The sequence below is a fragment of the Pseudophryne corroboree genome, chromosome 11 (genome assembly GCF_028390025.1).
Source record: "Pseudophryne corroboree isolate aPseCor3 chromosome 11, aPseCor3.hap2, whole genome shotgun sequence".
Taxonomy (NCBI): domain Eukaryota; kingdom Metazoa; phylum Chordata; class Amphibia; order Anura; family Myobatrachidae; genus Pseudophryne; species Pseudophryne corroboree.
In genome coordinates, this window is record NC_086454.1 from 259504897 (window position 1) to 259649075 (window position 144179).

Below are 144179 nucleotides of genomic sequence, written 5' to 3' on the forward strand. Positions count from 1 at the left end.
ACTGATAGCCACCGCGCCACCACCACCATACATAACGGGAGAGAAGGTGGTTGCAGAGAATGGCACACTGGTGAATGATAAACATGCACTTAGTAACTGTATAAATGTTAAGCCTAATGTAACCAAGATTGTTGATGCTAATGTTAACCCGTGCAAGCTGTGCCCTGTTTTAAACTTTCCCCAGGATTGTGACCAAGAGGATGAACCAACAACAATATCGGCACTCTCTCTAGCAGCCACCATAGCAGAAACAACAGTGGGCACGGCCCAACCCGTAAGATTAGTATCAAAGGCCCCTAGTGGAGGGACAGGTGAGATCGTATCAGCTGGTAAGTACGGCACCATACAATATACTGAAACCATTTCACCACATGCTGTAGAATCTACTCAGAATTATGTTATTGGACTTAATCCCGTTAGGGTAATTGCAGTACCAAATGGGAAAACTGACACTTCAGGAGTCACTCCTGTCAGAAACATCGCCATGCACTGCCCCTTTTACCGAATGGAATTAAGATCAATGGTGTCTGAATTCCCTGATCCTTGGAAAGATCAAGTTGCAAGCCAGGAATACATTAGAGAGCTAGGAAATACTGTGGAGCCCAATAACAAAGACTGGCAGATATTGCTGAGGGCATGTTTACCCTCCAATGTCGACTCAGCAAAATTTTTAGCTGACTGTAAATTAGATGAGGATGTACCCCTTACGGATGTGTACAACCAAGATAATGTAAAGAGAATAAATTTACAGTTAAAAATGTATTTTCCAGCTGTTGTCAAATGGAACAAAATTTTCTCCATCAAACAGAAAGAGGGAGAAACAGCAGCTGATTATTTTCATCGGGCACTACAGGATATGGCTAAGTATACAGGCATAGAAGACATTAAGACAAATGTGAATCATAGAGAAGTAGCAGTATCTGTGTTAATGGATGGTTTAAAGGAAGTATTGAAGACGAGGGTACAGACCACCCAACCATGTTGGCGAGCTCTGTCGGTGCCTACTTTGAGAGAGGCCGCTATCGATCATGATCGGAATATCACCAGACACAGGGAGTCGCAGAGTGATAAGTTAATGGCCGTAAGAATACAGGCCCTGACCACCAGGCAACCTCTGTATAAATCTCCGACCCCTGTGGGTAAGTCAAATGTGGTAACTTGTTATTACTGTCATAAAGAGGGACATTATGCACGAGACTGTAGATCAAAGAATGCATAAAAATCATATCAACCCCCTAGACAACGACATGACACACGAAATTGGGATCAAGGACCGCAGAGACGGAGTTATGAGCCACACGCAGGGGAAACAAAAAGGTATCCCCCAAAAAGAGACTGGCAAGTCACTGATAGATCCCATTTACCCCCTTCACAGGTAATAGCTGCCAGCGCAATGCAGGGAGGCCACCACGCACCATAGGGGCGAGGCCACACCTGTAATCTGCAGCCAGTGAAATTAATTGCGAACCTTGGAAGTGAACCCGAGGTCACAATTGATGTAGCTGGTAAATCTCTAAATTTCCTTGTAGATACGGGGGCGGCCAAGTCAGTGATAAATTCGACCGTGGGCATGAGAACCACTGGTAAAACAATTCCAGCCATGGGAGTAACAAGAGTAGTACAGCACTACCCTTTAAGCAAACCTGCAGAGATTACGATAGGGTCTTTGCATACCAAGCATTCTTTCCTGCTGGCTGCATCGGCTCCGACTAATCTCTTAGGGAGAGATTTACTGTGCAAAATGGGATGCGTCATATAGTGTACTCCTGAAGGTGTGTTCTTGGATATACCCGAAAACCACGCTCAGGAAGCGCAGGATATGCTAGACTCCCCAACAAGATTAATGTCACACACTGTTGTTGTAAATAGGTGTCCGTCCAAGGTAGAGGAAATGATTTCCCAGATACCGGAATCACTTTGGACCAAGGATGGACAAGACACTGGATTGATAGCAAACGTAGCCCCAGTAGTTGTGCAAGTAAAAGATGGTAGGATAGCTCCAAAAATCCCACAATATCCTCTGAAGCCAGAGGTGGAGTTAGGAGTTTTCCCTGTAATAGAGCGCTTGCTACAACAGGGCATTCTGGTAAGGACGTCCAGCACTGCAAATAGTCCCATCTTCCCTGTAAAAAAGAGTGGGGGGAGGGGTTACCGATTAGTGCAGGATCTAAGAGGGATCAACAAAATAGTTGAGAGTCAATTCCCCGTAGTGCCAAATCCAGCTGTTATCCTAATGCAAATCCCTCCCACTGCCAAATTTTTCACTGTGATTGACCTCTGCTCCGCTTTCTTCTCGGTACCTCTGCACCCTGACAGTCAATACTTATTCGCATTTACATACAGAGGAGTTCAATATACATGGACTCGCCTACCACAAGGTTTCATAGACAGTCCAAGTATTTTCTCACAAGCTCTGCATGATTGTTTACAGTCTTTCCAACCAGAGAGTGGATCAGTATTGATCCAGTACGTGGACGATTTACTACTGTGTTCAGATTCACTGGAAGCGTCCCTGAGAGATACGAAACAGCTCCTGTTTCATCTTTCAGACACAGGACACAAGGTTTCCAAAGACAAGTTACAATTATGCCAGACCCGTGTGAAGTATTTGGGACACTGTCTAACACAAAGACTGAGACACCTTACCGCTGATAGAATTCAAGCAATTCGTGACATGACCCTGCCACAAACCCAGCAACAGATTAGAACGTTTTTAGGAATGTGTGGGTATTGCCGTAACTGGATCCCAGGTTTTTCCATACTGGCCTTACCTTTGCAGGAGATGGTCTCATCAAGCAAACCTGATCGGATTTCGCACACAGACGAATCTGAGATGGCATTTGAGAGACTTAAACAGTGCCTAACGCAGGCACCAGCATTAGGTATGCCAGACTATGGGAAACCCTTTGAGCTGTACGGAACAGAGAGTGCTGGGTGCGCAGCAGGTGTCTTAACCCAGAAGCATGGTGATGCCAGCAGGCCGGTAGCTTACTACAGCGCTCAGCTAGACACGGTAGCGCGATCCCTCCCCACATGCTTGCGAAGTGTTGCAGCAATAGCATTGCTAGTCACAAAAAGCGAAGATGTAGTGCTAGGACACAACCTCACAATTCATACACAACATGCAGTGTCAGCCTTACTGAATTCTGCCCAAACCAGACACGTCTCATCAGCGCGGTTTACAAGATGGGAATTGGCATTGATGGCCCCCGTAAACATCACCATAAGGAGATGCAGCGCATTAAATCCTGCAACGTATCTCCCAGGTGTGCCTGGACAGGCACAAAGGGTGGAGGATGAGAGTGATGGCGAAGGAGGATTTAATACAGGGGATGACACGCATGATTGTATGGAATATTTGACCCAAAATTTCACGGCAAGGCCTGACATCAGTGACAACCCACTGGAAGATGTAGATTTTACTTTCTACACTGACGGTAGTTGTCACAGACAGACGGACTCGGGAGACTTGTGTACTGGATACGCAGTCGTAGATGACCAAGGTACCATAGAAGCAGAACCGCTAGGCCCACCTCACTCAGCACAAGTTGCTGAACTGGTTGCCCTAACCAGAGCATGTGAATTGGCTAAGGGCAAGTCAGCCAATATTTACACAGATTCTAGGTACGCCTTCGGAGTAGTCCATGATTTCGGAGCCCTATGGCGCCTCAGAAATTTCATGACGGTAGCTGGCACACCCGTAGCGCATGCAGCCCATATCAAAAGACTTCTAACAGCGATACAGGAACCCGACAGAGTGGCTGTTATCCAGTGTAAAGCTCACACATATAGCCAAGACCCGGTATCACTTGGTAACAGCCGAGCAGACGAAGCTGCTAAATCAGCAGCTGGTAACCCCATACAAACAGATAGTACACGACTGATGGTATTTAATACTGTAAACACACAGAAATTGTGTGAAATGCAAATTTTGTGTTCCCCACAGGAAAAGGCAGTCTGGAGGTCAAAAGGATATGGCCAGGAGTCCTCAGGACTCTGGACAGATGGACATGGTAAACCAGTGGCACCCAGAGCATACCTTCCAAGTCTAGCGGAAGCAGCACACGGGCTGACTCATCTAGGCAAAGAAGGAATGTGTAAGCTAGTAAGAGCTTATTGGTGCGCCCCAGGATTTTCTTCCCACGCGGGTAAAAGAGCGATGACATGTCTCACCTGCTTGAGGAAGAATATCGGAAAGGCAATACCGACAGAGCCATCCCATATCCCTCCGACAGATGGTCCTTTCCAGGTAATACAGATTGATTTCATACAATTGCCACCTTGTAAAAATTTAAAGTATGTTTTGGTCTGTATTGATGTGTTCTCAAATTGGGTTGAAGCATTTCCTGCGGCCACAAATACCGCTGTATTTACTGCAAAGAAAATTGTGCAGGAATTTGTGTGTAGGTACGGTATCCCTAGAATAATTGAAAGTGATAGGGGTACCCATTTCACAGGTGAAGTCTTTCAAACAATGTGTAAGTTGATGGGAATTAATAGTAAGCTGCATACTCCGTACCGCCCCCAGGCGAGCGCGAAGGTGGAAAGAGTAAACAGCACTATTAAAAATAAATTGAGCAAGGTAATGACTGAAACAGGACTGTTATGGCCGGAAGCTTTGCCAATTGTATTATACAGCATCAGAACCACCCCCAGGTCCCCTCTTAATCTGTCTCCTTTTGAAATTCTGTTTGGTCGACAACCCCATGCTATGATTAACCCCCAGGATGATTTGAAATGTAACAATGAAGTAACCGTAAAGTACTTGGTTAAGATGAGTAAGCAATTGAGGAATCAGATTGATAATCTAAAGTTGGTGATTCCTGATTTGCCAGACAGTAATTGTCATGACATTGAACCTGGGGATTATGTAATGATACGAAATTTTCTACGCTCAGGTTGCCTTATTGACAGATGGGAAGGACCATATCAAGTCTTATTGACCAGCACAACTGCTTTGAAGGTTGCTGAGAGAGAGACTTGGGTCCATTCGTCTCATTGTAAAAAGGTCACTGACCCAGAGAGGTCCCGTGATAAAGAACAGACGGTAGAGGTTGTATCACTAGAGTGTCTGTTCAGGTAGGATTGAGACGACACCTGAGCGCTGAGAATAACAAGACCGGAAGCTTGTTGAGCCAGATTTCTTTTTCCCATTTGTTATTTTCTCCAGCTCCCACCTCCCTCCTATTTCCTTTCCCCCTTCTTAGTTTTCTCCTTTTACTCCTCTAAGATGGACTTGCCCCAAGAGACTGTGATCCGGATTTTCCTGTTGACCATGATGTTGACCAGAGCAGTCTGTTTCGGTGAGAGTACCATGGAGGTCGAGAAAGGATCGGGAATGGGTTCTGATGACCAGGATGCAGGCGTAGATTTCCAAGAACAACATGATCTCCGAGTAAAGGCGAGTATCAGAAAACGATCTGGTAGCATTGACAATAGAAGGAATTGTGAAGGATTGTTAGCTGAAGAGAACTGCATCTGTAGGCATTGTGACAATATAGTTGAGGATGGGTGCATAAAGAAATGTCAGTCCAGTTTTAATGTCCACATGGACCGGCATCCATTGAGTGACTATCACTCCTTAGTGGGTAAAGTGTTAAATCAGACAGACTGTTGGGTATGCTCTCAAGTACCTCAAGGCCATAGTAAATCAGGACTAGTACCATTCCCTTTAACTGTAGGAGAGGTACTTGAGCTAAGTGGTGGGAGGCCGGTGGACAAGAGGTTTAATATCTCTAGTCCTCCTAGTTTGAAGCTCCACCAATATCATGTGGATAGGTCCTTAGTGTGCTTTAACATTTCCAATCCCCGAAAGCTGGGAAATTGGGAAGTGTCATGGAGTAATCAAACCATGACATTCTCACATAGAGCCGACAGATTGCCCATAGACACAGAACTTATACGCCAGATAGCCGACCATAGGAAATTCTTTCGGTATAGGTACACCTTAGGAAGTAGGATCATGCGAGTTGGAGAAGTATCACCAGGATACTGTGCACAGATCGTACAAACTGATACGTGTACTAAACAGATGGGAGAATTAGGGTTAGGAGAGTTCACATGGAAAATTTGTAATATGGTTATGTCACACTCCGTCCCATATGTTCTCCCCGATGATGCATATTTCATATGCGGGAGGAAGGCGTATAAGTGGCTTGCCCCAAACTCAGAGGGATTGTGCTATATTGGAAAAGTACTGCCTGAGGTAATGACTGTATCCCACACTAAAATGAAAGATATTCACCGCAGTGCCCAAGCTCCTTATACTCACACTCATTACGAGCACATCGTTAAACGGCACCTGATAGAGAAAACAGAGCATCCGGCCTCTGACCTGATCCATGAATCCACCGGGATTCAATTCCTAATCGCGTTAGATATCACTCGCACCGCCAGAGGAGTGATAAATTACAAATATATATCTGCGCTTGCAAATTTATTAGACAATATCACCGAAATGTATGACGACACATTCAGGTACACTGGGAAAGAGTTACAAGCCTACAAAACAGAACTGGTTCAGCATAGGATGATTCTCAATTACCTCACAGCTGTGACAGGCGGGTATTGTGTTACCCTGGCAACTCAATATGGAATCAAGTGCTGCACGTACATTACAAACAGCACGGAGGACCCAGCCGAGGTCATAGACCAAAAGATGGATGACATTTTACAATTAAAATGGGAGTTCCGAAGGAAACACAATCTCACCCTTGCTGCTGTGGGTAATGAGCTGACCAGTTGGGTGTCATGGTTGAACCCAAGAAATTGGTTCTCGGGCTTAGGAGAATGGGCCAAAGGTATTATTATGTATGTAGGGAAATTTCTTTTGTGTATTCTGGGAGTCGCCATATTGGTTGGCCTGATATTTAGATGCGTTCGGGTTTTAGCGAAGCGTAAAAATAATACCAGGGTGATGAGTCTAAGGAACGAGGACACTGTACTAACAACAACTAATTTGATGTATGACCCAACGATAGAGACAATGTTGTGATGAAAATGTGATTCCACGGTCCGTTTCTTTCACCCGTTTCTCCTTTGTTTTTCTCCAAGGTACAAAGACTCGCTTGGAAGAAGGATTTGAAGACCACATTTATACAAAGATTTTTTTTATGGACTATGTTGCCGGCCCCCAATATCCCTAGTGACTTTAATGAAAACGCTAGCCCAGAACTTTAGTGATTTAAAATTTTATGGACATTGAAACGGCTTTGCTCGCATTATAGCAAAAGCCCAAAGAGACATCAGTCAACATGTACATCGAGACAAGACGCAAGACAAGACCTCAATCAACAAATGTATATTAAACTCACATAGTTTATGACTGCATTTACCATAATTGCTTCTTATCTTCATTTCTACAACCTTCAGGTAATGACACACATAGTCGATAGGGAATATAGGCACAGATATCAGCACTCACATATCCCCCCATTCATGTATCATCAACTAAAGTGTGCTCCCCCATTTTGTTGCAACCAAAAGCCGAAAAGAGCTCGGTAAAGTTTGACAGCCCATCCACAGACCCGTAATACGGGATAAGAAGGAATTCAAATGTATACTTCGCAATACCTCGAAGCTTAATTTAAAACACGTATGGCACGATGATACATGACCCCTCAAACATGGATTCATACACACATGCTTCTACTATCTCACTAGGTCATACCTTTTTTCCCACCTTCCTCTCTTCTCCCTTACTCAATCATAGAAATGTATTTATACATGACATATATTTTTCTCTTTTTGAACTGTTTTAGGAAGTGGCAGTTATTGATGACTGCCAAAGGGTGGACTGTCAAAGTCAGAAAAATATCATGCTACACGTTGCCATATATTCACCTCATGCGCGTGCCTGCTGCACGTGCACATTCTCTCCCGTGCGTGCGGATATACGCAGCCGCGTGATGGCGCCTCGGCCATGCGCTCGAGCGCGTGGTATGTGCATTTACGGTAGAGTTTGTGTGCGTCTAGCGGGCGACTCAATCGTTTAATAATAACACCAAATAGTATGTTTTATAGATAATGTTCCCCTTAATAATGACTGTAAGTTTGTTTAATGTAAATGGTCGCTGGACAGAGGAATTCCTCTTTGTATGGTACGAAGGGTCAGACAGGGTTTGAACAGCTGTGTCTGGTACCTAACTAAAGAACATTTTAATAGCAACAATCCGGTGTTGGTTAGGTAAAGATTAATCGCTCCTGCGTATAGTTATGGCCATTAGTAGATTCTGGACATTTCATATATTTGCGATTCATTACCCATGCGGCGGGAATCTTCAGATTCCCTCCCACCTGAGCAGTTTGATATAGTCACAGCCCACCTGTTCAAACTAACCTATGACCTTTTGTTTTGATGCGAGGAGACATTCCTGTGTCCAATGAACATTGAGATTATAGGTCCCTTTGTAGTATACTGTACTCAGTGTATATAAGATCAGCCAGCCTGGGCAGCTCTCTCTCACTCCACAAACGGTTTTCATATTGACTAACTCGAAGCTGGTACCAGGCTGCGCAGCGATCATTCCCAGTGTGTGTAAGTAATTCTCTGCAAACCAACTTATTCTCTGTTTGTATTGGCCATTCCCTCTCTCTCTGTTATAGTATAAGTTTGTGACGCTATTGTATATTTTCTGTCTAGATATTCTGTTAGAATTATATGTTAGCTTGTAGTGTATGACTTGTAACTGTTTCCCCTTTTCAATATAACTAAAAGCTTGTTAGTAAAGGTGTTGGAACCTTAGCACGGTATCGTGTGTTCATTACATTGCAGAGGGTAATAGGAGCGTCTCGATCGCTCAAACAGCTTTAGTGTTAATCAGGTTAAGCAGCGTTATATCGCTGCAGTGTTTCAGAACAAGGTTTACAGCATAAGAGTATCTTTTCTGTGTGTTACATTCAAGGTTTACTGATTATCATCTTGTGAGCGTCTGCGCCGCTCGTGATCTCCTCGTGGTCCCGAGCGTCCGCTACGCTGGTAGCGTAGCATTACGGTAGTCGCTCGCCTATAGCGTGCTCGACACCACGCATTAAGCTGTGAGCGAGCGTGCCGCATGTGCGTCTCGATCACGGCCGAGCGTATGCTACGCTAAGTGCGTACCCTTACGGTACCCCATGTGCCAATTGCGTACTGTGTCTCTTACCCATTATTGTGAAGGTTATAAGGCAGGGCTGGCCAAACCGGTCCTCGAGAGCTACCAACAGTTCATGTTTTCCAGGCTTCCTGGAGATCTGTAGAATTGTCAGTTAGGAATGAATGCAGCTCATCTTAATTAGTAATGACTACACCTGTGCACCAGATAGGTGGTCTGGAAAATGTGAACTGTTGGTAGATCTCGAGGACTGGTTTGGCCAGCCCTGTTATAAGGTAATCAAATCAGCATTATCACCCTCCCGGCCCCACGGAAGAGCAGGCAAGTCTCCCGATTCGCGGGGTCCCCCCTGCCCGTCCGCCCACTTAGTGTGTAAAGTGGGCGGTCCGGGCAGTCGATGACGCGATTCTTGCTCCACCCCGCCCACCCTTGCTCCACCCCTGTCCCACCTACGGCCCACCCCCTCCTCTTCGTCACAGCCTCCCCTGCCCGCCCTCTGAGCCGACCTGGCTGCTCTCTCCCGCAGAGAGCAGCCAGAATGTCGGTAACTATGACACACACACACACACACACACACACACACACACACACCGTTAAAAGGAAGCACAGCCACCCCCCGGATCTCCCTCCACCTCTATCCACATGCTACTCACTTAAACTGCTGCAGAAATCGGAATAGCATTTAACCAGCATATTTTATTAGACCACTGGCCTCTCCTTCACACTCACATATGTGACACCCACCTGTCCTGGAGGCAGTGAGTGATTGAGTACTGTCCACAACCACTGCCTCCCCAGTTCCCTCTCCAGGCTCTCTCTCTCAATAGTACTCTACTGCCTGAGAGGAGCTGCGTGCTGTCGCTTCAGCTCCCCCTACAGGCACCCGGCAGCAAGCTTCCCTCACAGTGTAAGGAGGGAGCTGCTGCAGCCGCATGGGTGCAACCTGCGTGAGCTCCTCCTTGTATACGCACAGAAACAAAAAAAGCGGCTAGCACTTAGCAGCTCTGAAGGATCGGCGTCTAGTGGGGGTTTCTAGGTACTTGGAAACCCCCCCTGTGTGCGCGTATGGGAATGTACACTCAGGTTTTGGATGCTTTGGATCCATACATAGATGCCTCTATCTGCTTCCCTACCCAGGAGTCTCAGTGGCATGCAGTCAGGGTAGCTTTCTTTGAGCTTGCTGGCATGCCGAATGTACTGGGTGCCATAGATTGCACACACGTTGAGCTGAGACCACCTAGGGGCAGGCAATATATTTATATCAATAGACATCTGGCCCACTCCACTAATGTCCAGGTGGTTTGTGATGTAAATCTTAAAATTATGAGTGTTGTTGCGGGTTACCCTGGCGGCTGCCATGACTCCTTCATCCTCAGTCAGTCATCCCTCTTTGATAAATTTGAGGCCGGACAAATGCCCGATGGATGGCTGCTGGGTATGTACCAAGTTTTTTGTTTGTTTTTGTGTTAACCTCAACATGGTCATTATGTTTGCACTGTGTTGGCTAAAGCATATTTTACAATGTCGGCTATATATGTATTTCAGGTGATGGGGGATATGGCTATTTCTCTTGGCTACTGACTCCATTGTCCCGTCCTGATTCCCCTGCTGAACACAATTACAATCATGCACATAAGTCCACACTGAATGTGACAGAAAGATGTTTTGGTGTACTGAAATCTAGGTTTCGGTGTCTGGATAAGTCTGCCGGGCTTTTGTTGTATAGTCCCTCAAAGATGACTAGGATTGTGTTCTGCTGCTGTTTTCTTCATAGCATGTGTTTGCAGCAACATCTGCCACATGTTCAGTGTCGGACTGGGGCATGAAGGGCCCACCGGGGGAATGCTGCTATAGGGGCCCATGCTTAAAGGCAGTGTCGGACTGGGGTATGAATGGCCCACCGGGGAAATGCAGTGGTAGGGGCCCATTCTTAGAGACTTGGCTAACCATTAGTGCATGGTCTGGGCCGCTTGATAAATACAGTATATAGTAAATACTGCTAGTGCGTGCATGATAATGTACCAGATTAATATCAGCAATGCACTGTAGAATATACACCATAGTCCTGTGCAGTATAATGTAACATATTCATAATGTATAATTGAGAGGGTGGGCCCCCAGGCAGTGGGGCCCACCGGTGGTTTCCCCCTGTACCCCTATGGGCCAGTCCGAGCCTGCTTAAAGGTGTAGCCAGGTTCCAGTGGGGGTGTGGCCAGCCACCACAGAGGTTTACTAACCATTACATGTTCTGTGCCCCTTGGTAAGTCTAACATAAACCAAATTATTGCGAAGTATAATGTAACATATGTATAATGCATAAATCCAGTGCACTAGGATAGTCTGGAACTTGATCCCTAGAGGAGGAGGAGGGCCCACAGGCATTAGGGCCCACCGGTGGTTTCCCCTGTTCCCCTGTGGGCCAGTCCAACCCTGCAAATGTTGAGGAGGAGGAGGATGTTGTGGATGAAGAAAACAGTCAGCAATTAGGGGAGTTTGAAGCATCTGGCGACAGTGTGAGTACAGATGTAGGGAGGCAGGTAAAGCAAGAAATGATCCTGCGACATTTTGTCAGTAAGTGTATTTTTCAGTGTGTTTTGTATCTAAACAATTAAGGCACACAAATATCATTACAATATAAATGTTGCTCTTGCTCACTACAAATATAGTTCTCTGATTGTAGTGTATGTGCTATATATGTGTTTATGTCTATCTGTTGTGTAGCAGTTACCTTTCAAAATGTATATCTCTATATATATTTTTCGTACTCTTATTTTTAGTAAATGCTCATTTTTCTATTGTGTCTAATTTTTTCATCACTTCAGAATATTATTTAAGTATGCCGTAACAAACTATCACTTGTTTTTGTTCTTGTTGTTTTTTTTTGTTTTGTGTTGTGTTTCATTGTAAGGTGTGATGCAAATTTGTTTGCTACTGACCCAGACATAATGGACAATGGGCAGGGCCGGATTAACAATGGGGCGGATGGAGCTGCAGCTCCAGTCCCCTCAATGAAAATAGGCCCAGAGAGATCCGTTGGAGGCTGGCAGCTAGTACAGGAAAAAAATATATTTTCCTGTACAACCAGCGCCAGAAGCCATCCGAGGTCCGGCACCCCTTCCAACCCCTCCAGTCCTCCTTTATACACCCTCCTGGAATCACATACACTAGTGTGGAAGAGCCGCTCAGTGCACATTTCTGCACTGACTTCTACTTCCTACGCATAACACCCCCTTCATTATCAGTATTGCTGCATGGAGAGGGAGGGCTGACTCAAGAGGGCGCTGTAAGCGCCGCCAACCCACACTCCACTTGCCGCTTACCTGCCTGGGCTCCCAGTTAAGTGGCTCTAGGAACGGGAGGAGGAGGCGGCGGCTCAAAGAACAGGAGGTGGGAGCAGGCACACCGGCGGAACAGCATGGTCACACGCTCTGTGCATAGTTGTAGAGCCAGCATTCTGCGCACACGCTGTTTGTGCTGGATCACGTTCATCCATCACTGCCGGTGTCAACCAGCAGCACCTGCTCCCAGCCGCATCCCTATCGCACCCACCTCACTAGGGCACTGACTGTGTGCTGGATGCAGTAGTTCAGCAGCAGTGCAACCCCCAGCTCCTATCTTCTCTGCATGCTAGGGAAAGGTACGCTGGGTAGATACACACTGAGGTAGTGAAGTGCAGAGGTATGAGGTAGTGAGGTGCAGGGGTATGAGGTAGTAAGGTGCAGGGGTATGAGGTAGTGAGGTGCAGGGGTGTGAGGTGCAGGGTTATGAGGTAGTGAGGTGCAGAGGTATGAGGAGGGAGTGAGGTGCAGGGGTATGAGGAGGGAGTGAGGTGCAGAGGTATGAGGTAGTGTGGTGCAGGGGTATGAGGAGGGAGTGAGGTGCAGGGGTATGAGGGAGTGAGGTTCAGAGGTATGAGGTAGTGAGGTGCAGGTTTATGAGGTAGTGAGGTGCAGGGTTATGAGGTAGTGAGGTGCAAGGTTATGAGGTAGTGAGGTGCAGCGGTATGAGGAGTGAGTGAGATGCAGGGGTATGAGGAGTGAGTGAGGTGCAGAGGTATGAGGTAGTGAGGTGCAGAGGTATGAGGTAGTGAGGTGCAGAGGTATGAGGTAGTGAGGTGCAGGGGTATGTGGTAGTAAGGTGCAGGGGTGTGAGGTGCAGGGTTATGAGGTAGTGAGGTGCAGAGGTATGAGAAGGGAGTGAGGTGCAGGGGTATGAGGAGGGAGTGAGGTGCAGAGGTAGTGTGGTGCAGGGGTATGAGGAGGGAGTGAGGTGCAGGGGTATGAGGGAGTGAGGTTCAGAGGTATGAGGTAGTGAGGTGCAGGTTTATGAGGTAGTGAGGTGCAGGGTTATGAGGTAGTGAGGTGCAAGGTTATGAGGTAGTGAGGTGCAGCGGTATGAGGAGTGAGTAAGATGCAGGGGTATGAGGAGTGAGTGAGGTGCAGAGGTATGAGGTGCAGAGGTATGAGGTAGTGAGGTGCAGGGGTATGAGGAGGGAGTGAGGTGCAGAGGTAGTGTGGTGCAGGGGTATGAGGAGGGAGTGAGGTGCAGGGGTATGAGGGAGTGAGGTTCAGAGGTATGAGGTAGTGAGGTGCAGGTTTATGAGGTAGTGAGGTGCAGGGTTATGAGGTAGTGAGGTGCAAGGTTATGAGGTAGTGAGGTGCAGCGGTATGAGGAGTGAGTGAGATGCAGGGGTATGAGGAGTGAGTGAGGTGCAGAGGTATGAGGTAGTGAGGTGCAGAGGTATGAGGTAGTGAGGTGCAGGGGTATGAGGAGGCAGTGAGGGTCAGGGGTATGAGAATGAAGGAAGGAGTGAGGTGCAGGGGTGAGAAGGAGGAAGGGAGTGAGATGCACTGCAGAGGTGAGAGAGGGAAGGAGGGAATGAGGTATAGGGGCCAGAGAAGGAAGGAGTGAGATACAGTGGCAAAAAATGGTAGGAGGGAGTGAGGTACAGGGCCAAGAGAGATGGTAGGAGATAGTGAGGTGCAGGGGTGAGAGATGGAAGGAGGGAGTGAAAAGTGCACAGCGAAAGAAGGATAGAGGATATGAGAGGCATAGGGGGAAAGCAAGAGTAGCAGGGGCATACTTGCCATTCTGCGGGAGGCTCCCGTTTTACCAGCCAGTCTCACGCTGCCCCGCAAACACCACTCAATCCCCCGGAATCCCCCAGTCCCGGCTCAAATGCAAACCGCACACGCGCGAATACGGAAGAATTGGGGGCGGAGCTTGGCGGCCGGCCACGGGCAGCTTCGCAGTCAGAAGCAAGAGCGGTGATCCACAATGCAGACATGGAAACCACAGCTTCACTCTCCCGCAGAAGCAGCAGCGGGACCCTCCTCTCATCTGTCCCCCCGCATTGGTTGCCACGGCCCCTGAAGGCAGACTAGGGGGTTGAATGGAGAAGAAAGGCTGCATTATCACGGCCAGTGATGGGAGATGGGCCAGCGTTGAGCCTCTCTGGAAGATTGAGAGTCCAGAGGCTGCTGACTGCTCGGAGAGGCTGGAGGCAGAGTAGGAGGTGTGCCCGGTCCCCGACCCCAGGTGTGTGTGCTGCAACATTTTGTGTTCAGTTATGTGTGTGATAAAACATAGCTGTAAAAAGATGCTGTATTTCTATTGGTTTATACTTTTCATGAAATTAATAGCATATGTAGGTTTCTATTGACATAGCAACTAGCTACTTGGTAAACAGTCATATATGGCACATTTTGATAGTCTGATTTGATCTGACTGTTAGGTCACCAGGTCAAATGACCCCAAAATGTGTGCTATTTTTATTAATTGGTGTTTAATCGGGATAGTATTAGTATCCTGGTGCTTGGGAAGCCAGCAGTCAGAATACCGACAGCAGCATCCTGACGCCTAAATGGTGAGTATCAATAATCCCTAATCCTACCCTCCCTCCCCGCAGCCTGACCCTAACCTCCCCCAACCCCTGCAGCCTAACCCTAAACTTCCCTGGTGGTGCCTAACCTTACACTCCCTCCCCACAGCCTAAACCTGGGGGGGGGGAATGTGCGCCGCCGACTCTGCATGATGCGGCTATCGGACGACGCCAGCGGCCAGCATGAGTGTGGGAACCGGGCGGGGGGAGGGGAGATAAATTATGCGGGCACTGATGTTTTATAATAAATGCTGAGCTCTGATACATGAGTGAGCGTGTCCCTGTCTGTCTATGGGTGGTGGTGGTGTGGGGGAATGATGATGCTTGCTGTGTGTGCTGCCTGTTGTCTGTGTGTGTGTGTGTGTGTGTGTGTAGGGTGGGGGGGGGGGGGAGAGAGGAATGGTTACGCTGCCCAGTATGGAGGTCCTAAATCGGAGTGGGAGAAGGGACCCTCTGACGTCACTAGGAAAGGAGACACGTCACCAGGGGGAGGAGCTACGGCCAAACAGGGTACCCAAAAAGTACCCTCACGGGCTCGCTTCACTCATCACCGGGTTACTAAAGGTAATAGTTGGTGGCGTGGATAGTAGAGGAACTATCGCACTTGCCTAGCTCCTCCCCCTTGTGTCGTGGCTTCCCCCCTGATGTAAAAGGTCCCTTAGGCCACTTGGATCTAGCATCTACCTAATGATCATAGTGCCTGCTGCATGCTGATATATTGGAGGAGGGGTATGTGGTTCGACTTTTTTTCATTGGTCTATACCCAATTCTTTGGAAACCCCCCTTTCAAAATCCTGCGTTTGCCACTGCCTCTGTATAGACTACACAAACCCACAGAATTGGTAACACACCCTGCAGCGGCATACAATAGGCCCTTCATAAATTTCAGCTCCAGGCCCATGTGTACCTTAATCTGGCACTGCTCACACTGAATAAGGGGTAGTGGCCGTTGAAGCTGTCACTGTGCATACTGTTTGTTTGAGGGGTTATGTGTGGTGCGCGGCCGTATACTGGATTTAATTCAATGTGCATTATAAATATCAGGTGCCCTATTGAATGCACAATAGGTGCTTTCCAATTACATTCTATAGAGTGCAGCTATATATGAAATGAATGACGCCACGATCATAAGTCCATATGGTACAGTGGATCCCTAATTATAGCGGAACACTGAGTATAACGGACAATGAATAACCAAAGTATCGGTGAATTTTAATCGTCAATATAATTACAGTACAACATAATTGAACAATACTCTCACTTATATATGAGTGCGGATAGGGGATTATCAATATTAGGCATCCTCATATTTGTCTCTGAGTGTTACTAGCACTTTTAAATATATCTCATTCTCAACACATGGGGAGTTTCGAGCCGTGCCGCAGTATACCATAAGGGGGGAAAGGGGATCAATAAAAATATTATAGCACAGAATTAGTACCTACTGTTTAATTTGATCAGTGGTCCTAAAGGATATCATGAACACACACTGACTTGCAGAGCTGGATTAAGACTTCGGGGGGCCCGGGGTACTTAGGACAGGGGGGCTCTGAGGTCTAACATTAAAACCATAATACAAATATATACATAAACGGAGTGTGTGCGCATGTGTGCGCCCTGACAGTTGTATATGTGCGGCACTCAAGAAGACTTGTAATAAAAGATTCTTAGTCCCGTTGATGTCAACGTTTCAGAACTTTTTACTTATGTTCTTTTACTTATGTTCTTTTACTTATGTTCTTTTGTCAGGATGCTGACGCAAGAACATAAGTAAAAAGTTCTGAAACATTGACATTAACGGGACATAAGGTGGGTACACACTGGCCGATATATCGGCCGTTCTCTTGAACGGCCGATATATCGCGGGTCCGTCGGCCAGTGTGTATGGCCGATACGTCTGTGAACTCCCTTGTTCACAGACGTATTGCGTCGGCCCCGCAGCACAGCCGACGGCCAACATATCTACCAATATATTGGCGCGTTGCTGTGTGTGTACGGGCGGTCGGCCGACCACCCGTACACATGCTGCGGCGGCCGGCGGTGATTGACAGCTGAACTGGGCGGGCGTGTGTACACGCCCACCCAGTTCATGACGTCAGTCCCCGACGGATCAGGCAGTGTGTATGCTCAACACACTGCCCGATCCGTCCATAGATATATCTGCCGATCAATTGATCGGCAGATATATCTACCAGTGTGTACCCACCTTAAGAGTCTTTTATTACAAGTTGTGTGGCATGCCGCCCTGGTGGATCTACTTGTTGGCCAGAGCTCAGCACTGGGAGGCACCAGTGCAAGTTTATTACAGTACAAGGCAGCTGGGAATGCCACCTTACAGTATATATATATATATATATTTATATATATATGTACACACACACATATATATGTATATACACACACACACACACACACACACACACACACACACACACACACACACACACACACATATATATAAACACACGTGTATATATATATATATATTATATATATACATACATACATACACACACATGTGTGTGTGTGTGTGTATGTGTATTTATATATATATATATATATATATATATATATATATATAAAAACCCAGTACATAATACAGCCAGCCTTACGTTTTTTATGTACTTTTGTTCCTGGCAGGCTGCACAGCCACAGATAATCTTCTGCTTAGGAGTGCTGGCTGAGACTCGGTGCTGGCTGCTGCCTCCACGCGCCATCCTCCTTCTTCCCCGCAGCCTGCGCGCCCAGCCAATGACTGAGCCGCAGGCTGCTGCTCCTCAGATTATTGGACAGCTGAGCCGTCGCTCAGCTGTCCTTCTCTTTACAGTCACTCCCTGCGTGAGGCCGCGGCGCCAGCCCTTTCAATGCAGTGGAGCCGGGAGCCAGAGCCATCAGGGACAGCAATCGCTGAGCTGTCCTGCGGCTACGCGTGGCGCCAGCTCCAGGGAGCGCAGCGCAATACCGCAGATCGGAACACAGATCCGATCTGCGGTGGGGGGCCCTTTTAAAAAAGGGGGCCCGGGGTACTTATCCCCGGGGCCCCCCTCTTAATCCGGCTCTGCTGACTTGGTATTATTAAACTAAATATTTATCGTGTGAGAGATATCTGAGGGTGCTTGTGCATTTTTATGATATTATCCCTGGTTCATGAGAGGTCATGAATTTCTAAAGAACCCACAGTGCAGAAAATAATAATTCCTCCCCCCCCCCCCCCTTTTTTTCAGACATTTCCAGCGGTGATATTATTTATTGTGCCAATTACTTCTAACACGAAATACAGGCTAACTGCCAAGCATCATAGCTGAGCTTCAATAGCAAGATTTGTTGCGAATTCTTGTATGAAGAGTAATACATGCTGAAACAATACTTAACAGTTGTTACTACATATACATTTGCACACAAATAAAGTAGACACAATAAAGATGCTAAGGCTGTTTTAACAATTATATCTTTATTCATTCTTCTCTTTAAGTCTCACATTGGTGGTCATTCCGAGTTGATCGCTAGCTGCATTCGTTCGCTGTGCAGCGATGAGGCAAAAAAACAGCACTTCTGCGCATGCGGCGCAATGTGCACGCGTGAAGTACTATTACAACGAACGATGTAGTTCCACACAAGGTCTAGCGAAGCTTTTCAGTCGCACTGCTGGCCGCAGAGTGATTGATATGAAGTGGGCGTTTCTGGGTGTCAACTAACCGTTTTCAGGGAGTGTTCGAAAAAACGCAGGCATGCCAGGAAAAACGCAGGCGTGGCTAGGCGAACGCAGGGCGTGTTTGTGACGTCAAAACAGGAACTGAACAGTCTGAAGTCATCGCAAGCGCTGAGTAGGTATTGAGCTACTCTAAAACTGCACAAAATTTTTTTGCCGCCGCTCTGCGATCCTTTTGTTTGCACTTCTGCTAAGCTAAAATACACTCCCAGTGGGAGGCGGCATAGCATTTGCACGGCTGCTAAAAACTGCTAGCGAGCGAACAACTCGGAATGACCACCATTGTCTGTATCTTTTCACGACTATATATGTTTTTTCCAATATTTCACATAAGTGTTGTTTTGTATAGTGTGATATAACATCCACTTTTAAGTGTATTAATAAACATTATATTTTAATTTTAAAGTGCACCCAAACAGATCCCTTTTTCTTTCCATTTGTGCTTGTATCATACTTGATATGTGGTCGCACCCCCATTACTGAATTTATCAATTGTGTACTAATAAGTATTAGGGGTCTTTAAATACCACCTTTCTAGTTAAGGTAATTTTTTTCATTTCCTGCGCAACAGATTCCCCTTCCCCATATTTCCCAGCCCTTACAGCACCTAAATATTTTCTCCGTTCTTTGTTCGTTTGAGGTTATTTTGTTTTTTTCTATGCACCATTGGACCCTTGCGGGCTCGCTTCACTCGCCATGCTTCGGGCTTGGTGTCTCGCTACACTCTGCTCGCCACAGGTTACTTTTCCAAATAGTTTGTGACATGGACCTGGGGCTTATGGGAAAGGTCCTCCCCACGAAGGGAAACTAGACGCAACCATACAGAAATGAGCATACATTTCCAGAATTAGACTGGCCAACACTCACATCACAACTGGGTCTTCAAATTTAAATGTCTGCCCGCCCAGTCTGGCCAGAAATATCAAGCGGACAATTGATGTGTACAGCTTACCAAATTGGACAGTGGGTTAGTCGGCCAAGTGTGTACCCAGCCTTTGGTACTAGGCATGCCCAGATTGTGATGTGTGACATACACAGCAGGACTCTACAAAGTGGTCATGCCCCCATTCCAGAATATTACTTATTAGAATGTCAGGTGTTATGTGTAAGTGTGACTGAGCAAACATTCTCTGTAATAACAAGTAGGTGCTACAGTATATTAATAAAAACAAACTAATAAGTACAGATAATCCATTTACTCGTAGGTAGGTTACACCACATGATGTGACACACAGAGGAGATTGTTGGTTAATGGTTTACCGAGTAAATGTTCTGCAGTACCAGCAATCAGCCAGTAGATGTCTCACTCAGCTGGTACTAGTGCTCACATAGGCTGACGTGAACCAGAGCCGCTTATACAGCACCCTCACCCAGCAGTAAACAGACACACCCTTCCTGTACACCCGGCTACACCTCCCGGTAACCCCTTACCTGCCGCCCTGTACTGCGGCTCTGCTGTCTGCAGGGCGCAGCTCTCTAGGCTCAGGGCGGCAGAGGAACAGTTAACAGTTCTCCGTGTCATTGAGAGCTCCTGCTATAGCTCTGACCCCTCGCCTCCCCCAGCAGCAGCCGCGGGTCACATATAGGAAGCGTGCACAGAAGTCTGCAACACACACACGGTAATGAGGGCCTTAGGGCGACAGCGATCATATGACAGTCACTGTGTTATTATTCTGAATTAACACAAACACATTCATATGAGCTTACATGGTGATAGGTATACAAGATGGTACTGTGCACAGCCTTCACCACACACCCATGGATTGTGTGTATGATATATAACTGCTACGATTATTATTACATAGGCCACTTAGGGGTCTATTTACTAAGCCTTGAGCGGAGATAAAAGTACCAGCCAATTAGCTCCTAACTGTCATTATTGAAACCCAGCCTGTAACATGGCATTTAGTAGCTGATTGGCTGGTACTTAATACCCACCAACTGTACCTGCTTTGGCAGGTATAGTACCTTTTTTCTGTGGTCTGTACCGATTTTTGACTCCATTTTTCCATTGACAGCATAGAAAAGGGGCGTGGTCACATCCTTTCCCGGTGACCACGCCCCTTTCCTAAATTGTTCTGATTTTTATATGTAAAATGTTGGAGGGTATGGTACTTTATCTCCGTCCAAGGTAAATAGACCCCTTAGTTCCTTGTGGTGTTTGTAACCATGATTAATAATGTGTTTTCTGATAATGTCATTAATTAAATCTGTCACTCCCATATCTCTACACATGGAAACATAATACAGGTTGAGTATCCCTTATTTAAAATGCTTGGGACCAGAGGTATTTTGGATATCGGATTTTTCCGTATTTGGAATAATTGCATACCATAATGAGATATCATTGTGATGGGACCCTAGTCTAAGCACAGAGTGCATTTATGTTTCATATACACCTTATACACACAGCCTGAAGGTCATTTAATCCAATATTTTTAATTACTTTGTGTATTAAACAAAGTTTGTGTACATTGAGCCATCAGAAAACAAAGGTTTCACTATCTCACTCAAAAAATTCTGTATTTCGGAATATTTGGATATGGGATACTCAACCTGTATTCAATATTATTTTTTGTTTAAGAAATATTGCCATATAAGCTGGGTGGACACTGTGGCAATGTTGGTAAATTGCTGTTTCGTGATTGCAAATCGCCTGCATCGCTCGGGGTGTAAGGGTGAGTGCGCGCTCCTGTTGTCGCTAGCGACGGACGCTAGGTTTGATGTGCTGCACATCAAACCTAGAGATATCTCTAGCGACCTTGTTTATGCTAATGAAGTATGGAACATCATCGCTCCATCCTTCATTAAAGTCCTCCCAGTGTGTACACAGAATCTGGGCTTGAGGGCATTCATTCCGATTTTGGAACAAATTATTTTCACTCCAGCGTGTACCCAGCTTTAGTTGTTTAATTGTGTGCAGATAATTGCTTGGGGCTGATTGCTGATCTGTAAGCAATGGGCCATTATGGGAGCCACCAGTCTAGTCTAGTTACATGGGCAGCTAGATTTTTATGCCCCCTACACATTCGGCAATATGCCGCTGAGCTGCCCGACGGCGGATACGGCCGATGGGCGCGCCCCGGCGGTGGGGGGAAGTGACGGGGGGAGTGAAGTTTCTTCACTCTCCCCATCACCCGGCTCCATAGCAGTGCATGCTAATATGGACAATCTCGTCCATATTGGCCTGCATGCATAATCGACTGGGCACCAACTATGAACGAGCGCGGGGCCGTGCATCGTTCATCGTTTGTGCCTGCACACTAAACGATATGAACGAGTTCTTGTTCATTAATGAACGAGAACGTTCATATCGTTTAGTAAAATCTCTAAGTGTGTAGGGCCCTGTAGGGATACATTAACTACAAATCATGCAATTTATCTCATGCAATAAATCTCAAACAATGACCCAACTAATATCTGCTAGTGTAGTCCTAGACTAAAGCTGGGTACACACCTGAATGACGATGCGACTCAGCAGTGTTTTGTTACGATATATATTGCATCGCAGACACAATATATTGTTACATTCTTCAAGTAACAACACAGCGTTGTCTGTGGCATCATCCCATCTGATGTGCAGTACATCAGGCGGCACAGTGCGACCACCCGATTTATCAAACGATGACCGGGTGGATTCAGCAGTACACAATATGCGATGATCGCTGCATTCTGTCGCAGATGGCAACATCGTCCAATATATTGTATAATGTGTACCCAGCTTACCACTGCTGAAATTGTTACCATTACATTTTTGATTCTCCAATTATTAGATTAGAAAGTATGGAATCCATCAGTAATTTAGAGTGTTTTGTGACCGTTTTTTACTTATCTGTACACTGTTATTGTGTGTGGATTATTATTATATTGCTATTTAAGCCATATCAGCTGGTCGCATGCCCTACTAAATATTTTTGTGCATTTATTTTATTTTTACATTTTGTAATGAACTTTAATGTTAGAATAATTATTAGTAGAGGTGCTGGTTTTTATTTCCTACCTGGGAAGAAGTGGCAGGGCAGCTGTATTTTGTTTCCCAACCAGCTATCTACTATTACAACTGCTGTTACCATTAGCATATATCTTAGTGCATTTAGTGTACAGAGAATGCTGTTTCTGTGTTTCTCATTACTTTTATGTATTTGTCTTCCTGAAGAAATGGGGTCCTTATTCTCTAGAACTATGGAGGACAGCATGAAAAAACAGCAGGAAATCATGGTGATGAATTCGCAACTTCAGGTGATTTAATTTGCACCGTTTAAGAAATATATGAAACAACCACATATAAAATAATTATTCTCTTTTTTATATATTTAAACTGAATTTTTACTGGTTCCTTGTACTCTGTTATCATACTATCAATGTTTGAAATTCTTATACACATAAAGGTAATTTTTTTTTCAGCTAATGTATACTAAAATATGCCTTATTCTTCTTTTTTTTTTTTTTGTAAATAGTTTTATTCATAACTTAATTTCCTTAAGTCTCGTGCAAGGTATCACATGGAAAAGGGTGAAGGGGCATGCTGGGTGGCCAGCCACGGACTCCAAACTTTCTCAAAAGACCCAGGAGAGCAGTTAATAATGTTAGTCATATATTCCATGCGGTAAACATACCATATACGGGCAACTATAGATTGCATGGAAGGCGGGAAAGGGTTTTTCCAATCTGCGGCTAATTGACATGTTGTTGCAGACACTATAAGACGTAGTAGTTTATTTTGAGATTTCGTTAGTGTTGGTAAATTTAAGGGAAGGAGAATATACTTAGGGTCAGAGGGAATAGAGACCTGCAACAGACTGGATATAGTTTGAATCACTTCCTTCCACATATGTACTATTTTGGGGCAAGACCACCATATATGTAGGAAAGAGCCCTCTGCGCCACATCCTCTCCAGCATCTATCCGTCGTGCCCGGGTACATTTTGCTCAAGCGAGATGGTACATAGTACCATCTATATAACAATTTATATACATTCTCCTTGATTCTGACGCAGATGGAACAAGATGCTGCGTTACCCCAGGCCTCAGACCATTCCTCGTCATCTAGAGCCGAGCCTGGGTCCGTTTCCCATGCTCTCTCATGTGGATCCCGCTGCGGGGAAGTCTTCCCATCGAGGATAGTATATATAAAGGATGAGAATGTCGATTGGATTACCTTATTAAACACTCTAAGAGGTTAAGAGACTTTGTACGCTATTGGAGTATGTAGTACCGTAAGGGTACGCTCTTAGCGTAGCGGACGCTGTATCGGGAGCGAGCCGCTCGAGCGACACAAACGCTCGCGAGAATACGCTGTTGGTATCGGGCACACAATAGGTGAGCGACTACCGTAATGCTACGCTATTAGCGTAGCGGACGCTCGGGACCACGAGGAGATCACGAGCGGCGCAGACGCTCACTGGATACCACTCAGTAAAACTTGTATGTAACACACAGGAAAGATATTCTTACGCTGTAAACCTTGTACTAGAACCAATGTAGCGATATAACGCTGCTTAACTTATAAATATTAAAGCTGTTCGAGCGATCGAGACGCTCCTATTATCCCTTGCAATATAACGAATACACACACTACCTTTAAGGGTCCGAAACCTTTTACTAATACATATCTTAAATTACTTCAAAAGGGGAAACAGTTCACAAGTCATACGCTACAAACTAACATATAATTCTAACAGAGTATCTAGACAGTAACATGCACAATAGAGAACGATCGCATTATAAATACAGAGACTAAGTGAGAATGGCTAACAACATATGGGAAACAAAGTGGCAACAGAGAAACATACCATACGGGGAACACACGCAGGCGCAACCGGAATCCAGTCCTCCAATTATCAGCGATAACTGTTGAAGAGAGAGTAGTGGCTGGCCTGGGGACGGTGACCCTTATATACCCTGCACACAATACAGTACAATGGTCCCTATATTCTTATTGTTCATTGGACACAGGAATTCGGCTTCGCACTATAACAAAAGGTCATAGGTTGATTCATACAGGTGGGCTGTGACGATTTCCAACAGCTCAGGTGGGTGGGATTCTGGGTTTCCCGCCGCATAGCTAAGTAAGGGTAAATAATAGTAAATGGACATAAACTTCTTATGTCCATAACTATTCGCACGAGCGATTAATCCGCTCCAAACCAACACCGGAATATTGCTAATTAAATACTCTTCCGATGGGTACTAAACACCACTGTATGACTCCTGTTAGACCCTTCGTACAGTAAAAAGAGGGATCCCTCTGTCCAGGAACATGCTATATTAACTAAACTTTCAGGATCTATCAAAGGGACCATGATCTACAAAATACGCTATATAGTGAAAATATGTAACGATTGAGTCGCACGCTACGATCACATAAACTCTACCGTAAATACGCATACCGTGCGCCTGCGGGTGCCCGCGACTGTGAGTATGCGCACACACGGGAGAGCGTACGCATGCGCAGCGCGGACGTGTGTGAGGTGCAAATATGGTAGTGTGCATAGAGATATTTTTCTGACTTTGACAGTCCACCCTTTGGCAGTCAACAATAACTGCCACCTTCTAAAACATTTCAAAAAGAGAAAAATATATGTCAGGGGTTAATACATTTACATGGTTGGGTAGGGGAGGAGAGGAGAAGGTAGGAAAAGGGTATGACCTAGTGAGATAGCAGAAGCATGTGTGTATGAATCCGTGCTTGGGGGTCATGTATCATCGTGCCGTACGTGTTTTAAATCAAGCTTCGAGGTATTGCGAAGTATACATTCGAATTCCTTCTTATCCCGTAGTACGGGTCTGTGGATGGGCTGTCAAACTTTACCGAGCTCTTTTCGGCTTTGGTTGTAACAAAATGGGGGAGCACATTTTAGTTGATGATACATGAATGGGGGAGATATGTGATTGCTGATATCTGTGCCTGTATTCCCTATCGACTATGTGTGTCATTACCTGAGGGTTGTAGAAATGAATAAAAGACATAATTACGGTAAATGCGGTGGTATTCTATGTCAGGTAAATGTACATTCGTCGATTGAGGTCTTGTTTGGTGTCTGTTGAATGCAGTCTTCTTTGTGCTTTTGCCCATAAGGTGCGAGCAAAAGCTGTCAATGTCCATAGATTTACAAAAGTGTTGGGCTAGCGTAATTTTAAAATTTCTAGGGAAACTGGGGATCCATGGCATAGTTCATCAAAAATCTGTGTATCAGGTTGTCAAAACTTCTTCTTTAATCCATCTGTTGTCTGTATATCGGCTCATCAAATTCCTCGTCCAAGTGGGTCTTTTTACCTTGGAGGAAACGGAAAAACAGGTGAAAGAAACGGACCGTAGAAATCGCATTTTCATCACATCATTGTTTCTACATTTGGGTCGTAAATCAAGTCCATTGGAATTACAGTTTCCTCACTCCTTAAACTCATTACCCTAGTACGACGATTGCACTTCATTAAAGCCTGACCGCATCTAAATATCAAGCCAATCGTTATGATAACACCTAAGATACATAGGAGAAACTTCCCAACATCCATTATGACTCCTTGAGCCCAGTCTCCTAAACCAGAGAACCAATTTCGCGGGTTCAACCATGACACCCAACCAGTCGGCTCATTACCTACAGCAGCAAGAGTGAGATTGTGTCTCCTGCGAAATTCCCACTTCAGTTGGAGAATATCGTCCATCTTTTGGTCTATGACCTCGACCGGGTCCTCGGTGCTATTCGTAATATATGTGCAACATTTCACGCCGTATTGTGTTGCCAGTGTGACACAATATCCGCCTGTCACTGCTGTGAGGTAATTAAGAACCATTCTATGCTGTACCAGTTCTGTTTTATAAGCCTGAAGTTCTCTTCCAGTATACCTAAACGTGTCATCATACATTTCAGTGATATTATCTAACAAATTGGCGAGCGCAGATATGTATTTATAATTCAACACTCCTCTGGCGGTGCGAGTGAAATCTAACGCGATTAGAAACTGAATCCCGGTGGATTCATGGATCATGTCAGAGGCCGGATGCTCTGTTCTTTCTATCAGGTGCCGTTTAACTACGTGCTCGTAATGGGTGTGAGTATAAGGAGTTTGGGCAACACGGTGTATGTCTTTCATTTTGTCATGTGATACAGTCATTACTTCAGGCAGTACTTTTCCAATATAACACAATCCTTCAGAGTTTGGGGCAAGCCACTTATACGCCTTTCTCCCGCATATGAAATATGCATCATCGGGGAGAACATATGGGACGGAGTAGGACATAACCATATTACACACCTTCCATGTGAAATCTCCTAACCCTAATTCTTCCATCTGCTTAGTACACGTATCAGGTTGTTCGATATGTGCACAGTATCCTGGTGATACCTCTCCGACTCTCGTAATCCTATTTCCTAAGGTATACCTATACCGGAAAGATTTTCCTCTACTGGCTATGTGGCGTATAAGCTCTGTATCTGTAGGCATTCTATCTGCTCTATGCGAAAAGGTCATGGTTTGATTACTCCATGACACTTCCCAATTTCCCGGCTTTCGGGGATTGGAGATGTTAAAACATAATAGGGACCTATCCACATGGTATTGGTGGAGCTTCAAACTAGGAGGGCTGGAGATATTAAACCTCCTGTCCACCGGTCTCCCACCACTTAACTCAAGTACCTCCCCTAACGTTAAAGGAAATGGGACTAGCCCTGATTTGCTATGACCTTGAGGTACTTGAGAGCATACCCAACAATCTGTTTTATTTAACACACTACCCACTAAGGAGTGGTAGTCACTCAATGGATGCCGGTCCATATGGATATTAAAACTGGATTGGCATTTCTTTATGCACCCATCCTCAATGACATTGTTACAGAGCCGACAGATACAGTTTTCTTCAGCTAACAATCCTTCACAATTCCTTCTATGGTCAATGCTATCGGATCGTTTTCTGATACTCGCCTTTGCTTGTTGATTATGTTGTTCTTGGAAAACTACGCCTCCATCTCTGTCATCAGAACCCATTCCAGAACCTCTCTCGACCTCCATGGTACTCTCGCCGGAACAGACTGCTCTGGTCAACATCATGGTCAACAGGAAAATCCGGATCACAGTCTCTTGGGGCAAGTCCATCTTGTAGGAGGAAACGGAGAAGAATGAGACGGGGGAAAAAATAATTTGAGGGAGAGGGGATGGGAAGTTGGAGAAAAACAATAAAAGGGAACAGGGGATCGACAACTGCTTTTGGTCTTGTGATTTTCAATGCTCAGGTGCCGCCTCAATCCTCCTGGAACAGACACTCCAGTGATACAACCTCTACCGTCTGTTCCTTATCACGGGGCCTCTCTGGATCAGCAACCTTTTTACAGTGGGACGAATGAACCCAAGTTTCTCTCTCAGCAACCTTCAATGCTGTAGTGCTAGTCAATAAGACCTGGTATGGTCCTTCCCATCTGTCAATAAGGCAACCTGAGCGTAGAAAATTCCGTATCATTACATAATCCCCAGGTTCAATGTCATGACAATTACTATCTGGTAAATCAGGAATCACTAACTTCAGATTATCATTTTGATTCCTTAACTGTTTACTCATGTTAATCAAGTATTTTACAGTCACTTCATTGTTACACTTCAAATCATCCTGAGGGTTAATCATAACATGCGGTTGTCGACCAAACAAGATTTCAAAGGGAGACAGATTAAGAGGGGACCTGGGAGTGGTTCTGATGCTGTACAGTACAATGGGTAAAGCTTCTGGCCATGTCAATCCTGTCTCTGCCATCACTTTACTCAGTTTATTTTTAATAGTGCTGTTCACTCTTTCCACTTTCGCACTCGCCTGTGGACGGTATGGAGTGTGCAGCTTGCTATCAATTCCCATCAATTTACACATTCCTTGAAAGACATCACCTGTAAAATGGGTACCCCTATCACTTTCGATAATTCTAGGGATACCATATCTACATACAAATTCCTGCACAATTTTCTTAGCAGTAAACATAGCGGTATTTGTGGCCGCCGGAAATGCTTCAACCCAATTTGAGAAAACATCTATACAAACAAGTACATATTTCAAATTTCGACAAGGGGGTAATTGTATAAAGTCAATTTGTATTACCTGGAAAGGGCCGCCGGCAGGTGGGATATGAGATGGTTCGGTAGGTATTGTCTTTCCGATATTCTTTCTCAGGCAGGTAAGGCATGACATTGCTCTCTTACTCGCATGAGATGAAAATCCTGGGGCACACCAATATGCTCTTACCAACTTGCACATCCCTTCCTTGCCCAGATGAGTCAGCCCGTGAGCTGCCTCAGCTAGACATGGAAGGTATGCTCTGGGGGCCACTGGTTTACCGTGTCCATCCGTCCAGAGACCTGAGGACTCCTGGCCATATCCTTTTGCCTTCCAGACTGCCTTTTCCTGTGTGGAACACAAATTTTGCATTTCACACAACTTCTGTGTGTTGATGGTATTAAATACCATCAGCTGTGTGGTGTCTGTCTGTCTGGGGGTACCAGCTGCTAACTTAGCAGCTTCGTCTGCTCGGCTGTTACCAAGTGATACTGGGTCTTGGCTATATGTGTGTGCTTTACATTTGATAACAGCCACTCTGTCGGGTTCCTGTATCGCTGTTAGAAGCCTTTTTATGTGAGCTGCATGCGCTATCGGTGTACCAGCTGCCGTCATGAAATTTCTGAGGCGCCATAGGGCTCCGAAATCATGGACTACCCCGAATGCGTATCTAGAGTCGGTGTAGATATTGGCTGATTTGCCCTTAGCCAATTCACATGCTCTGGTTAGGGCGACCAGTTCAGCAACCTGGGCTGAGTGAGGTGGGCCTAGCGGTTCCGCTTCTATGGTGCCTTGGTCATCTACGACTGCGTATCCAGTACACAAGTCTCCCGAGTCTGACTGTCTATGACAACTACCGTCCGTGTAGAACGTAAGTTCTACATCTTCCAGTGGGTTGTCACTGATGTCAGGCCTTGCGGTAAAATTTTGGGTCAAATATTCCATACAATCATGTGTGTCTTCCTTTGTATTAAATTCTCCTTCCCCACCACTCTCATCCTCCACCCTTTGTGCTTGTCCAGGCACACCTGGGAGATATGTTGCAGGATTTAATGCACTGCATCTCCTTATGGTGATGTTTACGGGGGCCATTAGTGCCAATTCCCATCTTGTAAACCGCGCTGATGAGACGTGCCTGGTTTGGGCAGAATTCAGCAAGGCTGACACTGCATGTGGTGTATGAATTGTGAGGTTGTGACCTAGCACGACGTCTTCGCTTTTCGTTACTAGCAATGCTATCGCAGCAACGCTTCGCAAGCATGTGGGGAGGGATCGCGCTACCGTGTCTAGCTGAGCGCTGTAATATGCTACTGGCCTGCTGGCATCACCGTGCTTTTGGGTTAGTACGCCTGCCGCGCAACCAGCACTTTCTGTTCCGTATAGCTCAAAGGGTTTCCCATAGTCTGGCATACCTAATGCTGGTGCCTGCGTTAGGCACTGTTTAAGTCTCTCGAATGCTGTCTCAGACTCGTCTGTATGCGAAATCCGATCAGGTTTGTTTGAGGAGACCATCTCCTGCAAAGGTAACGCCAGAATGGAAAACCCTGGGATCCAGTTACGGCAATACCCACACATTCCTAAAAATGTTCTGATCTGTTGCTGGGTTTGTGGCAGAGTCATGTCTCTAATTGCTTGAATTCTATCAGCGGTCAGGTGTCTCAGTCCTTGTGTTAGACAGTGTCCCAAATATTTTACTTTAGTTTGGCATAATTGTAACTTGTCTTTGGAAACCTTGTGTCCTGTGTCTGAAAGATGAAACAGGAGCTGTTTCGTATCCTTCAGGGATGCTTCCAATGAATCAGAACACAGTAGTAGATCATCCACGTACTGTATTAATACTGATCCACTCACTGGTTGGAAAGACTGTAAACAATCATGCAAAGCCTGGGAAAATATACTTGGGCTATCTATGAAACCTTGTGGTAATCGAGTCCATGTGTATTGGACTCCTCTGTATGTGAATGCAAACAAATATTGACTGTCAGGGTGCAGAGGTACCGAAAAGAAAGCGGAACAGAGGTCAATAACAGTGAAAAATTTCGCAGTGGGAGGGATTTGCATTAGGATGACAGCTGGATTTGGCACTACGGGGAACTGACTCTCAACTATTTTGTTAATCCCCCTTAGATCCTGCACTAGCCTGTAACCCCTCCCCCCACTCTTTTTCACAGGGAAGATGGGACTATTGGCAGTGCTGGACGTTCTTACCAGAATGCCCTGTTGTAGCAAGCGCTCTATTACGGGATACACCCCTAACTCCACCTCTGGCTTCAGAGGGTTCTGTGGGATTTTTGGAGCTATCCTACCATCTTTTACTTGTACAACTACCGGAGCTACGTTTGCCATTAATCCAGTGTCCTGTCCATCTTTAGTCCAAAGCGACTCTGGTATCTGAGATGTCATTTCTTCTACTTGGGAGGGAGTCCTATTTGTCATAATGGTATGTGACATTAATTTTGATGGGGAGTCTAACATGTCTCGCACTTCCTGAGCGTGATTCTCAGGTATGTCCAAGAATACACCTTCAGGAGTACAATAAATGACGCACCCCATTTTACACAGTAAGTCTCTTCCCAGGAGATTGGTCGGTGCCGATGCAGCCAGCAAAAAGGAATGCTTGGTATGTAAAGGCCCTATTGTAATCTCGGCTGGTTTGCTAACAGGGTAATGCTGGACTACTCCTGTTACTCCCATGGCTGGAATTGTCCTACCTGTGGTTCTCATGCCCACTGTCGAATTTATCACTGATTTGGCCGCCCCTGTGTCTACAAGAAAGTTTAATGATTTACCAGCTACATTGATTGCAACTTCGGGTTCACTTCCAAGGTTAGCAATCAATTTTACTGGCTGCAGATTACAGGTATGGCCACACCCCTATTGGGTATGGTGACCCCCCTGCATTGCAGTTGCGGCTATCACCTGTGGGGAGGGTGAGTGGGTATTATCAGAGACTTGCCAGTCTCTTTTTGGGGGATATCTTCTTGTTTCCCCTGCATGTGGCTCATAGCTCCGCCTCTGTGGACCCTGCTCCCAATGTCGTGTGTCGTGTCGTTGTCTAGGGTTTTTATGTGCATTATATGAGTTATTGGTACAATTACGTGCAAAATGTCCTTCCCTACTACAATTGTAACATTTCACCACATGCGGCTTACCACCAGGGACCTGTGATCTGGACTGAGGCGGCCTTGTTGTGAGGGCCTGGATACTTATTGCCATCAGTTTATCACTCTGTGACTCCCTGTGTCTTGTAATATTCCTGTCGTGCCCAGCAGCAGTCTCTCTTAAGGCGGCCACCGACATACCTCTCCAGTTGGGTTGAGTAGTTTGTACCCTACTCTTTAATACCTCCTTTAAACCGTCCATCAATACGGACACTGCTACCTCTCTATGGTGTATATTTGTCTCAATGTCCATGATCCCAGTGTACTTAGCCATTTCCTCTAATGCTCTGTGGAAATATTCGGGGGCAGTTTCCCTTTCCATTTGTTTAATGGAGAATATTTTATTCCATTTTACTACGGCTGGGAAATATATTCCCAGTTGCAGATTGATTCTGATTACATTTTCTTGATTGTATGCATCCGTAAGGGGAACCTCCTGATCTAGTTTACAGTCAGCTATAAACTTAATAGGGTCAACACTAGAGGGCAGACATGCCCGCAGTAGTGTTCTCCAATCTTTGTTGTTTGGTTCAGTGGAATTTCCTAGGTCTTTAATGAACCTTTGGCATGCGGCTAAATCTTTCCTGGGATCAGGAAATTCAGACAGAATTGTTCTTAATTCTGCTCGTGACCAGGGACAGTGCATTGCAATATTTCTAATGGGTGTGGCTCCATTTGCGTCAGTCTTACCATTGGGGACCGCTATTACTCTAACAGGGTTAATCTGAACTACTTCACTCTGGTTTGATTCTTCAGTGTATGGTGCAATAGTTTCAGCATATTGTACAGTGCCGTACTTACCTGTAGATACAACCTCACCTGTCCCTGAGCTATGTGCTTTTGATGCCTCCCTAGGTGGTTGGGCGATGCCTACTGGAGTATCGCTTATGGTGGCCGCTAGAGAGAGAGCTGAAATCGTTGTGGGCTCATCTTCTTGGTCGTATTCCTGGGGGAAGTTTAACATAGGATACAACTTGCATGGGTTAGGGTTAGTGTCAACATTTGCATTTACTTTCATCTTAATTTTGTCATTACTAATACATTTATTAAGTGCACCCTTATCGCAAACCCGCATGTCATTCTCTGCAGCCACTTTGTCCCCTGCTATATATGGTGGTGGTGCCGTTGCTATTAGATTTCTACCTGGATGGGAATTAGCTTTTTGGGCTAGTTCCTGTTGTATTTCACTTTCCTGTTGCCATATCAGTAAACAATCATAATGTCTGATCCTCTGCTTTGCAGATTTGATTAGACCTATCCTTTTTCTTAAGTTCTGCAATACCTCAGGGTTCAGACTGCCTACCCGGGGAAACTGTTCCCCATCATCCTCTGTCATACGTTCCCACTCATTGCATAATACCTGTGTGTGAGTTACGTATTTTTCACACATTATATACCGTGCGGACCCTTTGGGCCAACAACCACCAACGTGAACCCTTGTTGGACATCCCTTCTTTGAACAACTGGCCCCCATCGTTTGCAGATATTGCTGTCTTAGCTAATTCTGACAAACAGACCAAATTGCCCGCGGTAAGGCGACGGTGAAAGTTCAACTAGTGCTTTCACTCACTCTGCGCCCCAATTGGCCTATCCAATCCGTGGGATCTTTTGTAACCTCTATTTACTGGGGCACGTGGGAGTATACGATCCCTCCCCAGCAAGTATTGGTCGTTAGAGATTTGCTTAGTGAACAGCGAAACTCCCTTAAAATAACAAAAACCTACACAAATCACGTTCGTATGTGCAAATAGCGTTTATGATCCCACAATAAATTGTCGATGGGTATCAAGGTAACAAACTAATGCACACAATTACGTGCGGTCCAGTCGCACAGCGCATAAATAACTAAATATTTATACGCTTTACGACCAATGGAATCGGTTGTTTAGGCTGCGAAACCTTCAGCCGGAGCTTTACCTTGACTATATGGGTGCTACGCAAAACCCCCGGGGCTGCGCTTAAATACCTCGCAGTCCTTTTGTCTGCGGAAACTACTTGCTCCTTCAATACAATGTTAACGCGGGCAAGCCAGTCCCACGCCACCAAGTGTCCACTCACCTGATGTGGTCTCCGACGGGATCCCAATTTGTGGGTTCACAAAAACAATACCTTAAGTTCCACACTCACTCCTTTCCAATCAAATACACTTTTAATCTTTCTGTACAGAAATTCCTTTCATACAGGTAGGAGTCCAATCCCTGGGTTTGCAGTAGAAAAAGGTTTTCTTTTAACTAATACTTTTTTGGATAAACTGAACTGAACACCCGTGTGCTATTTATCAGGTGGCTATACTATATCGCCCACCCTAAACAAGGTTATTGTGTGATATGAGTCTCAATGGGCGTATGCGTACGTTCCGTTGCGTAAAACACGCCACGTGCGTATGCCTTTGCGTCACGTACGTGCTTTTGCACGTTGTCCGAGACACTTATGCACAGAGTGCAGATACGCCCACAGCGACACAATCAACACGCTTCTATCAATGTAAACAATACTCAACAGAAATCGCTTACCGTACACCACACAGTATTTGCTATGCTGTGTGTGTGTTCTTTACACTTATACCCTTAACAATTTTCCTTTGTAATCTTAACTAAATAGCACCAGATTCCTCAGCACGTGTCTAATAATCAATTCTAATGGCAACAATAAAGTGAGCTGCAACACTGTAAATGTGTGCATGCGTGTGTGTGCAAAAGCAGAAATAAACAGTTTAAAAAGATAATAGCGTTTTTGTTCTTCCCTCCGGTTCCGGATTCCACCCCAGCACTCCTACAGCGTAGCGAAACAGACGCTTATCTAGCCAGCACTACTGTATCCCTCACCACCAATACGGATACGAAAGGATACTGCGTTCCCGCCCTTTGCTGACAGATAAAGTCTGTTTTAGCTAGTGCGGATGGATGTGTGGAGGGAGGACGAGCCCTCAATTGAGAATGTCGATTGGATTACCTTATTAAACACTCTAAGAGGTTAAGAGACTTTGTACGCTATTGGAGTATGTAGTACCGTAAGGGTACGCTCTTAGCGTAGCGGACGCTGTATCGGGAGCGAGCCGCTCGAGCGACACAAACGCTCGCGAGAATACGCTGTTGGTATCGGGCACACAATAGGTGAGCGACTACCGTAATGCTACGCTATTAGCGTAGCGGACGCTCGGGACCACGAGGAGATCACGAGCGGCGCAGACGCTCACTGGATAACACTCAGTAAAACTTGTATGTAACACACAGGAAAGATATTCTTACGCTGTAAACCTTGTACTAGAACCAATGTAGCGATATAACGCTGCTTAACTTATAAATATTAAAGCTGTTCGAGCGATCGAGACGCTCCTATTATCCCTTGCAATATAACGAATACACACACTACCTTTAAGGGTCCGAAACCTTTTACTAATACATATCTTAAATTACTTCAAAAGGGGAAACAGTTCACAAGTCATACGCTACAAACTAACATATAATTCTAACAGAGTATCTAGACAGTAACATGCACAATAGAGAACGATCGCATTATAAATACAGAGACTAAGTGAGAATGGCTAACAACATATGGGAAACAAAGTGGCAACAGAGAAACATACCATACGGGGAACACACGCAGGCGCAACCGGAATCCAGTCCTCCAATTATCAGCGATAACTGTTGAAGAGAGAGTAGTGGCTGGCCTGGGGACGGTGACCCTTATATACCCTGCACACAATACAGTACAATGGTCCCTATATTCTTATTGTTCATTGGACACAGGAATTCGGCTTCGCACTATAACAAAAGGTCATAGGTTGATTCATACAGGTGGGCTGTGACGATTTCCAACAGCTCAGGTGGGTGGGATTCTGGGTTTCCCGCCGCATAGCTAAGTAAGGGTAAATAATAGTAAATGGACATAAACTTCTTATGTCCATAACTATTCGCACGAGCGATTAATCCGCTCCAAACCAACACCGGAATATTGCTAATTAAATACTCTTCCGATGGGTACTAAACACCACTGTATGACTCCTGTTAGACCCTTCGTACAGTAAAAAGAGGGATCCCTCTGTCCAGGAACATGCTATATTAACTAAACTTTCAGGATCTATCAAAGGGACCATGATCTACAAAATACGCTATATAGTGAAAATATGTAACGATTGAGTCGCACGCTACGATCACATAAACTCTACCGTAAATACGCATACCGTGCGCCTGCGGGTGCCCGCGACTGTGAGTATGCGCACACACGGGAGAGCGTACGCATGCGCAGCGCGGACGTGTGTGAGGTGCAAATATGGTAGTGTGCATAGAGATATTTTTCTTGGTTGAGTGACGTCTTAAACAAATAGTCTCAAACGTGGTTAGGGGTCTGCTGGAGAGGACATGGCTCATTGAGGAGTGAAAGTGTCTGAGTTGTAAGAACTGATAGAAAAATCGAGAGGGAATATCAATATTGTCCTGAATCTGGGCGAATTGTGGAAAACTAGTATCCTTGGTAATGTCATTCAGATACAAGATACCTCTATCCTGCCAGGGAGCAAACAGTGATTTATTTGTACCAGGAGGGAATGCAGGGTTGTGTAATATTGGAATGATAGGGGAAGGGGCCGGGGACAAGCCAAATTTCCTATTGGTAGAGTCCCAAATCGTTAATGAGCGGGAAACAACGGGATGAGATACTATAGTTTTGGGGCGACAGGATTTTGGAAGCCAGAGAAGAGAAGAGAGAGTAGAGAGACCCACTTCGGCAGCTTCCATAGACACCCAGACCCTTCTTGATTCGGGATTGCACGCAGTGTGAGAGCTGTGTTGCCAGATAATATCTCCTGAAGTCTGGAATGCCTAGGCCGCCACTAATTGTTGGGCGCTGCAGGAGTTTCAATCGGACACGGGGACGCTTATTCGCCCAAATGAATTGTGACGTGTGAAATTGTAAGAATTTAAAAACCGATGGTGGGACAAAAATCGGGAGGGTCTGAAACAAGTAAAGTATCCGAGGGAGCACGTTCATCTTCACCGAGTTTACCCTACCTATCCAGGAGATGAAGAGGCTAGACCAAGAGGACAAATCTGATTTAATGCGGTCTAACAGCCTAGGGAAATTAGCTTGGTAAAGTTGGTGATGGCTATGTGTGAGAAAAATTCCCAGGTATTTGATCTTCTGCTTATGCCATTGAAATGGGAAGGAATTTTCCAGCAAGAGCTTAGTCGGGCCGGGGATATAAAAATTTAATACCTCAGTCTTGCTCATATTGAGTTTATAGCCTGAATGTTTGGAGTAGAGGTCTATTTCCGAGAGGAGCGGCTGTAGCGACTGAGATGGCAATCCCAGGGATAGAAGAACATCGTCAGCGTATAGCGCGATTTTATGCTCAGAGCGGCCTACCCGCACTCCTGCTATATCTACATTAGCTCGAATTCGGGCTGCCAGAGGTTCCATAACCAGGGCAAATAATAACGGGGAGAGCGGGCATCCCTGTCTGGTGCCGTTAGTGATATTAAACGCGGTTGAGGTGAGGCGGTTAACTGAAACCGTGGCAGTAGGGGACCTATAGAGCGCCGAAATACCTTCAAGGAATTTGCCAGAAAACCCCATCCTCCGTAGTACAGAGAAGGCGAAGGGCCAGGAGATTCTGTCAAAAGCCTTTTCGGCATCCAAAGCTAGTAACAACGAGGGTAGCTTTTGTTTATGAATAGAGTGTATCAAATCTATGGCTCTCCTGGTATTGTCGGAGGCTTGGCGACCAGAAATGAAGCCCCCTTGGTTCGGGTGTATCAAATGTGTAAGCAGGGGAGCTAAGCGGTTGGCCAAGATTTTCGCATATATCTTAAGATCTACGTTTAGCAAAGAAATCGGGCGATAGTTGGAGCAACGTGTTGGATCCTTTTCTGGTTTTGGAATCACAATAATGTCTGCTTGTACGGTTGGTGGTGCAAATGATGCTCCCCCTAGAACACTATTAAAAAGCGAGGTAAGGTGTGGGGCCAATTCTGTATGGAATGTTTTGTAGTAGTGGGCGGTAAAGCCATCTGGACCCGGGGCAGCTGACGACCGCATAGATTTAATGACGGCAACCGTCTCGTCCAGCGATATATCTGCATTCAGAAGAGAGATCTGTTGCTCCGTCAAACTCGGCAAGGGGGCATCTAGCAAATATGAACATGCTCCCTGGGGACCATCGGGGGGAAGAGGAGGGGCAGGGAGATTATATAAGGAACTGTAATAGTCCCGAAATTCCTCCACCATCAATTTAGGATCATAAGTAAGTGTGTCTGAAACTGAAGAGTGCAATTTTTCTATCAGTCCTACAGCCCGCTCACTTCTCAGTTTATTAGCTAAAAGGCTATCAATTTTATCTGCTTTGTCGTAAAAATTTTTTACGGAGTTTCTGTAGTATAGCCGCCGCCCTCCGAGACAGAAGGGTGTTTAACTGGCCTTTAAGATTATTTATCTGGGAGAATAGGGAGTCGCACGGGGCAATTTTATGTTGAGCTAAAAGCGCAGAAATTTTAGATTCCAGTGAGGAAATTTCTTGTGCCGCTTTCTTACGTATGACCGAGGCCTTAGACATAAGCTGGCCACGGATAGTGGCTTTATGTGCTTCCCAGACCAGACTAGGAGAGACCTCTGGGAGGTGTTTTCCTCAAAGAAAAGTTTTAGATTCAATTTAGTGTCTAGGAGGGCAGAGGGGTGTGAAAGCAGAGTATCATCAAGACGCCACTTACGGGATTTGTTAGGGGATCCGTAGAAGTCTATCTGGATATACACCCCTGCATGATCCGTCCATGAACAGGGAGTAATGCCTGAGTCAGAAATGAGCGTTGACAGTGAGTTAGATACATGTATCATATCTATCCTAGAGTAATGCTGGTGAGGTGCAGAGAAGTGGGTATAATCTTTGGCGTTGGAGTGTTTAAGACGCCATGTGTCCCGTAGATAAAGATGTGTGAGGGAGGATGTCAATGTGAGGGCAGCGTCAGATGGGAGTGCATCCTTCTTAGTTTTAGGCGGAGTGGATTTATCTAGAGAAGGGTCAAGCACGGTATTAAAGTCCCCGCCTAAGATGATGTTGCCCTGCGCCACTCTAGTAAGCTTCAAAAAAAATGTGCGGAAAAAACGTGATTGATCTTGATTAGGGGCATAGACAGACACTAGGGTGAGTACATCGGTGCGGAGCGTACCAATAACTATCAGGTATCGGCCATCGGGATCAGCTATAGTGGTAGTGTGTACAAATGGGACGTTGCGGTGGATCAATATAGCCACCCCCCTTTTCTTACAGTCAGCAGAGGCAAAAAAGGTCTGGGTAAATTGCTTACCGGATAGTTGAGAGTGTGTGCACCGGTGAAGTGGGTCTCTTGGAGGAAGAATATATCGGCTTTCTCTCTCCTACATGCGGACAACATCACTGTACGCTTTCTGGGAAAATTAAGCCCGTTCACATTTATAGAAAATAATTTAAGCGCCATGTGATACCAAGGAGCAATATAGAAGCATTGGAAACCCGTCCCGGGGAGAGAGGAAAAGAAAAGAAGAAAACCAGCAAGAAATAAGAATCAGAGGTATAGAAAAGGAAAAGAGATAACTAGGGAACCCATACGGGAGAAAACCCTGAGTTATAGGGTCCCCATCAGGGACCGCTACACAAATACGAAACATCTTATTCTAAAGTAGCAAATAAAGGGAGCACGGGGGTAGTGGGTGCAGCGGACTAATACAGAAAAAGCAGGTCCCTCCGGACCGCAATGGTTGAGTCGGCTAGAGCCGAATGATACTATAATGAAACCCGACATATGAAAAAAAATAAGCCAAATAAAACGTACTGTGTGAGAAAAAAAAAAGGGGTTGGGGGAAGGAGGGGGGAACAAAGGGTGACAAGGCAAACAATCGAAGCCTAGTGTGAACGCACCAGGCTGTGCATAACAGGTAATAAACTCTAATGCTTGGTGAACGTCCTCAGAGCCCATAACAGGCGCATTTAAAGATGGAAAACAATAACAAGAGTCCCCTCCTGCCAGGAAACACTTTCCTGAAGTAGTGAGAACTGTTCAAGTGAATCCCCAAAAAAAAGTTCGTCAAAATCAAGGAGGGTCGGTGGTGTCATTGCGACGTCGAGATATCCTTGTCCATTCAGGTGAAGGGGCTTGGGAGCGTCGGGGCCCAAAGGAAGAGGCAGTCCACCATCGGATGGCGGTGCAGGGAGAAGGTCAAGTTTAGCTAATAGATCTTGACCTTGATTTAAGGTTTTAATGGAGTGGGTTGAGTTGTTCGCTGTAACTTGTAACATGAAGGGAAATCCCCATCTATATCGTATTTGTTGTTGGCGTAATATACGAGTAACCGGCTGGAGGTCTCGTCGCTTTTGAATAGTTGAGGGGGCCAAATCCTGAAAGACTTGCAGTGGCATATCTCGAAAGTCGGTTATTGGAGAGTCTCGTAGTGACATCAGGATGCGTTCCTTTGATCGAAAATAATGTAGACGAACTATGACGTCCCTGGGCGGTTGAGTCGGGGCAGGCTTCGCTCGGAGCGATCTATGGGCTCTGTCACACAGACAATCAGCATCGGAGAGGTCAGGTAATACGTGCTGAAAAAAGTCTTTCAGGAAGGACGGCAGCGCTGAGCTAAGGATTGACTCCGCCACGTTGCGAATGCGCAAATTGTTGCGACGGGAGCGATTTTCTTGGTCCTCCTGACGTTCTTTAAGGTCCTCCAGCTCATCATGAAGCCTAGAGAGCTCAGAATCGAGACGTTGTTGAGAGCGGCACAGATCGTCTGTTTTTGATTCAAGAGCGTCTGTACGATTACCAAGGGCCGTGAGATCAGATTTGAACTCAGCGATGGCTGTGGAAAGTTCATGCTTAAAAGCGGACTGTACCCCCTCAAGTAAACTGGTCATAACTGCTTGTATCTGTGGGTCAATACCTGTCTCCGATGAGCAGGGGGAAGGAGGAGAGTCTGTGGGCAATGCAGAGGTTGGGAGGCCCTTAGATTTTTACCCCCAAAAAATTGTGGGGGCCTGTGTGTTTTTCTTGTTTCTTTGTGACATTATGGGGAGGTGAAGAGGATAGGTGGGATATCAGGAAAAAAAAAAACAAAAAAAAAAAACCTAAAGGTAAAAAGACACAGACGTTTTTTGTCAGCCGTACGTTATGTTGTGAAGGGAGAGACGTGTAGAAACACCATCACGATCCAGGGAGGACAGGCTGTATTGTTAGGTCAGTCTCACCAACATTGCAGAGAGAGAGGTGAGGGCCTGTGACCCTATCATTAATCCTCCAGGGCAACTGACACAATATAGGATAGCCTTAATGACAATGGACTGCAGCAGGGCGTCAGAGCTGTGGCTCCAGGTAAGTTTTATAGTGTGGACGCCACCGTCGAGCCGCAGCCGGTCCGGAACGGCAGGCAAGTTAGCTCAGGAGTCCCCCGGGGTGAAGCGCAGCCCTCCTCCGGACCCACCGAGGGACACACCCCGCTGGATAGTGTAATGCAAGCCGCCCGGCCGCTTACCGTGTCCGCGCGGCTCTCCTCGCCTCCTCCAATATGGCCGCCGTCACCAGATCCCTCCGGGCACCCCGCGGCTCCGTCCAGCGCCCGGCTCCCGGCTTCAGGGGCCTGTGAGCTCTATCTTCAGCTCTCGGAGCGAGTCCCCGGGGAGGGGGGGAGAGCGTAGGCAACCAGGGCGCTGAACGCCGCGCGGCCCTCACAGATCCGTCACGTCCGGCTGGTGGGGATATAAAATCGAGGCCCCGGCTTCTATGTGAGATGAAGGCCGCAACCCGCAGGAGCATGTAAAAACCTGCTCCCCGGCTCCGCAGCTTCCTCACTCCGATTGCCCTGGGTTAGGGATGTGCTAACTGGGCACTAGCAGTCCTAGCACCGCTGATATCTTCAGTATATAGAGGCTTTCAGCAGGAGCTCACTCAATACACCTCTGCTCCTTCAGGCTGCAAGCCACGCCCCAGCAAAAATATGCCTTATTCTTACCAACTCAAAGTATTATCTAAGTAGTATAAGACAGGCAGGGCTGTTTCTAGATGATTTATCTCCCAGTGCGAACAGTAAAAAAATGTGTGCCCCCCCCCCCCCCCCCCATAGACATTCTGAAATGCGCTCCTTCCCCCCCAGATATAAAAAAAAAACTATTTTGCGTGTGCCGGTACCCCAGTTTTTGACCCTACACCAGCAGACCTCGGCCACCAAAGGAAAGAAAAAATTCCCCCATATTAAGCCCCACACAGTAATGCCCCTTGCACCATATTATGCCCCACACCCACTTAATGCCCACGATACATTATGCCCCACAGTAAGGCTTCTAATTACTTTTTAATGGCCTGCTCATTGCCAGGGGGTTTTATGCTCTAGGTGTCATGCTTGTTGCCAGGGATTTCATGCTCTGGGTGTCATACTCGTTGCCAGGGGTGTAATGCTTTTTGGAGCCATCCGCCAGTGGCTCACCTGCTATTACCAGCTTCCCCTTGTAAATGATTGCCCCTTTAAAAAACCACCCGAGATCATCCGGTATCCCGCACATCCAGCAATCCCGGACTCCATTACATCCCGCCCAATATATCATTTAGCCCTCTCCTGCTTTAACTCATCCAATTAGGGTTTAGGATCAGAGATCTGTGGGTATATTTCCTATACAGCAGGTTTTCCAAGATGCCGGATTTCAATGGCTATAACAGTAAAAGCAGAACAGACCTGATTAAGCATTTATTACTATTGCTGTTTTAAATTTAGCGGTCATATCTGACAAGATTTGGCCGCTTTGAAAACTGCTGTTTAGTAAGTAAATCTCCTGGAATCTCACGTTGCCAGTATTCTTCTTATAGAAATAAAAAAAATTGCAGAAATCAATAAAGGCTTCACTGCTAGTCTGTGAAATAAGTCAGCAAAGACATTTTATTCCCAGAATGAGAGTGGAGTAGGATTATGTTGGAGAATGGCCCACAGATTTGCAGGGCGTAAGCCAAACATGGATAAAGAACAAAGAAATCCCCATCATGTGTGGAACAGGATACCTTTGTCATTGGTCTCCAGGCAGAGAAGGCAGTTACTTGAATTGATGGACTTTGTGAGCCGATAGAAGGTGATATATAGGGAATACATACTATATACTGGTGGTCACATGACCAACCGCGGCATCCCAACATTGAAGATACTCGCCTTCAGGATGTTGGCTGTTCACGATCAGGCGACTGTGTCCTGAGTGGTGTCTGGATTCCGGCGTCGTTCACATAAACGCATCTCATATATAGTGAATCTATGTCTCAAAGCAGTAATGGGTTGTCTTGCAGAAGGCATGTCCCTTAATACAAAATTAGCTTACTGACTTTCATACGTTCTAGAGGATGCTGGGGTCACATCAAGAACCATGGGGTATAGACGGGATCCGCAGGAGACATGGGCACTTTAAGACTTTGAATGGGTGTGAACTGGCTCCTCCCTCTATGCCCCTCCTCCAGACTCCAGTTCAGATCTGTGCCCAGGCAGACTGGATGCACTCTGAGGAGCTCTACTGAGTTTCTCTGAAAAATACTTTTGTTAGGTTTTTTATTTTCAGGGAGACTGCTGGCAACAGTCTCCCTGCATCGTGGGACTTAGGGGAGAGAAGTCAGACCTACTTCTAGTGAGTTTAAAGGCTCTGCTTCTTTGGCTACAGGACACCATTAGCTCCTGAGGGTTTGGAACACTAGGTACGCCTAGGGGTTCATTCCCAGAGCCCGCCGTCACCCCCCTTGCAGAGCCAGAAGTCAGAAGACAGGTGAGTAGAAGAAGAAAAGAAGTCTTCAGTAACTGCTTCCGAGGTACTGCACAGCGATCGCGCTGCACGCCATGCTCCCACACACGGCAGCACTATAGGGTGCAGGGCGCGGGGGTGCCCTGGGCAGCATAAAATCCTCATTAGTGACTGGAAAACAAAGGTATGAGTGCCTAGGCACTAAATCCTGACCCCCGCCACTATAAATATAATAAAAAATAGCGGGGCTGAAGCGCGCCATTAAGGGGGCGGGGCTTAGCCCTCACAGCTCTCATCAGCGCCGTTTTCTCTGGTAGAGACGCTGGTCATTCCTCACACTGCTGTATACATAACAGAGTGAAAAAGCGGGGGGGGGGGGCACAGTTGATTTGAGGCAATATAAGTTACTTATAAGGTCTGAGGCAATATATAAAGGTTTCAGAACCGGGATTGAGCGCTGGGTTGTGAGCTGGCAAACTCCATCTGTGTCGGTGGGTGTTTGGTACACGTGTGTCGGCATGTCTGAGGCTGAGTGCTCGTCCCACAAACGGCAGTGGGAGTGACCCTGTCGACACCGCCGGCTCTTGATGCTACTTGGTACTTGTGTGTCGACACGTCGGTGGCTGAATGTTTTTTCCTAGAGAAAACGATATTAGGGACACAGACGGGTGTGGGTGGCCATGTAGGCATCACCATTATCTGACTGGGTAAAAAATTTGCATATCAGAAAGGGTGTATATGTATATGTATATATGTGTTTATATATATATATATATATATATATATATATATGTTCCAAAATAAAGGCACTCAGGAGACTTTCAACTTAACAAAATACGATGTATTGGCAAACGGTCAAACGTTTTCGGGGACTCAGCCCCTTCCTCAGGACAACACCAATCTATGCAGTGTACAAACAACCCTGCTTAAATCCCCCACACGCAATCATACTCACCTGAATCAGCTGTAGCGGCAGCGCTCGCAACTAGCGGCCCGGCGTTCAGTCACTCCTCTGGCACCCGGAAGTGGTCCCCATGCGAACCGCTATGCGTTCCACATGAATCAACTTCCGCGTTCCACCGGGCAGTGACCTCATCGCATAACCACAGGCGAGCTGCCCTGTATCAGCTGTACCCAGGGAGAATAATGCACCAATACCTACATATATCACAGTACATAAATACACATATAAACAAAAAACACAGAATGACATTAAATGAAACTGAAAAATTACAACGATATAATAAAGCAGCAACACAAAAAATACATCCTATAACATGTTCCAATTAATCTTCTCATTCAGACCATTGGGGAAAATTGTTCCCAATCTCATAATCCATCTAGATTCTTTAATTAATTAATAGCATTTTCGCTCTATCACCCCCTCTGATAGACGGGGGGACATGATCAATTATAAAATGTTTGAGAGGATAGTGAATGATTACATTCTTTAAAATGCTTCGCAACAGGCTGATTAATCTGACGACCCAACAGCGTCAGATGTATGGCGGATCTATGTGCCGCCATTCGCTCGCTAAATTTACGTGTGGTCTGACCCACGTAGTATAATCCACATGGACAGACCACAACGTAAACAACAAACGAAGAACAACATGTCAAAACATATCGTATATCATAACTCTTATCTACATGGGGGTGTCGGAAAGTTTTACACGCAATCATGTGGCTACAAGTGGTGCATTGACTGCACTTATAGCAGCCAGGCGGTTTAGTATACACATTGTGAGGTTTAGACACATTTCTACCCGTAATGTCAGCTTTAACTAACCTATTTCGCAAATTACGACCCCTACTGAAAGCAGTTACAGGTCTGATGTCATAAAAACATGGCAAGTCAGGGTCGGATTTCACTATAGGCCACAAAGCCCTTGTGGCTCTTTGTACTATAGGGCTGGCTGTAGTGAAGTCAGATGCCCAAGGGATATTTTTCTCAGTTTCTCTAACGTCCTAGTGGATGCTGGGGACTCCGTAAGGACCATGGGGAATAGACGGGCTCCGCAGGAGACAGGGCACTTTAAGAAAGAATTTGGATACTGGTGTGCTCTGGCTCCTCCCTCTATGTCCCTCCTCCAGACCTCAGTTTGAATCTGTGCCCGGACGAGCTGGGTGCTACTTAGTGAGCTCTCCTGAGCTTGCTATAAGAAAGTATTTTGTTAGGTTTTTTTATTTTCAGAGAGATCTGCTGGCAACAGACTCTCTGCAGCGTGGGACTGAGGGGAGAGAAGCAGCCCTACTCATTGAAGATAGGTCCTGCTTCTTAGGCTACTGGACACCATTAGCTCCAGAGGGATCGTACACAGGATCTCACCCTTTGTCGTCCGATCCCGGAGCCGCGCCGCCGTCCCCCTCGCAGAGCCGGAAGACAGAAGCCGGGTGAAAGAAGCAAGAAGACTTCAAAATCGGCGGCAGAAGACTCCTGAAAACTGAGGTAGCGCACAGCACTGCAGCTGTGCATTATTGCTCCCACATTAAACCCACATACTCCGGTCACTGTAGGGTGCAGGGCGCAGGGGGGGGGGGGGGGGGGGCGCCCTGGGCAGCAATTAGGACCTCTTGGCAAAAGTTGGGCATATATACAGTTGGGCACTGTATATATGCATGAGCCCCCGCCATTAATTTTACACAGAAACGCGGGACAGAAGCCCGCCGCTGAGGGGGCGGGGCTTCTTCCTCAGCACTCACCAGCGCCATTTTCTCTCCACAGCTCCGCTGAGAGGAAGCTCCCCAGGCTCTCCCCTGCAGATTCACCGTAGAAGAGGGTAAAAAGAGAGGGGGGGCACATAAATTAGGCGCAAAAACATTATATACAGCAGCTACTGGGTTAACACTAAGTTACTGTGTGATTCCTGGGACATATAGCGCTGGGGTGTGTGCTGGCATACTCTCTCTCTGTCTCTCCAAAAGGCCTTGTGGGGGAACTGTCTTCAAAAAGAGCATCCCCTGTGTGTGTGTGGTGAGTCGGTACGCTTGTGTCGGCATGTTTGACGAGGAGGGCTATGTGGAAGCAGAGCGGGAGCAAATGAATGTGGGGTCGCCGCCGACGGCGCCGACACCTGATTGGATGGATATGTGGAAGGTTTTAAATGATAATGTTAATTTCTTGCATTAAAGGTTGGATAAAGCTGAAACCTTAGGATAGTCGGGGTCTCAGCTCATGCCTGATCCTATGTCGCAGAGGCCGGCAGGGTCCAGAAGCGCCCACTATCCCAAATTGTTGACACAGATATCGACACGATGTCGATGATGCAAAGTTATAGCCTAAATTGGCTAAAGCCATCCGTTATATGATTATAGCAATAAAGGATGTGATGCACATCACAGAGGAAACCCCAGTCCCTGACAAGAGGGTTCATATGTATGGGGAAAAAAGGCAGGTGGTGACCTTTCCCCCTTCACATGAGCTAAATGAGTTATGTGAAAAGGCTTGGGAATCTCCAGATAAAAAACTGCAGATTTCCAAACGGATGCTTATGGCGTATCCTTTCCCGCCAACGGACAGGTTACGCTGGGAATCCTCCCCTAGGGTGGACAAAGCTCTCACACGCTAATCCAAGAGGGTAGCCCTGCCGTCACAGGATACGGCCACCCTAAAAGATGCTGCGGATAGAAAGCAAGAGGGTACCCTGAAGTCCATTTATATACATTCAGGTACCTTACTAAGGCCGGCAATTGCGTCGGCCTGGGTGTGTAGTGCTGTAGCAGCATGGACGGATACCTTATCTGAGGAACTTGATACCTTGGACAAGGATACTATATTAATGACCCTGGGGCATATAAAAGACGCTGTCCTATATATGAGAGATGCTCAAAGAGACATTAGCCTTCTGGGCTCTAGAATAAATGCAATGTCGATTTCTGCCAGAAGGGTCCTGTGGACTCGGCAATGGACAGGCGATGCTGACTCAAAAAGGCACATGGAGGTTTTACCTTACAAGGGTGAGGAGTTGTTTGGGGAGGGTCTCTCGGACCTGGTCTCCACAGCTACTGCTGGAAAGTAAATTTTTTTGCCATATGTTCCCTCACAACCTAAGAAAGCACCGTATTACCAAATGCAGTCCTTTCGATCACAAAAAGGCAAGAAAGTCCGAGGTGCGTCCTTTCTTGCCAGAGGCAGAGGAAAGAAGCTGCACAACACAGCTAGTTCCCAGGAACAGAAGTCCTCCCCAGCTTCCACTAAATCCACCGCATGACGCTGGGGCTCCACAGGCGGAGCTAGGCCTGGTGGTGGCGCGTCTCCGAAATTTCAGCCACAAGTGGGTTCACTCCCAGGTGGATCCCTGGGCACTAGAGATTGTGTCACAGGGATACAAGCTGGAATTCGAAGAGATGCCCCCTCACCGATACCTCAAATCGGCCCTGCCAGCTTCCCCCTTAGAGAGGGAAATAGTGTTAGCTGCAATTCACAAATTGTATCTTCAGCAGGTGCTGGTCAAGGTTCCCCTCCTTCAACAAGGAAAGGGTTATGACCATGTTTGTGGTACCGAAACCGGACGGTTCAGTCAGACCCATATTGAATTTAAAATCCCTGAACATATACCTGAAAAGGTTCAAGTTCAAGATGGAATCGCTCAGAGCGGTCATCGCAAGCCTGGAAGGGGGGGATTTTATGGTGTCTCTGGACATAAAGGATGCATACCTTCATGTCCCCATTTATCCACCTCATCAGGCGTACCTCAGATTTGTGGTACAGGATTGTCATTACCAATTCCAGAAGTTGCCGTTTGGTCTCTCCACGGCACCGAGAATATTTACCAAGGTAATGGCGGAAATGATGGGGCTCCTGCGAAAGCAAGGGGTCACAATTATCCCATACTTGGACGATCTCCTCATAAAGGCGACGTCCAGAGAGCAGTTGCTGATCAGCGTAGCACGCTCTCGGGAAGTGTTACAACAGCACGGCTGGATTCTAAATATTCCAAAGTCGCAGTTGATTCCTACGACTCGTCTGCCCTTCCTGGGCATGATTCTGGACACAGACCAGAAGAGGGTTTATCTCCCGATGGAGAAGGCTCAGGAGCTCATGACACTGGTCAGAGACCTATTAAAACCAAAACAGGTGTCTGTGCATCACTGCATGCGAGTCCTGGGAAAGATGGTGGCATCATACGAGGCCATTCCCTTTGGCAGGTTCCATGCGAGGACCTTTCAATGGGATCTGTTGGACAAGTGGTCCGGATCACATCTACAGATGCATTGGCTGATCACCCTATCCCCCAGGGCCAGGGTGTCTCTCCTGTGGTGGCTGCAGAGTGCTCACCTTTTCGAGGGCCGCAGGTTCGGCTTTCAGGACTGGGTCCTGGTGACCACGGATGCAAGCCTCCGAGGGTGGGGGGCAGTCACACAGGGAAGGAATTTCCAAGGTCTGTGGTCAAGTCAGGAGATTTGCCTTCACATCAATATCCTGGAACTAAGGGCCATATACAGTGCCCTAAGTCAAGCGGAGACCCTGCTTCGCGACCAATCGGTGCTGATTCAGTCAGACAACATCACCGCAGTGGCTCATGTAAACCACCAAGGCGGCACAAGGAGCAGGGTGGCGATGGCGGAAGCCACCAGAATTCTTCGCTGGGCGGAGAATCACGTAAGAGCACTGTCAGCAGTGTTCATTCCGGGAGTGGACAACTGGGAAGCAGACTTCCTCAGCAGGCACGACCTCCACCCGGGAGAGTGGGGACTTCATCAAGAAGTCTTCACGCAGATTGCAAGTCGGTGGGAACTGCCACAGGTGGACATGATGGCATCCCGCCTCAACAAAAAGCTACAGCGGTATTGCGCCAGGTCAAGAGACCCTCAGGCGATAGCTGTAGACGCACTAGTGACACCGTGGGTGTTCCAGTCGGTTTATGTATTTCCTCCTCTTCCTCTCATACCCAAGGTGCTGAGAATCATAAGAAAAAGAGGAGTGAGAACAATACTCATTGTTCCGGATTGGCCAAGAAGCACTTGGTATCCAGATCTGCAAGAAATGCTCACAGAGGACCCATGGCCTCTGCCTCTAAGACAGGACTTGTTGCAACATGGGCCCTGTCTGTTCCAAGACTTACCGCGGCTGCGTTTGACGGCATGGCGGTTGAACGCCGGATCCTAGCAGAAAAAGGCATTCCGGATGAGGTTATTCCTAAACTGATAAAGGCTAGGAAGGACGTGACGGCTAAACATTATCACCGTATATGGCGAAAATATGTTGCTTGGTGTGAGGCCAGGAATGCCCCTACGGAGGAATTCCAGCTGGGCCGTTTCCTTCACTTCCTACAGTCGGGAGTGACTTTGGGCCTGAAATTGGGTTCCATTAAGGTCCAGATTTCGGCCCTATCCATTTTCTTTCAAAAAGAGCTGGCTTCTCTTCCTGAAGTTCAGACGTTTGTAAAGGGAGTGCTGCATATTCAGCCCCCTTTTGTGCCTCCAGTGGCACCTTGGGATCTTAACGTGGTGTTGAGTTTCCTGAAGTCACACTGGTTTGAGCCACTCAAAACCGTGGAGTTAAAATTTCTCACGTGGAAGGTGGTCATGCTATTAGCCTTGGCTTCAGCTAGGCGTGTGTCAGACTTAGCGGCTTTGTCACATAAAAGCCCCCATCTGGTTTTCCATATGGACAGGGCAGAATTGCGGACCCGTCCACAATTTCTGCCAAAAGTGGTGTCATCTTTTCATATGAACCAACTTATTGTGGTGCCTGTGGCTACTCGTGACTTGGAGGATTCCGAGTTACTAGATGTGGTCAGGGCTTTGAAGGTTTATGTAGCCAGAACGGCTAGAGTCAGGAAAACTGAGTCGCTGTTTAAGCTGGGTGCTCCTGCTTCAAAGCAAACTATTGCTCGCTGGATCTGTAACACGATTCAGCAGGCTCATTCTGCGGCTGGATTGCTGCTTCTAAAATCAGTAAAAGCCCACTCCACAAGGAAGGTGTGCTCTTCTTGGGCGGCTGCCCGAGGGGTCTCGGCATTACAGCTTTGCCGAGCAGCTACTTGGTCAGGTTTGAACACTTTTGCAAAGTTTTACAAGTTTGATACCCTGGCTGTGGAGGACCTTGTGTTTGCTCATTCGGTGGTGCAGAGTCATCCGCACTCTCCTGCCCGTTTGGGAGCTTTGGTATAATCCCCATGGTCCTTACGGAGTCCCCAGCATCCACTAGGACGTTAGAGAAAATACGATTTTACTTACCGGTAAATCTATTTCTCGTAGTCCGTAGTGGATGCTGGGCGCCCGTCCCAAGTGCGGACTTCTTCTGCAATACTTGTATATAGTTATTGCTTAAATAAGGGTTATGTTGTGGTTGCATCAGGGTTGATCTGATGCTTCGTTGTTGTTCATACTGTCAACTGGGTAAGTTTATCACAAGTTATACGGTGTGATTGGTGTGACTGGTATGAGTCTTGCCCTGGATTCCAAAATCCTTTCCTTGTACTGTCAGCTCTTCCGGGCACAGTTTCTCTAACTGAGGTCTGGAGGAGGGACATAGAGGGAGGAGCTAGAGCACACCAGTATCCAAATTCTTTCTTAAAGTGCCCTGTCTCCTGCGGAGCCCCTCTATTCCCCATGGTCCTTACGGAGTCCCCAGCATCTACTACGGACTACGAGAAATAGATTTACCGGTAAGTAAAATCTTATTTTTTCTCATAGATGGTTTGAGAAGATCTTGTCTAGGCAACCTGAGAATATCCTGTTTCTGTTTCCTAAGGATTTGTAAATCATAACCTCTGACCACAAATTTCTCAATTAAATCATCTAATGCTTTTGGCAATTTCATCGGATCACTTGTGATGCGAGCACACCGCATCATTTGTGATCTTGGAAGACCCTTTTTTAAGGCATCCGGATGATGACTGGACGCCATGAGAAAGGTATTTCTATCTGTCAATTTATGATGGACAGTGGTTTCAAAGACTCCATTGTTCAAAGATATATTAACATCCAAAAACATGGCCACAGAGGGATTACATGTATATGTGAACTTAATGGGAGAGTCCAAACTATTGATCTCCTCCATCAGTGTCACAAATCTCTCCTTTCCCCCAGTCCAGAGCAAGAATATATCATCTATATATCTGGTGTACCAGAATATATAGTCACAAGCCTCAGGATTATGAAGGAACATTTTTTCTTCCTGTTGGAACATGTAAATATTAGCATACGAGGGGGCCACGGACGAACCCATGGCACACCCTCGTAGCTGTAGATAGAACTGCCCGTCAAACAGGAAATAATTCCTGTTCAACGTGAGTTTGAGAAGATGAAGGAATAAATCATGATTAAATGACACACTTGGAAGAAATTGGGCAAGAAAATCGCTCATAGCTGACATACCCCCTGCGTGAGGTATGGCTGTATACAAACTTGAAACATCCAGGCAACACATCAGGGTATCAGCAGGAATATCTCTAAGCTCTGCTAATTGATTTAAAAAGGACGTTGTATCTTTAAGAAACAATTTCTTTTTAGGCAATAATGGTTGAACAATGCAATCAAGCAACTGGGACACCGGCTGGAACAAAGAATTGCGAGCTGAGATAATGGGGCGGCCCGGAGGACACAGAGGATTTTTATGTAATTTCGTTAAAGTGTATAAAACCGGTACCAACGGATGTACAACCATAAGAGCATCATACACTTTACTAGGGATGAAACCACTATCGGAGGCAGATTTTGCGACTTCCATTTTACAACAAACTCAGATAAGAGTTATGATATACGTTATGTTTTGACATGTTGTTCTTCGTTTGTTGTTTACGTTGTGGTCTGTCCATGTGGATTATACTACGTGGGTCAGACCACACGTAAATTTAGCGAGCGAATGGCGGCACACAGATCCGCCAAACATCTGACGCTGTTGGGTCGTCAAATTAATCAGCCTGTTGCGAAGCATTTTAAAGAATGTAATCATTCACTATCCTCTCAAACATTTTATAATTGATCATGTCCCCCCGTCTATCAGAGGGGGTGATAGAGCGAAAATGCTATTAATTAAAGAATCTAAATGGATTATGAGATTGGGAACGATTTTCCCCAATGGTCTGAATGAGAAGATTAATTGGAACATGTTATAGGATGTATTTTTTGTGTTGCTCCTTTATTATATCGTTGTAATTTTTCTGTTTCATTTAATGTTATTCTGTGTTTTTTGTGTATATGTGTATTTATGTACTGTGATATATGTAGGTATTGGTGCATGATTCTCCCTGGGTACAGCTGATGCGGGGCGGCTCGCCTGTGGTTTTGCGATGAGGTCACTGCCCGGTGGAACGCGGAAGTTGATTCATGTGGAACCATAGCGGTTCCCATGGTGACCACTTCCGGGTGCCGGAGGAGTGACTGAACGCCGGGCCGCTAGTTGCGAGCGCTGCCGCTACAGCTGATTCAGGTGAGTATGATTGCGTGTGGGGGATTTAAGCAGGGTTGTTCGTACACTGCATAGATTGGTGTTGTCCTGAGGAAGGGGCTGAGTCCCCGAAAACGTTTGACCGTTTGCCAATACATCGGATTTTGTCAAGTTGAAAGTCTCCCGAGTGCCTTTATTTTGGAACTTGTATGCTGCTGCCGAAGTGCACCTGGAGCCATTATTACAGCTGTTGAGTGCCGACTGCGTTGGACTTTATATATTATATATATATATATATATATATATATGTGTGTATGTGTATATATATATATCTATATATCTATATATATATATCTATATATATATATATATATATATATATATATATTTCTCTTACGTCCTAGAGGATGCTGGGGACTCCGTAAGGACCATGGGGTATAGACGGGCTCCGCAGGAGACATGGGCACTATAAAGAATTTTAGAATGGGTGTGCACTGGCCCCTTCTCCAGACCTCAGTTAGATCCTGTGCCCAGAGGAGATTGGGTGCATTACAGGGGAGCACTCCTGAGTTTCTCTGAAAAAGAATTTTGTTAGGTTTTTTTATTTTAAGGGAGCACTGCTGGCAACAGGCTCCCTGCATCGTGGGACTGAGGAGAAGTGATAGGCTCTGCTTCTTAGGCTACTGGACACCATTAGCTCCAGAGGGGGTCGGAACGCAGGTCTCCCCTCGCCGTTCGTCCCAGAGCCGCGCCGCCGTCCTCCTCACAGAGCCGGAAGATAGAAGCCGGGTGAGTATAAGAAGAAAGAAGACCTCTTAGGCGGCAGAAGACTTCAGATCTTCCTGAGGTAAGCGTGCAGCGGTAACGATGCGCGCCATTGCTCCCACACACAACACACACTGGCAGGCACGGAAGGGTGCAGGGCGCATGGGGGGCGCCCTGGGCAGCAATAAACACCTCTAAATCTGGCACTTTTAAAGTTTATGGGCTGCGGAGGCAGTGATTATATAAATCCCCCGCCAGTTTTTTATACTTTGAGCGGGACCGAAGCCCGCCGCTGGAGGGGGCGGAGCTTGGTCCCTCAGCACTAAGCAGCGCCATTTTCTCCACACAGATCTGCAGAGAAGCTGGCTCCCCGGTCTCTCCCCTGCTGATCACAGTGACACAGGGCTGAAAAGAGGGGGGGGGGGGGCACTTGTAAGGCGCAGTGAGTGTATTACACAGTAAATATATATAAAAGCGCTATTCTCTGGGAAATTATTTCCAGTGTCAGTTGGCGCTGGGTGTCTGCTGGCATACTCTCTCTCTCTGTCTCTCCAAAGGGCCTTATTGGGGAACTGTCTCCTTAGAACTATATCCCTGTGTGTGTGGGGGTGTCGGTACGAGTGTGTCGGCATGTCTGATGCGGAAGGCTCAGCTAAGGAGGAGGTGGTGCAGATGATTGTGGTGTCTCCGTCGGCAACGCCGACTCATGATTGGATGGACATGTGGAATGTTTTAAATGCAAATGTGACCTTATTACATAAGAGACTGGACAAAGCAGAGTCCATGGAAAAAGCAGAGCGTCAATCCACGGCTTCTACTGGGTCACAGGGCCCTTCTGGGTCTCAAAAACGTCCCCTATCCCAGATAGCAGACACTGATACCGACACGGATTCTGACTCCAGTGTCGACTACGATGATGCGAGGTTACACCCAAGGGTGGCCAAAAGTATTCATTATATGATTATTGCAATAAAGGATGTTTTGCATATCACAGATGACCCCTCGGTCCCTGACACGAGGGTGCGCATGTATAAGGAAAAGAAACCTGAGGTAACCTTTCCCCCATCTCATGAGCTTAACGAGTTATTTGAAAAAGCTTGGGAAACTCAAGATAAAAAATTGCAGATTCCCAAAAGGATTCTTATGGCGTATCCTTTCTCTGCACAGGACAGGGTACGTTGGGAATCCTCACCCAGGGTGGACAAGGCTTTAACACGCCTGTCCAAGAAGGTGGCGCTACCGTCTCTGGACACGGCAGCCCTCAAGGATCCTGCTGATCGCAGACAGGAAACTACTTTAAAATCTATTTATGTGCATACAGGTGCTTTGCTCAGACTGGCAATAGCATCGGCATGGGTGTGTAGTGCAGTTGCAGCTTGTGCAGTTGACCTTGTCAGCTGACCTTGATACCCTAGACAGGGATACCATTTTATTGACCTTAGGTCACATTAAAGATGCAGTCTTATATATGAGGGACACTCAAAGAGACGTTGGGCTGCTAGGTTCGAGAGCCAACGCCATGGCGATTTCTGCTAGGCGAGTCCCGTGGACCCACCAATGGACGGGTGATGCCGACTCAAAAAAGCATATGGAGGTTTTGCCATACAAAGGTGAAGTTTTATTTGGGGAAGGTCTCGCGGACCTGGTTGCCACAGCTACCGCGGGTAAATCTACCTTTCTGCCTTTTGTTCCCCCACAGCAAAAGAAAACTCCACAATATCAGATGCAGTCCTTTCGGTCGCATAAGTCCAGAAGAGGTCGGGGCTCATCTTTCCTCGCCAGAGGTAAGGGTAGAGGGAAGAGAGCACCTGCTCCGGCTAGTTCCCAGGAGCAGAAGTCCTCCCCGGCTTCTACGAAGTCCACCGCATGACACTGGGGCTCCACTGAGGGAGTCCGTGCCGGTGGGGGCACGTCTTCGACTCTTCAGCCAGGTCTGGGTTCTGTCAGACGTGGATCCTTGGGCGTTGGAAATTGTATCCCAAGGCTACAAACTGGAATTCGAAGAGGTGCCCCCTTGCTGATTTTTCAAGTCGGCCTTGCCAGCTTCTCCCCCAGAGAGGGCAGTAGTGTTAGCTGCAATTCAAAAGCTGTGTCTACAGCAAGTGATTATCACGGTTCCCCTAGTCCAACAGGGGAAAGGGTACTATTCAACCCTGTTCGTGGTCCCGAAGCCGGATGGTTCGGTCAGACCCATTTTAAATCTAAAATCCCTAGACCTGTACTTGAAAAAGTTCAAATTCAAGATGGAATCGCTCCGGGCTGTGATCTCCAGTCTGGAAGGGGGGGATTTTATGGTGTCACTCGACATAAAGGATGCATACCTTCATGTCCCCATATATCCTCCTCATCAAGCGTACCTGAGATTCGCTGTACAGGACTGTCATTACCAGTTTCAAACGTTGCCGTTTGGGCTTTCCACGGCCCCGAGGATTTTCACCAAGGTGATGGCGGAGATGATGGTGCTCCTGCGCAGGCAGGGAGTCACGATTATCCCGTACTTGGACGATCTCCTGATAAAAGCGAGATCGAGAGATCAATTGCTGAAAAGCGTAGCACTCTCCCTGAGAGTGCTACAACAGCACGGTTGGATTCTAAATCTGCCAAAGACGCAATTGATCCCAACGACGCTACTGTCATTCCTAGGCATGATTCTGGACACGGAACAGAAGAGGGTTTTTCTCCCGATGGAAAAAGCCCAGGACCTCCAGAACATGGTCAGAGACCTGCTAAAACCAAAAAGAGTGTCGGTTCATCAATGCACACGAGTTCTGGGAAAAATGGTGGCAGCCTACGAGGCCATCCCCTTCGGCAGGTTTCATGCGAGGACATTTCAGTGGGACTTTCTGGACAAGTGGTCGGGGTCCCATCTACAAATACATCAGAAGATAAGCCTGTCCCCAAGGGCCAGGGTGTCTCTCCTGTGGTGGCTGCAGAGTGCTCACCTTCTGGAGGGTCGCAGATTCGGCATTCAAGACTGGGTTCTGATAACAACGGACGCGAGCCTCCGAGGCTGGGGAGCAGTCACACAAGGAAGGAATTTTCAGGGACTGTGGTCAAGCCAGGAGGCTTGTCTACACATCAACGTGCTGGAATTAAGGACCATATACAACGGCCTATGACAAGCGGAGAATCTTCTTCGCGACCTACCGGTTCTGATTCAATCAGACAGCGTCACAGCCGTAGCTCATGTAAACTGCCAAGGCGGGACAAGGAGCAGAGTGGCAATGGCGGAAGCCACCAGGATTCTGCGCTGGGCAGAAAATCACGTAAGCGCTCTATCAGCGGTATTCATTCCGGGAGTGGACAACTGGGAAGCAGACTTCCTCAGCAGACACGATCTCCATCCAGGAGAGTGGTGACTTCATCAAGAAGTCTTTGAAGAGATAACAAGTCTTTGGGGACTTCCTCAAATAGACATGATGGCGTCCCGCCTCAACAAGAAGCTTCGGAGGTATTGTGCCAGGTTCAGGGACCCTCAGGCAGTAGCGGTGGACACCTTGGTGTCACCATGGGTGTTTCAGTCTGTCTGTGTGTTTCCTCCTCTTCCTCTCATCTCAAAAGTATTGAAAATCATAAGACAAAAAAGAGTACGGACAATACTCATTGTCCCAGATTGGCCTCGAAGGGCCTGGTATTCAGATCTTCAGGAGATGCTCACAGAATATCCGTGGCCTCTTCCTCTCAGGAGCTGTTGCAACAGGGGCCCTGCGTGTTCCAAGACTTACCGCGGTTACGTTTGACGGCATGGCGGTTGAACACCGAATCCTAGCTGGGAAAGGTATTCCGGAGGAAGTCATCCCTACTCTGATAAAGGCTAGGAAGGAGGTGACGGCGAAACATTATCACCGTATCTGGAGGAAGTATGTATCTTGGTGTGAAGCCAGGAAGGCTCCTACGGAAGATTTCCATCTGGGCCGTTTTCTCCACTTTCTACAGACAGGAGTGGATATGGGCCTAGAATTAGGCTCCATTAAGGTACAGATTTCGGCCCCATCTATTTTCTTTCAGAAGGAGTTGGCTTCTCTCCCGGATGTCCAGACTTTTGTAAAGTGAGTGCTGCATATCCAGCCTCCTTTTGTGCCCCCAGTGGCACCATGGGACCTTAACGTGGGGTTAAGGTTCCTGAAGTCTCACTGGTTTGAACCGCTTCAAACGGTTGAATTAAAATTTCTCACTTGGAAGGTGGTCATGTTGTTGGCCTTGGCATCTGCAAGGCGGGTGTCTGAATTGGCGGCCTTGTCTCACAAGAGCCCGTATTTGATTTTCCATGTGGATAGAGCATAGTTGAGGACTCGTCCTCAAATTTTACCTAAGGTGGTTTCTTCATTTCATATGAACCAACCTATTGTGGTGCCTGTTGCTACGGATGACTTGGAGGATTCCAAGTCACAGGATGTAGTCAGGGCCTTAAAAATCTATGTAGCCAGGACGGCTCGGGTTAGGAAAACAGAAGCACTGTTTTTCCTGTATGCAGCCAACAAAGTTGGCGCTCCTGCTTCGAAGCAGACTCTTGCTCGCTGGATCTGTAACACGATTCAGCAGGCTCATTGTACGGCAGGATTGCCGTTACCAAATTCGGTAAAGGCCCATTCCACTAGGAAGGTGGGCTCTTCTTGGGCGGCTGCCCGAGGCGTCTCGGCTTTACAGCTTTGCCGAGCAGCTACCTGGTCGGGTTCAAACACCTTTGCAAGGTTCTGTAAGTTTGATACCCTGGCTGATGAGGACCTTGCGTTTGCTCAGTCGGTGCTGCAGAGTCGTCCGCACTCTCCCGCCCGGTCTGGAGCTTTGGTATAAACCCCATGGTCCTTACGGAGTCCACAGCATCCTCTAGGACGTAAGAGAAAATAAGATTTTAAACCTACCAGTAAATCTTTTTCTCCTAGTCCGTAGAGGATGCTGGGCGCCCGTCCCGGTACGGACAAAATCTGCAAGGCTTGTATATAGTTGTTGCTTACATAAGGGTTATGTTACAGTTGAGATCAGTCTTTAGCTGATACTGTTTTGTTCATACTGTTTACTGGTTGCTTATATTCCAGGTTATACGGTGTGGATGGTGTGGGCTGGTATGAATCTTGCCCTTAGATTAACAAAATCCTTTCCTCGTATTGTCCATCTCCTCTGGGCACAGTTTCTCTAACTGAGGTCTGGAGGAGGGGCATAGAGGGAGGAGCCAGTGCACACCCATTCTAAAATTCTTTATAGTGCCCATGTCTCCTGCGGAGCCCGTCTATACTCCATGGTCCTTACGGAGTCCCCAGCATCCTCTACGGACTAGGAGAAAAAGATTTACCGGTAGGTTTAAAATCTTATTTTCTCTAACGTCCTAGTGGATGCTGGGAACTCCGTAAGGACCATGGGGAATAGCGGGCTCCGCAGGAGACTGGGCACTCTAAAGAAAGATTTAGTACTATCTGGTGTGCACTGGCTCCTCCCTCTATGCCCCTCCTCCAGACCTCAGTTAGAATCTGTACCCGGACAGAGCTGGGTGCTTTTAGTGAGCTCTCCTGAGCTTGCTAATAAGAAAGTATTTTAGTTAGGTTTTTTTATTTTCAGAGAGCTTCTGCTGGCAACAGACTCTCTGCTACGTGGGACTGAGGGGAGAGAAGCAAACCTACTAACTGCGGCTAGGTTGCGCTTCTTAGGCTACTGGACACCATTAGCTCCAGAGGGATCGAACACAGGACCTGACCTTGTCGTCCGTTCCCGGAGCCGCGCCGCCGTCCCCCTCGCAGAGCCAGAAGACAGAAGCCGGCAGAAGCGGAGAAGACATCGAAATCGGCGGCAGAAGACTCCTGTCTTCACATGAGGTAGCGCACAGCACTGCAGCTGTGCGCCATTGCGCCCACACTAACCCACACACTCCGGTCACTGTAGGGTGCAGGGCGCAGGGGGGGACGACCTGGGCAGCAATGATACCTCCTGGCGAAAACTGCATATAGACAGTGGGACACTGTTATATGTATGAGCCCCCGCCATTTATTTTACAGAAAATCGCGGGACAGAAGCCCGCCGCTGAGGGGGCGGGGCCTTCGTCCTCAGCACTCACCAGCGCCATTTTCCTGCCACAGCTCCGCTGAGAGGAAGCTCCCCAGGCTCTCCCCTGCAGAATCACGGTAGAAGGGTGAAAAAGAGAGGGGGGGCACATAAATTTAGGCGCATTAATCATAATACAGCAGCTACTGGGTAAACACTAAAGTACTGTGTAATCCCTGGGTTATATAGCGCTGGGGTGTGTGCTGGCATACTCTCTCTCTGTCTCTCCAAAAGGCCTTGTGGGGGTCCTGTCCTCATTTAGAGCTTCCCCTGTGTGTGTGGTGTGTCGGTACGCGTGTGTCGACATGTTTGACGAAGAGGGCTATGTGGAGGCAGAGCAAGTGCAGTTGACTGACGTGTCGCCGCCGATGGTGCCGACACCTGATTGGATGGATATGTGGAAGGTGTTAAATGATAATGTAAACTCCTTACATAAAAGGTTGGATAAAGCTGATACCTCGGGCCAGTCAGGGTCTCAACCCATGCCTGATCCTACAGCGCAGAGGCCCTCAGGGTCTCAAAAGCGTCCACTATCCAAAATGGTTGACACAGATGTCGACACGGATTCTGACTCCAGTGTCGACGACGATGATGCAAAATTGCAACCGAAAATGACAAAAGCTGTACGCTACATGATTATAGCGATGAAGGATGTTTTACACATATCAGAGGTAAACCCTGTCCCTGACGAGGGTTTATATGTATGGGGAGAAAAAGCACAAGGTGACTTTTCCCCCTTCACATGAGTTAAATGAGTTATGTGAAAGTGCGTGGGATTCCCCCGATAAGAAAGTCCTGATTTCCAAAAGGTTACTTATGGCGTACCCTTTCCCGCCAGAGGACAGGGTGCGCTGGGAATCCTTCCCTAGGGTAGATAAAGCTCTCACACGCTTATCTAAGAAGGTGGCCCTGCCGTCGCAAGATACGGCCACCCTAAAGGATCCTGCAGATAGAAAGCAGGAAAGTATCCTGAAATCTGTTTATACACATTCAGGGACTCTACTGAGGCCGGCAATTGTGTCGGCGTGGATGTGTAGTGCTGTAGCAGCGTGGACAGATAATCTGTCTGAGGAAATGGATACCTTGGACAGGGATACCATTATGCTGACCCAGGAGGCATATAAAAGACACTGTCCTATATATGAGGGATGCCCAGAGGGACATTTGCCTACTGGGCTCTAGAATTAATGCAATGTCAATTTCTGCCAGGAGGGTCCTGTGGACTCGGCAGTGGACAGGTGATGCCGACTCCAAAAAACACATGGAGGTGTTACCTTACAAGGGTGAGGAATTGTTTGGGGACGGTCTCTCGGACCTGGTTTCCACAGCTACTGCTGGGAAGTCAAACTTTTTGCCATATATTCCCTCACAACCTAAGAAAGCACCGTATTACCAAATGCAGTCCTTTCGCGCACAAAGAAGCAAGAAGGTCAGAGGTGCTTCCTTTCTTGCTAGAGGCAGGGGTAGAGGAAAAAAGCTGCACCTTACAGCTAGTTCCCAGGAACAGAAGTCCTCCCCGGCTTCCACTAAATCCACCGCATGACGCTGGGGCTCCACGGGTGGAGCCAGGAGCGGTGGGGGCGCGTCTCCGACATTTCAGCCACCAGTGGGTTCGCGCACAGGTGGATCCCTGGGCTATACAGATTGTGTCTCAGGGATACAAGCTGAAATTCGAGGTGATGCCCCCTCAACGTTACCTAAAATCGGCCCTGCCAGCTTCCCCCATAGAAAGGGAAGTAGTGGTAGCGGCAATTCACAAGCTATTTCTCCAGCAGGTGGTGGTAAAGGTTCCCCTTCTTCAACAGGGAAAGGGATACTATTCCACAATGTTTGTGGTACCGAAACCGGACGGTTCGGTCAGACCTATATTAAATTTAAACTCCCTGAACATTTATCTGAAAAGATTCAAGTTCAAAATGGAATCGCTCAGAGCGGTCATTGCAAGCCTGGAAGAGGGGGATTTTATGGTGTCTCTGGACATCAAGGATGCTTACTTGCATGTCCCCATTTATCCGCCTCATCAGGAGTACCTCAGATTTGTGGTACAGGACTGTCATTACCAATTCCAGACGTTGCCGTTTGGGCTCTCCACGGCACCGAGAATATTTACCAAGGTAATGGCAGAAATGATGGTGATCCTGAGAAAGCAAGGAGTCAGTTATCCCATACTTGGACGATCTCCTCATAAAGGCGAGGTCAAGGGAGCAGTTGCAGATCAGCGTAGCGCACTCTCAGGAAGTGTTGCAACAGCATGGCTGGATTCTGAATATCCCAAAGTCGCAGCTGATTCCTACGACGCGTCTGCCCTTTCTGGGCATGATTCTGGACACAGACCAGAAGAAGGTGTTTCTCCCGACGGAGAAGGCTCAAGAGCTTGTGACTCTAGTCAGAGACCTCTTAAAACCGAAACAGGTGTCGGTGCATCACTGCACGCGAGTCCTGGGAAAGATGGTGGCATCGTACGAAGCCATTCCCTTCGGCAGGTTCCATACGAGGATCTTTCAATGGGATCTGTTGGACAAATGGTCCGGATCGCATCTTCAGATGCATCGGCTGATCACCCTGTCCCCCAGGGCCAGGGTGTCTCTTCTGTGGTGGCTACAGAGTGCTCACCTTCTCGAGGGCCGCAGGTTCGGCATACAGGACTGGGTCCTGGTGACCACGGATGCGAGCCTCCGAGGGTGGGGGGCAGTCACTCAGGGAAGAAACTTCCAAGGGTTGTGGTCAAGTCAGGAGGCTTGTCTGCACATAAATATCCTGGAACTAAGGGCCATATTCAACGCCCTGAGTCAAGCGGAGCCCCTGCTTCGCAACCGACCGGTTCTGATTCAGTCAGACAACATCACCGCGGTGGCTCATGTAAACCGCCAGGGCGGCACAAGAAGCAGAGTCGCGATGGCGGAAGCAACCAGGATTCTTCGGTGGGCGGAGAATCACGTGCAAGCACTGTCAGCAGTGTTCATTCCGGGGGTGGACAACTGGGAAGCAGACTTCCTCAGCAGGCACGACCTTCACCCGGGAGAGTGGGGACTTCGTCACGAAGTCTTCATTCAGATTACAAATCGATGGGAACTGCCACAGGTAGACATGATGGCGTCCCGTCTCAACAAAAAGCTACAACGGTATTGCGCCAGGTCAAGAGACCCTCAGGCGATAGCTGTGGACGCCCTGGTAACACCGTGGGTGTTCCAGTCGGTCTATGTGTTTCCTCCTCTTCCTCTCATACCCAAGGTGCTGAGAATCGTAAGAAGAAGAGGAGTGAGAACAATACTCATTGTTCCGGATTGGCCAAGAAGGCCTTGGTACCCGGAACTGCAAGAAATGCTCACAGAGGACCCATGGCCTCTGCCTCTCAGACAGGACCTGTTGCAACAGGGGCCCTGCCTGTTCCAAGACTTACCGCGGCTGCGTTTGACGGCATGGCGGTTGAACGCCGGATCCTAGCGGAAAAAGGCATTCCGGAGGAAGTTATTCCTACGCTGATAAAGGCTAGGAAGGACGTGACAGCAAAGCATTATCACCGCATATGGCGAAAATATGTTGCTTGGTGTGAGGCCAGGAAGGCCCCTACAGAGGAATTCCAACTGGGCAGATTTCTGCACTTTCTACAGTCTGGAGTGACTATGGGCTTGAAGTTGGGATTCATAAAGATCCAGATTTCGGCCCTATCCATTTTCTTTCAAAAGGAACTGGCGTCTCTTCCTGAAGTTCAGACGTTTGCTAAGGGAGTGCTGCATATTCAGCCCCCTTTTGTGCCACCAGTGGCACCTTGGGATCTCAACGTGGTGTTGGGTTTCCTAAAATCCCACTGGTTTGAACCACTTAAGACCGTGGAGCTAAAGTATCTCACGTGGAAGGTGGTCATGCTATTGGCCTTAGCTTCGGCTAGGCGTGTGTCAGAATTGGCGGCTTTGTCATGTAAAAGCCCCTATCTGGTTTTTCATATGGACAGGGCAGAATTGCGGACTCGTCCCCAATTTCTGCCAAAGGTGGTGTCATCTTTTCATTTGAACCAACCTATTGTGGTGCCTGCGGCTACTCGTGACTTGGAGGATTCCAGGTTACTAGATGTAGTCAGGGCTTTGAAGATTTATGTAGCCAGAACGGCTGGAGTCAGGAAAACTGACTCGCTGTTTATCCTATATGCCCCCAACAAGTTGGGGGCTCCTGCTTCAAAGCAAACCGTTGCCCGCTGAATCTGTAACACGATTCAGCAGGCTCATTCTGCGGCTGGATTGCCACATCCAAAATCAGTGAAAGCCCATTCCATAAGGAAGGTGGGCTCTTCTTGGGCGGCTGCCCGAGGGGTCTCGGCTTTACAGCTTTGCCGAGCTGCTACTTGGTCGGGTTCAAACACATTTGCAAAATTCTACAAGTTTGATACCCTGGCTGAGGAGGACCTTGAGTTTGCCCATTCGGTGCTGCAGAGTCATCCGCACTCTCCCGCCCGTTTGGGAGCTTTGGTATAATCCCCATGGTCCTTACGGAGTTCCCAGCATCCACTAGGAAGTTAGAGAAAATAAGATTTTACTCACCGGTAAATCTATTTCTCATAGTCCGTAGTGGATGCTGGGCGCCCGTCCCTAGTGCGGACTTTCTGCAATACGTGTACATAGTTATTGCTTAATAATGGGTTATGTTATGTTGGCATCCATTGTTGATGCCCTGTTGTTGTTCATACTGTTGACTGGATAAGTGTATCACAAGTTATACGGTGTGATTGGTGTGGCTGGTATGAGTCTTACCCGGGATTCCAAAATCCTTTCCTTATAATGTCTGCTCTTCCGGGCACAGTTTCCTTAACTGAGGTCTGGAGGAGGGGCATAGAGGGAGGAGCCAGTGCACACCAGATAGTACTAAATCTTTCTTTAGAGTGCCCAGTCTCCTGCGGAGCCCGCTATTCCCCATGGTCCTTACGGAGTTCCCAGCATTCACTACGGACTATGAGAAATAGATTTACCCGTGAGTAAAATCTTATTATATGTGAGGTTGAATGACTCTGTGTCCCCAACACAGACGTAGAAATATCTATGGAGGATGTCATGTTCATAGCTATATTTCCCTCAGACCCCTCGGGGTCGCAAAAATGTTTTTTTTTTTGCCCAGTTACTGCTCCCTTATATCGACACGGATACTGTTTCCTATGTCGACCATAAGGTTTCCTGATTACATCCGCAAAAAAAAAAAAAAAAAAAAAAGAGCATTCAGTACATGAGTAGTGCACATTAAAGACGTCACTGAGGACTCTGGCTGTTCTTGACAGAAGGGTCTGTGTGTGTGCATGTATGTATGTATGTATGTATGTATATATATATAAAAATAAGTTTTATAATGAAAACTGAGGTATCGTTCCTCATTCTCATGTGCTGGGAGCTCTGTGTGAGAAAGTCTGGGTCAGCCCTGACAAAATGGTTTCAAATCGTCATGAGGATTCTGATTGTTTATTTCTTTTCCCGCCGCGGACAGAATAAAGTGGGAGTCGCCCCCTGTTCTGCACGGGGCCCTGTCACAAATACAGTGGATCGTATGCAGGAAGCTACGTTATATTCTAGTTATGTGTCCAAGACTACGTTAGTTAGTCCTGCCATTACATGCGCATAGGGGAGTAGTAGTATTCAAATATGGTCGGGTACCTTGTCATTCGATGTAGATACCCTGGGGAGAGATGGGATACTCCTTATGTTGGGTCATATCAAGGACACTGCAGCATACTTTCGTGCGACTACATGGAATATAGGACTCTTGGGTTCCCGGGCCAATTCTGTGGCGGTCTCGGCTAGGAGGGCGTTGTGGATTCACCAATGCAATGCTGATGCTGACTCCGAGAAGAAGGGGAGTCTCTTCCCTATGAAGGTGAAGCCTGGTTTGGTGATGGCCTAGTGAATTTCATCTCGACAGCTGCCGCTGGTAAGTCCGCCTTCTTGCCCTATGTTCCCTCACTATGGATGATGACACATCATTGTCGGATGTAGTCATTTCGGCCCAGTAGATACAGATTTCTCTTTCTTTGCAGGTAGAGGAAGGAGAAAAGGGAAGAGGTCCGCAACCTCTTCAAGATCACAGGAGAAGAGATCATCCTCTGTTTCTGCCACATCCACCGCATGACGCTGTGACTCTCTTGCGGGAGCCCACACTGGTGGGGCCACATCTAAAACTCTTCAGTCTGTCCTGGAACGGACCTGGACCCGGGAGTTTTTACGAATAGTGGCCCAAGGGTACATACTGGAGTTTCCAGACGTTTCCCCTCACCATGCGACGCAATACAAAGGTTGTATCAGGATCAGATCATTGGCCTGGTTTACCCTGTCACAACAGGGTGAAGGCTTTTATTCAAGCCTCTTCGTGGTCCCGAAGCCAGACGGCTCGGTCAGACCAATCCTAAATCTGAAATCCATCAATTTCTACTTAAAGAAATTCAAATCCAAGATGGAATCTCTCAGGGCAGTGATTTCCAATCTGGAAAAAGGATTTTTTTTCATGGTCTCAGTAGACATAACGGAGGCCTAATTACATTTTTCTCCTCATTAGGCTTACCTGAGGTTTGCATTTCAGGGTTGTCATTACCAATTTCAGAGTGATGGCGGTAATGATGGTTCTCCGTCGCTAGTAAGGAGTCACAATTGCACTCTCCCTGACAGTTCTTCAACAACACGGTTGGCTCCTGAACTTGCCGGAATCACTGTTGGTCCCAACAGAGCGGATATCGGTTTTGGGAATAATACTAGACACAGAATTACAGAGAGTTTTTTCTTCCAAGGTAAAAGGCTCTGGAGATCCAGAGTCTGGTCAAACAAATTCCGTGACCAGCAAAAGTGTCAATTCATCAATACATTCGGTTGCTGGGAAAGATGGTTGCGGCCTACGAGGCCACTTAGTTTGGCAGGTTCCATGCCAGGGTGTTCCAGTGGGCCCTGTTGGACAAGTGGTCCGGTTCCCACCTACACATACACCGGAGGATAATCCTGTCTTCCAAGACCAGAGTCTCACTCCTGTGGTGGCTGCGCAGTCCTCACCTCCTAGAGGGGCGCAGGTTCGAGATCCAGGACTGGATCCTAGCGACCACGGATGCAAGCCTCCGAGGTGGGGGGGCAGTCACACAGGGAAAAAAACTTCCAAGGAAGATGGTCAAGTTAGGAAACTTTTCACCACATATACGGTCTAGAGTTAAGGACCGTTTACAACGGTTTTCTTCAGACGAAAAGCAGAACAGCAATGGCAGAAACCACAAGGGTTTTCCGCTGGGCGGAAAAACATACAAGCGCTCTGTCGGCGATGTTCGTTCCAAGAGTGGACAGCTGAGAGGCAGACTACCTCAGCAGACGAGATCTCCATCCAGGAGAGGGAAGATCTCCTCCAAGTAGTCTTCGAATAGGTGACATGTCGTTGGGATTTCCTCAAGTAGGAATGATGGCATCTCGTCTCAGCAAGAAGCTACAGAGTTCCAGGTCAAGGGACCCTCAAACAGGAACAGGGAATGCACTGGTGACACCGTGGGTGTTTTCAGTTGGTATATGTATTCCCTACGGGTTCTCTCGTTCCAAACGTTCTGGGATCATAAAAAGGAAATTCGAGCGAGCCTCATGGTCCCAGGCTGGCCAAGAAGAGCTTGGTATCCAGATCTCAGGAATTACTCATAGGAGATCCCTGGCTTTTTCCTTTGCGCGAGGACCTGTTGCGGCAGGGGCCGTGCGTGTATTAAGTCTTACCGCGACTATGACGACATGGCGGTTGAACACCAAATCCTAGTCCGTAAGGGTATTCCCTTGGAATTAGTTCTCCACACTTATTTGGACTAGAAAAGGGGTAACGTCTACACATTACTACCGTATTTGGAGAAAATAAGTTTCTTGGTGTGAATCCAAGAAGACTCCTACGGCAGAGTTTTCAGCTAGGACGTTTTCTCCATTTTTCTACAAGCAGGTGTGGATGCGGGCCTAAACTTGGGCTCAATTAAAATCGGCCTTAGCTGGTTTCTTTTAGAATAAATTGGACTCCCTTCCAGAAGTTCAGACTGTCGTGAAGGGCGTGTTGCACATCCAACCTCCATTTGTGCCCCAGTGGCACCATGGGCTCTTAATGGGGTTTTGCAGTTTTTTCAATCATATTGGTTTGAACCTTTAAGTAAGGAGGAGTGAATTTCCTCACTTGGAAAGTGGTCGTCAGGTTGGCCTTGACATATGCAAGACGAGTGTCTGGGTTAGCGACCTGGTCTCAGAAGAGACCTTATTTGATCTTCCATGAAGATGAAGCAGAGTTGCAAACTCATCAGCAAATTCTACCGGAGGTAGTTTTCTTCTTCCCACATGTACCAACCAATGGTGGTGCCTGTGACTACCGACGCCTACGCTGAGTCGAAGTCTCTGCATGTGGTCAGAGTTTTGAAAAATTTAGGTCGCAATGACGGCTCCGTTTAGGAACACAGGCTCTGTTTGTCCTGTTTGCTCCCAACGAGATTGGGTGTTCTGCTTCCAAGCAGACCGTTGCGCGCTGGATCTGTGGTACAATTCAGCATGCTCATCTCACGGCAGGATTGCCGTTACCGAAATAGGTGAAGGCCCATTCTACTAGAAAGGTGGGCTCGTCCGGGGCGGCTGACCGGGTAGTCTCGGCATTGCAACTTTGCCGAGCAGCCTTTTAGCTAACAATTTGGCTAAGTAATACAGTTTAATACCTTGGCCGAGGTTGACCTCACGTTGGGTCATTCGGTACTGCAGAGTCGTCCGCACTCTCCCGCCCATTCTAGAGCTTTGGTATAACCCCATGGTTCTTGATGTGACCCCAGCATCCTCTAGGACGTATGAGAAAATAGGATTTTAATACCTACCGGTAAATCCTTTTCTCTTAATCCGTAGAGGATGCTGGGCGCCCGTCCCAGTGCGTACTGTATCTGCAATTATTAGTTGTGGTTACACACATGTTGTGTTACGTTTATTATCAGCCAGGTGCTGCAATTGTTCATGCCGTTGGCTTGTATTCTGTGGAATGCCACGTTCTGCGGCATGCTTGAGGTGTGAGCTGGTAAGATTCTCACCGTGGTTTAACATTAAATTCTTTCCTCGAAATGTCAGTCTCCCTGGGCATAGTTCCTATAACTGGAGTCTGGAGGAGGGGCATAGAGAGAGGAGCCAGTTCACACCCATTCAAAGTCTTAAAGTGCCCATGTCTCCTGCGGATCCCGTCTATACCGCATGGTTCTTGATGTGACCCCAGCATCCTCTATGGACTAAGAGAAAAGGATTTTCCGGTAGGTATTAAAATCCTATTATAACCAGGGCCCAAGGTACCTGAAGCACCTTCTTTTCTCTTACTGCCCTGCTTGCTTACTGCGATCTGTAGATGAAAGACTCTTGGCAGTATCTACAATCTCCCTGGATTCATCTGGGGGTCATTTTTGTAGCTTTGCGGCCCCAACTCTATGGAGCTCGCTTCCCCACACAGTTCAAGAGGCCCCACTCTGGAGTCCTTCAAAAACAGACTCAAGACTTTCCTGTTTACTCACGCATTTCACTATACAGGTTGAGTATCCCATATCCAAATATTCCAAAATACGGAATATTCCGAAATACGGACTTTTTTGAGTGAGAGTGAGATAGTGAAACCTTTGTTTTCTGATGGCTCAATGTACACAAACTTTGTTTAATACACAAATTATTAAAAATATTGTATTAAATGACCTTCAGGCTGTGTGTATAAAGTGTATATGAAACATAAATGAATTGTGTGAATGTATACACACTTTGTTTAATGCAAAAAGTTATAAAAAATATTGGCTAAAATTACCTTCAGGCTGTGTGTATAAGGTGTATATGAAACGTAAATACATTCTGTGCTTAGATTTAGGTCCCATCACCATGATATCTCATTATGGTATGCAATTATTCCAAAATACGGAAAAATCCCATATCCAAAATACCCCTGGTCCCGAGCATTTTGGATAAGGGAGACTCAACCTGTAGTACCTTTAGTTTCTAAAAGAATACAACCCAAATGCTTAGTTCTCTTTCCTGTCAAGCTTATTTTGTAGTTTTTGCTGTATTGCGAACATAAGCGCTTTGAGTCCTACTGAGAGAAAAGTGATATATAAAGAACATTATTATTATTCCTCCTCCTCCTCTTCTTCCTCTTCCTCCTCTTCCTCTTCCTCCTCGCTATGCAGGAGCAAAAAATAAAAAATATTTTTTTTTACATACACACACACATATTTGTGTGTGTGTGTGTGTGTGTGTATGTATGTATATGTATATATATATATATATATATATATATATATAATATATATATGGCACCAACATTTTTCTTGCCTCCGGGCAACTGTGACAAACTTACGCCACTGCACAGCCCATCCATTTTCATTTCCAAATAATCATGTCTATCCCTATTAGAGCTTTTAAAATTTTTTTAGATCTATGATAACCTTACATCTATCCCAGGCATGTGTATTCCCTCTATAAATAAAAACTTAATTGCGCTAGAATGGGGATATAATAGCAGCTCTATTAAAATTATATACTGTAAAACTAGAAATAAAAGAGCGCTTGCAAGAAATATGTGTATGGGCAAAACCTGTGGAATAAGATTTGATTAGTAGGTGGTGTAATGTTTACAGCCCTTTTAGGACTTTGTAAGGACCGGGTTCAAAAACGAGCAGAAAAGAATACTTTGATTCCTATCTAACCCTATCTAAATACCTTTCAAGCCGTTAGGATATATGGAGAGCTTCCACGTCCAGGTGTGATGGAATCCTTCTGTGGTGTCCGCTCTCCACTACTCAGTTGTAATAGCGGCTGCTGGCTGGAATTAGCGGCTGGTTACTGTGATTAGCGGATGACAGACGGCTAATTCCCCGTCTAGCGGCTGGCTTAGTCACGTTGTTCTCTGCACTTACACTTTTGATTGAAGGTGCAGTGTCCGCTTCACTATTATGGCAGCAGTTTTTGATCGTTGATCACTGGTTACTGTGATTGGCGGTTGGCGGCTGTAATTAGCAGTTAGCAGCCGGCTGGTTCCCCTGTCTGTATACACAGTGTTCGGTCCTTAGAAACTAAAATCCAACGCGTTTCAGGCATAAGCCCTTCATCTAGGATAAATGGTGGATGTCCTCCTTCCTTTTTATAGGATGAAACTTTATTAGAAAAATGTTATAATGTATATGTCATAGTGAAACTGTTATTCATTTATGTGAAATGAAGAACAGTTTCACTATGACATATACATTATAACATTAGAATTGCGCAAAACCTCACAAATATTAAATGGAAAAATCAATAAAATCACTACGGACAGATTTCCTTTTGTTTTTGATAAAGTATTAGAACACATGGCAGCCGCCGTTTTTTAATTGTGAACTTCCGTTTTTTCTAATAAAGTTTCATCCTATAAAAAGGAAGGAGGACATCCACCATTTATCCTAGATGAAGGGCTTATGCCTGAAACGCGTTGGATTTTAGTTTCTAAGGACCGAACACTGTGTATACAGACGGGGGAACCAGCCGGCTGCTAACCGCTAATTACAGCCGCCAACCGTCAATCACAGTAACCAGTGATCAACGATAAAAAACTGCTGCCGTAATAGTGAAGCGGACACGGCACCTTCAATCAAAAGTGTAAGTGCAGAGAACAACGTGACTAAGCCAGCCGCTAGACGGGGAATTAGCCGTCTGTCATCCGCTAATCACAGTAACCAGCCGCCAGCCGCTAATTCCAGCCAGCAGCCGCTATTACAACTGAGTAGTGGAGAGCGGACACCACAGAAGGATTCCATCACACCTGGACGTGGAAGCTCTCCATATATCCTAACGGCTTGAAAGGTATTTAGATAGGGTTAGATAGGAATCAAAGTATTCTTTTCTGCTCGTTTTTGAACCCGGTCCTTACAAAGTCCTAAAAGGGCTGTAAACATTATACCACCTACTAATCAAATCTTATTCCACAGGTTTTGCGCATACACATGTTTCTTGCAAGCGCTCTTTTATTTCTAGTTTTATGTGTATTCCCTCACCTTATCAGGCCCTACCATCGCAATTGGGCAGCTACTCCACCTCTTAGTAAAGTAATTCTTCCTCAAACTTCTCATTAGCCTGTTAACATCCAGATTTAGCGCATGTCCTCTGCTTGGTATAAATCCCATCTTTTGTAGCATGCTTCCTTCCTGTACCCTGAAATATAGGAACCTTCTATCAAACAGTATCCTCCTCTTCCTTATCGCTTCCCAGCAATACATATTAAAGTCTGTTTCATCATTTTACTTACTCTGCCCAAGCATGAATATAAGTATATTTCTGGATATGACACCCAAAACTGATTGCTGGATTCTGAGAGAGGTGGCACCAATTAACTATATAGTGGCATCTCCAAGTCTTTTTTTTTTTTTTTTTTCTTCTAATACCACTTAGTATGCCCCTGACATGCCATCACTATTGCTTTGCCTGTCTATCTGAAATAGGGACATACAGTATAGATCACTTACATCTGTTAACAATTAGAAAATTTAATTATACACAGGTCACCTTCGATGTAGCAAAACAGGTTGCAAACTTATGGATGAGAAAATGATGGTAAAATAAAGTCTTTCTAAAGGTAGGAAAATGGTATTCTGTCTCCTGTAACCGCTTTTCCTTCTGCAGTTGGAGCGGCAGATCCAGATGCAGAATCTTATGCGGGAAAAGCAGGTGGCCATGCAGATTGCCTGGACGCGGGAGTTCCTTAAGTATTATGGAACGTTTTTCAGTTTGACAGCACTTGGCTTGACTGCAGGGTTTGTCATTTTTTTTTTCTTTAAGTATTTTATATGTGTCAGAAAATAAATAATTGCTTAATCTAAATGTATCCTGATGTGTTTAGGTAGGGTGGTCTTCACTTTGCCGGCGGTCGGGCTCCCGGCGTCCAGCATACCGGCGCCAGAATCTCAACAGTTCTTCTCCCTATTGGGGGTCCACGACCCCCCTGGAGGGAGAATAGATAGCGTGGTGCATGTAGCGTGGCGAGGGCAGCGAGCCCGCAAGGGGCTCATTTGCGTTGGCCCAGCTGTTGGTATGCCGACGGTTGGGATTCCGGCACCGGTATGCTGGTCGCCAGGAGCCCGACCGCCGACAACACATATTACACCCGTTTAGGTAAATATTTCTTTGCGATGTATGCTAATAAATGTTTCTCTTACGTCCTAGAGGATGCTGGGGTCCATATTAGTACCATGGGGTATAGACGGGTCCACCAGGAGCCATTGGCACTTTAAGAGTTTAATAGTGTGGGCTGGCTCCTCCCTCTATGCCTCTCCTACCAGACTCAGTTTAGAAAATGTGCCCGGAGGAGCCGGTCACAGCTAGGGGAGCTCTACTGAGCTTCCTTGGTAAAAGAGTTTTTTTAGAGTGTATTTCTTTACAGCAGGCTGCTGGCGACAGCCTGCCTGCATCGAGGGACTGAGGGGGGGGGGGAGGGCAGGCAGTGTCCACCCTGCGGGGGATGAGTCACTGCCTCCGCTGACTGGACATTGAGCTCCAGAGGGAACGATCGTGACCCGCCATAGGGGACCGTTTGCCACAGCCGCCACCCCCTTTCAGAGCTGAAGTTGGCGAGTAAGTCACTGTCCCCTCACAAGTGGGGGGTCAGTGTGAAGAAGGCGGCTTGCGGGTAAACCCGCGCTCCAGAACGGCTCAGCGGTACTGCGGTGCGGCACTTGGAGGGGTCCCCTGAGCCTGCTCCAGACCATAACTGACCTGTCCAGCCTGTCGAGGTCCGCGGATCTCGGGCAGCAGAAAAATCCTCCGGGCTAGTATAATCTAAAACAGAGCGGGAAGCCGGCGCCATTGCGAGGGCGGAGCTTCTCCTCAGAGCGGACCCAGCAGCGTTCAGCGCCATTTTACTGCCTGCAGCTCCCTGCCAACGGATGTCCAGGTCCCTCCAAAGCACCTCCGGCGATCTCTACGGTACCAGGTGGGTGTAGAAGGGAGGGGTGTCTGTGTAGGGCTGTGTCACCTATTAAGGGACTCAGTCAGCGCTGATGTGGGGTCTCCCTATACCTGTTATAGCGCTGTGTGTGGGTTGGCTCCAATCTCTGTGTCTCTCTGCCATTCTTGGGGTGGGGGGGGGACCCTGTCTGCCAAGTACCCTGTGTGTTTGTGGGGTGTTTGGGTGTGTGACAACATGTCTAGGGACACTTTCATATGCTGCAGAGGATTTGTCTTCCCAGGAAGACTCCATTCCATGTAATCAGGATTGCACTGTTGTAGCGCAGATCCCAGCTAGAGAGACAGAATGGTTAGTCTCTCTGAGGGGGACTATTTCTTAAATTTCGGATAGGGTGGCTAGGACTGGACATGCCACACAGGTCCTGCAATCCTCTATGGTTGTATGGTCTGATACTGCTTCCTCTGGGTCCCCTGCGGTACATTCTCAGAAACGTGCACTTGCAATGCTTATGCAGGATGACACGGACACCGAGTCTGACACTGCAGATGGTGACAGGGATGTGTTGAGGGGGACAGCATCACTTGCTAAGGGGGTGCAGTTGATGATTGAAGCTGTAAGGGATGTTTTACACATTTCCAACACAGCTCCTGAGCAGGTGGAGGAGGCCTTTTTTACAGATAATAAAAAGCCTCCCCCTCACTTTCCCGGCATCCAAAGAATTAAACGCTATCTTTGAAAAAGCCTGGGAAACTCCGGAAAAGAAATTCCAGATCCCTAAGAGAGTCTTGGTTGCTTTTCCCTTCCCAGAGGAAGATAGAAAGAAATGGGAGTCCCCGCCGATACTCGACGCCTCTGTCTTCGGGCTGTCAAACAGGCCGGTCCCGGGATCTACCGCATTGAAGGACCCGGCAGATTGCAAGGTGGATGCTACGCTAAAATCCATTTACACGGCCTCAGGGGCTATACTGCGGTCTACTATAGCCTGTGCTTGGATTGCAAAAGCTATTGCTAGGTGGTCTATCACTCTGCAGGAGGAATCGACTATGCTGGATAAAGGTGACGTTGATATATTTTTACGTAATATTCAGGATTCTGCAGAGTTCCTGGTAGATTCCATGAAGGACCTGGGTTCCATGGCAGCGGGGATCTCCTCCATGTCCGTCTCGGCTCGCAGGGGTCTCTGGCTGCGCCACTGGTCTGCGGACGCCGAATCCAGGAAGTGTGTGGAGGGCCTACCATATATAGGTCAGGCTCTCTTTGGGGAGGCGCTGGATGCGTGGATTGCCACGGCTACCGCGGGTAAGTCTCCTTTTTCCCCTCAGCTGCTCCGGCTACGAAGAAGCCTTTTACACCAGCCACGTCACAGTCCTTTCGGCCCGCGAGGCCTAGAAAGAACAAGCCTTCGAACACCTTCTTCAGAGCTGGTCTTGCCAAAGGAAAGAAACCTGCTCCCGCAGGTTCCCAAACCCAGAAGCCTGCTTCTGATACCCCTAAATCCTCAGCATGACGGTGGACAGCTAGGCCCGGAGGAGGGTCAGACTCCGGCAGTTCAGCCATGTCTGGAGTTTCAGGATCCCTCGCCTCACCGTTTCTTCAAGTCAGGCTTGCCGGCTCTGCTGGCAGACAGAACAATTCTTCTGGAGGCCATCAGAAAATTGGTGGTGTCAGAGGTAATTGTTCCAGTTCCACCTCATCAGTGGAACAAAGGTTATTATTCGAACCTTTTTGTGGTACCAAAACCGGATGGTTCGGTACGGCCTATTCTGAACGTAAAGTCTTTGAACCCTTATCTCAGGGAGTTCAAATTCAAGATGGAATCTCTGAGAGCTGTCATCTCAGGACTGACAGAGGGGGAGTTCCTGGTGTCTCTGGACATCAAGGATGCATACCTCCACATTCCCATTTGGTCACCACATCAGGCATATCTCCGGTTTGCACTGTTGGACGATCACTATCAGTTCCAGGCGCTGCCGTTTGGCCTCCACAGCACCAAGGATCTTCACAGCAACCATCATCTCCAAAGATGATGGTTCTCCTCCGCAAGCAGGGGGTGAACATAATTCCATATCTGGACGATCTCCTGATTAAAGCGTCGTCCAGGGAGAGGTTGTTGCGATCCATCGAGCTCACGACACAGCTGCTCAGGAAGCACAGTTGGATCCTGAAACTTCCAAAGTCTCATCTGGAGCCGACAAGGCGGCTGTCTTTCCTGGGAATGATCCTCGACACGGAAGTGCAGAGGGTATTTCTCCCGGTGGAGAAAGCATTGGTGATTTAAACAATGGTCCGGGATGTGTTAAAGCCTACCCGAGTATCGGTTCATCAGTGTATCCGCCTTCTGGGGAAGATGGTTGTCGCCTACGAGGCTCTGCAGTACGGCAAGTTTCGTTCTAGCCCTTTTCAGCTGGATCTCTTGGACCATTGGTCTGGCTCTCACCTACACATGCACAAGAGGATACGCCTGTCTCCGAAAGCCAGGATTTCACTCCTCTGGTGGCTACAACTTCCTCACCTTCTGGAAGGCCGAAGGTTCGGAATTCAGGACTGGATCCTTTTCAACCACAGATGCAAGTCCAAGAGGTTTGGGAGCAGTCGCTCTAGGGGAAACCTTCCAAAGAAGGTGGTCGAATCAAGAATCTCTTCTCTCAATAAACATCCTGGAGATAAGGGCCGTGTACAACGCCCTTCTGCAAGCAGCACACCTTCTACAGGATCGGGCTGTTCGGGTGCAGTCGGACAACGTGACCACAGTGGCCTACATAAACCAACAAGGCGGAACGAAGAGCAGGGCTGCCATGTCAGAGGTGTCAAGAATCCTCCTCTGGGCAGAAAGGCACGCTGTAGCGATGTCGGCAATCTTCATTCCGTGAGTAGACAACTGGGAAGCGGACTTCCTCAGCAGACACGATCTCCACCCAGAGGAGTGGGGCCTCCATCCGGAGGTGTTCGAGGAGGTAACCGGTTGGTGGGGGGTTCCTCACATAGACGTGATGGCCTCCCGCCTCAACAAGAAGCTGGGGAGGTACTGTTCCAGGTCGAGAGACCCGCAGGCAGTGGCGGTGGACGCACTGGTAACACCGTGGGTGTTCATGTCAGTGTATGTGTTCCCTCCACTTCCTCTGATTCCAAAGGTCCTTCAGCTGGTAAGAAGAACAAAGGTTCTGGCAATCCTCATTGCTCCGGACTGGCCAAGGAGGGCTTGGTATGCGGATCTACTGGATCTTCTGCTAGAAGATCCAAGGCCCTTACCTCTTCGGGAGGATCTGCTGCTGCAGGGGCCGTTCGCCTATCAAGACTTACCACGGCTACGTTTGACGGCATGGCGGTTGAACGCCAGATCTTAGCTCGGAAAGGTTTTCTGAGTGAGGTCATTCCTACCCTGATTCAGGATAGGAAGGGTGTGACGTCTAAACATTACCACCGTATTTGGAAGAAATATGTTTCTTGGTGTGAAGCCAGGAAATTTCCTGCGGTGGAGTTTCAACTTGGACGTTTTCTCCTTTTCCTGCAAGCGGGAGTGGATATGAGCCTGAGATTGGGATCCATCAAGGTCCAAATCTCTGCTTTGTCCATCTTCTTTCAAAAACAATTGGCTGTCCTCCCTGAGGTTCAGACCTTTTTGAAAGGGGTTCTGCACATCCAGCCTCCCTTTGTGGCGCCAACGGCACCCTGGGATCTAGATGTGGTGTTGCAGTTCATACAATCAGCATGGTTTGAGTCTCTACTGGAGGCTGACATCAAGTTTCTCACGTGGAAGGCGGTCACTCTGTTGGCCTTGGCTTCTGCCCGACGCATGTCGGAATTAGGAGCTTTATCTTGCAAAAGTCCTTATCTGATCTTCCAAGAAGACAGGGCGGAACTTAGGACTCGTCCGCAGTTCCTGCCTAAGGTTGTATCGGCTTTCCATATCAACCAACCTATTGTGGTGCCAGTGGCTACTGACATCTCAATTGCTTCAAAGGCCTTGGATGTTGTTCGGTCTTTGAAGATCTATGTGAAGAGGACTGCTCGTCATAGGAAATCTGACTCTCTATTTGTTCTCTACGATCCCAAGAAAATTGGGTGTCCTGCTTCTAAGCAGTCGATTTCTCGCTGGATCAGGTTCACTATCCAGCATGCGTATTCTACGGCAGGATTGCCGTGTTCGAAATCGGTTAAGGCCCACTCTACTCGTAAAGTGGGTTCTTCCTGGGCGGTTGCCAAGGGTGTCTTGGCCCCACAGCTGTGCCGAGCTGCTACTTGGTCTGGTTCGAACACGTTTGCCAAGTTTTACAAGTTTGATTCTCTGGCCTCTGATGACCTCAAGTTTGGTCAGGCAGTATTGCAGGAGCCTCCTCGCTCTCCCTTCCGTTTTGGGAGCTTTGGTACATCCCCATGGTACTAATATGGACCCCAGCATCCTCTAGGACGTAAGAGAAAATAGGATTTTAATTACCTACCGGTAAATCCTTTTCTCATAGTCCGTTTTCCTGCTTTGGTTTATAGTTCAGTACTTCCTGGTTCCTAGGTAAGTTCTGTGTTATTTACTGTTTCAGTGCTGTTTCAGATGTTGCTGAAATTTCCGGCATGTTTGCCGGATTTGTTTGTTGTGTGAGCTGGTATGAATCTCACCACTATCTGTATATTTCCTTCTCTCGAAGTATGTCGTCTCCTCAGGCACAGTTTCTAGACTGAGACTGGTAGGAGGGGCATAGAGGGAGGACCCAGTCCACATTATTAAACTCTTAAAGTGCCAATGGCTCCTGGTGGACCTGTCTATACCCCATGGTACTAATATGGACCCCAGCATCCTCTACGGACTACGAGAAAAGGATTTACCGGCAGGTAATTAAAATCCTATTTTTATTTTACTTTTTTTTTTTTTTTCTTCAATTGTTGATTTGTCATTGTCAATAAAGATCTTGTGGACGACATTGTCAAATAATGGCCATCTTAGGCTGGGTACACACTTGCCAATGTCAGTGACATCGTGCAAGATCCCCTGCAAACAATATCATTCATACACACTGAACGATATCGTTTGCATGTCGTCCGTGACGGCATGCACCCACATCAAAGGTGCATGCCGTCTCATACAATATCTTTAGATTTCAAGTTGAAAACGAAAGATATCGTACCTCATTAATGACCCGCGGGAGCGCGCATCGTTAACAATATACGGTATACACACTTACCGATGTTTAAGATATATCGTCTGATCTGCCGGTTCGGACGATATATCTTGTGCACATCTGCAAGTGTGTATCCAACCAAAGTAATGAGAAAATTAATGGATTTAGGGGCTGATTCAGGTTGGATCGTAGTGTGCGATCCAACCGCAAAAACTGAGAAAAAGATGCAGGCGCATGTGCAGCGCCTGTCCTGCACGTGCGCCCACACTTTCTGCGGGCGCCCTGCAGAAATTACGACCGCCGACATTGACGTTGACAGGCAGAGGTGTTCGGGGGGGCGACAACGTTCTGTTTCCTAGGCGGAGACGGAGCGTGACCTGTAAACGGGGGGCATGTCGATGCATATGGGGGGCGTGAACGCGGCGGCCTTCGTGACGTCACATGCAGCCGCCGCGATCGGGAATATGGCAGCAGGCCTCATGTGGGCGCAGCAAGGCCGACAGGAGGCATCATTAATTTCTGCTAACAAGCAGAAATTGCGATGCGATCACAATTTCTGCTTGTTGAAGGGGGAGAGGCGGCGTGCCCCCCCCCCCCCTGCATGCTGACAGAAGGATTGCAAAATCTGCTAATTAGCGGACTTTGCAATCCTTTCTGAATTAGGCCCTTAACATTTAGTTTTGAAAATGTAATTCCTTTATTCCAGCACTAGATGTCTCTAGTATATTTTAGTAAACGTAGGGGAAATTGAAATCTAGTGATGTGCCGCAGAGCTTCATCAGTTGAAATGAGCAACGATGTTGATTGCGGAGTGACTTCTCCCTTCCCACTTCTTTATGTTAAGAACAACTAAAAATGCCAATATGGGTCCCACAGAGCCAAAACGGCCCAAAGCAGGTGCCTAGATCACCTAATTGATGATCAGAATGCTTGTAGGTTGGCATCATAGGAGACAACAAGCCAAGAGGATAGGAGGTCTGTTTTGAAAACACTTTTACCAGTTTATCTATTTTTACACTTTGATCGCATGACGCTGTTAATAGTGTTCATTGGACACTTGTAGGAACTCGTCAACACGTGTTCAGTGAAGACTGGAAGGATTATGAATGCAAGGCAATGGTCAGCATGCTGCAGCCAAAATCCATCCAGTGTTCATGCTACACACCTGTGTGTGTTCCTCATAGATATGCAGAGCAGATAGAGCTGCCGTCACCAAGTAGTGAACACAGATGACATGGGAAGTACTATGGCCCTCATTCCGAGTTGTTCGCTCGCAAGGCGAATGTAGCAGAGTTACACACGCTAAGCCGCCGCCTACTGGGAGTGAATCTTAGCTTCTTAAAATTGCGACCGACGTACGCGCAATATTGCGATTACAAACGAGTTAGCAGTTTCTGAGTAGCTTCAGACTTACTCTGCCTGTGCGATCAGTTCAGTGCTTTTCGTTCCTGGCTGATGTCATAAACACACCCAGCGTTCGCCCAGGCACTCCCACCGTTTCTCCGGCCACTCCTGCGTTTTTTCCGGAAACGGTAGCGTTTCCAGCCACACGCCCCTAAAACGCCGTGCATCCGCCCAGTAACACCCATTTCCTGTCAATCACATTACGATCGCCGGAGCGAAGAAAAAGCCGTGAGTAAAAATACTTTCTTCATAGTAAAGTTACTTGGCGCAGTCGCAGTGCGAACATTGCGCATGCGCACTAAGAGAATTCTCACTGCGATGCGATGAAAAACTCCGAGCGAACAACTCGGAATGAGGGCCTATGTCCACATGATAGTGCCATGTGTACAGGTGTCCTCGTGTCAGCCAGCAGTTTTCCGCCGATCACACGACCACGCATTGGGACTACTGCAGAAGGCTCACTCACAAGCAGCAATCTATTGATCGCTTTTACCTAACCATTAACAGTTGGTCCACTTAACTAGTATCTCTGAAACACCTGCAGTTATACAGTCACACAGGCCTGCCCAGTGCATCCTGTATACGTTTTGTTAAACTCCCCGACTCTTATGGAGGAGAAGCCTTGGCTTACAGATAGAAACTGTTATTACTGGCACTTTGCTATAGTTTTGATATTAATTTGTCCTGAAGAATTGTTTTGTAAAACAGGAATGTTGTACTTGTTTGTGTTGAGGATTGTGTTACTGTTGTTGTGCTTTTGATTTTTTTTTTTTACTTTAGCATGTTGTGACCAGATCTGTATCTTGTGACTAACTTTTGCTATCTGTAATTTTGTGCAGGGCCATTAAACAGAAGAAGCCAGCTCTGTTTGCCCCAATTATACCATTGGGATTTGTTTTTGCATACCAGTATGATATGGCCTATGGTACCCTGATTCATAGAATGAAAGGTACATATGTGTCTTATTGTTCTTACATTGTATAATGTGTCTTTGTGAAAGTTTGGTTGCGATGCCATCTAACAACAAAGATATTTTGTATATTTTTTTTGTACATGTTCTTTACTATTGACCTCTTGCCCTTTGCGATCTGGTATAATACTGAAGTAAATTGTTACACAACCATTAGTGTTTCAGTCATGGGTGCAATTGTGCGGGAGGGGCACACACTGCCCTCATGTTATTTTAATACATGCCTTTCCGGAGTCCCGCGTCGGGCGCTGCAGCCAGCGATGGCAAAAATCACTCCCAAAATGTCCACCGTGCATGCACAGTAGGTAATTAGTCTCCGGCAATGACGGGCGCCATGTTTCCAGAGAACTGTGCAGTAGACTTTGACACAATACCAGAGCCTATGGCGCCGGGGAGAGGACAGGGCCCAACTGGAGTCTGTACAAGGGCCCCCTCCTCTCTTAGAATGCCCCTGTACATAACATATCTGTCACAGTGGGGGGTGGCCACATAGGAATCACCCCTACAAACCTGGCTTTCTAGACTATGTAAATAAAAAATATATATATTTATACAGTTGTATCCTCCTACAGCTTTGCTGCAGTCTTGCCAAACATTCCTTTTTGGCACGCCAGGTCGCGTGATAATCTTCTAGCGTCTGGTGTCTTTTTTGCTTCTTATTTGCCGAAAATGCATCTTAATTGCAACAAAATGTGACTAGGACGAATGAGGAGACTGTGCTGATTAATTTAATAAGATACTTGTATATCTGTGTGCGACTGAGTCTCTGAATCTGTATACGAAGTGCTACAATGTAGCAGCCACAGCTTTATTCCAATACAAGTTCTTTTCTGCTTCATACTCCAGACTCAGTCACATGCAGTATACAATTGTCATATATAAAATGAATCAGCACAGGCTCTTCATGTGTCCTAGTCGTATTTTGCTGCGACTAAGATGTATTTTCAGCAAAAAAAGATGCCGGACACTAACAGAGCTGCACGGGACCTGGCGGCTCCCCCACGCCTTGCATCTCATGATACATGGCAAATTGAGGCTAGATGTATGAAGACACATCTGTGTGCATGTTTTAGAGGAGAAACACTTTTATCTTAAAATTATATCAAATGTGAATGAAGGTAAATGGTCAAAAAGGTAAAACTGTAGGCATAGATATCAGTGATGCGTACTTGCCTACTCTCCCAGAAATTGCTGGAGACTCAAGATTTGTTGGGTGATCCCCTGCACCCCCGGCAGAGTAGACAGATCTCCCGCATCCTGCCCACTTCCTAGTGAAGTGGGCAGGATGGATAGATAATTACTGGCAAACGCTGGTCTGAAGAAAAGGGGTGGGGCTAAATTATGCAAATCGCATCACTTGCTTGATAATGTCAGAGCCCAACCCCCCCCCTCCCCCGCTAACTGTGTACTAACCTTAAGACAATGCAATTAGTTTTTTTCCTTACAGCTTTTTTTTCCTTACACCGTTTTGTTTTACAAAACCTTTTATGATAAATTCATTTTCTCATACGTCCTAGAGGATGCTGGGGATGCTTCAAGAACCATGGGGTATAGACGGGTTCCGCAGGAGACATGGGCACTTTAAGACTTTAAAAGGGGTGTGAACTGGCAACTCCCTCTATGCCCCTCCTCCAGACTCCAGTTAGATTCTGTACCCAGTGAGACTGGATGCACACTGAGGAGCTCTCCAAAGTTTCTCAGACAAAAAAGACTTTTTGTTAGGTTTATTATTTTCAGGGAGACCTGCTGGCAACAGGCTCCCTGCATCGTGGGACTGAGGGGAGAGAAGGAGACCTACTTCTGTGAGTTTCAGGGCTCTGCTTCTTAGGCTACTGGATACCATTCGCTCCAGAGGGTCTGATCGCTAGGTACGCCTAGATGCTCGTTCCCGGAGCCGCGCCGTCAACCCCCTTGCAGAGCCAGAAGTCAGAAGCAGGGTGAGTAGAAGAAGATCAGAAGACTTCAGTGACGGCAGAAGATTTCAGTGACTGCTTTTGAGGTACCGCGCAGCGACCGCGCTGCGCGCCACGCTCCCATATGCAAAACGGCACTGCAGGGCGCAGGGGGGGCGCCCCGGGCAGCATAACACCTCAATAGCGACTGGCACAAGTGTATACAGTGCCTGGGCACTAAATACAGACTTCCGCCAGTATAAATATGTTAAAATAAGCGGGACTGAAGCGCGCCATTAAGGGGGCGTGGCTTAGCCCTCACAGCTCTGACCAGCGCCATTTTCTCTTAACAGCTGCAGAGACACTGAGCCTGGCCTCCCACACTACTGTACAAGTAACAGGGTGCAGGGGGGGGGGGGGCACAAGAGATTTGGTGCTAATTTATTGAATTGAAAAGCGCTAACAGGTCTGGGCAGTATATTACTCGCTGCAGAACCGGGATAGGCGCTGGGTTGTGAGCTGGCAGAACTCCCTCTGTGTTTCTCTAACAGGCTTTGCTGTGGGTCTGTCCCCTATAGCCCCAGTGTGGTTGTGGGTGTCGGTACGCGTGTGTCGACATGGCTGAGTGCTCTTCCTAGGAGGAGGCTGGAGTGGGGACAGAAAAGGCTGTGGGAGTGACCGTGTCGGCACCGCCGACGGCTGATTGAGTAAATATGTTGAGTGTTTTGAATGCAAATGTGACTCGGTTAACTAAGAGATTAGATAAATCTGAGTCTAAAAACCAGACATGGAGGAAATCCATGGAGGATGCATTGTCGCAATCCCAGACCCCTTCGGGGTCACATAAACGTGCATTTACCCAGATAGCAGATACAGATACCGACACAGACTCCCGATTCCAGGGTCGACTATAGTGATACCAGATTGAATCCTAAACTGGCTAAGAGCATTCAGTACATGATTGTGGCGATAAAAGACATATTACATATCACGTAGGCCCCTGCTGTTCCTGATACAAGGGTCTGTATGTTTAAAGGAAAGAAACCTGAGGTAACGTTACCTCCCTCTCATGAACTGAACGCTCTTTTTGAAAAGGCTTGGGAAAATCCTGACAAGAAGGTACAGGTTCCCAAAAGGATTCCAGTGGCATATCCGTTCCCCTCTGGGGACAAGGAAAAGTGTGAGTCAACCCAGAGCCGGCCCTAACCAATATGATGCCCTAGGCAAGATTTTGGCTGGTGCCCCCTAGCACCGCCACTAGTTCTTGCAGGAGATGCCTGGCATGAGTCAGCTGGCAGCTCTGCTAACGTCGGGCGCCTTTTGTTTATGAAAATGCATCTTATTTGCATTACTATGTGGCTAGGGTGCACAAGCAGCTTCTGCTGATTAAAATGATATACAGCATGCCCATATTTCTGTGTGTGACTGCGGCTGTATCTGCATACGAAATGCTACATTACAGTGATTTCCAGGAATACACTGCAATGTAGCGATTCGTATGCAGATACAGCCGCAGTCACACACAGAATATAGGCATGCCGCATATCATTTTAATCAGCAGTAGCTGCTGGTGCCCCTAAGCATACCAAATGCCCTAGGCATTTGCCTAGTTTGCCTATGCCTAAGGCCGGCTCTGAGTCAACCCCCACGGTGGACAAAGCTCTATCGCGTCTGTTCAAAAAAGTAGTGCTTCCGTCTCCTGACACGGCAGCCCTAAAGGATCCTGCGGATCCTCAGCAGGAAAATACACTAAAATCCATTTATGTCACTACAGGTTTGCTACTCAGGCCTGCCGTTGCTTCGGCATGGGTGAGTAGCGCTGTTGAAAAGTGGGCAGATAACTTGTCATCTGAGATAGATTCCCTGGACAGGGATAGTGTGCTTTTGACTCTGGGCCATATCAGGGACGCTGCATCATATTTAAAAGAAGCTGCAAGGGATATTGGCCTTTTGGGATCAAGGGCCAATGCCATGGCAGTCTCGGCTAGGAGGGCATTGTGGATTCATCAATGGAATGCTGATGCTGACTCTAAGAAGACTATTATTATTATTATTATTATTATTATTATCCTTTATTTCTCTAACGTCCTAGTGGATGCTGGGGACTCCGTAAGGACCATGGGGAATAGACGGGCTCCGCAGGAGACATGGGCACTTTAAGAAAGAATTTAGATTCTGGTGTGCTCTGGCTCCTCCCTCTATGCTCCTCCTCCAGTTTGAATCTGTGCCCGACGAGCTGGATGCTGTTTAGTGAGCTCTCCTGAGCTTGCTATAAGAAAGTATTTTGTTAGATTTTTTTATTTACAGGGAGCTCTGCTGGCAACAGACTCCCTGCATCGTGGGACTGAAGGGAGAGAAGCAGCCCTACTCTCTGCAGATAGGTCCTGCTTCTTAGGCTACTGGACACCATTAGCTCCAGAGGGATCGTACACAGGATCTCACCCTCGTCGTCCGATCCCGAAGCCGCGCCGCAGTCCCCCTCGCAGAGCCGGAAGACAGAAGCCGGGTGAAAGAAGCAAGAAGACTTCGAAATCGGCGGCAGAAGACTCCAGTCTTCACTGAGGTAGCGCACAGCACTGCAGCTGTGCGCCATTGCTCCCACACTACACCCACATACTCCGGTCACTGTAAGGGTGCAGGGCGCAGGGGGTGGGGGCGCCCTGGGCAGCAATTAGAGACCTCTTTGGCAAAAGTTTGCATATATACAGTTGGGCACTGTATATATGTATGAGCCCCCGCCAAAAAAATTGTACATGAAAGCGGGACAGAAGCCAGCCGTCGAGGGGGCGGGGCTTCTTCCTCAGCACTCACCAGCGCCATGTTTTTTCTCCACAGCACCACTGAGAGGAAGCTCCCCAGCCTCTCCCCTGCAGTTACACGGTAGAAGAGGGTAAAAAGGGGGGGGGGGGCACATAATTAGGCGCAAAAATCAATATAAACAGCAGCTACTGGGTTAACATTAAGTTACTGTGTTATTCCTGGGTTAATAGCGCTGGGGTGTGTGCTGGCATACTCTCTCTCTGTCTCTCCAAAGGGCCTTATGGGGGAATTGTCTTCAGATGAGCATTCCCTGAGTGTGTGGTGTGTCGGTACATGTGTGTCGACATGTCTGTGGTAAAAGGCTCCCCTAAGGAGGAGATGGAGCAAATATGTGTGTGAGAGGGTGTCTCCGTCAACAACGCCGACACCTGTTTGGATATGTGTAATTAAGTGCTAAGGTGAATTTATTGCACAAAAGATTAGAGAACAGACAGGGAATCTACCCATGTCTGTCCCTATGTCGCAGAGACCTTCAGAGTCTCTCAATGATCACTATCCAAAATAATAGACACTGATATCAACACGGAGTCTGACTCCAGTGTCGACTACGATAATGCAAAGTTACAGCCAAAATGGCAGAAAAGTATTCAATATATGATTATTGTAATAAAAGATGATTTGCATATCACTGATGACTCATCTGTCCCTGACACAAGGGTACACATGTTTAAGGGGAAGAAAGCTGAGGTAAATTTCCCTCCTCTCATGAAGAAAAAGAGCGGGAATCTCCAGACAAGAAGCTGCAGCTTCCCACAAAGAATTCTCAGGGAGTATCCTTTCCCTAATGGGGCCAGGATACGATGGGAATCATCCCCTAGGGTGTCACATTTTCCCAAAAGGTAGCCCTGACGTAACAGCTATCCTCAGGGATCCGGCAGATAGCGTGCACATTCTGGTACACTACTCAGACCGGCGATTGTGTCGGCATGGGTTTATAGCGCTGTGGCAGCGTGGACGGGTACCTTATCAGCAGAGATTGAGACCCTAGTATGTATGTATGTATGTATATATATATATATATATATATATATATATATATGTGTATATATATATATATATATATATATATGTATATATAGAGATATATATATTAAAGATGCTGTCTTAAGAGATATATATATAAAAAACATGCCCAAAGAGACATGAGTCTACTGGGTCCTAGAGTCAAAGCTATGTCGATTTCTGCTTGACGTGTCCTGTAGAATATGCAATGGACAGATGATGCTGACTTAAGAGGCATATGGAAGGCTGAGGATAGTGTGGAGAAGGGTTCTTTGACCTGGTCTCCACAGCTATAGCTGGTAATTCTGATATTTTGCCTTATATTCCTGCACAGCCTAGGAAAGCACGACATTATCAAATGCAGCCTTTCGAACAAAGAAACAAGATAGTCCGAGGTGCGTCCTTTCTTGCCAGAGGCAGGGGCAGAGGAAAGAAGCTGCACAACACAGCTAGTTCCCAGGAACAGAAGTCCTCACCGGCCTCTACAAAATCCACCGCATGTCGCTGGGGCTCCACAGGCGGAGCTAGGCCCGGTGGGGGCACGCCTTCGTAAGTTCAGCCACAAGTGGGTTCACTCCCTGTTAGATCTCTGGGCAATAGATATTGTGTCTCAGGGATACAAGCTGGACTTTGAGGAGATGCCCCCTCACCGACGGCCCTGCCGGCTTCCCCCCACGCGAGGGAAACAGTGTTAACTGCAATTCACAAATTGTATCTTCAACAGGTGGTGGTCAAGGTTCCCCTCCTTCAACAAGGAGGGGGTTATTATTAGTGATGTGCACCGGAAATTTTTCGGGTTTTGGTTTTGGGTTAGGTTCCGCGGCCGTGTTTTGGATTCGGACGCGTTTTGGCAAAACCTCACCGAAAATTTTTTGTCGGATTCGGGTGTGTTTTGGATTCGGGTGTTTTTTTCAAAAAACCCTCAAAAACAGCTTAAATCATAGAATTTGGGGGTCATTTTGATCCCAAAGTATTATTAACCTCAATAACCATAATTTCCACTCATTTTCAGTCTATTCTGAACACCTCACAATATTATTTTTAGTCCTAAAATTTGCACCGAGGTCGCTGGATGGCTAAGCTAAGCGACCCAAGTGGCCGACACAAACACCTGGCCCATCTAGGAGTGGCACTGCAGTGTCAGACAGGATGGCACTTCAAAAAAATAGTCCCCAAACAGCACATGATGCAAAGAAAAAAAGAGGCGCAATGAGGTAGCTGTGTGACTAAGCTAAGCGACCCAAGTGGCCGACACAAACACCTGGCCCATCTAGGAGTGGCACTGCAGTGTCAGACAGGATGGCACTTCAAAAAAATTGTCCCCAAACAGCACATGATGCAAAGAAAAATGAAAGAAAAAAGAGGTGCAAGATGGAATTGTCCTTGGGCCCTCCCACCCACCCTTATGTTGTATACTATAAACAGGACATGCACACTTTAACGAACCCATCATTTCAGCGACAGGGTCTGCCACACGACTGTGACTGAAATGACTGGTTGGTTTGGGCCCCCACCAAAAAAAAAGCAATCAATCTCTCCTTGCACAAACTGGCTCTACAGAGGCAAGATGTCCACCTCATCATCATCGTCCGATTCATCACCCCTTTCACTGTGTACATCCCCCTCCTCACAGATTATTCATTCATCCCCACTGAAATCCACCATCTCAGGTCCCCGTGCACTTTCTGGAGGCAATTGCTGCTGGTGAATGTCTCCACGGAGGAATTGATTATAATTCATTTTAATGAACATCATCTTCTCCACATTTTCTGGAAGTAACCTTGTACGCCGATTGCTGACAAGGTGAGCGGCGGCACTAAACACTCTTTCGGAGTACACACTGGAGGGAGGGCAACTTAGGTAGAATAAAGCCAGTTTCTGCAAGGGCCTCCAAATTGCCTCTTTTTCCTGCCAGTATACGTACGGACTGTCTGACGTGCCTACTTGGATGCGGTCACTCATATAATCCTCCACCATTCTTTCAATGGTGAGAGAATCATATGCAGTGACAGTAGACGACATGTCAGTAATCGTTGGCAGGTCCTTCAGTCCGGACCAGATGTCGGCACTCGCTCCAGACTGCCCTGCATCACCGCCAGCGGGTGGGCTCGGACTTTTCGTAGCCTTTTCCTCGCACCCCCAGTTGCGGGAGAATGTGAAGGAGGAGCTGTTGACGGGTCACGTTCCGCTTGACTTGACAATTTTCTCACCAGCAGGTCTTTGAACCCCTGCAGACTTGTGTCTGCCGGAAAGAGAGATACAACGTAGGTTTTAAATCTAGGATCGAGCACGGTGGCCAAAATGTAGTGCTCTGATTTCAACAGATTGACCACCCGTGAATCCTGGTTAAGCGAATGAAGGGCTCCATCCACAAGTCCCACATGCCTAGCGGAATCGCTCTGTTTTAGCTCCTCCTTCAATGACTCCAGCTTCTTCTGCAAAAGCCTGATGAGGGGAATGACCTGACTCAGGCTGGCAGTGTCTGAACTGACTTCACGTGTGGCAAGTTTAAAGGGTTGCAGAACCTTGCACAACGTTGAAATCATTCTCCACTGTGCTTGAGTCAGGTGCATTCCACCTCCTTTGCCTATGTCGTGGCCAGATGTAGAGGCTTGAATGGCCTTTTGCTGCTCCTCTATCCTCTGAAGCATATAGTTGAATTCCACCTCGTTACCACCTCCTGCTTCAGATGATGGCAGGGCAGGTTCAGGTGTGTTTGGTGGTGCTCCAGTCTTCTGTACGCGACAGCATCTCTTGCACGCCCCTGTCGTTTTTTAAATAATTCTGCACCACCAAATTCAAGGTATGTGCAAAACATGGGACGTGCAGGAATTTGCCCAGATGTAATGCACGCACAATATTGCTGGCGTTGTCCGATGTCACAAATCCCCAGGAGAGTCCAATTGGGGTAAGCCATTCTGCGATGATCTTCCTCAGTTGCCGTAAGAGGTTTTCAGCAGTGTGCGTATTCTGGAAAGCGGTGATACAAAGCGTAGCCTGCCTAGGAGCGAGTTGGCATTTGCGAGATGCTGCTACTGGTGCCGCCGCTGCTGTTCTTGCAGCGGGAGGCAATACATCTACCCAGTGGGCTGTCACAGTCATATAGTCCTGAGTCTGCCCTGCTCCACTTGTCCACATGTCCGTGGTTAAGTGGACATTGGGTACAACTGCATTTTTTAGGACACTGGTGACTCTTTTTCTGAGGTCTGTGTACATTTTCGGTATCGCCTGCCTAGAGAAATGGAACCTAGATGGTATTTGGTACCGGGGACACAGTACCTCAATGAAGTCTATAGTTGGCTCTGAATTAACGATGGATACCGGAACCACGTTTCTCACCGCCCAAGCTGCCAAGGCCTCAGTTATCCGCTTTGCAGCAGGATGACTGCTGTGATATTTCATCTTCCTCGCAAAGGACTGTTGGACAGTCAATTGCTTACTGGAAGTAGTACAAGTGGTCTTCCGACTTCCCCTCTGGGATGACGATCGACTTCCAGCAGCAACAACAGCAGCGCCAGCAGCAGTAGGCGTTACACTCAAGGATGCATCGGAGGAATCCCAGGCAGGAGAGGACTCGTCAGACTTGCCAGTGACATGGCCTGCAGGACTATTGGCTTTCCTGGGTAAGGAGGAAATTGACACTGAGGGAGTTGGTGGTGTGGTTTGCGGGAGCTTGGTTACAAGAGGAAGGGATTTACTGGTCAGTGGACTGCTTCCGCTGTCGCCCAAAGTTTTTGAACTTGTCACTGACTTATGATGAATGCGCTGCAGGTGACGTATAAGGGAGGATGTTCCGAGGTGGTTAACGTCCTTACCCCTACTTATTACAGCTTGACAAAGGCAACACACGGCTTGACACCTGTTGTCCGCATTTCTGTTGAAATAATTCCACACCGAAGAGCTGATTTTTTTTTGTATTATGACCAGGCATGTCAATGGCCATATTCCTCCCACGGACAACAGGTGTCTCCCCGGGTGCCTGACTTAAACAAACCACCTCACCATCAGAATCCTTCTTGTCAATTTCCTCCCCAGCGCCAGCAACACCCATATCCTCATCCTGGTGTACTTCAACACTGACATCTTCAATTTGACTATCAGGAACTGGACTGCGGGTGCTCCTTCCAGCACTTGCAGGGGGCGTGCAAATGGTGGAAGGCGCAAGCTCTTCCCGTCCAGTGTTGGGAAGGTCAGGCATCGCAACCGACACAATTGGACTCTCCTTGGGGATTTGTGATTTCGAAAAACGCACAGTTCTTTGCTGTGCTTTTGCCAGCTTAAGTCTTTTCTTTTTTCTAGCGAGAGGATGAGTGCTTCCATCCTCATGTGAAGCTGAACCACTAGTCATGAACATAGGCCAGGGCCTCAGCCGTTCCTTGCCACTCCGTGTCGTAAATGGCATATTGGCAAGTTTACGCTTCTCCTCAGACGCTTTTAATTTTGATTTTTGGGTCATTTTACTGATCTTTTGTGTTTTGGATTTTACATGCTCTGTACTATGACATTGGGCATCGGCCTTGGCAGACGACGTTGATGGCATTTCATCGTCTCGGCCATGACTAGTGGCAGCAGCTTCAGCACGAGGTGGAAGTGGATCTTGATCTTTCCCTATTTTTTTAACCTCCACATTTTTGTTCTCCATATTTTAATGCGCACAACTAAAAGGCACCACAGGTATACAATGTAGATGGATGGATAGTATACTTTATGTATGACGAGTGACGACACAGAGGTAGGTAGAGCAGTGGCCTACCGTACTGCTATATACAGTATAATGGACCTGGTGGACACTGTCAGCAGACTGCGTTTATAGTATAAAAAAAAAAGACACCACAGGTATACAATGTAGATGGATGGATAGTATACTTATGGACGACGAGTGACGACACAGAGGTAGGTACAGCAGTGGCCTACCGTACTGCTATATACAGTATAATGGACCTGGTGGACACTGTCAGCAGACTGCTACACTAGTATAAAAAAAAGCCACCACAGGAGTGTTTTTCAGGCAGACAAACGTATACTGGTGGTAACTGTCAGCAAAACTGTGCACTGTACTCCTGCTATAGCTGCTCCCCAGTCCCCACAATTAAGCAGTGTGAGCACTCAGCACAGATATATCATGCAGCACACTGAGCACAAAACTCTGCACTGTACTCCTCCTAACAGCTGCTCCCCAATCCTCCCCACAATAAGCTAAGCAATCAGATCAACTGTCTAGTATATAACTATATAAACGGAGAGGACGCCAGCCCTGTCCTCTCCCTATCAATCTCAATGCACGTGTAAAAATGGCGGCGACGCGCGGCTGCTTATATAGAATCCGAATCTCGCGAGAATCCGACAGCGGGATGATGACGTTCGGGCGCGCTCGGGTTAGCCGAGCAAGGCGGGAGGATCCGAGTCTGCTCGGATCCGTGTTAAAAAAGGTAAAGCTCGGGTGGGTTCGGTTTCTCGGAAACCGAACCCGCTCATCACTAGTTATTATTCGACCATGTTGTAGTCCCGAAACCGGACGGTTCGGTCAGACCCATATTGAATTAAAAATCCCTGAACATATACCTGAAAGGGTTCAAGTTCAAGATGGAATCTCTAAGAGCGGTCATTGCAAGCCTGAAAGGGGGAGATTTTATGGTGACTTTGGACATAAAAGATGCATACCTTCATATCCCCATTTATCCACCTCATCAGGCGTACCTCAGAATTGCGGTACGGGATTGTCATTACCAATTTCAGACGTTGCCGTTTGGTCTCTCCACGGCCCCGAGAATATTCACCAAGGTTATGGCGGAAATTATGGTGCTAGAAAAGAAGTAACGGCAAAGCATTACCACCGTATTTGGAGGAAATATGTGTCTTGGTGTGAATCCAAGAAGGCTCCTACGGAGGTTTTTCAACTGGGGCGTTTGCTCCACTTTTTTGCAAGCAGGTGTGGATACGGGCCTAAAGTTAGGCTCCATTAAAGTACAAATTTCGGCCTTATCAATCTTCTTTCAGAAAGAATTGGCCTCCCTTCCAGAAGTTCAGACCTTCGTGAAAGGCGTGCTGCACATCCAACCATTTGTGCCCCCTGTGGCACCGTGGGATCTTAATGTGGTATTGCAGTTCCTGCAATCTCATTGGTTTGAACCTTTACGTAAGGTTGAGTTAAAATTCCTTACTTGGAAAGTAGTCATGTTGTTGGCCTTGGCATCCGCAAGGCGGGTATCTGAGTTGGCGGCTTTGTCTCAAAAAAGCCCCTATTTCATCTTCCATGCTGATAGAGCGGAGTTGAGAACTCGTCAGCAATTTCTGCCAAAAGTGGTTTCATCATTTCACGTAAACCAGCCTATTGTGGTGCCAGTGGCTACTGACACCTTGGCGGAATCAAAGTCTCTTGATGTGGTCAGAGCTTTAAAAATCTATGTCGCCAGAACGGCGCAGATTAGGAAAACAGAGGCTCTGTTTGTCCTGTGGGCTCCCAACAAGATTGGGGCTCCTGCTTCCAAGCAGACTATTGCGCGCTGGATCTGTAATACGATTCAGCAGGCTCATTCTACGGCAGGATTGCCGTTACCGAAATCGGTGAAAGACCATTCTACCAGAAAGGTGGGCTCATCCTGGGCGGCTGCCCGAGGGGTCTCGGCATTACAGCTTTGTCGAGCTGCTACTTGGTCGGGTTCAAACACCTTTGCAAAGTTTTACAAGTTTGATACCCTGGCTGAGGATGACCTCTTGTTTGGTCAATCGGTACTGCAGAGTAATCCGCACTCTTCCGCCCGTTCTAGAGCTTTGGTATAAACCCCATGGTTCTTGAAGCATCCCCAGCATCCTCTAGGACATATGAGAAAATAGGATTTTAATTAGAGATGAGCGGGTTCGGTTCCTCGGAATCCGAACCCGCCCGAACTTCATGTTTTTTTTCACGGGTCCGAGCGACTCGGATCTTCCCGCCTTGCTCGGTTAACCCGAGCGCGCCCGAACGTCATCATGATGCTGTCGGATTCTCGCGAGGCTCGGATTCTATCGCGAGACTCGGATTCTATATAAGGAGCCGCGCGTCGCCGCCATTTTCACACGTGCATTGAGATTGATAGGGAGAGGACGTGGCTGGCGTCCTCTCCATTTAGATTAGAAGAGAGAGAGAGAGAGATTGACCTGATTTACTGGAGCTTAGGAGTACTGTTGAACTGTAGAGAGTGCAGAGTTTACTAGTGACTGACCACAGTGACCACCAGACAGTGCAGTTTTATTTAATATATCCGTTCTCTGCCTGAAAAAAACGATACACAGTGACTCAGTCACATACCATATCTGTGTGCACTGCTCAGCCCAGTGTGCTGCATCATCTATGTATATATCGACTGTGCTCAGCTCACACATCTTATAATTGTGGGGGAGACTGGGGAGCACTGCAGTGCCAGTTATAGGTTATAGCAGGAGCCAGGAGTACATATTATTATTATTAAAATTAAACAGTGCACACTTTTGCTGCAGGAGTGCCACTGCCAGTGTGACTGACCAGTGACCTGACCACACTGACCACCAGTATAGTTAGTAGTATAGTATACTATATTGTGATTGCCTGAAAAAGTTAAACACTCGTCGTGTGACTTCACTTGTGTGGTGTTTTTTTTTTATTCTATAAAAAACTCATTCTGCTGACAGACAGTGTCCAGCAGGTCCGTCATTATATAATATATACCTGTCCGGCTGCAGTAGTGATATATATATATTTTTTATATCATTATTTATCATCCAGTCGCAGCAGACACAGTACGGTAGTTCACGGCTGTAGCTACCTCTGTGTCGGCACTCGGCAGTCCGTCCATAATTGTATACCACCTACCCGTGGTTTTTTTTTCTTTCTTCTTTATACATACATACTACTACTACATCTCTTTATCAACCAGTCTATATTAGCAGCAGACACAGTACAGTACGGTAGTCCACGGATGTAGCTACCTCTGTGTCGACACTCGGCAGTCCGTCCATAATTGTATACCACCTACCCGTGGTTTTTTTTTCTTTCTTCTTTATACATACATACTACTACTACATCTCTTTATCAACCAGTCTATATTAGCAGCAGACACAGTACAGTACGGTAGTCCACGGCTGTAGCTACCTCTGTGTCGGCACTGGGCAGTCCGTCCATAATTGTATACCACCTACCCGTGTTTTTTTTTTCTTTCTTCTTTATACATACATACTACTACTACATCTCTTTATCAACCAGTCTATAAGCAGCAGACACAGTACAGTACGGTAGTCCACGGCTGTAGCTACCTCTGTGTCGGCACTGGGCAGTCCGTCCATAATTGTATACCACCTACCCGTGGTTTTTTTTTCTTTCTTCTTTATACATACATACTACTACTACATCTCTTTATCAACCAGTCTATATTAGCAGCAGACACAGTACAGTACGGTAGTCCACGGCTGTAGCTACCTCTGTGTCGGCACTCGGCAGTCCATCCATAATTGTATACTAGTATCCATCCATCTCCATTGTTTACCTGAGGTGCCTTTTAGTTGTGCCTATTAAAATATGGAGAACAAAAATGTTGAGGTTCCAAAATTAGGGAAAGATCAAGATCCACTTCCACCTCGTGCTGAAGCTGCTGCCACTAGTCATGGCCGAGACGATGAAATGCCAGCAACGTCGTCTGCCAAGGCCGATGCCCAATGTCATAGTACAGAGCATGTCAAATCCAAAACACCAAATATCAGTAAAAAAAGGACTCCAAAACCTAAAATAAAATTGTCGGAGGAGAAGCGTAAACTTGCCAATATGCCATTTACCACACGGAGTGGCAAGGAACGGCTGAGGCCCTGGCCTATGTTCATGGCTAGTGGTTCAGCTTCACATGAGGATGGAGGCACTCAGCCTCTCGCTAGAAAAATGAAAAGACTCAAGCTGGCAAAAGCAGTAGCACCGCAAAGAACTGTGCGTTCTTCGAAATCCCAAATCCACAAGGAGAGTCCAATTGTGTCGGTTGCGATGCCTGACCTTCCCAACACTGGACGTGAAGAGCATGCGCCTTCCACCATTTGCACGCCCCCTGCAAGTGCTGGAAGGAGCACCCGCAGTCCAGTTCCTGATAGTCAGATTGAAGATGTCAGTGTTGAAGTACACCAGGATGAGGAGGATATGGGTGTTGCTGGCGCTGGGGAGGAAATTGACCAGGAGGATTCTGATGGTGAGGTGGTTTGTTTAAGTCAGGCACCCGGGGAGACACCTGTTGTCCGTGGGAGGAATAGGGCCGTTGACATGCCTGGTGAAAATACCAAAAAAATCAGCTCTTCGGTGTGGAAGTATTTCACCAGAAATGCGGACAACAGGTGTCAAGCCGTGTGTTCCCTTTGTCAAGCTGTAATAAGTAGGGGTAAGGACGTTAACCACCTCGGAACATCCTCCCTTATACGTCACCTGCAGCGCATTCATAATAAGTCAGTGACAAGTTCAAAAACTTGGGCCGACAGCGGAAGCAGTCCACTGACCAGTAAATCCCTTCCTCTTGTAACCAAGCTCACGCAAACCACCCCACCAACTCCCTCAGTGTCAATTTCCTCCTTCCCCAGGAATGCCAATAGTCCTGCAGGCCATGTCACTGGCAATTCTGACGAGTCCTCTCCTGCCTGGGATTCCTCCGATGCATCCTTGCGTGTAACGCCTACTGCTGCTGGCGCTGCTGTTGTTGCTGCTGGGAGTCGATGGTCATCCCAGAGGGGAAGTCGTAAGCCCACTTGTACTACTTCCAGTAAGCAATTGACTGTCCAACAGTCCTTTGCGAGGAAGATGAAATATCACAGCAGTCATCCTGTTGCAAAGCGGATAACTGAGTCCTTGACAACTATGTTGGTGTTAGACGTGCGTCCGGTATCCGCCGTTAGTTCACAGGGAACTAGACAATTTATTGAGGCAGTGTGCCCCCGTTACCAAATACCATCTAGGTTCCACTTCTGTAGGCAGGCGATACCGAGAATGTACACGGACGTCAGAAAAAGACTCACCAGTGTCCTAAAAAATGCAGTTGTACCCAATGTCCACTTAACCACGGACATGTGGACAAGTGGAGCAGGGCAGGGTCAGGACTATATGACTGTGACAGCCCACTGGGTAGATGTATGGACTCCCGCCGCAAGAACAGCAGCGGCGGCACCAGTAGCAGCATCTCGCAAACGCCAACTCTTTCCTAGGCAGGCTACGCTTTGTATCACCGCTTTCCAGAATACGCACACAGCTGAAAACCTCTTACGGCAACTGAGGAAGCTCATCGCAGAATGGCTTACCCCAATTGGACTCTCCTGTGGATTTGTGGCATCGGACAACGCCAGCAATATTGTGTGTGCATTAAATATGGGCAAATTCCAGCACGTCCCATGTTTTGCACATACCTTGAATTTGGTGGTGCAGAATTTTTAAAAAAACGACAGGGGCGTGCAAGAGATGCTGTCGGTGGCCAGAAGAATTGCGGGACACTTTCGGCGTACAGGCACCACGTACAGAAGACTGGAGCACCACCAAAAACTACTGAACCTGCCCTGCCATCATCTGAAGCAAGAAGTGGTAACGAGGTGGAATTCAACCCTCTATATGCTTCAGAGGTTGGAGGAGCAGCAAAAGGCCATTCAAGCCTATACAATTGAGCACGATATAGGAGGTGGAATGCACCTGTCTCAAGTGCAGTGGAGAATGATTTCAACGTTGTGCAAGGTTCTGATGCCCTTTGAACTTGCCACACGTGAAGTCAGTTCAGACACTGCCAGCCTGAGTCAGGTCATTCCCCTCATCAGGCTTTTGCAGAAGAAGCTGGAGGCATTGAAGAAGGAGCTAAAAGGGAGCGATTCCGCTAGGCATGTGGGACTTGTGGATGCAGCCCTTAATTCGCTTAACAAGGATTCACGGGTGGTCAATCTGTTGAAATCAGAGCACTACATTTTGGCCACCGTGCTCGATCCTAGATTTAAAACCTACCTTGGATCTCTCTTTCCGGCAGACACAAGTCTGCTGGGGTGCAAAGACCTGCTGGTGACAAAATTGTCAAGTCAAGCGGAACGCGACCTGTCAACATCTCCTCCTTCACATTCTCCCGCAACTGGGGGTGCGAGGAAAAGGCTCAGAATTCCGAGCCCACCCGCTGGCGGTGATGCAGGGCAGTCTGGAGCGACTGCTGATGCTGACATCTGGTCCGGACTGAAGGACCTGACAACGATTACGGACATGTCGTCTACTGTCACTGCATATGATTCTCTCAACATTGAAAGAATGGTGGAGGATTATATGAGTGACCGCATCCAAGTAGGCACGTCACACAGTCCGTACTTATACTGGCAGGAAAAAGAGGCAATTTGGAGGCCCTTGCACAAACTGGCTTTATTCTACCTAAGTTGCCCTCCCACAAGTGTGTACTCCGAAAGAGTGTTTAGTGCCGCCGCTCACCTTGTCAGCAATCGGCGTACGAGGTTACATCCAGAAAATGTGGAGAAGATGATGTTCATTAAAATGAATTATAATCAATTCCTCCGCGGAGACATTGACCAGCAGCAATTGCCTCCACAAAGTACACAGGGAGCTGAGATGGTGGATTCCAGTGGGGACGAATTGATAATCTGTGAGGAGGGGGATGTACACGGTGATATATCGGAGGATGATGATGAGGTGGACATCTTGCCTCTGTAGAGCCAGTTTGTGCAAGGAGAGATTAATTGCTTCTTTTTTGGTGGGGGTCCAAACCAACCCGTCATATCAGTCACAGTCGTGTGGCAGACCCTGTCACTGAAATGATGGGTTGGTTAAAGTGTGCATGTCCTGTTTATACAACATAAGGGTGGGCGGGAGGGCCCAAGGACAATTCCATCTTGCACCTCTTTTTTCTTTTATTTTTCTTTGCGTCATGTGCTGTTTGGGGAGGGTTTTTTGGAAGGGACATCCTGCGTGACACTGCAGTGCCACTCCTAGATGGGCCCGGTGTTTGTGTCGGCCACTAGGGTCGCTAATCTTACTCACACAGCTACCTCATTGCGCCTCTTTTTTTCTTTGCGTCATGTGCTGTTTGGGGAGGGTTTTTTGGAAGGGACAACCTGCGTGACACTGCAGTGCCACTCCTAGATGGGCCAGGTGTTTGTGTCGGGCACTTGGGTCGCTGAGCTTAGTCACACAGCTACCTCATTGCACCTCTTTTTTTCTTTGCGTCATGTGCTGTTTGGGGAGTGTTTTTTGGAAGGGCCATCCTGCGTGACACTGCCGTGCCACTCCTAGATGGGCCAGGTGTTTGTGTCGGCCACTAGGGTCGCTTAGCTTAGTCATCCAGCGACCTCGGTGCAAATTTTAGGACTAAAAATAATATTGTGAGGTATTCAGAATAGACTGAAAATGAGTGGAAATTATGGTTTTTGAGATTAATAATAATATGGGATCAAAATGACCCCCAAATTCTATGATTTAAGCTGTTTTTTAGGGTTTTTTTGAAAAAAACACCCGAATCCAAAACACACCCGAATCCGACAAAAAAAATTCGGTGAGGTTTTGCCAAAACGCGGTCGAACCCAAAACACGGCCGCGGAACCGAACCCAAAACCAAAACACAAAACCCGAAAAATTTCAGGCGCTCATCTCTAATTTTAATACCTACCGGTAAATCCTTTTCTCTTAGTCCGTAGAGGATGCTGGGCGCCCGTCCCAGTGCGGGCTGTATCTGCAGTTTGGTTATGGTTACACTCATGTTGAGTTAAGTTCAGTCAGTCTGTGGCTGATGTTGGTCATGCCGTTGCATGCGTTGTTGTTGAATGCCATGTTGTACGGCGTGTTTGAGGTGTGAGCTGGTATGTGTCTCACCTTAGTTTTAAAAATTAAATAAATAATTTTCCTCAATGTCCGTCTCCCTGGGCACAGTTCCTATAACTGGAGTCTGGAGGAGGGGCATAGAGGGAGGAGCCAGTTCACACCCCCTTTTAAAGTCTTAAAGTGCCCATGTCTCCTGCGGATCCCGTCTATACCCCATGGTTCTTGAAGCATTCCCAGCATCCTCTCCGGACTAAGAGAAAAGGATTTACCGGTAGGTATTAAAATCCTATTTTCATATTAAATTGGCATTTTTTAAGGAGCTCCCACTTTTGACTAAAACTACCCTGAAATGAAATCATCGTTATATTTCTGCTCAAATACAATGGTGTACATATATTGTATATGCTACTCGGCATATGCAAATATTTAATTTTATTTTTTTATTAATCATTCCTTTTAGGTACCGCTGAACATATTATTGAAAAAGAAAATCACTTCCTAGAGATGCCACATGGTCTACCAACTTTTGAGTTAATTGAAAAAGCCAGAAGAGCTCAAAGAAAGTTCTTTGTAGACAAATAGAATGGGCGTAACGATCGCGGAGAGAAAAGGAACTGAGTAAACAACGATATGACACTTGATTTTCCGTCCTGTACTCAGGCAGAATGTACACCGTGTCTGGGTGCTAGTTGTCTTTCCTTCTGTAATACTGCAGTTAGCGGTACACCTGCCTGTATCCATGGGAGGTTAATTGATGACTAGAAAGCAACAAACATTCGACTTTCTGGAGCAAATTAAAATGTGTGGGGTGAGGTTCCGTAATTCATATTGATGATAACATTTTTATTTAGCATTATTAAAATTAAATATTTTAATGTAATCCAATGGGTTAATGCAATATGTAACTGCATTTTATACCTGTTTTTTTTATTAAAGATGCAGTCACCTGAAAAAAATGGTATTTGCTTTTATGGTGTGCTGTAAGAAAATACATAGTGGTTTTCTCCTTACAGCTTCTGGGGCCAATTCAGTAAGGTTAGCAAATTCTGCTAATCAGCAGAATTTGCTAACCATTAGCACGCATGCTGACTGGCGCCTCCCCCCCACTTCAAGCAGAAATTGCGAACAGCACGCAATTTCTGCTTGTTAGCAGAAATTAAGGATGACTCCTGCCGGTGCAGCTTAGCTGCGGGCGCAGGAGTCCCGCCTCCATTTTTGCTTTCGCAGCGGCTGGGTGTGATGTCACGCAGCCGCTGCGGCCGCACCCCCAACACGCCCCCGTTTGGGCTGGCACCCCCCCGCAACACTTCGTTTCCACCCAGAAAATTGAGCGTTGCCGCCCCGCGACTGCCTCTGCCTGATTGACAGGCAGAGGCGATCATATTTTCTGTGGCCCCCCGCAGAAAATACGGGCGCATGTGCGGTATGACCTGCGGAGCATGCGCCCGCGGCCCCTCAGCAAAAATTCTGTACGAATCGCTACTTGCGATTCATACTGAATTTGCCCCTCTGTTATTGAGTTACAGATTGATAAAAGAACATGTCAGTTCTATGATACATAATTTAGTCAGCAGAGGGGCTTTGCGTTCCCCCTATTCTCTGCATGCTTGTTCACAGTACAGTTCCCCTATCCTCCGTCCTCTGCTGTCATGTGGATGAAGGGAAGGCTTGGATTCTGGTTGGGTGACTTTCCTCAGGAACCGGCTGGAGTGCTGAAATGTAGAGGTCTGTCAGCTAAGAGACTGCAACTGTACCTGCCTCACTCACAGGGATTTTCCATATGAAAAACAGGCTCATAAGAAGATATCCTTTAAAGAATGAACTTCATGTTAAATGGGAACTAAACTTGGTGTGTAAGCAAAAACAGTATATGGGATTGCAGCTTTACACAAGTGTAATATGTGCTGTGTGATACCCAGCATGGTCTTTCATGCTTACAATTGCAAATGAAAGGCACATCCTGCTGAAACAGTAGACGTGACCTGATCTCTACCACCTTTGAGATAATGCATCGTCCTACAAGGACTGCCCCTATACATGTATCACCTACACCTCGTTATTTCAGTAATGATACTTCAGTAATATTTACTGGCGCCCGCCTGGCCGCCTACACATACGTGACCTGAGGTCAAGCCTTGGTACAGTCAATGGTTGTGCTGTGTTGCATCAGTTGAGGGATCCACTAGGATCCCTCTTCGCTTCCCCGGACCTTCTTCCCATAGGATGGAGCAGGACTCTGAGAAACCAGCACTGACTGAATATAGAGTAGCTTTTACAAAAAAACTCTGAAAACTTTCAGTTTTTGGAGTTTGCTGAATATTAGTCGCCTTATCGGGCCTCTAGTAATGAATGGGTAATTAAATCATTAGCAATAATAAGAAATAGGCTTCTTGATAAGTTATTGTTACCTTTTTAATACTGCCTTGGTAGCTTCCCAGAATAATATAAGATCATTGTACAGCATGGTTGGTGTAATGGTTAGCATTACTGCCTCACAGCACTAAGACTTCACCACAGCCCTAACTGTGTGGAGTTTGTAAATCCTCTCTGTGCTCACTTGGGTATCATCCGGGTATTGCGGTTTCCTCCCACATTCCAAAAACATACTGGTAGCTTAATTGGCTCCCAAAAAATGTAACCCTAGCAGGAATGTGTGTGTGTGTGTGTGTGTATGTAAGAGGTGCGGCTGCGGTGCGTGTGGTGGTGCCTGCTGCTGTGCAGGTGTAGAGTCGGTACTCACCAGGCGCCGCTCTCTCTCACCTTCAGGTACCGGAACCTTCGACGGACCTGGCAATCTTCAATCGGATCCGGACACGGCGATTCCCTCTCGGAGCTGACCGACGACCGAGCTGAGGAGAGAATAGTTTACCTTAAAGGGGGAATCAACCCTTCTTCCACTGGAAAAGGGGATACCCCAGGGGTGACCGCGACCTTCACCGGTTGGGTGAAAGGTCATCACTGGCACAAAGCCTCAGCCACCCAGCATTCACACACTCGCACTCACGCGCGTAGTGTGATGAAGGGGATTCTCACGTCCGTGAGCAATCCCTATTCCGGCGCTCGGGGACAGACAAAGGGACAAACGTACACGGATGCTACTCACCGTCACAAGTCTTGCACTCCGATCTTCTCCACTTACAGGTCCCTGTAAGGAGGCAAACAAACAAACAGCCGTGCAGGGCCAAGAACTACCCTAGTGTGCGTCCGCTACACTAGCTACATAAACAGAGCCCTCAAACTAGCTCGTGTGAGTGGTGCAACACAACTATGCACAACTTAAACAAACAGACACTTTGCCCTGCACGGTAACAACATACATCACAATATCGGAATACAAGATCACACGGTGCTGTCCCTTTAAATCCCTACCTCTGGAAAGGGGGTGGGCGCCGCACGGCCTGCCCACCTCCTGTACACGATCTTCTATGAGGCTCAGGTCCCGTGGACCTGCCTACCTAAACACCTCAGGGTGGCCTGGGCCTAGTGCCCAGTGCCACCTTTACTCACCTCGAGGGGGGGGGGGGGCACTTATTCCCTGGGCCTAGCGCCCCCCAACTGCACACAGGCCAGAGGCCTGACTTCACCCACGGGCCTAGCGCCCGCCTAACCTGTCACCCTTTGGGTGACCTGGGCCTTGTGCCCAGGGTCACCTTATATATACCTACTGCCCAGAATACACTAGGGCCTAACGCCCTCTAATGCCCCACAGGCCTATTGCCTGATCTGCCCCTCGGGCCTAATGCCTGCCTACGGCGCCGTCGAGGTGGCTTGGGCCTAACGCCCAAACCACCGACTATGAAGATGACCCCCAACCTCCTATCTGCGCAACAGGCCTAGTGCATGAATTGTGCCCCCGGGCCTAATGCCCGTCCCTGGTGGTCTAGGGGGGAAAAGGGAGGGGGTGAAAGTTGCCTCACTGAGGCCTCACCTGATCCAGGGATCTCCAGCGCCCTCTTCTGCCGCTGACCCGTCCTGGCCAGCGGCGTCGCCTCCGCTCCTCCGCGTCCAGCCGCCGCTGGACATCTTCGTTCAGGAGCCCGACGTCTTCTGGCCTCTTCAGCGCCCGCCGTCTTCTTCCTAGTCCACGGCGCCTTGGCTCCCCGTCCGGATCCTCCGCGCTCTTCCTCGCTTCCGCTCCCGCTCGGCGTGTCTTCTCTTCGCGCTCCTGCGCGCGTACTTCTCTTCAGGTTCCCGCCCGGCGTCTAACGCTTGGCTCGCCGCGCCCCTCTCCGATTGGCTGCCGCTCCGGGAGCCGCGATTGGCTCCCGGAGGGTGCCAACATTCAAATGCCCCTGCAGCCTCTGGTCCGGTGCAGGGAAAAGGGTAATCCCTGCACCGGACACCCGCCGCCACACACTGACAGGCGCTGGGGACAGACAAGCTGTCCTAGCGCTGTCAGCGACGTTGTCCCGCAGGGGACACAGGCGCCCTGGCTGCTGCAGCTGGAATGTGTCCTGTAAAACAGGACACATTCCCACATTTTCCCCCCCTTTTTCCTTTGTAGTCCCTACAAACGTCTCCACGACGTCCATCGTCCGCGGGTCAGGGAATCCCGAGGTCCCTCCGGCGAGGTTGTGTTCGAGGGTCCAGCCCAGACAGACCGTGACCCCACACCCTTCCACCTCCGGGCACCTCTTCTTACCTCCGGACCTCCATCGGCGGATCCTCTGGGGGAGTGGCATCTCCTCACGGTCGCTCGACGTTGGCCACCAAGGGGACTCTACCTCCACGGGGACAACAGTCACCCACTCCTGGCCTTTCAGATCGTCTGTGGCATCGTCCCTGTCTTCAGGGTGTGGTACCGACCACCACCCAACAGCGGAATCCTCCGGGGCATCCGTTTCCTCCCGGGCAACAACCACCATCTGTCGCATCTCCTCGTGGGGCATCTCCAAAGGTCCCATGTCTTCCTCTGGAACGGGTCCTTCCACGGCATCTCGATCCTCTCCCCGTACATCCGTCCATTTCGGCAGGTATTCTTGCTCCAGGACTATCTCCCCCTCTTCACGGAGGACATTCAACTGGGAGCACGACTCCACCCGAACCTGCCAGTCACTCTCGTCAGCGCTTCCGATGCCGGAGTAGTCCTCCATCTGTTCTTGGAGGGATTCGTCGGCGGACAGCTCACCATAGTCCGAGTCCTCCTCCGATATCTGGACTAGGGGATTATTTTCCTCCTCAGCGTACTTAGTCCTTTCCGCTGGCACCTCTGCTTCCTCAGCGTACTTCTTTTCCGCTGGCATCTCTAATCCCTCAGCGTACTTCTTCGCTTCCGCTGGCATCTCTAGGTACCCAGGACACCCCTGTTCCGCACGTCCTGGGCGTGGATGGTTCCACCGCGGGGAGATTCCGTACGTCTCAGTCACTGGGTCTTCACGCTTTTCTTCGCAGCGTGGTCTCTTCACCTCCCAGTCGTCCACCTCCGCCTTATGCGGGAAAGGATTCTGCCTTACTAGGGTCACTTTCTTGGGACAGAGTAGGTCCGCGGCATCTTCCCAGGGGCACTCACTGGCCGCATGTCCTGGTCGCCGACACTTCCAACAAGGGAGGGCCACTGCCACTTTCTCCAAGACGGGTTCCTCGTCCACCTCCTTCACTGGGGAATCTTCACCCGCTGGTTCCGGCTCAGAGGAAATGGGCACCTGCGAACTAACTTCAAGCAGGGTCTTCCGCTCCATTTCCCTGGTTTCCTCCTCCCATCTCTGGGCACGACCATCCGCAATCATCCGGTCTTCATTCCACGGACAATCGGGAAGCGCATGTCCTCTCGCCTCGCAGAGCGCACACACAGGCTCTGCAGCCACCCGGTCCCAAAGTTGCTGACGAGACTCCGTCATCTGCTTCACCGTGGCCTCGTAGTCCGTCCTGTCTTCCGTCCATGGACATTCCAGGAGCCGATGTCGGGGATCTCCACAGCTTTCACACCAGGAATCAACCTCGTCTTGGCTCAACTCTTCGTCCCAGGGTCAACTGTTATGCTCATGCCCGTAGTTTCCGCAGAGCAAACACCAGGACTCCTTCTTCGCTTGGCCCTTCTGACGTCTTCGGTCCACTTCCTGGACCACCTTCTTTGGGGACGTCTCTCGCCAAGTACACTCGTCGGCAAAGTGCCCCGTTTGCCGACATTTCTTGCAGGGCGTCACAGCTGCCTTCTTGCGCCCCTTCTCCCGGCGCTCCTCCTTCTCACGCCGGACCGACCGCTGCACCATCTTCAGGAGGTCTGCCCCAGACACCGTCACCCAGTCGCTCTGGTCCGCACGCGTCCGTGGGTGCGTCTGTTCCGGAGCCGTCCGCAGGGAGGTCTTCTTGGTGGCGTTCCACATCGTGTCCGTGATCCGGTATCCTTTATCCTGCCGACTACGCCAAAATGTAAGAGGTGCGGCTGCGGTGCGTGTGGTGGTGCCTGCTGCCGTGCAGGTGTAGAGTCGGTACTCACCAGGCGCCGCTCTCTCTCACCTTCAGGTACCGGAACCTTCGGCGGACCTGGCAATCTTCAATCGGATCCGGACACGGCGATTCCCTCTCGGAGCTGACCGACGACCGAGCTGAGTAGAGAATAGTTTACCTTTAAAGGGGGTATCAACCCTTCTTCCACTGGAAAAGGGGATACCCCAGGGGTGACCGCGACCTTCACCGGTTGGGTGAAAGGTCATCACTGGCACAAAGTCTCAGCCACCCAGCATTCACACACTCGCACTCACGCGCGTAGTGTGATGAAGGGGATTCTCACGTCCGTGAGCAATCCCTATTCCGGCGCTCGGGGACAGACAAAACCACTATCTTTGATCTTTGAGGATTCAGTTATATCAGGTATGGTTCCCAAAGACTGGCGTATAGCGGAAGTAGTGCCTATATTCAAAAAGGGAAGTAAAGCTGAACCAGGTAATTATAGACCAGTTAGTCTTACATCTATAGTGGGGAAAGTATTGGAAGGTATTCTAAGAGATAGTATTCAGAAGTTCCTTGAAACCAATAAGGTCATTAAAAGGAATCAACATGGGTTTATGAAGGACAGATCCTGTCAAACCAACTTACTTGGCTTTTATGAAACAGTAAGCGCAAACCTAGATCAGGGTAAAGACGTGGATGTAATCTTTTTAGACTTTGCCAAAGCGTTCGATACTGTACCACACATGAGACTTATATACAAGCTACAAGAATCAGGGCTAGGAAGCACAATATGCACTTGGGTCAAAAACTGGTTAGATAATAGGAAGCAGCGCGTTGTGGTTAATGGATCTTTTTCAACTTGGACTGAAGTGCTAAGTGGTGTTCCGCAAGGCTCAGTATTAGGACCGCTATTGTTCAATATTTTCATTAACGACCTAACAGAAGGTCTAGAGAGCATGGTGTCAATTTTTGCAGATGATACCAAATTGTGTAAGGCTATAAATACAGAGGAGGATGCCGAGTCTCTTCAGAACGACTTAGTTAAATTAGAAGCATGGGCAGCCAAATGGAGAATGCGCTTCAACACAGACAAGTGTAAGGTAATGCACTGTGGTAACAAGAACAAAAATTACACCTACCTACTAAATGGGGTAAAATTAGGGGATTCTGTACTGGAAAAGGACTTAGGTGTCCTCATAGATAGCAAGCTAAGAAGTAGTATCCAAAGTAGGACTGCAGCAAAGAAGGCTAATAAGATATTAGCATGCATAAAACGGGGTATTGATGCTAGGGACGAGAGTATTATACTCCCGTTATATAAATCACTAGTGAGGCCACACCTTGAATACTGTGTACAGTTCTGGGCACCGTACTACAAAAAGGATATCCTGGAGCTTGAAAAGGTACAGAGGAGGGCGACCAAACTAATTAAGGGCATGGAGACGATGGAATACAAGGAAAGGCTTGAAAGACTAGGCATGTTTACATTGGAAAAGCGGAGACTAAGAGGGGATATGATCAACATCTACAAATATATAAGGGGACAATACACAGAGCTTGCGCTGGGCCTGTTTTTGGTTAGATCAACACAGAGGACTCGTGGACACTCGCTCAGGTTAGAGGAGAGGAGATTCCGCACAATACAGCGTAAAGGCTTTTTCACGGTAAGGACAATACGTGTTTGGAATTCCCTGCCCGAGGGAGTTGTAATGGCGGAATCTGTCAACACCTTTAAGAATGGGTTAGATAAATTCCTATTGGAAAAGGATATCCAGGGGTATGGTGCATAGTCATGCATTATAGTTACTATAAATAGGGATAAAATGCAATGGCTGACAGCAGCATCAGTCAGAAATTTTAGTCAAATCATCATGCATAGGACACCACAAATAGGTTGAACTCGATGGACAATTGTCTTTTTTCAACCTCAGATACTATGTTACAAAGGGACAAACGTACACGGATGCTACTCACCGTCACAAGTCTTGCACTCCGATCTTCTCCACTTACAGGTCCCTGTAAGGAGGCAAACAAACAAACAGCCGTGCAGGGCCAAGAACTACCCTAGTGTGCGTCCGCTACACTAGCTACATAAACAGAGCCCTCAAACTAGCTCGTGTGAGTGGTGCAACACAACTATGCACAACTTAAACAAACAGACACTTTGCCCTGCACGGTAACAACATACATCACAATATCGGAATACAAGATCACACAGTGCTGTCCCTTTAAATCCCTACCTCTGGAAAGGGGGTGGGCGCCGCACGGCCTGCCCACCTCCTGTACACGACCTTCTATGAGGCTCAGGTCCCGTGGACCTGCCTACCTAAACACCTCAGGGTGGCCTGGGCCTAGTGCCCAGTGCCACCTTTACTCACCTCGGGGGGGCACTTATTCCTTGGGCCTAGCGCCCCCCAACTGCACACAGGCCAGAGGCCTGACTTCACCCACGGGCCTAGCGCCCGCCTAACTTGTCACCCTTTGGGTGACCTGGGCCTTGTGCCCAGGGTCACCTTATATATACCTACTGCCCAGAATACACTAGGGCCTAATGCCCTCTAATGCCCCACAGGCCTATTGCCTGATCTGCCCCTCGGGCCTAATGCCCGCCTACGGCGCCGTCGAGGTGGCTTGGGCCTAACGCCCAAACCACCGACTATGAAGATGACCCCCAACCTCCTATCTGCGCAACAGGCCTAGTGCCTGAATTGTGCCCCCGGGCCTAATGCCCGTCCCTGGTGGTCTAGGGAGGAAAAGGGAGGGGGTGAAAGTTGCCTCACTGAGGCCTCACCTGATCCAGGGATCTCCAGCGCCCTCTTCTGCCGCTGACCCGTCCTGGCCAGCGGCGTCGCCTCCGCTCCTCCGCATCCAGCCGCCGCTGGACATCTTCGTTCAGGAGCCCGACGTCTTCTGGCCTCTTCAGCGGCCGCCGTCTTCTTCCTCGTCCACGTCCGGATCCTCCGCGCTCTTCCTCGCTTCCGCTCCCGCCCGGCGTGTCTTCTCTTCGCGCTCCTGCGCGCGGACTTCTCTTCAGGTTCCTGCCCGGCATCTGACGTCAGACGCCGGGGGCGGGGCCTATGACGCGGCGAGCGCCGATTGGCTCGCCGCGCCCCTCTCCGATCGGGAGCCAACATTCAAATGCCCCTGCAGCCTCTGGTCCGGTGCAGGGAAAAGGGTAATCCCTGCACCGGACACCCGCCGCCACACACTGACAGGCGCTGGGGACAGACAAGCTATCCCAGCGCTGTCAGCGACGTTGTCCCGCAGGGGACACAGGCGCCCTGGCTGCTGCAGCTGGAATGTGTCCTGTAAAACAGGACACATTCCCACATGTGTGTGTGTGTACATGTGGTAGGGAATATAGAGTGTAAGCTCCACTGTGGCAGGGGCTGATGTGAATGGGCAAATATTCTCTGGAAAGTGCTGCGGAATATGTGTGCGCGATATAAATAACTGGTCATAAATAATTAAAATAAATAAATATTGTATTGGTAGTACTGTTTACAAACAAACTGTAAGAAGGGATTTCCCAAGTTAGCCCCAAGTGAGATATTGTATAATTTTATAACTTGGGTGGAGGCACTTGTTAAATTCGTAACATGTATTCCAGGCACCAGAACTATAATCAGCAGGGACTTGTCTAAATAAGAAATAGGTTATAATAGCACATATTGCTCAAGACTTTCACAAATGTCAATGAGGCATTTCTGCTTCCAAACAGCTGCAGTTGAGCAACATACAGTATACACTATCCCATCAATAAATGGCAGTATTAGGGTTTATCTCTGTCACATAAGGGAAGAACACATATGGACCATTGCTGAAACAGCTTTGGCCACCAGGAAGCTCAGCTGATACAGTACATATTGTTTCCCTAAATAACCATAAGAGGACGAGGGAGTTCATATAGATATGAAATGCAGGTAAGGTGCCCACACACAGATTTTTTTAAACGATGAGGCCGTTTCCGACCGATTGAAATGACACATTGTTTAAAAAACGTTCTGTGTGGGGGCATGTTAACAATGCAATGTGCATATCTGGGGGTCGTTTGTCGACTCCTCAGATCTCATCAACACGCAGAAAGATCTGAGGAGGTGTTGAACGATGCCATGATGCAGAATGGCCCTGCTCCCCCCACCCGCCACTGCTCGTTGTTTCCAGCATCTGCAGGTGTGTGTGCACTTGCTGATACAGCGCCCCGCCGGGTCCCGTCGCACCGTGTGTGGGCACCCCTAGGATAGATTTGTTATAATCTTTATGAAAATATTATTGAAAACACATTTCATTTAATTATATTACATTTCTGAGACCGACGCAACAAAGCAAAACATTAGAAATATTTTATATAGTGTTGTACAGATGTGCAGATAGATATTAATTACAATAGTTCTGAGCTGCACCAACCACTAGAATAATAACATTCATTATTGTTATGAGGTACTGTATTGGACTTATGTCAGTCTCTCCTTGGTGTAGCTACTGTGTAATGTATCACTATTTCAATGACTAATTATGTGAAATAGTGGTAACATGAAATACCGCCGCCCAGGATGCCGAATGTCAGTATGCCATCATCAGCATCCTGAGCGTTGGGATGCCGGCAGGGTGGCGAGGGCAACTAAGCCTCTTGCGGGCTCGGTGGCGAGCTACTCTCACCACAGGTTCTATTCTCCCACTATGGGTGTCGTGGACACGCATAGAGGGGGAATCACCTACCTCGTCGATATACCGGCGGCAGTATGGTGCCCCCGTCGGGATCCCGGCGTTTGTGTTGTGACCGTCGGGATCCCGATTGTCTGTATGCTTACTGCATACCACATGAAGAATACCCTCTAGTCATTAGTTACATTTATTACCCATACTAATAATGCATACTTGCCTACTTCCAGATTTTTGGGAAATCCCCTGGACCAGTGGGTCACCCTACCACATCCCACCAACTATTTAGTGAAATGAGAGGGATTGGTGAGCACGATAACGTGATTGACAGATTTGTCACCTTGCCCCGCCCCCTCTTCATAGACCATTGATTCATGCTATTATGCCATAGGTTGGCGTGACCTAACTATGAGGAACTATGGAACTAGCAGAAACCATGTACCAATCATTTTTGGGTCAGGGTTATCCCAGTGACCCCCTAGATGTTACACTTTGGAGGTTAGTCGAGTGGATCATAATACACTTTTCAAATCAGGGAATACACGTGGTCCAAAGAAAGATATCCAGAACAATAGACAAATGGCTTTTATAACGAAGTTTAATACATCTGCTACCAACATTAAGAAGATTATCAATAAAAATTTTAGTCTTCTTAAATTAGATTTATTTCTGGAAAAAAGATCTGCAAGGGCCCCGTAAAGTCATCTTTAGAAAGGCTAATAGCTGGCACCTAGTATGTTGAGAACGACAAATATATCTCCTGAGAGGTGGACTAATTGGCTAGCTGGAGCCCCAAAACCAGTAGCGGCTCTTGCCACGGGCAAGCAGGCTTTTTGCCTTGGGCGCCGCTGCCCCGAGTTCACGCCGTGGCAAGAGCTGCTACTCCTGATCCCGGCGACTCCCTGCAACCTCCCTGCTCTCCGGCTGCAGCAGGCGCCGTGGGCTGTGTGGGCGCCTGCTGCAGCTGGCTCCATTGACAAACAATAGAGGTCTTAATTGACCCCTAGTATCTGTGCGGCGCTACTATGGGAGAGACTAGAGAGAAGCCGGCGGTCAGAGACAGAGGGCAGCGCAGCAGGAGAGGTAAGTATTGTGTGTGGTTTTTTTTTAAATGTGTGTGTGTGTGTGTGGCACTACTAGGGCACTGGCACATCTACGGAGGTCACAACTACTGGGGGCACTGGCACAGCTTCAAGAAGCACAGCTAGGGGGCACAACTAAAGGGGGTCACAACTACTGGGGGCACTGGCACAGCTACAGGGGTCACAACTGCTGGGGTCACAACTACAGGGGGCACAGCTACTGGGGGCACAGCTACTGGGGTCAAATCTACTGGGGCACAGCTACAGGGGCCACAACTACTGGGGGCAAAGATACTGGGGTCACAGCTACAGGGGTCACAGCTACAGGGGGCACAACTACTACGGCAAATCTACTGGGGGTACAGCTACAGGGGGGCACAAGTACAAGGAGATAACTGTGGCCATGCCCCTTCCCTATGAAGAAGCCACACCCATATTTCTGGGCACACACCTTCGGCGCGCACCAAGTCTGTTTTACCTGGGGGGAGGGGGCCACAGGAAACTTTCGCCCTGGGCACCACAAGGTCTAGAACCGGCCCTGCCCAAAACCTAAAGGGTTTTTTTAGATGTGGGAAATCAAGATACCATACATGTACACATGCGATCCATAGGAGCAACACTGTAACATCCTTTACAGATAAAAGTTCATATGAAATTGATACTTTTCTTAATTGTCAATCATGTTATGTGGTCTATGTTATTACTTGTGGTTGTGGCGTCCAATATGTTGGTCGTTCGATCAGGACGATTCAACATTAGGTTCTTGGAACACAGAATGAGTATTTTGAAAGATCTTCAGACACATAGCCTACCTCGTCATATTTCCAAATGTCCCATAAGAAGCCTCACAAATTTGAGGATTCAGGCTATAGAACAGATACCTAAGACTGGCCGAGGTGGAGACAGATATAATATGCTTTGTAAGAAGGAAGCATTTTGGATATTTAGATTAGGAACCTTAGTTCCTAATGGTTTAAATGAGACCATTGAACTGAACAACGTTTAGGCACTGATAGTCGTGGGGCGCCGATCCCCTAGTGGGGTGAACACCATAGGTCCATATGGGTTCATCCTGGGGGTTCGATAGCCCCACCTTGGCCAGGTCCTTGCATTACCATTAATATATTTTTATAAAGGACAGGATCTTGCTGTAGTAATGTGATCTATTAACAGCAATATGCATATCTTCTTTTTTTTTTTTTATTGTGATTTTTTTTAAATTAGTTTAAATTGAACTTGGTAGACATGTACACGTCACAATACAAAACATGCAATACAAAAGAAATAAACAACTAAACACGCTAAACAGTGGGTATCTGGTAATTTTTACATAAAGTTCAGTACACTTATCATTGCATTCAAAGTTTCACCGTCACAGAGAAGTGCGGGTCCACATAACTACGAGTATCAGTATGAATATAGTAATATAGCAAACATACATTTAAAACAATAGAAGAAATGGTGTGCAATAGTTAAAATGTAGCTAGATACAACATAAGTGTTGAAATGCCATATGTGTGTCTGCTTACTGAGCCTCTCACACAGTTCCACTATGCCATTTCCTACAGTGATGGGCCCACCTTAAAATCCGATGTATTCCATCTGTCCCACTTCACATAATAATTAGACATTGCACGTCTGGACCGAAACAGCTGTCTCCCGTGCCCAGAGATGTCATTAATTAGAGCTCTCCATTGAGAAATGTTAGGTGGTGTAGGTGAGAACCACTTCCTCGCCATTAACACCTTAGCCATAGTGGTTAGACAAAAAACATATCTGTAAAGTACTAGGGAATGTGTTTCCTCAACATCTAACCCAAACAGGCACAGCTACAACGGGCATAGGTGGTCAGCGACGGGATGGTGCGAAGGAACCATTCGCACGGCGTTCGCAAGGTGATTGACAGGAAGAGGCCGTTTGTGGGTTACAACTGACCGTTTTCAGGGAGTGTCTGGAAAAACGCAGATGGGTTTAAGCGTTTTCAGGGAGGGTGTCTGACGTCAGCTCCAGCCACGATCAGCAGGAATCAATCGCAATGGAAGAGTAAGTCCCGGGTTGCGTAGAGACTGCACACACTGCTTTTTAGCAGCTCAGCTGCACATGTGATCGCACACTTGCACAGCCAAAATACACTCTCCTGTAGGTGGCGACTATCTGAACGCAGGACAGCTAAAAACGCGGCCCAGCGATCAGATCTGAATGACCTTCTTAGTGCACAAGCCTTCAGTGTGCACATAAACTGGGGTGTGGCCACAAGTCACATACCCATTTCACTTCATGCTGGGGGCATGGACATTGCTTCCCCAGCAGCCCCAGCCCATACTTGCCCACTCTCCTGGAAAGGCCGGGAGGCTCCCGAAATTAGGGTGGCACTCCCGGTCCCCCGGGGAAGGGGGCAAGTCTCCCGCATCCCGCTTGCCCCCCCGCCGCACCACGCTCTCCTCCCACTGCTCCCCACGCCCCCCACCACTTTCAGCCCGTTAAACAGAAAAAAGTGGCGGGGTGATGATGCGATTGCGCTAATTCGCGTCATCGTAGCTCCGCTCCCTGCCCTGCAATACCGATATTGTGGGCATTACAGAGCAGGGGCGTGGCTATGATGATGCAAACTCATCACCACGCCCCCGTACCTCCTCCTCCACGCCCCCTCTTGTGTGACCTGGCTGCTCCCTCCCGAAGGGAGCAGCCACAAAGTAGGTAAGTATGCCCCAGCCTCATGCGCACAGTACTTGGGAGCATTATGTCCCTCCCTTTGCTCCTGCCCACTGATGGGACAGAACCCAAAAAACAGTACTGTCCCATCACATCGTGATTGTTGGGGCGATATGCATATGCACATATACAGTACACATACATATATACTGTCAGACACATAAATACAGTCACATACAGTACTTATACACATACATACTGTCACACACATACATATGTACAGTCGCACACACAGTCACATGCATACTGTCACATAAGTAGTCACACACATATACACATACATATGTACAGTTGGACACACATGCATACAATCACACATATATACATACTGTCACACACATAAACATATCCCTCTTACACATATGCATAGTGTCCCCCTCCCCCCTCTCACACATATTTATATACACTGTCTCCCTCCTCCCTCTTACACATATACATAGTGTCCCCCTCCCCCCTCTCACACACATTCATATACAGTGTCCCCCTCCTCCCTCTCACACATATTCCTATACAGTGTCCCCCTCTCCCCTCTCACACACATTCATATACAGTGTCCCCCTCCTCCCTCTCACACACATTCATATACAGTGTCCCCCTCCTCCCTCTCACACACATTCATATAGTGTCCCCCTCTCACACATATTCATATACAGTGTCCCCCTCCTCCCTCTCACACACATTCATATACAGTGTCCCCCTCCTCTCTCTCACACATATTCCTATACAGTGTCCCCCACCCCCCTCTCACACATAATCATATACAGTGTCCCCCTCCCCCTCTCACACATATCATATACAGTGTACCCCTCCTCCCTCTCACACATATTCATATACAGTGTCCCCCTCCCCCTCTCACACATATTCCTATACAGTGTCCCCCTCTCACACATATTCCTATACAGTGTCCCCCTCCCCCCTCTCACACATATTCCTATACAGTGTCCCCCTCCCCCCTCTCACACACATTCCTATACAGTGTCCCCCTCCCCCCTCTCACACACATTCCTATACAGTGTCCCTGAAGGGTTACCTCTTCTGTCTTTGTACATATTACTTTTTATATGATCAGTTTCCTTGTGGTGGTTACAGTGTAAAAGTGAATATTTCTATTTCCCTAGTGAAGGGTTAAAACATGCTATATGAACTCTTATGTGTTTGCATGGATGCGTGCTGCCCTGTGCTAGGTGCCTTTGTCTCTCATACAGATACCAGGCTTGTGTGGGTCTGGCATCCAAGGTCAGTTCTATACCAGATGAAACCTGCTTTTTCTACTTCTGTGTGTTACTAAAAGATCTTGTGTTAAGTTCCGTTTGATGCAACGTATATAACATCTGCCTAGCAACTGCTATATCCAATTATGTTATGTCAAGTATTAACCACCCCTACGTACCCCACTAGGGCACCACCCCTAAGCCAATGAGCCCTTTTACACTTATCAGTTACACCCTTATGTGTTCTCTTTTTATACCAATGTTAAAACATTCAATAAAGCAGAGTGATTCTTAACTACATGGTGTCGTGTATTATCTGTAACGTTAAGGATTGCTCTCACTGACGTCAGTAGGCCATCACATCGAGGGGTAAAACAAGAGGCTGAATTCCTTTCAAAGTGGGGGCTCAGTCCTGGATTCAGTTGATCGCCCCCGGACCGGTAAGATAGAGAATTTATTGTCTGTCTTTGCCGTAAGGGATTGCGTTCAAACACTGAATTTGAACTCACTTCGTGTTCCGGGAACACGTGATAAGGTAATATTTAAGTCCGGGACTTAATATTACGTAGTTTTATGTAAAGGCATAAAACAGGTATCAGGGATACCATAGAATCTTTAATGTCTGGGACTTAAAGATACGTCTGAGAAAGGACCAGGAGTCCAAGCGCAATTCTCCAAAGACGTTAGTATCTGGGATACTTAAAAAAAAAAAAAAAAAGAAAAAAATAGACCTGGGGTCTATACGTAACGTAGAGAATACCCCGATTTGATCGCCAATATATTCTTGTATGTTTGTAGTGAGATAAGTTCTTATATTTGGTTCAGACGGCTGGTAAGTTTTCGTCTGCCAGATATCTTTACTCAAACACTTTTCTTGCTTCCTGTTTAAAACGCTGTATTTTTCTGACATCTTGTACGAATGGTAAGCGTACCCGTCAAAAGATTTCATGTTCTCATTATACAGATAATATTGTGATATTGTCAATGACTAATTAACTGGTGTTAGCTAATGCATGCATAGAATGTTTTTGTAAATTGCATTTTTTTGTTGTGAAATTGCATAGAAAGTCTTTTTGTTGTGAAATTGCATAGAAGGTTTTTTTTTGTGTAAACTGCATTTTTGTTGTGATATTGCATAGACAGTTGTTGTAAGTTGTTGTGGAAATTGCGTAGAAAGCTGGTGTAGATTGTATTCTTTACTATGGGAGGGGGTCAGAGTAAGACAGTCATTTATCCTCCACCTTTACCAGGGGAGACATGTAAGGAGTATGTTGCTCGTAACTCCACCACAGATTATTATTTAGTTAACCCTTGGGTGGATAACTTAGCAGGGTGGACAGAGAAAGTTGGCAGCCCCAGCCCATTCCCCCGTGATGGTATTAATTATCCATTTTATATGGACATGGTCAAAGGTCTTTGTCTGGAAGACAAGGAAGCCTGGCCGTGGTATGATCATGACCCACAATGGGACATGACATATATGCGTGCTGGAGGAGAGCAATGGCTCACGATAGCACCTCATTGGTATGACAAGAATATCAAGCAGAAACAGCGTAGAATAAAAACTGTAACTTCCAGACTACATAAAGCTGAGGAATTTAGAAGCAACAAGTTTCTAAAAAACTCTTCTCCCCCGCCCTACACTCCCCTATATCCCTCCTTAAAAGACACAGATCTTTTAGCTGCAGTTGCTTTGTCACGAATGCCGATGGGAGGGGGAGGAGGAGGAGGGGAAGGAGGCTCAGGAGGCTCTGCAGGAGGAACAGTCCCCCCTGACAGTACCCTCCACACAGGCATAACCACCCCCGCCCCTAGTGCCCCTGACGCAGCTATTGTGGGTGGCGACTCTGACATTCCTATTGAAGGTGGTTGCCGCTCGGGCCATGATCAAATATATGTAACCCAGCTTGAAACTACAGTCCAGACTCCTAGCAAACAAATCACCTCCCGCCGTAACGCTGACTCAACTGTTGTCATTAACCACCCTCTTACCCCCTCCATAACGCGATCCGGCACTGGTTTCCTTGAAAACAGTGCTGGTGCCAGCGGTGTCGCTACACACCTGCCCTTCATGACAGTAGGGGATCAATTGTTAAAGAAACCCATTGAAATAGAGGATTTAGACAGAATTGTTAAGAACTGTCCCAAACCCACTGTTGCACCTGACGGCTGCATAGCTTACTTGAAAAAGGCTTGCACAGGACGCAGCTATACTCAAGAAGATATGAAGCTGATCATAGATGGGGTTATAGACCATTACAACGGGTGGGATTGGAAAATGATTCCCTCTATCAACACTCCTGCAGTCCTAAACAATGCCACTAATTACCCCCTCAATACCGAGGAAGGTGTAAAGCAAATGTGGAAGGAAATTGGAGAACACATGAAAGAAATCTTTAAGACCCGTGCCTCCCTTCCCATTGCTGTAGCATGCAAGCAAAAACCTACTGAAACTGTCACTGAGTTTTGGAAGAGGTTTAAAAAGTGTTGGTCTGAAGATGCAGGTCTCACTCTTGTAGATACAGACCATTTACTAATTTCTACCTTTGTAAATAACTTGTTGCCATCTGTTATGGTCCCTGTTAAGCAAGGTGTTTCTTCCTGGACCTCTGATAATATTAAGGAATTTGAAAAGCACTTATATGAAAAGGAAGCTGCAGGATGCTTTGATGTTAAAAAACCCTTGCAGAATGCCCCAACTCATAATTACCAAAATCAGAGAAACCGGGGAGATAGACGCCAGCAGCACTTTACTGGCCCACCCCGCAATCCAGCCCGATATCAAAACCCACAAGCCCGATATCAAAACCCACAAGCCAGGCCACCCCACCCCCCTGACTCTGCCAGCAGGAAACAAACCTCCTGCTTCAACTGTGGAAGGGACGATCACTGGGCAAGGGATTGCCCTTGTCCCTCACAAAACCAGCGACAGCCCCAAGCTCCGGCTCCCTCCCGGGATCATCCCCGACAGTCACACAACAACCCCTTTCAGGATCATGTCCGATTCCGAGTTGACTGGCAGGATCCCTCCCACTGACGGGGCCCGGAGGAGGGTATCCCAGCCTTTGCCCAACTCACCAGACACTGGAAGGACCCACCGCTACTAACCTTGATTATAGGAAAGAGAGCAATCCCTTTCCTGGTGGATAGCGGGGCAACTACTAGTGTTTTGTGTGTCGACCTGTACGACGGTCACTTGGAAAAGACTGCTCCTTCAATGGGAATCAATGGGATACCCACAGATGCTTACCTGACAGATGCCCTTAGTGTCAGAACCACGGGAGGCACATATATGGGTAAACACAATTTCACTGTAATACCTGAATGTCCAATTAATCTTCTGGGAAGGGATCTTCTTAGCAAACTCGAAATCTCCATTCTCCCTTCACCCACTAGCAGCGGCCTGGAGGTCGAGTCCCCACACCTACCGGTGTGGGAAGCAACAGACATTACACCTGATTTTGACAAAGTAAACCCTGCTCTATGGTCGGAGGGTCCCTATGACACTGGCCTCATTCCTTGCACACCATATAGAGCAACCCTGAAACCTGACACACAACCTGTCTATCAAAAGCAATACCCCTTGTCACAAGAGAAGATTGAAGGTCTTAGACCAATGATACAACAGTTTCTCCAACAAGGCATTCTCAGACACGTAATTTCACCTTACTGCACACCAGTCAACCCAGTTGCTAAGTCAGATGGCAGTGTAAGGTTTGTACAAGACCTTAGGGCAATTAACCAACTCATTGTGCCTATAGCACCCATTGTACCTGACATTAACTCACTCATTTCAGCTATCCCTGCAGATGCTGCATTTTTTTCTGTGATTGATTTAAAAAATGCATTTTTTAGCATTCCAGTGGATGCACAGACACAGTTACTTTTTGCATTTTCTTTTGAGGGCAAGCAACTCACATGGTGTCGTTTACCCCAGGGCTACATTGACGCACCTGTTGTGTATAGCATTGTACTCCAGGCCACATTGGGGCCCTGGCAACCTCGCCATGGTTCAGTCCTGCTACAGTATGCAGATGATCTGCTGCTCTGTAGTCAAACTGAGGAGGCCTGCCGGGAGGATGGTATATCACTGTTAAACTGGCTCTGTGAATGTGGACACAAGGTGTCCAAAACAAAAATGCAATGGTGTAAGAAGCATGTGGATTACTTAGGTTTTGTGCTCACTCAGGGGGAAAGGAAAGTCAGTCCACAGCGCATTCAGTCTGTATTGGGCCTGGTCACCCCAACTACCCAGAGAGAACTGCTGTCTTTTCTGGGTATGGTAAATTACTGCAGACAGTGGATATCTGATTGTTCCTATTATGATAACATTTTGAGACAAGCCACACTGAAAGACAAACCTAATATTGTACAATGGTCACAAGAAATGTTAACTGCATATGAAAGCTTAAAGTGTATGTTAATGAAAAGTCCGGCACTTGGCCTCCCCAACTATGTACTACCTTTTCATTTGTTTGCAAGGGACAATTGTAAAACCATGGCGGGGGTGCTCACACAGTTTCATGGAGGAAAGTTGCGCCCAGTGGCATTTTTTTCCAAAGTAATGCCTGTCTCAGTGCAAGGTATGCCTGCTTGCCTCAGGGCACTTGCAGCCTGTGCAATGGTAACTGAAATGGCCACCACACTCACCCTAGGCCACACAACAATACTTCACACCACTCATGATGTTCTAACCATTTTAAAAGGGTTACACACACAACACATGTCAGCTCAGCGCCTCAGTGGATATGAGGTTCTCCTTTTGAACAACCCCTCACTCACCATTAAGTATGCCACCAACTCTTCAGGTCCTGCACCCATTCTCAACGCTCTACTGGGGCTCAAAGGTCCTGAAGACCACCCTCCTGAACCCCATGACTGCTCAGCTTCCATTGAGTCAGAAACATCCCCCAGACTGGACATGTCCCCTGTCCCTGTCCCCGACGCGGATGTCATTTTTGTAGATGGTTCCTGTAGCAGACCCAATGACACCACGTACCAAGCGGGTTATGCTATTGTCACTCTCCCTGACATTATTCTGGAAGCACAGCCCATTCCTTACCAGTCAGCACAGGCTGCAGAGCTCATTGCTCTCACAAGGGCTTGTCACCTTTACCAGAATAAACCAGTCACCATCTACACTGACTCCAAATACGCGCACGGCGTCGTGCATGACCATGGGGTCATTTGGCGACGCCGTGGTTTCCTTGGAGCTGATGGAAAAGGCATATCACATGCCCAACTCATCTCTGACCTTCTGCATGCCATAACCCTGCCCTCTGACATTGCAATCCTCCATTGCAGGGCACACACGGGGGGGAAGGATGCAGTCTCCCTTGGAAATGCTCTTGCTGACTCTGCTGCCAAACATGCGGCCTCACAGCCCATCACTCAGGCCCACATGTCCATCATGACCCCCCCAGCTCTCGACAACCATTACCTGATCACCCAGTTACAGGCCTCAGCCTCCAATGCCGACCTAGCTGACTGGATTTACCCAGTTTTGCAGAAGAATCCTAAAACAGGATTAATCTGCAAAGAGGGGAAACCTTGTATACCCCAGTCCAGTGCACCCTTGTTTATTGCCCACTACCATGGCATAGGACACCACAGTAAGGCAACAACTACCTTACTCTTACGTAATGATTTCTATGTCACGGATGCCAAGTCATTAGTAGATCAGTATGTCAGTAGATGCATCACTTGCCTGCGAAACAACCCCAACAACCCTGACAAGGCAAAACATCAGCATCTTGAATACCCCACCACACCCTTTACACACCTGCAAATTGACTTCACCCATATCCCAGGTACTGGTAAACAGGAGTATGCCCTGGTCATTGTAGACATGTTCTCTCGATGGCCAGAGGTATTCCCCACTAAATCTGAGGATGCAAAGACAGTTGCTAGGATCCTAACTCAGGAAATCATCCCCAGATGGGGGTGCCCATTGCAAATCAATAGTGATAAAGGCTCCGCCTTTACAGCAAAAATTACACAGGCCTTGGTAAAGGCCCTGCAGGTGGAATGGAAGTTCCACATCCCGTATCACCCGCAGAGTTCAGGGGTCGTAGAACGCATGAATAGGACCCTCAAAGACAAGCTTAGGAAGGCCACAGGAGGCACCTTCCACAAATGGAAGCAAGTCCTTCCCATTATCTTGGCAGAAATTAGAATGACACCACAAAAGACTTTGGGTTACTCCCCCTTTGAAATATTAATGGGTAGGCCCTTCCCTACACCTTGGGCTAAGAAACCATTAGTAATACAGGAGGGAGATCTAGAACTTATCAGAGAAGAGTATGTCAGGTCCCTGATAATAAAACTGAATGAAATTGAACATGAGGTTGTTTGTAAAAACCCTTTGAATCCACAGGAACCTACACACCCCTTTAAAGTCGGAGACAGAGTCGTGGTGAAGGTGCTCCCCAGGAACAAGAGCCCAGGAGACTTTACCTACGGTCCAGAGACAGAGGTCGTAGCAGTAACCAGAACAGCAGTCCTGACAGAGGAAAGCCCCACCTGGATCCATGCATCCCGAGTGAAAAAGGTTCCTAGACCAGACCTAGAGAGGGAAGCAAGTGATTCCAGCGAGGTACGAACGGGGGCAGACAGCCCTGACCTCCCACCTAGCGAAGACAGAAGAACAGAGGAAGATGAGGAACCTGTCCCCTACCTCTATCCTGGGGACTATGTTGATAATCCTAATGGTCCTCACTTGCCAAGCTACAGCTGAAGTAGACATTACACAAAAATCCGGCACCTACACATTTTGGTATAACTCCTCCAATACTGAGGTTGCCACCTACAAAATAGATTTCTGTACCATTGCTCCCTGTCTTAACAAATATTATTCCTGGCAGTGTGATCAGTATGGTACACGTAATACCCCCACTGAAGCCTATATTTGTGTTACTAGTAAATATTGGGGAAATAAATGTGCGTATTGGGGATCAGTGGGATGGAATTCTGGCCATGGTTATGGATACCAGCCCAAAGAGGCTCTCTCAAGTAAAGACAAATATGGTGAGTCCCTGCTTACCCGTCTTACCCTTCATAGACAAAACAGATGTGATAGTAAATTCATATTAAGCATAAAACATCCCCAGTCTACTGATGCAGGCACCTATGTCCTAGGTGAATCTTTTTTTTTTTAAACCCATCCCTTACACCATTCTTGTTACAGGATATGTTTAACAATGAAAAGTATGCCCAGCTCAAGCCCTCTAAACCACGCCCCAACCTCTTGAAACCTCATATAACCACCTTCAAGGATATGATGGGCGTTAACAATCCCACCTTTAAAGACACCCTAGCTATTGAAACTGGTTTCTCTGACATCAATTTCTGGTTGGAATGGATGAAGTATAGTGCTAACAAACACAATAAAAGCAACTGTTATGTCTGTGGCAAATCTAGGCCCCACCTCGGTACAGTGCCCCTTAATATACCCCTAGAACAGGAAAATTGTTTTTTCAGCCTTTTTAATGACACCAAAACAAATGATAGTCAGTGCGAAATGTGGAAAAGGGAATATCCCATATTGTCAAAAAATCCCAACCCAGGAAGCACCATAACCATATATCCTGGAAACTATACCTGTTATACATCTAACACCACCACAGGGAGAAATCTAAAAACCTTCCCACCAGGGTATTGTGCAAATAAAAGAACAACTGTTTTAGTCAACCAAACTAGATCATTAGGCGACATTTATTACATATGTGGGGATATGAAACTTAGAATTAAATTAGACACACCATGGTATGGTGAGTGTGCCCTGGCCAAAGTCATAATGCCACTCCTAATGATCACCGATGACCCCACTCCTCCCTCTAATACTCCTGCTAATCGAAAGAAAAGAGCACTCCCAGGAGGTAGCTTTGACCCCCACGTATACATTGATGCTATAGGGGTCCCAAGAGGTGTTCCAAATGAGTTCAAAGCTAGAGATGAAGTGGCTGCGGGTTTTGAATCATTGTTTCCTATAGTAACTGTAAATAAAAACGTAGCCTGGATTAATTATATATATTATAATCAACAAAGATTTGTTAATGATACCAAAGATGCTCTTAAAGGTATAGCTGAACAGCTAGAAGCCACTTCCCAAATGACATTTCAAAATAGAATGGCCCTTGACATGATTCTAGCAGAAAAAGGCGGTACATGTGTTTACATTAGTAAGGTGGAAGGCTGTTGTACATATATTCCTGACAACACTGGTCCCAATGGTAAGGTTACTTTAGCCATAAACAAGTTAGAAACCTTATCCATAGAACTTAAGAAAAATTCAGGTATTGATAACCCATGGAGCCAATATTTTGGGTGGTTTGAAAATTGGAAACAGGCTCTTGTGCAAATAAGCATATTTATACTCATAACTTTAATTCTTTTAGGCATTATAGTTTATTGTGTAATTCCCTGTGGAAAGAAACTTACCTCCAAAGGCATTGATAAGGCCCTGATGTATTATGATATAACTACCAGTCCTGTCACCTCCTCTGATAGTGAGGGACCCGACGATTATGTCCAATATCTCAAGAACTGGAGAAACAAGAAAGGAGCCTCACTCCAGAATCATGTCATATAATAATCATGATTCTAAGAGGGGATTGAAGGGTTACCTCTTCTGTCTTTGTACATATTACTTTTTATATGATCAGTTTCCTTGTGGTGGTTACAGTGTAAAAGTGAATATTTCTATTTCCCTAGTGAAGGGTTAAAACATGCTATATGAACTCTTATGTGTTTGCATGGATGCGTGCTGCCCTGTGCTAGGTGCCTTTGTCTCTCATACAGATACCAGGCTTGTGTGGGTCTGGCATCCAAGGTCAGTTCTATACCAGATGAAACCTGCTTTTTCTACTTCTGTGTGTTACTAAAAGATCTTGTGTTAAGTTCCGTTTGATGCAACGTATATAACATCTGCCTAGCAACTGCTATATCCAATTATGTTATGTCAAGTATTAACCACCCCTACGTACCCCACTAGGGCACCACCCCTAAGCCAATGAGCCCTTTTACACTTATCAGTTACACCCTTATGTGTTCTCTTTTTATACCAATGTTAAAACATTCAATAAAGCAGAGTGATTCTTAACTACATGGTGTCGTGTATTATCTGTAACGTTAAGGATTGCTCTCACTGACGTCAGTAGGCCATCACATCGAGGGGTAAAACAAGAGGCTGAATTCCTTTCAGTCCCCCTCCCCCCCTCACACATATTCCTATAGTGTCCCCCTCCCCCCTCTCACACATATTCCTATACAGTGTCCCCCTCCTCCCTCTCACACACATTCCTATACAGTGTCCCCCTCCCCTCACACACATTCATATACAGTGTCCCCCTCCCCCCTCTCACACACATTCATATACAGTGTCCCCCTCCTCCCTCTCACACATATTCATATACAGTGTCCCCCTCCCCCCTCTCACACACATTCATATACAGTGTCCCCCTCCCCCCTCTCACACACATTCATATACAGTGTCCCCCTCCCCCCTCTCACACACATTCATATACAGTGTCCCCCTCCCCCCTCTCACACACATTCATATACAGTGTCCCCCTCCCCCCTCTCACACACATTCATATACAGTGTCCCCCTCCCCCCTCTCACACACATTCATATACAGTGTCCCCCTCCCCCCTCTCACACACATTCATATACAGTGTCCCCCTCCCCCCTTTCACACACATTCATATACAGTGTCCCCCTCCCCCCTCTCACACACATTCATATACAGTGTCCCCCTCCCCCCTTTCACACATATTCATATACAGTGCCCTCCTCCTCCCTCTCACACATAAACATATACAGTCTCCCCCTCCCCCCTCTCACACAGTTACCCCACTCCTCCCTCTTACCTCCCTCTAAAATGACTGGGTGGGCACTGCAGGCACACTGTGTGTGTGCATCTGATCCAGTCCTGCCTCCAAGCTCTCCTCTTCCCCATGCTGCTTGCCAAGCACTGAATGCACAGTGCTGTGAAGCCCCGCCCCCATGCACGAACTTCTCCTCTCTTCGTCCTCAGTCTCCTGTTTACTTTCATTTTCTACAGCTCGCAGTGCACTTTTGCATTACAGCTCTAACCAAAGCTGGGGGGCCCCATTCATAGAGGGGGCCCAGGGTAACGTGCCCCTCGAGCCCCCCCTTAATCCGGCTCTGATCACAGGTAGAGATGGCTCAGTGAGGGTAATATCATCCCAAACTTTGGTCCAAAAGGGAAGTACCTTGGAAGAGGACCATAATAGGTGCCAGAAGTCAGCCTCCTCCACACCGCAGTTTGGGCAGCAAGTATCCGAATGAAGATTTGCTCTATGAAGCGATACAGGGGTGCGATACACTCTATGCATTATATAAAAAAGACCTGCTGGTATCGAACACATGCGGTAGTATATCTAATGGAACTTAACATTTGCGTCCATTGTTTATTAAAAAAGCTCGCCTAAATCCTGCTCCCATTTAGCTTTCAAAGGATCAAAAAGATGCATGTTGACATATTCATTTAATGTGCCATACATTGTAGAAATCTGGCCTTTCGAGCCTAAATTAATAAGCATTGTTTTAACTGGGGCTATTGAAATGGCTAGAGGCAATTTATCAAACTGCGCCTGTATTGCACAACGCAGCTGAAGATAGTGAAAAAATGCTGAATTGGGGATATCATAATTATTATGTAGCTGTTCAGAGGACTTAAAATTACCCCCTTCATACAACTGACTCAATGCTGTAACTCCTGCCCTCAACCATAAATTATCTTGTGATAGATGAAGTCATTCCTTAAATGAGGCATTAAACCACAGAGGGGACTCCTCATCAAAGTCATGCCAGTCAAAAAAGGTGTGCGTCAGACATGACACCAGTAGGGCTTGCCGCAAAATAGGAGGAAGAGCAGAGATAGAAGAACCAGACAGCAAAAACTGAACAGGAGAAAGTGGGGACACCACCCACTCTGCAGCCAACGTGGATCCACCCTTAACCAGGATCCAATTAGAGAGGTGGACTAATTGAGAAACCAAATAATATATACGTATATTGGGACGTCCCAAACCACCATCTAGTTTGGATTTGACAAGAGCTTTCAGGGCCACTCTAGACGTTCTACCTCCCCATATAAAAGATGACATTACACTATCGAAGTAGAGAACAATTTTTTAGTTAAATATATAGGTGAATGTTGCAATAAATAGAGATACCTGGGTTGAATAGACATCTTAATTAGGTTGATACGACACACAATGGGGAGCGGAAGCTTTTTCCACAAATGGGCTTTCCTTTTGAAGTCATTTGTCACAGAATCAATATTTTGTGCAACCTAATCTTGGGGATTTGGAGTGATCCAAACTCCCAAATATTTAAAACAAAGTCGACTGCAGCGGGCAGTGAGGGGTCAGTATAGTGGGAAGAATGCCAGATATAGGAAAAATACTAGATTTGTTCCAATTTTTACGTAGACCAGAATAAGTCCCGAACAGAGTAATACTATGCAGCATATTGGGTTATGAGTTCTCAGTATCTTTAAGGAATAAAAGCATGTCGTCTGCATATAAGGCAACAACATCTACAGAATCCCCAACACAAAGACCCTCAATATCTGGAGACGCACGTATGTAACTAACAAGGGGTTTAATTGCAAGGACAAACAGGGCTGGAGATAGTGGGCAGCCAAGCCGTGTGCTCCTCTCCAATGGAAAGGGTCGTGATACATGACCATTGACTGAGATACGGGCTGCCGGGGAAGCATACAGCAGCTGGACCCACTGCAGAAATCTAGGACCAAAAGCAAATTTCTTAAACACCTCCCATAGATACCCCCATTCCACCGAGTCAAAGGCCTTGGCAGCATACAGGGACACCACCACGGCCCCCGGTCCTGGCCGGTCACCCCTTTGTAAATGATAGAAGAGTCTCCGGAGGTTCTGTACCGTAGACTTCCCCGGCATAAAACCCGTCTGGTCATCAAGGACGATAGATGTGATCATGGTATTTAGATGGGTGGCTAAAACTTTGGCTAGTATCTTAACGTCTGTGGAGGGGGCGATAAGAGTCAGGGGAGGTAGGATCTTTACCCGGTTTAAGGAGTACAATTATAATAGCTTCTGACATAGAAGAGGGTAATGCACCATATTCAAAAAGAGTATTAAATAATTCCAGTAAGTAAGGGGTGTAAAATTCCCTAAATCGCTTGTACAGTTCTATTGGTATTCTGTCACATCCAGGTGCCTTGTTGTTTGGGAAAGAGGCTATTGCAGCGTCACGTTCCTCAACAGTAAAAAATCAGCGGAGTCTTGTGACAGCTAAGGTAACTGAAATTGTGAAAGGTAATTTAATTGGCTTATCATATAAGATACGCTGGAAGCATACTGTGATAAATAATAGGCAAGAAAAACCTCATTAATATCAGAGCCTGAACACTTCTAACCCCCCTGAGAATCATATATTTGTTGGACAGATACACTACCCTAATCCTCCCTAGAGAGAAAGGCCAGGTAACTCCTGCCCACCTCAACCTGTGAGTATAGAGTGTGTCTGGAGAACAGCTTACGCTGACTTGTCCAATAGAAAATGAGACCATCCTTTTCTTTCTAAATCCCAAGGTGATTTAGATATAAGATATTCAGCCTCAAGCTGACAGCAGGTGCGCTCAAGACAACAATCCTCCTCTCTACTGTATTTTTTAATAACTACCACTTTTTTGATAAGGGAACCACGAATAGATGCTTTAAAAGCATTGTGTCTAACAGTGGGGTCATCATAAGAGGCATTATGCATCTGAAAACCCCACCAGTCAGTAATTAAGTCAGCTCCTTCTCCTATCAACGACAGTCAGAATGGATTGAGCTTCCAAAATCTCATACCCTGTGGAGTCAAATTATCCAACACTAATAACAGAGGAGAATGATCAGAGATCCCTCTAGATAAGTAAGTTACCTGAACCACTTTAGGGACCAGATCTGGGGACACAAGAGCCAAATCAATACGAGAAAATGTGTTAAAAGTAGCCGAGTAGGAAGAGTACTGGAGTCCCTAGGGAAACCTAAATCTCCAAATATCCAAGCTCCAACACTAATACCCCTTTCACATCGCACAAATAACCCGGTATCGACACGGCATATTGCCGTGTCGACACGGGTCAGTGTGCGATGTGAAAGCACTCTGCCGGAATTAGCGGGACGCCTGACCCGGTAATTCAACCCGGTATAAAAGAAGGATTATACCCGGGTTGAATACCGGGTCAGGTGCAGTGTGAATGGGAGCCGCGTCGATGCGACACGGTTCCCATTCACAGCATAGGGAGAGGCGGCGCAGGAGATGAGCTCATCTCCCAGCGCTGCTTCCACCCCCGCCCCTGCTGCTGCTGCGCCCCCCCCGCTGCTATGGCAACCGACCCGGTATATTGCCGGGTCGGAAAGCCAGCAGAGGGGAGCAAATGCTGGATCCCACCCGGTAAGTGCACGTTTCTTTTACCGAGTGGGATCCGGCTTTTGCGATCTGAATGCGGTATAAGTTAGAAAAAGGGGTTGGAGAAGGAGGAAGGTCAGCATGTGAGGCCTCCCTCCACCTGTCCAGAGTCAAGTCCATAACCTTATTATAGTCCCTTATACAAATATGGAAGGCGATAGTGCAATGAAAGAAACAGCGTGCAGTAAAACTTCATTACTATAGGGAGGAGGGACATATACAGTATAGCAAGAATATTCATGAGAGTAGAATTAATAAAGGCCCTAAGGAAAACAAAACGGCCATATTGATATATCTGGCTGTGCTCAAGATGGAAATTTACAGATCTTTTAATTAAAATGGAAACCCCTCTGGCATGTTGCGAAAAAGTGGAATGAAACATCCACCCCACCCACAGTTTTTAAGGGCTAATACCTTGCTGCTAGTGAGATAGGTCTCTGAAAAACAAACAACATCTGCTTATACTTTTTTGCTTGTGATAGTACCAGTGGTCTCTTGATTTTGTTGTTAAGGCCCCATACATTCCATCCGAGTAGGCGGAGCCCCTCAGGTATCTCTGCCATAAAAGTAGAGGAAAAAAGAGAGAGACAGGATGAAAAAGTAAAAGAAAGAAAAAGAAGGAAGGATGAGACATAATGGCATAGGAAAACACATCATAAGACACAAAAGGAAACCCAGAAGCTGCACATATTGGAAAAGCACCAAAACTTCTTTATGAAAACATAGTGAGTATACTTCAATAACAATAGAAATAAAATGCAAGACCTTGCAACAAAATAAAATAAGTGCAAGAAAACAACAGAAATACAACCGGCCCCCACCCTGTATATCCATTGGAACTCTAGACATACCTATATCCCAGCTAGAAACCCCCTCTCCCCCCCTTATGCAAACTAAAACTCCAAAGTATCAAAGGTGGGAATATTAGGAATTAAGGCCCTCATTCCGAGTTGATCGGTCGCAAGGCGAATTTAGCAGAGTTACACACGCTTAGTCTACGCCTACTGGGAGTGTATCTTAGCATCTTAAAAGTGCGAACGAAGTTTACGCAATATTGCGAACAAAAAAAACTTAGCAGTTTTAGAGTAGCTCCAGACTTACTCTGCCTGTGCGATCAGTTCAGTGCTTGTCGTTCCTGGTTTGACGTCACAAACACTCCCAGCGTTCGCCCAGACACTCCCCCGTTTCTCCGGCCACTCCTGCGTTTTTTCCGGAAACGGTAGCGTTTTCACCCACACGCCCATAAAACGCCGTGTTTCCGCCCAGTAACACCCATTTCCTGTCAATCACACTACGTTCGCCGGTGCGAACAAAAAGCCGTGAGTAAAAATCCTTTCTTCATAGCAGAATTACTTAGCGCAGTCGCAGTGCGAACATTGCGCATGCGCTCTAAGCTGATTTTCACTGCGATGCGAAAAAAAAGAACGAGCGAACGACTCAGAATGAGGGCCCAAACACTCAGGGCCGGTGCAAGGGTTCTCTGCACCCTAGGCAAATAGTCAGCACCATACCCCCCCAGAGAAATACCTAACCCCCAGGTAACCTCATAATTTATCGGTTTGGGTTAGGGTACTGGAGTTACGGTATTAGGGATAGGAAATAAGGTTTATCTGTGTGGGTTAAGGTCAGGGGTTATCATTAGGGAGAGGTGTATATATATATATATATATATCTATTATACGATATCCTGGCGCTCGTTATGCCGGCTGTCAAAATACTGACAGCTGCATTCCGGAGATTAAAATCCCAACACTTGCTAATTATGTAATAGAAAAAGTACAACCTCACTTTCTGCGCTCCAAATGTCCCCTTGATTGTATAGTTCTTGCCAAGATATTAGTTTCACATGGAACAAAAAGACATAAATCACAATATAGTGTAATATTGTCTATATGAAATAGTTCTTCCCACTGTGTGGGGCAGAAGAATAAGTCATTGAGAAAAATCCCAGAAAGAGTTCCAACGTCCACCTTCTTATAGGATCACCCAAAGTGATGTCATGCCAACGAAACAGGAAATTCGTACATGTATGCTTACTTGTATAAGCGAAGTAGAAAACACATAAAGGTTTCTTTAGAGATGTGGACTTTCTTCTTTAACCAATACACTCAGAATGAGTATCACTCGTGTACGTGAATGAAAAAATTAAAAGGGAGCCAATTAGGGCAAAGCTTAACCCCTTTATTTAAGAATAAAATACACATGAACGACCAGCCATACCATGGAAGAAAACTTGAGATGGAACCAGCTGACAAATATGACCCGGGTATCAATATGTCATAAGTTTTACCTCATGTGTATGCCAGGTAAAAAACATCAAATAGGCACTGTATCAACTAGAGATGAGCGGGTTCGGTTTCTCTGAATCCGAACCCGCCAGAACTTCATGTTTTTTTTCACGGGTCCGAGCGACTCGGATCTTCCCGCCTTGCTCGGTTAACCCGAGCGCGCCCGAACGTCATCATGACGCTGTCGGATTCTCGCGAGGCTCGGATTCTATCGCGAGACTCGGATTCTATATAAGGAGCCGCGCGTCGCCGCCATTTTCACACGTGCATTGAGATTGATAGGGAGAGGACGTGGCTGGCGTCCTCTCCATTTAGATTATAAGAGACTGAGAGAGATTTACTGGAGCTGACTAGGAGGAGTACTGTTACTGTAGAAGTGTAGAGACTGAGTGGAGAGAGTTTACTAGTGAGGACAGTGCAGTTTACTTTATAATCCGTTCTCTGCCTGAAAAAAGCGATACACAGCACACAGTGACTCAGTCACATACCATATCTGTGTGCACTGCTCAGGCTCAGGCCAGTGTGCTGCATCATCTATTATCTATATATAATATTATATATATATATCTGTCTGACTGCTCAGCTCACACAGCTTATAATTGTGGGGGAGACTGGGGAGCACTACTGCAGTGCCAGTTATAGGTTATAGCAGGAGCCAGGAGTACATAATATATTATATAGTGAGTGACCACCAGACACACAGTGCAGTTTATTTAATATATCCGTTCTCTGCCTGAAAAAAGCGATACACACAGTGACTCAGTCAGTCACATACCATATCTGTGTGCACTGCTCAGGCTCAGGCCAGTGTGCTGCATCATCTATATATATTATATATCTGTCTGACTGCTCAGCTCACACAGCTTATAATTGTGGGGGAGACTGGGGAGCACTACTGCAGTGCCAGTTATAGGTTATAGCAGGAGCCAGGAGTACATAATATTATATTAAAATTAAACAGTGCACACTTTTGCTGCAGGAGTGCCACTGCCAGTGTGACTAGTGACCAGTGACCTGACCACCAGTATATATAATATTAGTAGTATACTATCTCTTTATCAACCAGTCTATATTAGCAGCAGACACAGTACAGTGCGGTAGTTCACGGCTGTGGCTACCTCTGTGTCGGCACTCGGCAGCCCGTCCATAATTGTATATACCACCTAACCGTGGTTTTTTTTTCTTTCTTTATACATACATACTAGTTACGAGTATACTATCTCTTTATCAACCAGTCTATATATTAGCAGCAGACACAGTACAGTGCGGTAGTTCACGGCTGTGGCTACCTCTGTGTCGGCACTCGGCAGCCCGTCCATAATTGTATATACCACCTAACCGTGTTTTTTTTTTCTTTCTTTATACATACATACTAGTTACGAGTATACTATCTCTTTATCAACCAGTCTATATATTAGCAGCAGACACAGTACAGTGCGGTAGTTCACGGCTGTGGCTACCTCTGTGTCGGCACTCGGCAGCCCGTCCATAATTGTATATACCACCTAACCGTGGTTTTTTTTTCTTTCTTTATACATACATACTAGTTACGAGTATACTATCTCTTTATCAACCAGTCTATATATTAGCAGCAGACACAGTACAGTGCGGTAGTTCACGGCTGTGGCTACCTCTGTGTCGGCACTCGGCAGCCCGTCCATAATTGTATACTAGTATCCAATCCATCCATCTCCATTGTTTACCTGAGGTGCCTTTTAGTTGTGCCTATTAAAATATGGAGAACAAAAATGTTGAGGTTCCAAAATTAGGGAAAGATCAAGATCCACTTCCACCTCGTGCTGAAGCTGCTGCCACTAGTCATGGCCGAGACGATGAAATGCCAGCAACGTCGTCTGCCAAGGCCGATGCCCAATGTCATAGTACAGAGCATGTCAAATCCAAAACACCAAATATCAGTAAAAAGCCTCTTTTTTTCTTTGCGTCATGTGCTGTTTGGGGAGGGTTTTTTGGAAGGGACATCCTGCGTGACACTGCAGTGCCACTCCTAGATGGGCCCGGTGTTTGTGTCGGCCACTAGGGTCGCTAATCTTACTCACACAGCTACCTCATTGCGCCTCTTTTTTTCTTTGCGTCATGTGCTGTTTGGGGAGGGTTTTTTGGAAGGGCCATCCTGCGTGACACTGCAGTGCCACTCCTAGATGGGCCCGGTGTTTGTGTCGGCCACTAGGGTCGCTAATCTTACTCACACAGCTACCTCATTGCGCCTCTTTTTTTCTTTGCGTCATGTGCTGTTTGGGGAGGGTTTTTTGGAAGGGACATCCTGCGTGACACTGCAGTGCCACTCCTAGATGGGCCCGGTGTTTGTGTCGGCCACTAGGGTCGCTAATCTTACTCACACAGCTACCTCATTGCGCCTCTTTTTTTCTTTGCGTCATGTGCTGTTTGGGGAGGGTTTTTTGGAAGGGCCATCCTGCGTGACACTGCAGTGCCACTCCTAGATGGGCCCGGTGTTTGTGTCGGCCACTAGGGTCGCTAATCTTACTCACACAGTCAGCTACCTCATTGCGCCTCTTTTTTTCTTTGCGTCATGTGCTGTTTGGGGAGGGTTTTTTGGAAGGGCCATCCTGCGTGACACTGCAGTGCCACTCCTAGATGGGCCCGGTGTTTGTGTCGGCCACTAGGGTCGCTTATCTTACTCACACAGCGACCTCGGTGCAAATTTTAGGACTAAAAATAATATTGTGAGGTGTGAGGTATTCAGAATAGACTGAAAATGAGTGTAAATTATGGTTTTTGAGGTTAATAATACTTTGGGATCAAAATGACCCCCAAATTCTATGATTTAAGCTGTTTTTTAGTGTTTTTTGAAAAAAACACCCGAATCCAAAACACACCCGAATCCGACAAAAAAAATTCGGTGAGGTTTTGCCAAAACGCGTTCGAACCCAAAACACGGCCGCGGAACCGAACCCAAAACCAAAACACAAAACCCGAAAAATTTCAGGCGCTCATCTCTAGTATCAACGCGTTTCGACGCTCACCGGCGTCTTTATCAAGATTTGACAGTGTATGTGACTATAAAAATAAAGATATACAATAATATCAATTGCACTTATCACCATTTCAAATGGAATTACCACAGAAATTAAACAATCCTAACGTAAGTATGAAGACATGTAACATACCACTGATGTACAGCCTCTTCTATATTATCAGCTGAATAAGAGGTTAAAGATCTAATATTACTTAAATAACATGGGTAGGAAATCCTGTCAGCCAATACATCACAATCTACTGTAAAATTGCCACAGAAATTGAACAATCCTAACATAAATATGAAGACATGTAACATACCACTGATGTGCAGCCTCTCCTGTATTGTCAGCTGAATGAGAGGTTACAGGTCTAATATTCCTTAAATACAGTGGTGCAAGTAGAAAAAATGTTTTACGGGTACTGTGTGCGCGCAAAAAAAAATGGGTGTGGCCAAATGCCACATGGGGCGTGGCCAATGAAAATGGGGGCGTGATACACATATGGGGGAGGGGCAGATACACGTATGACCCCAATAGTGTCAGATACACGTTGCCCCACAGTGCTAGATATACATTGCCCTACAGTGCCAGATACATATAACCCCACAGTGCCAGATACACATTGCCCCACAGTGCCAGATACACAAATGTCCCCAGAGTGCCAGATACACAAATGTCCCCAGAGTGTCAGATACACATCGCCTCACAGTGCCAGATACACATTGCCCCACAGTGCCAGATACACATTGCCCCACAGTGCCAGATACACAAATGTCCCCAGAGTGCCAGATACACATTGCCCCACAGTGCCAGATGCACATTGCCCCACAGTGCCAGATACACAAATGTCCCCAGAGTGCCAGATACACATTGCCCCACAGTGCCAGATACACATTGCCCCAGTGCCAGATACAGAAATGCTCCCAGAGTGCCATACATTGCCTCACAGTGTCAGATACACATTGCCCCACAGTGCTAGATACACAAATGCCCCCACTGTGTCAGATATACATTGCCCCCCGTGCCAGATACAGAAATGCCCCTACAGTGCCAGATATGCCCCCAGTGCCAGATATCCTCCAGTGCCAGGTATACATGCCCCCCTGTGCCAGATATCCCCCAGTGCCAGGTATATATGCCCCCCTGTGCCAGATATGCCCCCAGTGCCAGATATCCCCCAGTGCCAGGTATACATGCCCCCCCCCAGTGCCAGGTATAACATGCCCCCCCAGTGCCAGATATCCCCCAGTGCCAGGTATATATGCCCCCCTGTGCTAGATATGCCCCCAGTGCCAGATATCCCCCAGTGCCAGGTATACATGCCCCCCCAGTGCCAGATATCCCCCAGTGCCAGGTATACATGCCCCCCCAGTGCCAGATATCCCCCAGTGCCAGGTATAACATGCCCCCCCAGTGCCAGATATCCCCCAGTGCCAGGTATAACATGCCCCCCCAGAGCCAGATATCCCCCAGTGCCAGGTATAACATGCCCCCCCAGTGCCAGATATCTCCCAGTGCCAGGTATACATGCCCCCCTGTGCCAGATATCCCCCAGTGCCAGGTATATATGCCCCCCTGTGCCAGATATGCCCCCAGTGCCAGGTATACATGCCCCCCTGTGCCAGATATCCCCCAGTGCCAGGTATATATGCCCCCCTGTGCCAGATATGCCCCCAGTGCCAGGTATATATGCCCCCCTGTGCCAGATATGCCCCCAGTGCCAGGTATACATGCCCCCCTGTGCCAGATATCCCCCAGTGCCAGGTATATATACCCCCCCTGTGCCAGATATGCCCCCAGTGCCAGATATCCCCCAGTGCCAGGTATAACATGCCCCCCCCAGTGCCAGATATCCCCCAGTGCCAGGTATATATGCCCCCCTGTGCCAGATATGCCCCCAGTGCCAGGTATACATGCCCCCCCAGTGCCAGGTATAACATGCCCCCCTCCCCTACTCACCGCTGCCGTCGCTGTCCTCCTGTCTGTCATGTGAGCAGTGGTGCAAGTAGAAATATTTTCTTATGGGTACTGAGTGATGAAAAATGGGTGTGGTCATGTGGTGTGATGGGGCGTTGCCACACACATGCTGCTAGTGGGAGTGGCTACATGACACTAGCGGCGTGGCCACATGACACAGCCCCTTTTTTTGGAGATTCTGGAGGTAAAGCTAAAAATCTATAGTAATGCCTCCAGTATCTCCTATATATTAGCCCAAGTGTGTGATTCTGTGCCTGGCCGTAACGCTGGGCGGAGTCACAGCGGTGGGCGGAGTCACAGAACCCTGCCCACCACATGTGCAGCAAGTCTCTGCTCCTGCTGCCTGTCCATCTCACAACCCTTCCCTCCCCCCCCCCCCCCAGCAACTCTGACTCCCCGGCCACGGCGCAGGCCGAACAACAACAGCTGCTGAAACAGGCATAGACATTAGGAGGGACGGGTGGCGCAGGAGAAGGCTTTCATAGCCCTCCCTGCGCCGTGTACACACACCCGCCGCCTCCTCCACACACATCCAGCTGTCCGCTCTCCTGCTGTGACAGGAGGCGAGTGCTGCAGTGACGTCATCTCCTGCAGCACTCGCCTCCTGTCACACAGCCGGCACACACACTCCAGTCTCCGGGGGCTGCCAGCATCTACAGGCAACCCGGAAACACCCCCGGAGCGAGAGAGAACATACCCGCGAGGCCACGCCCCTTTTACTTTAGGCCAAGCCCCTGTTTCGCCGTGCGAGGGGGGGGTGCGGGGGAGAAAATGTCATAGTACAGACTGCTCTCCCACACCTGGTGACGCCTCTGGATACTGGACTATTTCACAGCCTGCAGCAGCCACCCACAGCCCCAACGGTGAGTCCCTCCAACCATCCTAGCCACTGTATCTATGTCTGGTCGCCACTTTACACAAGTCCACCCCCTCCACTACTTCCCCCCTTTCTTCATCAGCTTCCTCACTTGGGACCCTCCCTACCGCCCCGCGTGTCTTTATCCCCTCCCTACCGCCCCACCTCTCTGTCCCCTCCCTACCGCCCCGCGTCTCTCTGTCCCCTCCCTACCGCCCTACCTCTCTGTCCCCTCCCTACCGCCCCGCGTCTCTCTGTCCCCTCCCTACCGCCCGCGTCTCTCTATCCCCTCCCTACCGCCCCGCGTCTCTTTCCCCTCCCTACCACCCCACGTCTCAGTATCCACTTCCTACCGCCCTACATCTGTTTCCCCTCCTCCCTATGCCCCGCGTCTCTGTCCCCTCCCTACCGCCCCGCCTCCCTCTATCCCCTCCCTACCGCCCCGCGTCTCTCTATCCCCTCCCTACCACCCCGCGTCTCTCTATCCCCTCCCTAACACCCGCGTCTCTCTTTCCCCTCCCTACCGCCCCGCGTCTCTCTGTCCCCTCCCTACCGCCCCACCTCTCTGTCCCCTCCCTACCGCCCCGCGTCTCTCTGTCCCCTCCCTACCGCCCCACGTCTCAGTATCCACTTCCTACCGCCCTACGTCTGTTTCCCCTCCTCCCTATGCCCCGCGTCTCTGTCCCCTCCCTACCGCCCCGCGTCCCTCTATCCCCTCCCTACTGCCCCGCGTCTCTCTATCCCCTCCCTACCACCCCGCGTCTCTCTATCACCTCCCTAACGCCCCGCATCTCTCTTTCCCCTCCCTACCGCCCCGCGTCTCTCTTTCCCCTCCCTACCGTCCCGCGTCTCTGTATCCCCTCCCTACCGCCCCATGTCTCTGTATCCCCTCCCTACCGCCCCATGTCTCTGTATCCCCTCCTCCTACGCCTCTGTATCCCCACCCTACCACCCCGCGTCTCTTTATCCCCTCCCTAACGCCCCGCATCTCTCTTTCCCCTCCCTAACGCCCCGCATCTCTTTCCCCTCCCTACCGCTCCGCGTCTCTGTATCCCCTCCCTACCACCCCATGTCTCTGTATCCCCTCCCTACCGCCCCATGTCTCTGTATCCCCTCCCTACCGCCCCATGTCTCTGTATCCCCTCCTCCCTACACCTCTGTATCCCCACCCTACCGCCCCGCTTCTCTCTATCCCCTCCTTACCGCCCTGCGTCTCTCTATCCCCTCCCTACCGCCCTGCGTCTCTGTATCCCCTCCCTACCGCCCTGCGTCTCTGTATCCCCTCCCTACCGCCCCGCGTCTCTCTATCCCCTCCCTACCGCCCCGCTTCTCTGTATCCCCTCCCTACCGCCCTGCGTCTCTGTATCCCCTCCCTACCGCCCCGCGTCTCTCTATCCCCTCCCTACCGCCCCGCGTCTCTCTATCCCCCCCCTACCGCTCTGCGTCTCTCTATCCCCTCCCTACCGCGTCTCTCTGTCCCCTCCCTACCGCGTCTCTCTGTCCCCTCCCTACCGCCCGCGTCTCTATGTCCCCTCCTTACCGCCCATGTCTCTCTGTCCCCTCCCTACCGCCCGCATCTGTCTGTCCCCTCCCTACCGCCCCTCCTCTCTGTCCCATCCCTACCGACCCGGGTCTCTCTGTCCCCTCCCTACGGCTCTGCGTCTTTCTGTCCCCTCCCTACCGCTCTGCGTCTCTCTGTCCCCTCCCTACCGCCCCGTGTCTCTCTGTCCCCTCCCTACCACCCCACGTCTCTGTATTCACTCCCTACCGCCCCGCGTCTCTCTGTCCCCTCCGTACCGCCCCACGTCTCTCTATCCACTCCCTACCGCGTCTCTCTGTCCCCTCCCTACCACCCCGCGTCTCTCTATCCCCTCCCTACCGCCCCGCGTCTTTCTATCCCCTCCCTACCGCCCTGCATCTCTGTATCCCCTCCCTACCGCCCCGCCTCTCTCTATCCCCTCCCTACCGCCCCGCGTCTCTGTATCCCCTCCCTACCGCCCCCCCGTCTCTGTATCCCCTCCCTACCGCCTAGCGTCTCTGTATCCCCTCCCTACTGCCCTGCGTCTCTGTATCCCCTCCTTACCGCCACGCCTCTCTCTATCCCCTCCCTACCGCTCTGCGTCTCTCAATCCCCTTCCTACCTCCCCGCGTCTCTGTATCACCTCCCTATGGCCCTACGTCTCTGTGTCCCCTCCCTACCCCACTGCGTCCCATACAGGGTCCATACCACCGGTTCCTTGATACCTCCCTGACATACCCTCACCAGGAGAACAGGAGCCGTAACCCCCTGCGGTGCTCACCGTAGTTACCGGTATATTGGTGATGCTCCGCTCTGCCGCCTCCTCCCTATCCCTCACTCAGCAAGCGCAGGGCGCAAGCCCAGCACCAAGCAGATGATCGCGCTGCCCATGGCCATTGGCCCTGGGAGCAGCTCCAGCCTGCGCACCCTCCTCCTACTGCACCTGAGGGGGGCGCGCACATAGCGCATGCAGAGGGGACTGGTGCACCTGTGGCCGCGTGGAGACATTGCGTGCGCAACATGTCCGTGTTGCTACACCTGAAGGATGGTACGGTGTAGAGAGAGGACACAGCTGCCTCTGTTCCGCATTGTACCAGCACTCCCCTCTGTGTCTAATGACACCATTTACCTCTTCATGCCGGTATGTCTATACCACATGCATCCTTATCCGTGTCCTATATATTGTTACACATACAATCACACAGTTATAGGTCCTGCACCCCCCCACCTGCATCCACCGCCCCCCCTCCACCCGCAGCATCTACATACTCCCTGCCTCATCCGCGCCCCCCCCCCCCCCCCCCCCGCACCCGCTACATTCTGTACATCGTGCCCTGCAGGCACCGTTAACGCCGTCGCAAGGGCCTACACCCCCTTCACCATCTGAAGCTCTTTCGTCGTGCAATATTTAACCACTAACAAACCTAGGAATGCAGGTAATACTCATACAAATATTGAACCCCAGCAAGGCGTGCAGGGGTTAAGGGGGCGTAGCCCCTTTCGACAGTGTGAAGAGCGCCCGTAGGGCGCGATGAAGCGCCTAGTAATAGAAATATATAGTGATACCTCCAGTATAATAGAAATATATAGTAATGCCCCCAATTTATAACAATATATAGTAATGCCTCCATTATAACAGGAAAATACAGCCACCGTCGCACTCCCAGTAACCCTGACAAAGTGGGAGGAGCCGTCATGCTGCCAAGCACCATGATCTTGTTGCTTTGTGGCACATTATAATTGTGGCAATGGCAAAGTGTGTGGCAGGTGGTACTGCATACCCACTGCCAAATTCTTAAGGGTACTCCGTAACCGAGCGTACCCGCATACTTGCACCACTGAGGCTAAGTACTGTAAACCCCACCCCGATATTTGTCCACAGTGACAACCACACACACACACACACACACACACACACACACACACACACACACACACACACACACACACACACATTATGCAGTGCTGTGTACAGCCCCTCTCAATATGTGCTCTGCACCCCCTTACCCAACACACACATTATACACTGTGCGAAGTGAGTACTGACACTCACCACTGTCCCAATATGTTCTCTGTTACATTCCCCCCCACCTCCTCCATATTCACCGGCCATGGCAGCTTGCATTCAGTATTCATTGCAGTAGTAGTTAGGGGAGGAGGGGACCCTTCCAAGATTTTGCTACGGACCCACAAAGTTCTAGTTATGCCCCTACCCATACACCACAGCAGGTACAGCGCTGTCCCAGGCTGCGGCAGCTGCCGGCTCTGGCTGCATGTGAGATCTCGCGTGAGTAACAGACAGAGAGGAGGGGGGTGCAAATCCCCACCCCTAAATTCCCTTCCGCACACTGAAAATTACCTGTAACCATCCCTGAACCTATCTGGTAATAAAATTCAGAGAATTAGTCACAAATGTTTGCAAACACATGTTTAGCTGCTGGCCACGTCACGGCTTCTCCGATACAGCAGTCCTAACCTACATAATAGCAGTGCCCACATAGGGCCATGTAATTTGTCACAGTAGGCCTCATGATAAAGGCTATTACTAAAACACTTCCAGACAGAGAGCTAACTTACCCAGGAGCCACCCCCAGGATCTCCCATTGGCACTACAAGGAACAGCATGCCGGCTCTGGCTGCATGTGAGATCTCGCGTGAGTAGCAAGATCTCACGCATGCACACTGGAGCTGGCCGGGGAGAGACATTGCACATCAGCACTCCTCCACTCCAGCAAATTAGATGACCATACGTTTAATTGTCAGTGCTTCCTGCTTCACCTCTGTAAAGCGATGAAGCAGAAAGACCTACATCGGCACGATCAGTGCCAGTATCATATATTCCTCCCACAGCCTGTAACATGGCAGTTAGGAGATGATTGGCTGGTGCTTTCTCCTTCTCCATTTTATCTCTCTCCAAATCTTAGTGTATAGACCCCTTTGTCCCTGCCCCATCATACAGGATTTCTTCTGATATACAGTCCCCAGTGCCTGTCCTCCCTCAGATGAAAGCCCCAATCACTACCCAGATCCCTATCTCCCTCATGGTGTAATCCCTATTCTACTCAGAAGCAGGCTCCAGTCCTTGTCTGCTCTGTGTCTGACTCTGCTGCTGGGTGAGAGACCCCAGGTTGGATTGGAGATTTCCTTAAGCTGGGTACACACTGGCCGTTATATTGCAAGCACGTTGGCGAACGACGTCATTCATAGACATATTGCGTTGGCTGTGCAGCACAGCTGATGCTCAATATAGCTGCAGATATTTTGGAGCATCTGGCTGTGTGCACGGGGGGTCCACCGACCACCCGTACACATGCTGCAGGGGGCTGATGTCACAAATGGGTGGGCAAATTCAACTGCCTGTCCAGCTGGATTTCCTGACCGTCAAGATGAGCAGCAGATCGGCTGCTCAGTTGGCGCGACAGTGGGTCCGCTGATGTGTCGTTCAGATGTGTACTTAGGGGCAGGCCACTTGGGCAGACTGCTGTTTCCATTCAGGGGATGTCCACTCAGCTTTTCCTGCCTCTTGAGTAGGGTATACACAGCTATTAGTACATGACGTGGTGGAGGCGCAGGGGTGTAAGAGCGGATTGAAGGCTCCTAACTCTGGTCCAGTCAGAGGACCACATTGGAGCAGGTGGGGTACCGCATTTGGCCCATGGACCTTAGTTTGGATGCCCCTGATATATACAGTCCTAATAGCTGTAATGCTGGTGTGCTCACTATGGCATCTATTTACTAAGCCTTAGAGAAAGATAAAGGGCCTAATTCATGTTTGTATGCAATGGCCAATTATCACGCAATGGAGCAATTACATTATGTAACAAAATTTTTATTTCTTAATTGCTTGTGTCTCAAAAGTACAGAAAATGGGATTTATTCCCTTCAAACATTGCTTTTGTGACCAGGACATTTTATAGGTACAAATTGACATATTTCACATAATAAACGTGCAAATTTATAGAGATAAGCGGTCTTGATTCCTTGGAATCTATATCCGAGTCCACCTGAGCTGCGGCTCAGGTGTTCCCGTCAAACTCGCATCCCACATCGAGGCTGAGCGTCTTACTCCCGGCGTCGGATTCTCGCGGGATTTGGATTATATATGAGGTTGGTTGGCTGGGTGGCTCTTGGGTGTCCTGCCCCCCGACCCTGTACTACTATAGTTAGTGTTAGGGACTTACCCAATGAGAGGCTACCTTGGCGCGGTGGGTAAGCTCATAGCCCTGGCTAGGATTATGCTATATGCCTTTGGTTATTACAATATTGGGGGGATTCTCTGGGGTGCGGGGCTCCCTGTACCTGCCATGGCTGGACGTCCCTGGGGCATCGCAATCTAACACTTTTTCAATACACTGTGGCACTTAGTTTGTTTTATATATAACACTTTCACATAATTTTCTTTTACTTCTCATATCATTCACAACAGCTGCTCCTACCTCTTTAACCCTTTATTTGGCTCTGGGGTGTCCTGCCCCCCGGATCTGAACCCCTATAGTTGGTGTTAGGAACTTACCCAATGAGAGGCTACCTTGGCACGGTGGGTAAGCTCATAGCCCTGGCCAGAATTATGCTAAAAGCCTTTGGTTATTACAGGTTGAGCTAGTGTGAGATAGTGCACCTGCAACTTTTTTCCCCTTGTATATTATATTTGAGGTACCGCGGCTGAGACTCTGTGCCATTTCAGTCTAACACATGCTGCCATTTGCTGCGCTGTACTCTGCTGAACTGTCTGTGCTGTGTCCAGAGTCTCACAAGTGGCAGTGCTGTATAGTAACTGTCAGGGACAGACTGGGGCCAGAATACGGCCCTGGCACTCTCGTGCATGAGGGGCATACAGCGCAGGGGGGCGTGCTGCGAGTCAGGGGGGTGTGGACTTGCCACATGCCCCCATTTTGTTGAAATGCACATTACAGGCAGGGGCGCATGAACACTGCACAGAGGGGGCCCGCCGTGAGTCATGGGGTAGTGGACCTGCAGCATTCCCCCATTTTTTGTTAGAACAGGTACTTCAGGCAAAAGTGCCAGATGGGCAGTCTGGCCCTGGTAGCTGTGTATGGTGGCACACTGCAGGCTGATGCATGCTGCACTATACTCTGCAATACCGGCTGTGCTGTGTCCAGAGTCTCACAAGTAGCTGTGCTGTATGGTGACTGTATATAGAGGCACGCTGCATGCTGATGCATGCTGAACTATACTCTGCTATACTTGCTGTGCCCAGTCTTACAAGTGGCTGTGTTGTATAGTGACTGTATATAGAGGCACGCTGCATGCTGATGCATGCTGCACTATACTCTGCTATACTGGCTGTGCTGTGCCCAGAGTCTTACAAGTGGCTGTGCTGTATAGTGACTGTATATAGAGGCACCATGCTTGCTGATGCATGCTGTACTATACTCTGCTATACTGACTG

The 144179-nt window shown here is 47.7% G+C and overlaps 1 protein-coding gene across 1 annotated transcript; it reads left to right on the forward strand.

Moving 5' to 3' along the window:
• Positions 1 to 20070: 20070 nt before the first annotated feature.
• Positions 20071 to 100565, forward strand: PLGRKT (plasminogen receptor with a C-terminal lysine). The gene is made up of 5 exons (XM_063946186.1): positions 20071 to 20301; positions 22839 to 22921; positions 72360 to 72490; positions 80996 to 81105; positions 100070 to 100565. Exons 2-5 carry the CDS (start codon positions 22841 to 22843, stop codon positions 100189 to 100191), a joined length of 444 nt encoding a protein of 147 aa, XP_063802256.1. The 5' UTR covers positions 20071 to 20301; positions 22839 to 22840; the 3' UTR covers positions 100192 to 100565.
• The last annotated feature ends 43614 nt before the right edge of the window (positions 100566 to 144179 follow it).

Excerpts from the sequence above, each read along its gene's own strand:
- PLGRKT (XM_063946186.1), top strand. The coding sequence starts at position 22,841 with ATGGGGTCCTTATTCTCTAGAACTATGGAGGACAGCATGAAAAAACAG. Across the intron at positions 22,922-72,359 it reads TGATGAATTCGCAACTTCAG|TTGGAGCGGCAGATCCAGAT; the intron begins GTGATTTAATTT and ends TTCCTTCTGCAG. Across the intron at positions 81,106-100,069 it reads CCTGATTCATAGAATGAAAG|GTACCGCTGAACATATTATT; the intron begins GTACATATGTGT and ends CATTCCTTTTAG.